At 40.3% G+C, this 144,179-nt stretch overlaps 1 protein-coding gene across 4 annotated transcripts; it reads right to left on the bottom strand.

Annotated features, from left to right (window-relative positions):
• Positions 1–63,711: 63,711 nt before the first annotated feature.
• On the bottom strand, positions 63,712–134,642 carry DET1 (light-mediated development protein 1 / deetiolated1 (DET1)). Of its 4 annotated transcripts, none has more exons than XM_010248010.3 (12): positions 134,338–134,642; positions 134,025–134,209; positions 117,737–118,164; positions 117,373–117,601; positions 91,687–91,860; positions 88,708–88,776; positions 88,475–88,531; positions 88,251–88,331; positions 87,993–88,157; positions 87,572–87,667; positions 64,846–64,945; positions 63,712–64,157 (listed from the first exon to the last, which is right to left on the bottom strand). In XM_010248010.3, the coding sequence occupies exons 2-12, from the start codon at positions 134,094–134,096 to the stop codon at positions 64,021–64,023; spliced, it is 1,608 nt and encodes a 535-aa protein (XP_010246312.1). In that variant the 5' UTR covers positions 134,097–134,209; positions 134,338–134,642; the 3' UTR covers positions 63,712–64,020. The 4 variants fall into 4 exon arrangements, with proteins under 4 accessions (XP_010246312.1, XP_010246314.1, XP_010246313.1 ...); XM_010248012.2 differs by having other exon boundaries at positions 117,373–117,480; positions 117,571–117,601; positions 134,025–134,634; XM_010248011.2 differs by lacking the exon at positions 88,708–88,776 and having other exon boundaries at positions 134,025–134,640.
• Between the last annotated feature and the right edge of the window lie 9,537 nt (positions 134,643–144,179).

Genomic DNA, 144,179 nt, shown 5'->3' with positions numbered 1-144,179 from the left:
GACCTAGAAGATCCACCTGGGTATCCAGGCCACCAGTCCATTATGGTTATGGCCAGGATAGTTACCTGGTGGAAGCCTTGACTAGTGAGGAGGATCCCGCGACTTATGCGGAAGCTATGTTAGACATAGATTCCCAAAAGTGGGTGGAGGCCATGAGAGCTGAGATGGACTCAATGGAGGCCAATGGAGTCTGGACTCTAGTAGATCCGCCCTTCGGGGTATCAATTGGTTACAATTGGATCTATAAGAGGAAGAAGGGCCCCAGTGGCAAGATTGAGACCTACAAAGCTCGTTTGGTGGTGAAAGGGTACACTCAGAAAGAAGACATCGACTATAAGGAAACCTTTTCGCCCGTGGCCATGCTTAAATCCATTAGGATTCTGCTCGCTATAGCAGCATACCATGACTACGAGATTTGGAAAATGGATGTTAAAACCGCGTTCCTGAATGGAGATCTTAGTGAAGATATCCACATGTAGTAGCCGCAAGGCTTCATTGCTGCTGGTCAGGAACACTTGGTATGTAAACTTAATAGATCCATATATGGACTTAAGCAAGCTTCTAGGAGTTGGAACATTCGTTTTGACTCTGCCGTCAAATCGTTTGACTTTGAGCAGAATCCGGATGAGCCCTGTGTTTACAGGAAGTCCAGTGGGGATAAGGTCACCTTCTTGGTGTTGTATGTGGACGATATCCTACTCATTGGGAATGATGTAGGAATATTGACTTCGGTCAAAGTGTGGCTTTCGTAGCAATTCTCCATGAAAGATCTTGGAGAAGCTTCATATATACTGGGTCTTCGACTCTATAGAGATAGATCGAAGCGAATAATTGGATTATCCCAGGCTACTTACATTGACAAAATTGTCAAAATGTACAGCATGGAGAACTCCAAGAAAGGAAACATTCCTTTCAGGCACGGAGTCACTCTCTCCAAAAAGATGTCTCCCAAGACGTATGAGGAGATTGAGGGCATGAAAGACGTTCCCTTTGCCTCAGCCATATGGAGCATCATGTATGCCATGCTGTGCACTCACCCTGACATTGCTCAGGCGGTGAGTGTCGTAAGCAGGTTCCAGGCCAACCCAGGGCAAGAGCATTGGACTGCTGTGAAGAACATACTCAAATACCTTTAAAGGACAAAAGAGTTTTGTCTGGTATTCGATGGTAGTTCACTACAAATTCTAGGGTATACTGATGCTGATTTCCAGTCGGATCCAGATGATAGAAAGTCTACATCTAGGTATATTTTCATGATAGGATCGTGTGCTGTTTGCTGGAAAAGCAGTAAACAGGGGTCCACGACAGACTCCACAACCGAAGACGAGTAAATTGCCGCAAGTGAAGCTGCCAAGGAAGCCGAGTGGATGAAGAAGTTCGTTCACAAATTAGGAGTGGTTCCGTCCAGTACATCACCCATCCCATTGTTGTGTGACAACAATGGAGCGATTGCCCAGGCAAAAGAGCCTCGGGCCCACTTGAAGTCAAAGCACATCGAGAGGAAGTACCATGTACTGCGGGAGATCGTTGGTAGAGGGTATGCTTCTGTGTTGTATGCCCTTAGCTCCAATCTGTTTTGATGTACTTTTGATATTTAGTGTAAATAAATAAAGTTCATGTTTGATTCATGTTGTGGGGTATGCTTCTGTGTAAGACCCTAAAATTGAACATTTAATGAGACTCATGTTAGTTTAAATGTTCACAGTCGTTGGATAAGTCTGGGAAGATTTATCCTACCAAGGCTAACACTGGTGTGCTGCCAAGTGTTGGGGTGGCCTATCTCAGCTGCCAGGGTGAGACCCAAAGCACATGCAGTGTAAGATTACTTGAATCTTTGAACTGGACCAGATTTCCAGCATTGCCCTGGACCTTGGTGATTGATGGGCAAAACTACAAAGTTACACTTGACCCCTAGACTCGATTATGATACTGCACTAGGTGTCGGATTGGGTTGTCTTTGATATGCCAATTAATGAGATCCTTAGTGGGGGTCGAAACCTGGGTATGTTGGGACAATCTGAGAATTCATCTGAGTGGGTGATCATAGTGACGGGATCAGCCCCTTTGTCGGACAAAGGTAATGATCGGGGATGCACTCTCTCTGATGGAAACCAAACTACCGACAGTTGATTTCAATCATTGGAATTTGTTTTGCAAATTTATATATATGATATATACTTACATATGCTTTCAAAATGTTAGCAAATGGTTTTAATTCCCGGGATCCATGTGTGTAGAGAGTGCGACACTGTTCCTTGCAGCCGAGGGAGTGGTCTTCTCTTGTTGGGCAGTGCTTGATCGTTATGGGCTGAGAGGTTAAGTGTAAGGTCACTTAGGGTAGTACCTGATGGGCTAATCTTGCATCTGCCCACAGTCCCTGGCTTTTTATAAGATGGCTTGGCCCATGGACCACTTAGTGTACGTGTTGGGCCCATAGGGTCCATGTGATGGGCTCAAGGGTTCACTGAGTTTTCTAGTGAATTCAGCTAGGCCTTGTAACAGAGGCTGGGCCAAACCCATGTGGCTGATGTGTAGATCAATGATTGGGTCCCACGCCATACAAAGAAGCCCAATTGGGCAGCAGTTTGGAAGACTATTGAGCACTTAATACATATTGGGCCTAAAGCCCATTTCAATATGGGCTGATTTGATCAGTCACTTAAAGGGGCGGATCTGAGATTAGGTTAAGCCTAAAAGTTGATCTAATCTGCAGATAGGATTAAGAGGAGTCCTAATCCAAATATAGATTTGGATTAGGGAAACTCCTAATATGATTAGGAGGTTTCTTAATCACCAAGAAAGAGAAGGAAACCCTAATTCAAATTACTTTAATTCGAACCCTAAGGGTTTTTAGCAGAGGACTCTGCACTCTTGAGATAGGATCTCAGATAACCCTAGAGAAGAAAATAGCAGTTCGCCACCTTCTTCTCTAGTATTCTTCTCCAGCAGCTGCCACCACCTTTTCTGCCAGTTCGAGTTCTTAGTTAGAGAAGATCGAGAAAGGTTCTTATTGTTCGTGTGGTGCTCTCAGTTATTCAGAAGAACCTGGTTCGTGGGACGAACACTGCTGGTTCGGCTCCCTTATCACTGTGTCATCTTCAGTGGAAGCTGATCTTGGGATCTTCTTTGGGCGTGAACACCAACGTTGGGAAATACTGCTTCTCTGGATCAGGTATAATCCCTCCCTTTTCTTTTGGTTCAGATCTAGTCTAGTTTGATTTAAGTAGGATCCTCGAATTTTGATTCTAAAATTAGGGAATACGATTCCCAGTTGGAAGAAAGATAGGAAATTTTTGAAATTCGCCCACCCATTCTGTAACCTTTTTGGCGTCCATACGATGGATCCTACCATTCTTTCAATATATTGGGCACTCAACTCCTTCGTCATCTTCCTGTGCCAACCGACTTCCTACTGCCTCCGAGTTTGACACGATATATACTTTGAATTCATGGCCGTTTCTGGGTGGTGACATGGTTAGGGCCATAGCTAAGGTGCTTTTCAACTGTTTGAAAGTTCTTTGATGTTCTTCTGTCCATTTGAATTCCACAAACTTTTTTTCCAATTTCATCAATGGCATGGCTGTGTGTGCAAGGCCAGTTATGAACCTTGTAATGTAGGAGCTAGAAAGGTCTTTTGCTAAGACTCATTAGTTGGCAGTGGGTGATCTAGGACTGCTTTTACTTTAGTCTTGTCTGGGTGAATCCCAACCTAGTCTACTCTGTACCCCAAAAAGTTCCCAAACTGTACTCTGAATGCACACTTCAAGGGGTTGAGTGTTAGGTGGAAAGCTCTACACCAACTAAACACCTTTCTTAACACATTAGGATGATCCTCCTGCTTCTTTTCCTTAACCACTATGTCGTCCACACAACACTCAATCTTCTTGTGCATCATATCGTGGAAGATACTCGTCATTTCCCTTTGGTATGTGGCCCCAGCATTCTTCAGGCCGAAGGGCATCATCTTGTAATAGAAGTTCCCAATAGACATTCTAAAGGCTGTGTGAGGTGCATCTGCAGGGTCCATGAATATCTAATTGTACCATTTGTAGGCATCTAGGAAGGAGAAGAGCTGGTTCCCCGCCGTCAAATCTATTAGAACCTCCATATTCGGCAGGGGAAATTCATCCTTCGGGTAGGCTTTATTTAGGTCCCTAAAATCAACACAACACTTGTGATAAGGTTGGGAAAGGTTAGTTTTCAGTGGTGCGCTAAGGTCAAGTAACTAAGCTTGAGGTAGTAACCTGAGTTCCCGTTCTTCTTCTTTATTGGCTAGCCATTGAGGGTGCACTATGGGTTTGATGGACCCAACTTTCAGAAGTGATAACTCTGTAATTTGATACCTTAAGGGCATAATTTTAGGGGTATTTTAAGCCTTAGAATAGTCAAAATGTCCCCTTTTCTCAGTTAAATTCAATAATGTGACCTCTGAGGATCTCTATTCAAATCTTGGGGAAAACTAGGGAAGTTTCAAGGCTGAAATGTAGTTTTCGGGAAGATGGTGTGAATTCCAACTAAGAGAGGGGGCATTTTTGTGAAAAATTAAGCATAGGAGGGCGCTTCCTATCAACTAAACCCAGAATGACGCCCCTCCTACTGTATTAGCATACTCCCTTCTCCCAAGTAAACCCTAGGGTACCTCTCCACTCATTATTTTCATCTCTAACAAGCCCTAGCCGCCCCTAACTACTAAATCCTCACCTTCCATCCCTTCCTAACATCTAATCTCCACCCTCCATTATAGGGCACCCTCTTTGGAGTGCATCTAACCCTATGGCACCACCAAACTTCTAATCCTCACCATTCAGCCTTTACCCACTAGATCTCAGCCCTCTATTTCACTCTCTATCTCAGCCATTCACCCTAGGGTGCCACTCACTCCTTTTAATCTCCACCTTTCAGCCCTAGGTGCCTAAATCTACACCATCCAATTCTGGGCACCCAAATCTCAACCCTACATAATACTGGGCACCCTCCCCTTCTCTTCTCAGCCTTAGGATCACCTTAAAACAATCCTAACCCTCCATTCTAAAACCCAGGGCACCCATATTTTTTCTAAAACCCAGCTACCACGCCCCTCTTTCTCTCTACCACCCAAGGGGTCCTGAGAAGGGGTTGGATTCTGCCCCCAGGTAAGATAGAAGGCTGTTCTTGAGAAGTTCAAGGGTAGAGGAAGAGGAGAATGCCCAAGCAAGAGGAGGGGTTCTTGCTTGCAATTCGCCTAGCCACTACTGCCACCTCTGGATTCAGATCCCAACCAATTTTCCATTAGTTTCAGATTTACTTTCCTTTCTTTAATTTCTAGTCCTTATTTTTATTTCTGCAATTTACTTTTATTTAGTTTAATTTTTTTCTTCCTTTCTGCAGATCTGAAATTCGGCTAGGTAAGAAGGAAGACCTAGCTCAAGGAGTTCAAGGGTCAAAGGATAGATCCGGAGACTGCTACCTCTGACCGAGTTGCAGACTTTCTATTTGGTTTTTCTTTTTTTATTTATTTATTTGCCATTTATTTTTCCTTTTACAAGTTTCACTTCTAGCATTGTTAGATTTTTATTTTAATGGATTCTAGTTTAATTAATTAAATTTTGTGTTTCTGCAATCTCCAATCAAGTTATTTTGTTCGGATTGAAGTACGTAATGATTTTTCCCTCGCTTCCCTGTGGATACGACCCCTTTCTGACCACTAACTGCATTTTGTAGTTGTTTTGAGAATTAGTAAATTTATAAATATTGAAACTAGTGTTCCGAAGTGGTTAACGACACGCTTCCAGAGACACCAAGAAACCGTTCGACTTCTTCTTTGATCTTCAGAGCTACTTCAGGCTTAAAAACTCTTTGTGGCTGCTTTACGGGCTTGACCTTGGGGTCTATACATAGGGATTGTCTAACAAAAGGCCAAGTCCAAACCTGGCATCTGGTCGTATGACCAAGTGAAAGCATCTTGGAACTCTGTGAAAGTGCACGCAGATTAGTTTCTTTTAGACAGGTTTTAGTGTTTTGCGATGAAGAAGGGTTTTTACCTTTCAATAGTGCGATCAACTTTTCTTTGTCCTCGGCTCCTAGTTTGGTCGATATGTTCAATGGTCTTTTCTCCACTCCCTCTACAGCCATGTTGACTTCTTCTAAGGGTTCCTCCACTGCATCGATATAGTCTCTCATATGTTTAGGGGGTGTTTGAATCTCACCACAATATTCTACAATCTCCTCTTTTTGTTCTTGTTATTGCAAGTGAATTTTAGTATCAATTAATTTTGTTAATAACTACATGTTGACACCTCCATTTAGTGTCGTACCTTTGACAACGCCTGTTCAGTCTGTAAAATGGCCCGATGAAATAGTTTCGATTGAAACATTGTTTGCAAGCATGTTTTTATTAAAAGGAAATGCCACAATTGTCCCATTTAGTGTGCATGATTTTAGAGAAGTATGAGCATAGTACACACAACTTGAGCATGATTTTAGATGCATAATTACACATGGTGGGTGTTTTGACGTCAAAGCCTTTTAGTGATAACAAACATTAATTATATTTATTTAGAAGAACACATCACACTTATCAGAAGCCATATTATATCTTGTGATTAAATATAAAGTCATACCTCTGGGATGGCCTTTTTGGCTACTGGCGACTCACCGTCTTCATAATATGAGATAATGGTGTAGTAGCTTTTTCCATCATTGCTGGTCACTTGTACACATCTCATCCTTTTCTTCTTCTCTAGCATAGTCGGGGAATCGCTCATAGGGCTCAGTAACTGTACTCCCTCCACCCTAGCTATTCTCGTCTCTCCTTCGTTGGCCAACTCGGTATAGTAAATCGTGTCTTGTAGGTGAACCTCTAAATTGTTGAAGGGGACCCTAGTTGTCGGAATCCTTATCACGCATCACTTGTGCTTGGCTTTAATACACTGGTTGTATGTCAACAGGACGAGGGCCAAACCATGTATCAGTGGCCACCCCAGTAGAGTATGATACGTGGTTCTTCCGGAGATCACTTGGAACTCTTGAATGATCGAGAATGGTCTGATCACAACCTATAGCTCGACGGATCCTTCTATTATGGACATGCTCCCGTTGAAGTCAATCACCTCCATAGGCAGGCCCTTAACTGCTTCTTGTTGTATGTTCATTAACTTCAACATGTGACTGGAAATCAGGTTGATAGAGCTCCCAAGGTCGACCATGGATCTTCTCATTTCGAAGCCTCCCAATCTCGCTATAACATATAGGGGTTGATTGTGATGGGGGTCCATGGCTAGCATGTCTTCCAACGTGAATTCTACACCGGTGTGATCGGGCTAGTGCTCTGATGGGCAACTTCCTTATTGAGGTGCTTGCTCCTTGCTTACTAAAAAAAGTGCTAGAGCTCTGAGGTTTGCTCTAGTTTCTCCACTAGCATATCCAGTTGGTACTAGCCCGGTGCCCTTACTACGTTAATGCTTCCTCCTTGGGCGTGAGCCTAGAGGATGTCGGTCTCTACTTGCGCGAGGTCACGTTTCACAAACTCATCCAACTTTACTTTCTGCACAAATAACCACCATAAAGAGAAGCACTCCATCAGGTCATGGTGCGGGGACTGGTGGAAATTGCACCACCTTTCCCTACACCTATCACTCTCTAGATCTACTCCTGTCGGTGGTAGTGGCAAGCTGATTACTCTTGAAGGGATGAGAGATCCATCCTATGGACGCCCAAAGATTGCGGAATAAGGGGCGAATTTCAAAAATTTTATCTCTCCCTTCAACTGGGAATTGTATTCCCTATTTAGAAAATCATATTTTCAAGGATCAATCTTGAACCATAAACTGAACCAGATCTGAACCAAAAGGAGTGGGAGAGGATTATACCTGATACGGAGAAATACTATCTCCCAATGGAGGTGTTCACGCCCAAGGAAGGATCCAAAATCTGCTCCCACTGAAGATGGCGCAGTGAAGGATGGAGCAGAATCAGCAATGTTCTTCAAAAGAACTTGACCCTTCGCAAGAATCAACTGGACGGCTTGTGAGTACAGCTCCAACCAATCTTTTCCCAAAAGATTGAGAGCAAGATCAACTCTTGATTGCTCCCAAGAACTGGAGATCGAACTGAAGGAATGGCAATGGCAGGAAGGTGGCGGCAGGAGAGAATTCACAGTATGCAGGAAATCTCTCAATCTCTCTTTCTTTTAGAGAAGAATGCTGTTAATGATATAAAAGGCTGCCGCCCCCTTCCCCTTTTATAATCTCAAAAGGATCAGCTCCTAATCAGATTAGGAGTTGCTAATCCAAATCATATTTGGGTTAGAAGTCCCTTAGTGATAAGGGATAATCCTTATCTTATCTGCAAATCAGATCAGCTGTCTCCTAATCTAATTAGGAGGTTTCCAGATCTAAATCTTATTTAGATCGTGGACTCTCTGAGTGGATAGGGTCTAAGCCCAATCCTTTTAGCTGACCAACTTCAGAATTCGCCCCCTTTAAATGACTGATCAAATCAGCCCAGTTCGAAATGGGCTTAAGGCCCATTAAGGTTATGTACTCAAAAACCTTCCAAATTGCTGCCCAGTTGGGCTTCCTTGTATGGCGTGGGACCTAAGCATTGATCTACACATCAGCCACATGGGTTCAGCCCAGCCTTTGTTACAAGGCCTAGCCGAATGCACTGCTGAAGACAGTGTACCCCCTGAAACCCATCAAATGGGCTCTACGGGCCCAACACTTACCCTAAGAGGTCCCTGGGCCAAGCCACCTTGTAACACCCAGGGACTGTGGGCAGATGCAAGATTAGCCCATCAGGTATTAACCTCAATGGTCTTACACTTAACCTCTCAGCCTATAATGATCATACACTGCCCGACAAGAGAGGACCTCTCCCTCGGCTGCAAGGAACAGTGTTGCACTCTCCACTTATATGGATCCCGGGAATTAAAACCTTCTTGCAAACAATTTAGAAACCATACATATATACTTTTATATCTTATATAAAATATATTTTGCAAAACAAATCTCAACGGTTGAAATCGGTTGCCGGCAGTCTTGGTTTCCATCAGTGAGAGTGCATCCCCGATCATTACCTTTGTCCGACAAAGGGGCTGATCCTGTCACTATGATCACCCACTCAGATGAATTCTCGGACTGTCCCAACATACCCAGGTTTTGACCCCCGCTAAGGATCTCACTGATTGGTACATCAAAGACAGTCCAATCCGACACCTAGTGTTGTATCATAATCGAGTCTAGGGGTCAGGTGTAACTTTCCAGTTTTGCCCATCAATCTCCAAGGTCCAGGGCAATACTGGAAATCTGGTCCAGTTCAAAGATTCAATTAATCCTACACTGTATGTGCCTAGGGTCTCACCCTGGCAGCTGAGACAGGCCACCCCAACCGACTTGGCGGCACCACAGTGTCAGCCTTGTCAGGATAGGTCTCCCCAGACCGACCCACTGGCTGTGAACATTCTAAACTAACACGAGACTCATTAAGTGTCCAGTTTAAGGGTATTACACAGAAACATACCAAGGGAACATGAATCAAATATGTATCTTTATTCATTTACAATAAACTCATAAAGTTCATCATTCTGATTGAAGCTAAGGGCATACAAAACTGTCTAACAGCTCCCACTTGCACTTAGGTCCAATCAGGTACTAGCCGGAGTCCCATGCTTTCCACGTGTTTCTCAAACACTTTCTGTGATAGTGGCTTAGTCAATGGGTCTACCACATTCTCCGCTGATGCTACCTCTTTACACTATCCTCCCGTTGGTCCAGCGTTGTCATACAACAGTGGAATGGGTGATGTGCTGAATTAAAAATTCAGGAATGAACACCTTCATTCATAAGGCAGCCTCACTTATGGCAATGCTTTCGGCTTGGGTTGTGGACTATTAATTTGCTACTTAGGACCCCTGTTTGCTGACATTCAGGAAACAACACACGATCCTATCATGAAACCAAATCCAAATGTAGACTTTCTATCATTTGGGTCTGACTGGAAATCGACATCTGTATACCCTTGGATTTGTAGTGAGCTACCATCAAATACTAGACAAAACTCTTTTGTCCTTCGAAGGTACTTAAGTATGTTTTTCACAGCAGTCCAATGCTCCTGCACTGGGTTGGCCTGAAATCTGCTTACTACACTCACTGCCTGAGCTATGTCAGGACGAGTGCACAGCATGGCATACATGATGCTCCCTATGGCTGAGGCATAAGGAATGTCTTTCATGCCATCAATCTCCTCAGAAGTCTTGGGAGACATCTTCTTGGAGAGAGTGACTCCGTGCCTGAAAGGAACATTTCCTTTCTTGGAGTTTTCCATGCTGTATCTTTTGACTATTTTGTCAACGGAAGCAGATTGGGATAATCCTATTATCCGCTTCGATCTATCTCTATAGAGTCGAAGACCCAGTATACATTATCTAGGTATATGGGCCGAACGGTTCAACCCATATAGCTTTAAGGGTTAAGTGGGCTTTTAGCAGTTTTAACTATTTAAAACTGGGCCTTTACAGGTTGGGCCGAATTAACCATTTAATTAAACGTCAATCCTCAGGCCCATTAGTGGGAAAATTAGGGCTGACTTTCAGCCTTGATTAAACCCTAGATTTGGTCCAAACAGTTTGAACCAATCTTGGTTCAAATGGGTCTAGGGTTTGATTTCTAATTAAATCTTTAATTCAAGAAAATAATCTGAAATTAATTACTGATAAAAGAAAAACAACAATCAGTCAATCAGGGCTGTTCGTACAATCCATCCTGCAAAACAGAGGTTAGATCATAGAATGCAGTTTCACAAACTGCAAATCGCAGATGGCGATTCTCCCATCTGCGAAATCTTCTTCTCTGCGAAATCTCCCTTTCTGCGCCACCATCTTTGATCCATAATTAAAATAAATAGAAATCCTATTTCTATTAATAATTACAACAGATCGAATACCTATACATTGAGTCTAGAAAATAAAAAAAATTATTTACAGACCAAATGTAATAAATAAATCAAGAAACTGCAAATCTTGCAGGTTCCCTGCACAAACCAAGATTTCGATCTCCTCTTGTACGAACAGCCCATAAATCAAGAAAATCATAAAGAACAATTCTAAATAATAATCAGATTTATATAAAATTAATTTCAGATTATTCGCCCATTAATTTTGGGAACAAAATTTCCCAAAACATATATCTGCGCAAATCGGGTAGAACACCTTCTGCCCATTTGTGCAGGTTCAGATCTGAAACAAACTGATTCAAGATTTGAACCATGGCTCTGATACCACTGAAGGGATGAGAGATCCATCCTATGGACGCCCAAAGATTGCGGAATAAGGGGCGAATTTCAAAAATTTTATCTCTCCCTTCAACTGGGAATTGTATTCCCTATTTAGAAAATCATATTTTCAATGATCAATCTTGAACCATAAACTGAACCAGATCTGAACCAAAAGGAGTGGGAGAGGATTATACCTGATACAGAGAAATACTATTTCCCAATGGAGGTGTTCACACCCAAGGAAGGATCCAAAATCTGCTCCCACTGAAGATGGCGCAGTGAAGGATGGAGCAGAATCAGCAATGTTCTTCAAAAGAACTTGACCCTTCGCAAGAATCAACTGGACGGCTTGTGAGTACAGCTCCAACCAATCTTTTCCCAAAAGATTGAGATCAAGATCAACTCTTGATTGCTCCCAAGAACTGGAGATCGAACTGAAGGAATGGCAATGGCAGGAAGGTGGCGGCAGGAGAGAATTCACAGTATGCAGGAAATCTCTCAATCTCTCTTTCTTTTAGAGAAGAATGCTGTTGATGATATAAAAGGCTGCCGCCCCCTACCCCTTTTATAATCTCAAAGGGATCAGCTCCTAATCAGATTAGGAGTTGCTAATCCAAATCATATTTGGGTTAGAAGTCCCTTAGTGATAAGGGATAATCCTTATCTTATCTGCAAATCAGATCAGCTGTCTCATAATCTAATTAGGAGGTTTCCAGATCTAAATCTTATTTAGATCTTGGACTCTCTGAGTGGATAGGGTCTAAGCCCAATCTTTTTAGCTGACCCACTTCAGAATTCGCCCCCTTTAAATGACTGATCAAATCAGCCCAGTTCGAAATGGGCTTAAGGCCCATTAAGGTTATGTACTCAAAAACCTTCCAAATTGCTGCCCAGTTGGGCTTCCTTGTATGGCGTGGGACCTAAGCATTGATCTACACATCAGCCACATGGGTTCAGCCCAGCCTTTGTTACAAGGCCTAGCCGAATGCACTGCTGAAGACAATGTACCGCCTGAAACCCATCAAATGGGCTCTACGGGCCCAACACTTACCCTAAGAGGTCCCTGGGCCAAGCCACCTTGTAACACCCAGGGACTGTGGGCAGATGCAAGATTAGCCCATCAGGTATTAACCTCAATGGTCTTACACTTAACCTCTCAGCCTATAATGATCATACACTGCCCGACAAGAGAGGACCTCTCCCTCGGCTGCAAGGAACAGTGTTGCACTCTCCATACATATATACTTTATATATCTTATATAAAATATATTTTGCAAAACAAATCTCAACGGTTGAAATCGGTTGCCGGCAGTCTTGGTTTCCATCAGTGAGAGTGCATCCCCGATCATTACCTTTGTCCGACAAAGGGGCTGATCCTGTCACTATGATCACCCACTCAGATGAATTCTCGGACTGTCCCAACATACCCAGGTTTTGACCCCCGCTAAGGATCTCACTGATTGGTACATCAAAGACAGTCCAATCCGACACCTAGTGTTGTATCATAATCGAGTCTAGGGGTCGGGTGTAACTTTCCAGTTTTGCCCATCAATCTCCAAGGTCCAGGGCAATACTGGAAATCTGGTCCAGTTCAAAGATTCAATTAATCCTACACTGTATGTGCCTAGGGTCTCACCCTGGCAGCTGAGACAGGCCACCCCAACCGACTTGGCGGCACCACAGTGTCAGCCTTGTCAGGATAGGTCTCCCCAGACCGACCCACTGGCTGTGAACATTCTAAACTAACACGAGTCTCATTAAGTGTCCAGTTTAAGGGTATTACACAGAAACATACCAAGGGAACATGAATCAAATATGTATCTTTATTCATTTACAATAAACTCATAAAGTTCATCATTCTGATTGAAGCTAAGGGCATACAAAACTGTCTAACAACTCTATCTTTGACTTGCTTGTTCAATATTATTATTACCTCCCCATTAGTGTATGGGAAAGGAGGAGGGATTTGAAAATTGTTCCTCTTACCTTGATTGTTGTTCCAGTAGTAAGGCCCTGGTCTGGGCCCTGAGTTGTTGTGGGGCCTGCGATCAATTGCATAGGCCTCGTTCTTGCCAAACTGTCCCAATATCAGTGCGGATTGGGTCGTGGTGCTCTTGACTGTGCGCATTGTTCTCTCTACACACCACCACAGCTGACTGAATATCTCTACTTCTATGTTTCGATGCCTATTTTATAGGAAGCTTGCATCCCTTGTATACACTACTTGACGAAGCCCTTTTTATTAGATAGTTATTCCCTTAGCTCCAATCAGATTGATGTACCTTTTGACATTTATTGTAAATGAATAAAGTACATAATTGATTCACGTCATTGTGGTGTGTTTCTGTGTAATATCGTTAAACTGGACACTTATGAGACTCATGTTAGTTTAGAATCTTCACAGCTGTTGGATAGATCTGGGAGATTTATCTTGCCAAGGCGGACACTGATGTACCCCCAAGTTGGTTGGGGTGGCTTGTCTCAACTGCCAGGGTGAGACCTAAGGTACATGTAGTGTGAGTTTTCTTGAATCCCTGAACTGGACCGAAATTCCAGTATTAACCTGGACCTTGGAGATAGATGGGCAAAACTGGAATGCTACACCTAACCCCTATACTCGATTATGGTACTGCACCAGGTGTCGGATTGGGCTGTCTTTGATATGCCAATCAGTGAGATCCTTAAAGGGGGTCAAAACCTGGGTATGTTGGGATAGTCCGAGAATTCATCTCAGTGGATGATCATTGTGATAGGATCAGCCCCTTTGTCGGACAAAGTGAATGATCGGGGATGCACTCTCTCTGATGGAAACCTAAAGCTGTTGGTAGTTGATTTCAAACATTGAAATTTGTTTTTGCAAAATATATTTTTATAAAGATATACATATATATTATGATTTCGAAATGTTTGCAAAAGGATTTAATTCTCGGGATCCATGTGAGTAGAGAGTGCAGCACTGTTCTTTATAGTCAAGGGAGAGGTCCTCTCTTGTTGGTTAGTGTTTGATCATTATGGGCTGAGAGGTTAAATGTAAGACCATCGAGGATAATACCTGATGGGCTACTCTTGCATCTGTCCACAGTCCTGGGGTTTTCATAAGGTGGCTGGACCCAAGGACCATTTAGCGTAAATGTTGGGCCCATTAAGAGCCCATGGAGATGGATTCAGGGGTTCACTGTCTCTTACAGTGAATTCGGCCAGGCCTTGTAACAAAGGTTGGGCTGAACCCATGTGGCTAATGTGTAGATCAGTGTTTGGGTCCCACGCCATACAAGGAGAGCCAACTAGGCAGCAGGTTAAGAGGTTAAGTGAGCACATAAACTTAATGGGCCTAAAGCCCATTTTCGAACTAGGTTAATTAGATTAATTAAATAGGGGAAAATCTGGGTTTGGATCAGCAGATAAGGATAAGAGGATAAGTCTTATCCACTTAAAGAGTTCATATCCAAATAAGGATTTTGATTAGGAAACTCCTAATTTAATTAGGATTAAGTTGATCTTAAAGTACAAATAAGATAAGGGATTATCCTTATCACTTAAAGAGTCTAGATCCAAATAAAGATTTGGATCAAGAAACTCCTAATCAGATTAGGAGGTTGTCTCTTTAAGGCTATAAATAAGAGAGCAGGGCAGACATGCAAAGAGACCAAACAAGACACAACAATCTGTAGAGTTCTTCCCTGTTCTTGCAGCCCCTACCCAGTTCGATCTCCACTTGTGGGAGTGAACAAGAATTGTTCTTGATATTTCTTCTTGGTAGAAGAATCAATCTAAAGTCATGCTCACCATCCCTCTACCCCATTCTTGCTGAAGAATTCGGTTCTTGCTGAATAGTCGTCCTACTGATCCTGCTGCACCTCACACTGTGTCATCTTCAGTGGAAGCAGTTTTTGGTTTTCTCCTTGGGCGTGAACACCTTCATTGGGAGTTACTGCTACTCCATATCAGGTATATCCCTCTCCCTTTTGGTTCCAGATTTGGTCCGGTTTGGTTCAAGATTGATCCTTGAAAATGTAGTTTTCTAAAATAGGGAATGCGATTCCTAGATGGGAGAGAGAAATTTTTGAAATTTCTCCCAACCTTCCTGTAGGGTTTGGCCATCCATATGATGGATCTCTCATCCCTTCACTTTTTCCATGGTGTGCTCGTTAAAGACCGAATGGGTCAACTTTTGGAACCTCATGGCGTAAGCCAAGAGGTCCTCACCAGATTGTTGCTTTGTGTTCCCTAGGTCGGCCATCATTAGCTTCCTCTCCATGGTGAACCATTTGGACAAAAATCTTTTGGCCAGTTTGGCCCATGAATCTATGATCCCAGTAGTAAGATAGATGAACCACCTGTACATTGGCCCTATTAAAGACTTTGAGAATCGTGGACTTTTAGGTTGTCGTCGAGGCCAAAGGACCCCAGAGCGTCCTCAAACTTTCTGATGTGCTCCTACGAGCTTCCTCTCTGTCCATCATATTGTGGCCACTATTGCGGAGGAGTTAGCCGGCAGGGTAGGGTTTGTATAGAATCCTGTTAGAGTAGGGTTTTTGTAGGATAACCGAGTCTTGGGCCCAGTTGCGGCTTTCCACTACCAACCCCTGAACATGTTCCTTCAGCTCATCCCAACTGAGTAGAGCCTCCATTATTGGGTCTGCTTAGTGGAAAGTTCTAGGCTGATTGGTGAGGTGTTGCCCTGTTTGCACAAGCACGGTGTTGACCTTGTTGGGTCGTTTTGGCATGGTGGTGACCGAGTTGGAGGCGTGGTGGCTGATAGAGATGTCGGCGGGAGCAGCAACCGAAGTGAAGGGAGATTGTTGAGTCTAAGTTGACCATTGGATGTGGATTTGCAGGGCAGTCCTTGTTTCTTCTTGCACCCGCTCAACTTTTTCAAACCGAGCCTTAAAACGGGCTTCAAACTTGTACACCTTGTTTGAATGGATTTTTATATCAGCCTGGTTGGCCGTCTCTATCTCGTACTGGTCCCAAGGTTAGCGTCTTCTAGAACGTTGTTGTGTTCTTTGGGAATTAGTGTATGGTTGATTCTACGAGTGGCCATTCTCTATGATCAAGGATGTAACAAGAGATTCTAATGTAAGTAAGAGGTTGTTAGGCTAGGCGGGGATGGTCACCTTGAAGAAAAGAGGAAGACCGAGAGTGGGGAATCAACCAGAAGGCTAGGGTAAAGGGAGTGGTGAGACGGCTGGGCAGAGGATCCAATGATAAGGCTAATCAATAGTTGAATGAATTTCGTTATGAGGGGAATCCCTTTTTATAGGAAATGGTCCAAAGATCCCAAAAGGAAGGAACCAAAAGCCTTTGTTTTCTATTATGGAAGAGAATATTAGATTCATTGTTGGCCATTAAGGAGTGTTTCTTAGGTTTCGCCATGTGCTTTTATGGGATCTCTTGAAGGTTGAATTTCCTTTCACCCGAGGATCCTCATAACCCACATGTACTACCACCTTTCGCATCTCATTTAACCGATGAGGCATTAGCGACGTCATTACTTAGTAGGCAGCCTTTTATTAAACTTACGTGGCATCCAATCATGCATGTAACTTAAAATTACACGTAGAGTTGGTATTCAGACCCGGTTTTGGCAAACCATGGTTCCACAACAATTCAAGGTTTATCATAAGACTGTGTTCCTCCAGGGTTCATCGCAGAACCGCATGTATCTGAGGTTTATCGCGGGGTCACGCGCGACCAAGGTTCCTCGCATAACTGCGCGCGTATAACATTCATCATAGGTTTAACTAAAACATGTTTTAGGCTTGTACCAAGCACAAGCCCATTGCAAATGTACGATGGACCATGTGTTTATCATGAGCGTGCAATTCATTATAAGTTCATCGCAGGCGATCGATGAGTTGCAGACCAATCACAAGTATTCATATGGTATCCAATTAGTGTTTTTTGTGCTCTAAAGGACTAAGCAAGCACAATGTACCTACAAAATGAGTTTTGTCTTTCTTGTAGGGTTTTCCCAATCAACCAAACCCATTTAACTATGAAGCAAGTAAAGGAACTCCATTGTTCCAGTCCAGCTGCCTCAACTCGACTAGATACAACTCCAACTCAAGGTATGTTATGTTTTTTTTTCTTCTTCTTCTTCTTCTTCTTCTTCTTCTTCTTAAGAAAAAAAATAGGGGCTCCACCTCCCCCACTTTTCACTCAAAACTGAGAAAGAAAAGAGGGGCAGGACCCCTATTTTTGTAATGCAAAACAAGTGAAAAATAGGGGCTCCACCCCCATTGCTTGTTTTTCATTTTATAGGTGAGAATACTCTGTTTTCTATTAGTTTTGTGTAAAAGAAATAGGGGCTCCACCCATTGCTATTTTTTTTTTTAATTTTGGTGTGAGAAAATAGGGTGTCCACCACCTTTTCTGTTCATTTTTTGTGTGATAAATCAGGGGATCCACTCCTACTTATTCTTTGCCTGATTAAAAAGAACTAAAAATTAGAGGCTATTCCATTAGAAAATAACAAGTAGCAAGTAGCAAAAATTCAATAAAAGGGCATTAACATGCACACTGAACTAATCATACATCATACATATATTTTTTTTTATTTTTTCATGATACATATAATTTCCCTTTTATGTTCATTATGTTTTTATTTTTTTACTTGCATGTATTATGTTTGTCCATAAATTTTGCACTTAGTTAATATTTTTAATATAATTAGCGAATGTGAATTAGATTTTGTTCATGTATGATGTATCATTTATCATTAGTGAATGTAAATCCGATTTAGCAAGTCTAAGAAAATGTTTTATTATTATTTCTATTTATTTGTGTTTGTTAGTTAAGTTAATTTGTTGTTTTCATTGTCCTATTGCTCATTGGTATTTGGTTTTATTTTCATTAGATAATGGCGAATGAGAAGGGAAATCAAAACACTCCTAGCACTAGGAATAAGGCTCAATCAAAAGATCCAACACGGAAATATGCATATTGGCATGATTTAGAGGATGAAAATGCTATGGCATATTCCTTGCATGGCAAGATTTTCAAAGAAAGAATTAAGATAATAAAGCAACATTTAAATGAAGGATTTGGGGATGTTACAAAGTTTCCAAAAAACTCTAACGAGTATGGCAAAGGAGTTGTAAGAATACATGTGCAAAAATAAGATGAAGAAACCATTATATGATTTCATAGTGGAGGACAATTGTAGGTCATGGGAACAAATGATTTCTAAGAGAGAATCTTGTCAGGAAAGTAAGCAACCTATGGAAATAGGTAGCTCCATTTCAACTAATAGGAGTGTCCAACCATTAAACTCCATATTGCCACGAAAAAAAGAAGGAAAATGTTAGAGAATGCTTTTATGATGCCAAGTCAAGAAGAAGTGGTAGAGCCAAGGCACAAAGAACACTTAGTGCAAACAAGCATAGAAATTTGGTTGAAAAAGGTAGAAAGAAAAAAGGTGAATGAATATGTTACGGAGTGGTTTTATTAAGCCAGAATACCCTTCAACACATTAAAATTGAAAAGTTTTTGAGATTATGGTGGAAGCAATTGCACAATTTGGGTTTGGGTACAAAGCCCCAAGTTACCATGAGCAAAGAGAGCCACTCTTTAAATGAGAGGTTGAGAAAACAAAGTTTCTTTACAAGGAGTATGAGGTCTCTTGGAAAACTCATGGTTGCACTATTCTATCTAATGGATGGACAATAAGAGGCAAAGAAATTTGATAAAAATTTTTGTGAATTCTCTTGAAGGTAGCTTCTTCTTGAAATCGGTTGATGCCCCCAATGAAATTCTCAATGCAGCTTGTATGAATTAATCAATAATGTTGTTGAGAAAATAAGAGAAAAACATGTGGTGAAGTGGTTACTGATAGCCACTCTTCTTATATTGTTGCAAGTGATCTTTTGAAGATAAACAGAAAAAACTCATTTTGGACTCGGTGCACTTCTCATTGTTTAGATTTCATGTTGGAGAATATTAGAGGATTGAAGTCTATTAAGAGTTGCATTGCCAAGGCAAGACAGGTGACAACTTTTATCCACAAACATCCTCTTCTGCTTGCTTATATGAGGGAGAAAACACATTGGAGGATCATGTTGGATGTGTCATTACAAGGTCCGCCACATCATTTCTTACTTCTCAGAGCTCTTTCACTTTGAAGGAGTCATTGTTTTCTTTATTTGTTAGTGAAATATGGAATAAAAGTAAATGGGCAAACAAACTAGAGAGTTTAAGAGTCTTTATGTACTATTCTTTTTGTTATATTTTGGAAAAATGTAAGGATTGTCCTTTTAGCTTCCCAACCAATTGTGGAGGTCTTATGATTGGTTGAAGGTGATGAAAAATCTACAATGGGGTACTTCTACTATGTAATGGAACGAGCAAGAGAAAAGATAAAAGCAAATTTTGGTTGAAAAGAAAGATAATATAAGCCCATTTTGGAAAATTTTGACAAGCATTGGAATAATATGATGCAGCATTCTTTGCGCCTTTCTAGTTTCTTCCTTAATCCAACCCACTTTTATAAAACTAGAGCTGAAGATGAAGTATCAATTAGGAAGTTTGAGATGGGATTTATACACTGTATTAGAAGATGGTGAGTGACATTGAAATTCAATATAAGATCTCTCATCAATTGGAAGAATATTGTGAATGTTGTGGTAAGGTAAAGTGTGATGGTCTCCTTAAAGGACGAAGAAAGACGGGGTCTCGGGTAACAAAAGTAGGCAAAGATCTTTTATTAACAAAACTGTGCGTTTATTATGGTCCATACTAAGGGTTCTCCATGTTTCACGTGAGATCTCCCTAGGGAAAAGTTTCCATTTGTCTGAGGATCTCACGATGCACGTGCTCTATTTCCTTTCATGGGTTCCCTGTGTTGACATGGCATGGATGACATAAAGGCAAATCTAACGTGTTAGGCTGATTGTTCCGTCATCAGCTAGCTATTTCATCGTGAGTGGTTTGGTTTGTTGTAGACGCACGGCGTGCAACATAAGTCCGTGATGTCTTTGAACTCATTACGGGTCTGTGATGAGTTATAGGCTCATTGCAGATATGCGACAACCTCTGTGCCGCCATGGGTGTTTCTGTAGTTCTGATTAGATACCTTCATCACATCAGGTGGTGGTGTTATCATGTCCTAGCTATTGCAATGAGGGTTTGGCATCATCAAAGGAAGTTGTTGCTCCTTCCAATGTTGAGGTGGTGGGGGTCTCTCTGCTTGTCGCGTGAAAAAATGGCCACCCGCCTTCATAAGAAGAGGGTTAGGGAGCTTCATGAGTGAAAGGATGAGAGATCCATCGTATGGATGGCTGAATCCTGTAAGAAGGTTGGGAAAATTTTCAAAAATTTCTTTCTCTTCCATATGGGAATCGCATTCCCTATTTTAGAAAATTGCATTTTCAATGATCATTCTTGAAACAAAATTGGACCAGATCTAAAACCAAAGAAAGGGAAAGGGAAATACCTGATATGGAATTAAAAGGAATTCCCAACATAGGTGTTCACACCCAAATAGGATACCAAATCCGCCTCCATTGAAGATGACACAGCGAATGTTGAGGCAGGATCAATAGGAATAGTTCTTCAGCAAGAACCTGGGATTCTTCACCAAGAATCGAGTAGGGTGATGTGAGCACGACTTCCAATTGTTTCTACACCAAGAATGAATATCAAGAACACTTCTTGATCACTCCAGCAGGTGGAGATCGAACTGTGATGGTGCCAAGAACTAAGGGAGAGAAGAGACTATAGAGAGGAGTGTGTTCTTTTCATGGAATTCGCCCCCTATTTATAACTCATTTAGGATTAGCTTCCTAATCTGATTAGGAATGAGATTTCCTAATCTAAATCTTGTATTTATATCTGGACTCTCAAGTTGATAAGACCTATCTTATCCAACTATTAATCCCAGTCAGATTATAAATCCAAAATTGACCCAATTTAATTAAACCATTTAAGCCCAGTTCGAAATGGGCTTTATGCCCATTAAGTCTTGTTGCTTACTTAACCCATTAAGTGTTGGCTAGTTTGGTTCTCTTTGTATGGCATGGGACCCTAGCATTGATCTACACATCAGCCACATGGATTCAGCCCATCCTTTGTTACAAGGCCTAGCCGAATTCATTGTAAGTCACAACGAACCCCTGGGTTCATCAACATGGGCTCTTAATGGGCCCAACATTTACACTAAATGGTCCTTGGATCGAGCCATATTGTGAAAACCCAAGGACTATGGGCAGATGCAAGATTTTCCCATCAGGTATTACCCTCAATGGCCTTACACTTAACCTCTAAGCCCATAATGACCAAACACTGCCCGTCAAGAGATGACCTCTCCCTCAGCTGCGAGGTACAGTGCTACACTCTCTACTCACATGAATCCTGGGAAATAAAACCTTTTGCAAACCAATTTGAAACTATAATATATAAGTATATCTTTATATAAATATATTTTGCAAAACCAAATTTCAAACACATTTGAAATCCATTGCCGGTAGTTTAGGTTTCCATTAGAGAGAGTGCATTTCCCCGATCATCCACTTTGTCCAACAAAGGGGCTGATCCTGTTATTATGATCACCCACTCAGGTCAATTCTCGAACTGCCCCAACATACACAGGTTTTGACCTGATAAAGGATCTCACTGATTGGCATATCAAAGACAACCCAATTCGACACCTAGTGCAGTACCATAATCAAGTCTAGGGGTCAGGTGTAACATTCCAGTTTTACCCATCTATCTCCAATGTCCAGGGCAATACTAGAATTTGGTCCAGTTCAGGGTTTTAGGAAAACCCACACTGCATGCACCTCATGTCTCACTCTTGTCAATGTAAGTAGATTGGGATAATCCTATTATACTCTTCAATCCCAAGATGTAGGAGGCTTCTTCAAGATCTTTCATGGAGAATTGCTATGAAAGCCACACTTTAACCATAGTTAACATTCCTACATCATTCCCAATGAGTAGAATGTCATCTACATATAGAACCAGAAACATAACCTTTTCTCTCACTGTCTTCTTATAAACACAAGGCTCATCCGGATTCTGCTCAAAGTCAATCTGTTTGATAGTAGAGTCAAACCAGATGTTCTAACTCCTAGAAGCTTGTTTAAAACCATATATGGATCAATTAAGTTTACATACCATTTGTTCCTGACCTGCAACAATGAATCCTTGCGGTTGCTACATATAGATATCTTTAGTAAGATATCCGTTCAGAAACGCAATTTTGACATCCATTTGCCAAATCTTGTACTCATGGTATGCTGCAACAGTTAGCAAGATCCTAATGGATTTAAGCATGGCCACAGGCAAAAAGGTTTCCTCATAGTCGATTCCCACTTTCTGAGTGTACCCTTTTGCCACAAGACAAGCCTTGTAGGTCTCAACCTTACCATCGAGACCCTTCTTCCTCTTATAGATCCATTTGCAACTAATTGCTTTTACCCCAGGGGGTGGATCTACTAAAGTCTAGACTCCATTGGTCACCATTGAGTCCATCTCAGCTCCCATGGCATCTACCTACTTCAAAGAATCTATGTCAAACATAACTTCCGCATATGTCACGGGATCCTCCTCACTAGTCGTGTCTTCCACCAGGTAACTTTCTTGGTCATAGCCATAACGAACTGGAGGTCTGGAAACCCGGGTAGATCTTCTAGGTTGGTTATTTTCTAGAGCATGTGGGACATCTCCCACTACCCCTAAGCTATCCTCATCAAGAACAATTTCTTGATGAAGATTATCCAGAATGTAATCTTCCTCTAAGAAGTGGGCATTTCGAATGCAAAGCACCTTTAGTTCTTTTGGATCATAGAACAAGTAACCTACAGAGCCTTTCGAGTAACCTACAATTAGGCAACGGTTAGTCTTGGATTCCAATTTGTCATCACTAGTTCTTTTAACATGTGCCAGACAACCCCAAATCTTCAAGTGTCTTACATTTGGTTTCTTACCAGTCCATAGCTCATATGGAGTCTTAGGAACGGATTTGGTTGGAACCCGGTTCAGCACATAAATCGCAGTCTCTAATGCGAAACCCCAAAAGGATGTGGGTAACTCTGAGTGGATGAGAAGTGAACAGACCATATCTAATAGAGTCTGATTTCTCTTCTTTGACACACCATTCAATTGCGGTGTAGCGGGAAGAGCCAGTTGTGATACAATCTCATTTTCCTTTAAGTAGTCCTTGAATTCGTCAGATAAATACTTGCCACCTCGATCTAATCGAAGGGTCTTAATTTCTCTCCCTAACTGTTTCTCAACTTTTTGTCTAAACTCTTTGAACTTTTCAAAAGATTCAGACTTATGTCTCATTAGGTACACGTAACCATACCGAGAATAATCATCGGTAAAGGTTATGAAATAAACATATTGGTTACATGTCCTAACATTCAGGGGACTACATACATTAGTATGTATTAGGTCAAGTGTGCTAGTAGTTCTTTCAGGCTTATCGTTAAATGGCAGTTTCGTCATCTTTCCTTGAAGGCAAGGTTCACAGGTTGGAAGATCTTCTACATTTAGAAAATCCAAAGGACCATCCTTTACCAACCTTGTGATATGATCTATGTTAATGTAGCCAAGTCAGTAATGCCACAAGCACATGGGATTAATTGTATCATGAGTCCTCTTCTTGGGAATTATTTTCGATGTAGTTTCGGTAATGTTGGTTTCCAGAGAAGGATGGAGAACATAGAAACCATTCTCAAGTTCTTCATATGCAAGGATTTTCTTATTCCGTTTACTAGTAATCACAATACTAAATAAGATAGAATAACCATTCAAACACAATTTTGAGACAAAAATCAAATTTCCTCTTAAATTAGGTATGAAAAGACAATCTTTAAGTACAATTTTTCCTTCTCTGAAAATTACTTCTATAGTTCCTATGGCTGTAGCTGCAACTATCTCAGAAGTCCCCAAGTAGAGTGTTACTTCTCCTTCAATCAGTCTTATGCTTATCTTGAACCCCTGCAGTGAGTTACACGCATGAGTAGAAGCCCTAAAGTCAATACACCAGCAAGCAGAAGCGACCAACAAATTGGTCTATATGATAAAAGATTCAAAAATACCTTGCTTCTTAATCTCCAGATATTGAGGACAATTCCTCTTCTAGTGGTCGGTCTATTTGGAAAAGTGACATGCATCTGATGCCTTGTCCTTCTTCTGCTTTTTTGGATTGCTAGTCTTCTTCTAAGAATTTTCTTTGACATCCTCTTCTTCTTACCCGAATTACCACCTTCAACAAGCATGGCTATCGGTTTATCCTTCTTAATCAGTTCTTCAACCCTCTGCAACATATTGCTGAGTTCCAGAAGGCTAACATTTAGCTTCTTCATGTTGTAGTTCATGTTAAACTAATTAAAGGAGGCTGAGAAGGAATTTAGGATGGCATCAACCTTAGTGACATGATCTAGCCCTGACGCGAGTGCCTCTAGTTCATTGATGTAACCCATCATCTTAAGACAATGGTCATGAACCATCTGGCTCTTGGTCATTTTAGCGACCATGAACAACTTCAAGACCTTCTAACGAGTAGAACGATTCTGCTCTTCATACATGATCCTCAGATTATCCAGGATATCCTTTGACACTTCGATCTGATCAAATTGTCTCTGTATCGGATTGTCGAGGGAGGCTATGATGTAGCATCGGGCAAGAGAATTCTTATCTTCCCATTCTTGATACTCTTTCCTACGTGCCTTAGAAGCCCTATCACCCAGACAATCTAGAGTAGGGTTCTTAGCAACCTTGTCCAATTTCTCGGACCTTAACACCAGCATAAGGTTACGAAACTAGTCAGAATAATTTGTGCCCTTAAGTTTGTTATCATCCAACAACTTGGCGAATTGTCCGTTTACCATTTCTGATAAAAGGAAAGGCAGATTTTAGTCCACAACCTAAATTGATTCATGTTTACTACATAGATATGGCTTTTAATCTATGTTCCATTTCCATTTGTTCATCTATGAGATTTCCCTCCTATCTCAGTGGTGGAGATTGCGAAATATGTCTCTAGAAATGTGGGAAACCACATACAGTTCATGGAGACAACTGTTTCAGCTACATAACCCCACCACCTTCTGTGAAGGATCATATCCACTCGTCCAATGAGTTTTCCCTTTTGGCCTCTGTTAGACAAGGTTCATTGTCATTTTAGGTTAGACCTCTTTGTCTAGTAAGTGCTCACCCTTCATATTCGTGAACGCCAAGGTATCGTGAGAGAGTCTTCCATTTTTGGATAGGCCCCTCCCACATCGGTATATGACACCCCTATCATATTATGAAACAATCCAACAGATCCAACAACAAATGGATAACCCAATCTTGTGGTTCATCTCCTCATTACTAAAGAACCCATCTTCATGCTAATGATGGAAGGCCTTTAAGAGAGTTCATTACATGAATCTCCCTATCACATGCACTTATATTTTCAAGTGGGAATGAATAATTACACCCTAGTTTTATTTAGGTCAAACCAAACTGGCTCCCATTGACTTTTTCAAAGTCAAGTCTAGATGGGCCCTAAACGAATAGGGTTTCGCACGGTTCCTCTTGGGGAGGAAGCTAATGTGGGGCCAATCATGCAAGGAGATCATCTAATGATCTTATGGACACAATGGCAATGATGTGCATTCAGCCATGGTGTGCGAAAGAGCCACTATCAAAATAACATGGGCCAAGTGCTTATGGCCCATGTACGTAGCACATCACACATCAATACATCATATGCATGAAATAAATTGATCCAATCAATTAAAATATCTGTAACATGCACAATTAAAGCCCATTTAAAACCCATAATATTACCAATTAATATTATCAAGGTATATGGGCTGAACTACAAAGAGCAGTTCGGCCCATATAGCTTTTATGCTGTATTGGGCTTATGCAGTTTTAACAAATTAAAATTGGGTTTTACAGATGTGAGCCAAATTGCATCTTGCAATTAGCCATCAAACCCTCGGCCAATATATGGAATTTTAGGACTGTTAACAGCCCTAATCAAACCACAAATTCGATCCAACCAGTTTGGTCCAATCTGTGTCGAATAGGTCTAGGGTTTGATGTTTCATTCAAGATCGAATTCTTAAAATATGATCTGAAATTAAAAACTGATACATGACAATCAAGAATCATTAAAAAATATCAAGAGGGTTGTTTGTAAGGCTGCAACCCTACAAAACATAAGTTAGTTTGTAGTTTGCAGTTTCCAAAACTGCAAATTGCAGATTACCGAACCCAAATTTGCAAAATTTCTCCTTCGCGCTTCCAGCAATTTCTTCCAATGAAAAAAAAATAAGAACTCTAATATCTCTATTAATTACATTAGAATCAAATTCCTATACATTCCGTCTAGAAGATAAAAAAAAATAACTATTCACAAACCCAGAATGAATAAAACAAAATAGCAGATGCGCAGATTTACAATGCCTAACAAAATTCAATCTCCATCGTACGAACAACCCAGATTTCAAGAAATATAAATAGAACAGTTCTAAATATATTGCAGAAAATAAAGAATTTAATTCCAGATCAATCGCCCATAGCTGAAAACCGAATTCTCAGAAAAAACCTAATCTGCGCAAATCGGGTAGAACCGATTATGCCTATTTATGCAGGTTCATATCAGATCTGATTTTGGTTCTAAATGTGAATCTGGCTTTGATACCATTGAAGGGATGAGAGATCCATCATATGGATGGCCGAACTCTATAGGAAGGTTGGGCAAATTTTCAAAAGTTTCTCTCTCCCATTAGGAATCACATTCCCTATTTTAGAAAAACTATATTTTCAAGGATCATTCTTGAAATAAAACCAGACCAGATCTGAAAACCAAAGGAAGGGAGAGGGAAATACCTTATACGGAATTAATAGGAATTCCCAATGTAGGTGTTCACACCCAAACAGGATACCAAATCCGCCTCCACTGAAGATAACACAGCGAATATTGAGGCAGGATCAGCAGGAACGGTTCTTCAGCAAGAAACTGGGATTCTTCACCAAGAATCGAATAGGGTGATGTGAGCACGACTTCTAATTATTTCTTCACCAAGAAAGAAATAAGTACGTCAATCTCATAAGTGTCCAGTTTAAGGCTATTACAAACAAACATACCATAATAACATGAATCAATTATGCACTTTATTCATTTACAATAAATGACAATAAGTACGTCAATCTGATTGGAGCTAAGGGCATACACGGTCTAACAATGAGGTAATCTTGCACTTATGGATCGTTTTTGAGTTGACTAATTTGTTTCTTACACTTATGGATTGTTTCATGTACTTATGGAGTGTTTCATTAGGTGTCACATGGGAAAGAAGAAACTAGTGAGGGATTTGTGGGTCCTTGGTTCAAAGATGGCCGTATCATGCTCGATGAGGTATGTTGGTGGACCTAGGGTATGATGCTCGGGTTTTGCTTGTTAATGTTGCTTATGAATTTTGGTATTATGATTAGGCGTCCGGGTTCACCGATGCTCGTGCTAAAGTGGAGGGTTCTTTGCTTGGACGGGTGACCTTTCGGGTGGTGGTCATGTAGAGGATGTAGATTGTGGAGTGTGCTTTTTGGCATCGTGAAGAGAGCCTTCGATAGTTATTCACTGAGAAGAGGGCTCACCTTTATCACCCAAAGAGGGGTTGTCACTAGAAGTGGAGGTGGCCATTGTCGAGCATGAGTTGATAGAACTCTACAAAAAGGGAGAGATGCTTCCACTTGGTTTTGTTGTGGTCAACCTTGTTACTGTTCAAGGTGAAGGAAGGGTTAAGATCCATCATATGGATGGTTGGGTGAAATTTCAAAAATTTCTTAATCCTTTCAGGAACCGAATTCCCTATATTTTGAAAAACTACATTTTTCAAGATCGGTCTTGCATTGAACCGGACCAGATTTGAAACAAAACAAAGAAGGAGATGTATACCTGATATAGATGCAACAAATGCAGATCCCAAGGTGGAAGTTCATGCCCAAATCAGTCCTAAAACTAGCCACCACTGAAGATGGTGCAATGTATTCCTGAAGCCGGTTCAACAACACAATTATCAACAAAACTGCAATCCAACTGCTTGGATCAAACTGGGGAAGGTGAGCACGAAATTACTTTGGATTTTTCTTGCAAAAATTAGAAGAGACCTGATCTCTATCAGTCCCAAAATATATGTGGTCAAACTAGGGTTTCTTGGGAGACAAAAAGAAGAACAGAGAACAAAATAGAGTGCAAGACAAGTCTAGTTCGCCCTCTTCTTTTATCTCTTTATAGAGCACTTCTCCTAATCAAATTAGGAGATTATCCAAATTTAATTTGGATCTGTACTCTATTAAGAGATAAGTCTTATCCTATTAAGAGGATGGGTGCTCCATACCCATTTTCAAACCTAGATTCACTCCATGTCACATGACAACTTAAGTTGTCATGTGAGAGCTTAATTAATCATATTAATTGTGGGCCTTAGGCCCATCAGCTATAAGGCTCATGACCCAAGGTGTTGCATGGCCAACTTAGGCCTGATTTGTATGGCATAGGACTCCACAATGAGTCAAACCTAGCCTCTGTGAAAAAGCTTGACCAAATTCACTACTAAACACAATAAACCCCTAAGCACATCATTATGGGCCCAACATTTACACTTAAATGATCTTTGAAATCAGCCATCCTATGAAGACCCAAGGAAAATAGACTTAAGTAAGATAAAGTCCATCAAGCAATCAGCCCTGTAATGGTCTCTTACACTTAACTTCTCGACCTATAATGATCAAACACCACCCAATCCATGGCTACAAGGTGTTGTGTCACACTCTCTACTTGGATGGATCCCGGGAATTAAAACCTTTTGCAAACATTTTTTATAAAACATAATGTATATCATATAAATATATTTTCAAAAACCAAATCTCAGACATAGTTGAAATCCACTGTCGGCAATTTTGGTTTCCATCAGAGAAAGAGTAAACCCTATCATTAACTTTGTCTGACAAAGGGGCTGATCCTATCACTATTATCACCCACTTAAGTGAATTCTCAGACTGCCCCAACATACCCAAGTTTTGACCCTCAATGGATCTCACTAATTGGCACCCAATCCAACACCTAATGTAGTACCATAATCAAGTTTAGGGTTATGTGTAACTTTCTAGTTTTGCCCATTAATCTCCAAGGTCCAGGGTATAACTAGAAAATGGTCTGGTTCAGTGTTTCAACCAAACACACATTGTGTGTTCTTTGGGTCTAACCCTAACAGTTGAGACAAGCTGGCCCAACTTCCTTGATAGCACATTAGTGTCAGCCTTGGCAGGATAAACTCCCCAAGTCTATCCAATGACTGAGAACATTCTAAATTAATACGAGTCTCATAAGTATCCAGTTTAAGGGGTAAATTCACAAAAGCATTCTAATATCAACTTGAAACAATAATGTACTTTTATTCATTTACAATAAATGTATCTACACATCAATCTGATTGGATCAAGGGCATACACTGTCTAACACAAGGGGTTCGAAGGTAGGAGTTTTTCATTGTATCCCATAATGTTGTGAAGTTGATGTCGGTTACCATCCAAGAGGGTTGGCTGCGAGTGGAGAGCTCCCCATGGTGGTAACTAGTGTGGCGCTCAATACTGATGCTGGTTTGATGAATGACGCGACAACGCAAACTGTGGATACTCTTTCATTGTCTGAGTTTGCAAAATTGCTGAAGACTTGCAATAGTTTCGCTCCGATGGGAATGCGACACATCAGGCAAAGGATTTTGTAGCTTGGATACATTTTCTAGAAATTTGGCCACAAGAAACAGCCCCACATAATAGAGGCAAAATATAGGGATGTCCTCAACCGTCTGAAGTTTGTAGATAAGTTGATGGAGAAAGCTAAAGAAAATTTTCCATTTTGTATGAGGAATTGGGTCGTAAGAAGAAATGGGTGTAGCAATTGTGCGAGGATGAAAGCGATGAGAGATCCATGCTGAACACTATAGGAAGGTTGGGTGAAATTTCAAAAATTTTTCTCTCCCATGTGGGAATCACATTCCCTATTTTAGAAAACTGCATTTTCAATGATCAATTTTGAACCTAAACTAGACCAGATCAAAAACCAAAGGGGAGTGGAGGGATATACCTGAAACGAAGTAGTAATAACCTCCAATGAATGTGTTCACATCCAAGGAAAGATCAAAAGACTACTTCCACCGAAGATAACACGGTGCAGGATGAAGCAGAATCGGCAGGATGGCTCTTCAGCAAGAACCTGAATCTTCAGCAAGAATCTGATGGAGGGCTAGTGAGCACGACTTCTGATTACCTTTTCTGCCAAAAGGTAATATCAAGAACATTTCTTGATCACTCCCACAAGTGAAGATCAAACTGGTATGTCGGCAAGAGCAGGAGAGAGCAAGAGAAGAAGACAGAAGCAGTCAAATTGTATGTTGTCTTCTCTCTTAAAGCAATAGACTGTTGGATGAACTGGAGGTTCGCCTTGCTCTTTAATTTATAGCCTTAAAGAGAGGTTCTCCTAATCCCATTAGGAGTTTCCTAATCCAAATCTTGTATTTGGATCTGCACTTTCTTTAAGAGATAAGGATAATCCCTTATCTTATCTGCAGATAAAGATCAACCCTCCTAATCAAATTATGAGTTTTCTGATCCAAATATTTATTTGGATCTGGACTCTCTGAGTGGATAGGGATAATCCCTTATCCTATCTGCTGATCTAAATCCTAGAACTGCCCTCTTTTAATTAATCTCATTAAGCCAGTTCGAATTAGGCTTTAGGCACATTAAGTCCAACTGCTCACTTAGCCTCCTAACTGCAGCCTAGTTGGTTATCCTTGTATGGCATGGGACCCAAACATTGATCTACACATCAACCACATGGGTTCAACCCAGCCTCTGCCACAAGGCATGGCTGAATTCACTGTAGGAGACAGTGAACCCCTGAGTCCATCACCATGGGCTCTTAATGGGCCCAACATTTACACTAAATGGTCCTTGGGTCAAGCCACCTTATGAAAAACCCAATGACTGTGGGCAGATGCAAGATTAGGCAATCAGGCATTACCCTCAATGATCTTACACTTAACCTCTCAGCCCATAATGATCAAACACTACCCAACAAGAGAGGACCTCTTCCTCGGCTGCAAGGTACAGTGTTGCACTCTCTACTCACATGGATCCTGGGAATTAAAACCTTTTGCAAACATTTTGAAACCATAATATATATATATATGTATATGTATATCTCTATATAGATATATTTTGCAAAATAAATTTCAACGGTTGAAATCGACTGTTGGCAGTTTTGGTTTCCACCAGAAAGAGTACATCCCCGATCATTCACTTTGTCTGACAAAGGGACTGATCCTATCACTATGATCACCCACTCAAATGAATTCTCAGACTGTCTCAACATACCCAGGTTTTGACCCCCTCTAAGGATCCCACTAATTGGCATATCAAAGACAGCCCAATCCAACACCTAGTGTAGTATCATAATCGAATCTAGGGTCAGGTGTAACATTCCAGTTTTGCCCATCTATCTCCAAGGTCCAGGGCAATACTGGAGTTCTGGTCCGGTTCAGCGTTTCAAGAAAACCCACGCTGCATGTACCTCAGGTCTCACCCTGGCAGCTAAGACGAGCCACCCAAACCAACTTGGCAGCACATCAGTGTCAGCCTTGGCAGGATAAATCTCCCCAGATCTATCCAACAGCTGTGAAGATACTAAACTAACACGAGTCTCATATGTGTCCATTTTAAGGGTATTACACAGAAACACACCATAATAGCATGAATCAAATATGTACTTTATTCATTTACATTAAATGTCATAATGTACATCATTCTGATTGGATATGGGCTGAATCGCTGTTAGCAGTTCAGCCCATATAGCTTTTAGGTAAAACTGGGCTTTTGTAGTTTTAACCCATTAAAACTGGGCTTTACAGGTTGGGCCTAATTGGTTCTTCCAATTAAAAATTGATTTCAGACTTGAAAGTGGGAAATAATAGGACTGAATACAGCCCCTTTTGAACCCTAGATTCGGTCCAAACAGCTTTGGTCCAATCTAGTCCAAAATGGTACAAAAACCAATATTTAATTCAAGAAACAATTCAATGAAAGATCTGAAATTAAAATTCTAAATTTTGACAATCAAAACAGATTTGGACTGTTCGTACAACCTGCAAAACAGAGGTTAGTTATTAGGGTTGTAGCACCGCCGCCTTCTCAATCAAGAAAATAAAAAAGCAGAAATCCTATTTCTATTAAATAATTACATTCTTGATTGAATCCTATACATTTAGTCTAGAAAAATAAAAAAAAAAAATTATTTTATAGACCAGAATGAATAGAAACTGCAAATCACAGGTGCGCAGACATTCTATGCCAAAATTGATCTTCACACTCAATGTACGAACATTCCATTAAATCATAACTAAAAATAAGAACAATTCTAAATTAAAATTTCATATTTAACGAAAATTAATTTCAGATCAATCGCCCATACAAGAATCAATTTCTTGAAACAAAAAACTGCAATCTGCGCAATACCCGGATAGAACTGCTTCTACCGAATTGTGTAGGTTCAGATCTGATCTCTTGGTTCAAGACTCAAACCTGGCTCTGATACCACTAAAAGAATGGTAGGATCCATCGTATGGACGCCAAAAAAGTTGCGGAATGGGTGGGTGAATTTCAAAAATTTCCTACCTTTTTTCCAATTGGGAATCACATTCCTTGATTTTATAATCAAAATTCAAGGATCCTACTTTAACCAAACCAGACCAGATTTGAACCAAAGATCAGGGGAAGGGTTATACCTGATACGGAGAATCAAAATCTCCCAACGTCGGTGTTCATGCCCAAAGAAAGATCCAAGATCTACTCCCACTGAAGATGACACAGTGATGGTGGGGTAGAACCAACAGTGTACGTCTCACGTACCGAACTCTTCACAAGAACTCGTTGGAGGCTTAGAGCACCGAACCAAATCAGCCTTTCAGCAAAGACTGATATCAATAACAGATTTCTTGATTTTCCCTTCAATGGAGTTCAAACTATGCAGCAAAGTGGCGGTGGCTGGAGAAGATCCCTAAGGCTGAAAGTGACGTGAATGCAGTTTTCAGCTTAGGGGAGGTGAGATCCTATCTCAGATTGCAGAGAGTGTAATTGCAAAACCCTAGGTCAAATTCTTGTAATTCTCTGTTAGGGTTTCCTCCTTTCTTAGTGATTAAGAAACCCCCTAATCCCATTAGGAGTTATCCCAATCCAAATATGTATTTGGATAGGAGATAATCTTAATCCTATCTGCAGATTAGATCAGCCCATTCCTGATCTCATCAGGAGGTTAATCCTATTTGCGGATTCGCCCCCTTAAGTGGGTGATCATATCAGCCCAGTTCAAAATGGGCTTTTAGGTCCAATAAGTAATTAGTGCTCAATAAGTTTCCAAACCGCTGCCCAATTGGGCTTCTTTGTATGGTGTGGGACCCAATCATTGATCTACACATCAGCCACATGGGTTCGGCCCAACCACTGTTACAAGGCCTGGCCGAATTCACTAGAAAATCCAGTGAACCCCTTGAGCCTATCACATGGACCCTATGGGCCCAACACTTACACTAAGTGGTCCCTAGGCCAAGCCATCTTATAAAAACCAGGGACTGTGGGCAGATGCAAGATTAGCCCATCAGGTACTACCCTAAATGGCCTTACACTTAACCTCTCAGCCCATAATGATCAAGCACTACCCAACAAGAGAGGACCTCTCCCTCGGCTGCAAGGAACAGTGCTGCACTCTCTACTCACATGGATCCCGGGAATTAAAACCATTTGCAAACATTTTGAAACCGTATATAAGTATATGTCATATATATAAATTTTGCAAAACAAAATTCCAACGATTGAAATCAACTGCCGGTGATTTGGTTTCCATCAGAGAGAGTGCATCCCCAATCATTACCTTTGTCCGACAAAGGGGCTGATCCCATCACTATGATCACCCACTTAGATGAATTCTTAGACTGTCCCAACAAACCCAGATTTTGACTCATGCTAAGGATCACACTGATTGGCATATCAAAGATAACCCAATCCGACATCTAGCGCAGCACCATAATCGGGTCTAGGGGTCATGTGTAACTTTCCAGTTTTGCCCATCAATCTCCAAGGTCCAGGGCAATACTGGAAATCTGGTCCGGTTCAAGGGTTCAAGTAATCCTACACTGCGTGTGCCTTGGGTCTCACCCTGGTGGCTGAGACAAGCCACCCCAACAGTTGGTAGCACACCAGTGTCAGCCTTGGCAGGATAAATCTCCCCAGACCTATCCAATGACTGTGAACATTTAAAACTAACACAAGTCTCACTAAGTTCTAGTTTTAGGGTCTTACATAGAAGCATACCACACAACATGAATCAAACATGTACTTTATTTATTTACATTAAATATCAAAAGTACATCAAAACTGATTGGAGCTAAGGGCATACAAAACTATCTAATATTCAAAACTGATTTGGTTGGAACCCGATTCAACATGTATATCGTAGTCTCTAATGCATAACCCCAAAAGAATGTGGGTAACTCTGAGTGTACGAGAAGTGATCGGACCATATCCAATAAAGTCTGGTTCCTCCCCTCTGACACGCCGTTTAGTTGTGGTGTAGCAGGAGGAGCTAGTTGTGATACTATCCCATTGTCCTTTAAGTAGTTCCTGAATTTGTCAGAGAGATACTCGCCACCTCGATCCGATTGAAGGGTCTTAATTTCTCTCCCTAACTACTTCTCGACCTCTTGTCTGAACTCTCTGAACTTTTCAAAGGATTCAGACTTGTGTCTCATTAAGTACACGTAACTATACCGTGAGTAATCATTGGTAAATGTTATAAAAAAATCATGCTGGTTACGTGTCCTAACACTCATGGGACCACATACATCAGTATGTATTAGGCCAAGCGTTCCTTTACATCTTTCAGGCTTACCGTTAAATGGTTGTTTCGTCATCTTACCCTGAAGGCAAGGTCCACAGGTTGTAAGATCTTCTACAGTTAAAAAATCAAAAGGACCATCCTTTACCAAACTTGTGATATGATCTATATTGATGTGGCCAAGTCGGTAATGCCACAGGTACGTGGGATTAACTGTATCACGGGTTCTTTTCTTAGGGATATAATCCGACGTAGTTTCGGTTATGTTAGTTTCTAGAGAAGGATGGAGAACATAGAGACCATTCTCAAGTTCTTCATATGTGAGGAATTTGTTATTTCTTTTGATAGTAATCATATTACTAAAGAGAACAAAATATCTATCCACACACAGTTTTGAAACAGAAATCAAATTTCTTCTCAAAGTGGGTACATAATGACAATCTTTCAGTACAATAATTCATTCTCTGAAAACTAACTCTATAGTTCCTATAGTTGTAGCTGCAACACTTGCAGAAGTCCCCAGGTAAAGAGTCACCTCTCCGTCACTCAGTCTTCTGCTTGTCCTGAACCCCTGCAGTGAGTTACACGCATGAGTTGAAGCCCCGGAGTCAATACACCAGGAAGTAGAAGTTACCAACCAATTGGTTTCTATGACAAAGTATTCGAAATTACCTTGTTTCTTAGTTTCCAGGTACTGAGGACAGTTCCTCTTATAGTGGCCGGGCTACTTGCAAAAGTGACAAGCATCTGATGCTTTGTCCTTCCTCTGCCTTTTGGACTTGGTAGTTTTTTTTCTGAAGCTTTTTCTTTGTCTACCTCTTCTTCTTGCCCGATTTGCTGGCTTCAAAAAGCATGGCAATGGGTTCATCCTTCATTATCAGTTCTTCGGCCCTCTACAACATATTGTTGAGTTCCTGGATGCTAACATTTAGCTTATTCATGTTGTAGTTCATGATGAACTGATGGAAGGAAGGAGACAAAGAATTTAGGATGGCGTCAACCTTTATGACATGATCAAGCCCAGATCCAAGATCCTCAAGTTCATTGATGTATACAATCATCTTAAGACAATGGTCATGAATTTGCTGGTTCTTGAACATCTGCGCAGTCATGAATTGTTTCAAGACCTTCTGATGAGTAGGACGATTCTGCTCCTCATACAATGTCCTCAGACTATCCAAGATATCCTTGGACAATTCAATCTGATCAAATTGTCATTGTATCGGATTATCTAAGGAGGCTATGATGTAGCACTGAGCAAGATAATTTTTCTGTTCCCATTCCTGTATCGGATTAATAACTGTAAAACCCATAATTAAAGCCCATAATTCTCCATAATATTACTGATTAATATTATCTAGGTATATGGGCTGAATTGCAAAGAGCAGTTCGACCCATATAGCTTTTATGCTAAAATGGGCTAAAGCAGTTTTAACATATTAAAATTGGGTTTTACAAGTAAGGGCTGAATTGCATCTTGCAATTAACCATCAAATCCTGGACCCAGTAGGGAAAAATTAGGGCTGAGAACAGCCCCGATCAAACCACAGATTCAGTCCAATCTGGTTCGAATGGGTCTAGGGTTTGATTTTTAATTCAAGATTTAATTCAAGAACATGATCTGAAATTAAATTACTGAAACAAGACATTCAAGAATCAGTAAGAGGGTTGTTCATAGGACTGCTACCCTGCAAAACAAAAGTAGGTTTGCAGCATACATTTTCCAAAACTACAAATCGCAGATAGCCGAACCCTAATCTGCGAAATTCTCCTCCTTGCCCTTTATGCTTCAATTTCGAATGAAATAAAATAAAAAACCTAATTTCTATTAATATTACATCAAAATTGAATTCCTATACATTATGTCTAAAAAATAAAAAATCATTTACAAACCAAGAATGAAAAAGAACTACAGATGGACAGATTTCTTGCGCCATTAAAGATTTTGATCTCCATCGTACGAACAACCCAAAATTCAAGAAAAATATGCAGAACAATTCTAAATATAATTCAGATTCATAAATATTTAATTTCAGATCAATTGCCCAAAAATCTGGGAACAAATTTCCCAAAAAACGTTAATCTGCGCAAATCGGATAGAATGTCTTCTGTCCATTTGCGCAATTCTAGATCTGGTTAATTTTGGTTCAAGATTTGAACCTAGCTCTGATGCGGATGAACCCTATAGGAAGGTTGGGCGAAATTTCAAAAATTTCTCGCTCTCCCATGTGGGAATCACATTCCCTATTTTAGAAAACTGCATTTTCAATGATCAATCTTGAACCTAAACTAGACCAGATATGAAACCAAAGGGGAGTGGAGGGATATGCCTAATATGAAGTAGTAATAACCTCCAATGAAGGTGTTAACACCCAAGGAAAGATCCAAAGACTGCTTCCACCGAAGATGACACGGTGCAGGATGAAACAGAATCAGTAGGATGCCTCATCAACAAGAACCAGATTCTTCAGCAAGAACCAGATTCTTCAGCAAGAATCTGATGGAGATTTAGTGAGCGCGACTTATGATTACCTTTTCTGCCAAAAGGTAATATCAAGAACAGTTCTCGATCGCTCTCACAAGTGGAGATCAAACCGGTATGTCGGCAAGAGCAGGAGAGAGCAAGAGAAGAAGACAGAAGCAGTCAAATTGTATGTTGTCTTCTCTCTTAAAGCAATAGACTGTTGGATGAACTGGAGGTTCGCCTTGCTCTTTAATTTATAGCCTTAAAGAGAGGTTCTCCTAATCCCATTAGGAGTTTCCTAATCCAAATCTTGTATTTGGATCTGCACTTTCTTTAAGAGATAAGGATAATCCCTTATCTTATCTACAGATAAAGATCAACCCTCCTAATCAAATTATGTGTTTCCTGATCCAAATATTTATTTGGATCTGGACTCTCCGAGTGGATAGAGATAATCCCTTATCCTATCTTCTGATCTAAATCGCAGAACCACCCTCTTTTAATTAATCTCATTAAGCCAGTTCGAATTGGGCTTTAGGCCCATTAAGTCCAACTACTCACTTAGCCTCCAATTTGTTGCCCAGTTGGTTATCTTAGTATGGCGTGGGACCCAAACATTGATCTAAACATCAGCCACATGGATTCAGCCCAGCCTCTGTTATAGGAGACAATGAACCCCTGGGTCCATCACTATGGGCTCTTAATGGGCCCAACATTTACACTAAATGGTCCCTAGGTCAAGCCACCTTATAAAAAACCCAAGGACTATGGGCAGATGCAAGATTAGCCCATCAGGTATTACCCTCAATGGTCTTACACTTAACCACTTAGCCCTTAATAATCAAACACTACCCGACAAGAGAGGACATCTCCCTTGGCTGCAAGGTATGTGCTGCACTCTCTGCTCACATGGATCCCGAGAATTAAAACATTTTTCAAACATTTTGAAACCATAATACATACATATATATATATATATATATATATATATATATATGTATATCTCTATATAAATATATTTTGCAAAACAAATTTCAACGGTTGAAATCGACTGTCGGCAGTTTTGGTTACTATCAGAGAGAGTGCATCCCCAATCATTCATTTATCCGACAAAGGGGCTGGTCCTATCACTATGATCACCCACTCAGATGAATTCTCGTATTGTCCAAACATTCCCAGGTTTTGACCCCCTCTAAGGATCTCACTGATTGACATATCAAAGACAGTCCAATCTCACACCTAGTGTAGTATCATAATCAAGTCTAGGGGTCAGGTGTAACATTCCAGTTTTGCCCATCTATCTCCAAGGTCCAGGGCAATACTGAAATTCTAGTCCGGTTCAGGGTTTCAAGAAAACCCACACTGCATGTACCTCAGGTCTCACCCTGGCAACTGAGACAAGCCACCCCAACCAACTTGGCGGCACATCAGTGTCAGCCTTGGTAGGATAAATCTCCCCAGATCTATCCAAGGCTGTGAAGATTCTAAACTAACACGAGTCTCATATGTGTCTAGTTTAAGGGTATTACACAGAAACACACCATAATAGCATGAATCAAATAAGTACTTTTTTCATTTACATTAATTGTCATAATGTACATCATTCTGATTGGAGCTAAGGGCATACATTGTCTAACAGAGGAAAGGTTGGATCTTATTTGGGCATGTGATTAGAGGGCCAAGCTTGGCATTGTGAAAGTGCTCCGTGCCCAGTGGTTCAACTTGAACGATTGTTATTGTCAGGGTTGGAAGTAATGTTTTGTACTTCATGTAACAAATTTTTTATGAAAGTATTAACTTTGAGGGTTGTATAATCATTTGTTTTTGTGTTCCTCCCTTCTTTTGTCTATAGATGTGTTTTGTGTGGATAGGCGATTGGTAAATTAAGGCCTGAAGCTCCTTATAGGTGTGCAACCAGACTATCTTTGAGTCCTATCTGTTTGTATGGCTAGGTATAATCATTGTTGTTAGTCGTCTAAAATGATCATTAAGGCTTGAGGGGCATCTAGGGGTGGCAATGAGTTGAGCTTTTCACGAGCTGCTCGAGCTCGGCTCGGCTCGGTTTCAACCGAGCTCGTCGGCTCAGTTTCAGCCGAGCTCGTCGTCTCGGTTTCAGCCGAGCTCGATCTCATGCTCGAGCCCAATTCAGTGGCTCGATTATTAAATGAGTCGAAATCGAGCCTACTAGAGCTCGTCTCGTGAGGCTCGCGAAACGGCTCAAAAATATATATATATATAATATAATATAATATAATTATAGAAAGTAATATATATAATAAAAATATTCTAATTCCTAATTATTATAATTCTTAATTTTTTAATATAAAATAAAAATAAATTATATATAATTTTTATATTTATAAAATATATAATAAAATATTATCCGAGTCAAGCTGAACCGAGCTCAAGCCTAGTACTATTCAGCTCGACTCGACTCAAATCCACCCCTAGGAGCGCTACATGGGCCGCCGAGTGTCAACACGGTTCTCGGGAATGTTGTGACATCCTTTTCTTGTATGTTGTGAGAAATGTTTTAGTGGGAGCATGCTAAGATCTCAATTGGTGGATGCTGTAAATAGAGGTCGTTTGCCATCAAGAATGGACTGGTTATAGTTAGTGTGTGGTTGTGCATGTTGTTTGTCTAAAATGGTTAGACAATATTTATTGTCCTATGTTGATAGTGTATTAGAGAAGTCGGAAGTACTGACGTATGCGATGAACAATAATCATTGCATGAACCTTGCACGGAATGTTTGGCAGTAGCGTAAGTCCGTGGCGCGCTTGGTGTGTGAGTGTTGCGTCGGAGTGTTTTTAGGTGTGATCAACTCATTGTCTTGAGCTATGAATTAAGCCCCCTACTGGTCAAGTCATGACCTTATGATGTTATCATTTACGTTTTGATATTTTTTGCGATGAGTGGTTCATGTAGGATAGGACTCTACTGCTCATTTTGTTGAGACGTATATGTAGAAAACCTCAGTTCAATAGATGCGTGCCTAAAATTGTTAGAACACCAAAATGATTTCATAGCATTGTCAATGAGCATATGACATAGAAGTAATAGGAAGCCTCTCATGTAGGGTGTGGAATTTTGGAAGGAACATAATATTACTCTCGTGATGCAGTTTGGGTATTTGTTGCAATTGCAGCATGCAATAATATTGTAGATCATGATGCGTGTATGTAATTTTATACGGGACATACAGTGACATGGTTTGGTCTATGTATTGAAAGATTAATAATCAATCAGGAAGAGTGCTTTCTCTGCTGGTTTTGGCGTGAGATGGACGGTGTTGAAGTTTGCTAGTGTCGTGTCTATGCAACTACTTGATAATAGTAAGCTTTTCGATCTACTATTTTCGTGTCTTCTTGCTATGTAGACAAAGATAAGGTAGATTTCTAGTGTCTAGGACTATTACTCAAAGCTTCATAAGTAAGGTCACTCCTGGGGTTGCCAGGGACATCCTAGGATTGTCAAGGTATGTAAGTTCGCTCTTGGGGTTGCTAGGGCCTTCCTAGGGTTGCCAGGGTATGAAGAATTGCTCCTGGGGTTGCCAAGGCCTTCCTAGGGTTACCAAGGTATGTAGAATTGCTCTTGGGTTTGCTAGTTCCTTCTTGGGGTTGCTTGGGTATGTAATCATGCTTAGGGTTTCCAAAGCCATCCTAGGGTTGCCAAGGAATATGAAATCGTGCCTGGGGTTATCAGGGTATATAGAATCACTCCCAGGGTTTACAAGGTATGTAATCGCGCTTGCGGGTTGCCATGGTCTTCTTGGGGTTGTCAAAGAATATGAAATCACGTCTGGGATTGCCAAGGCCTTCCTAGGGTTTCTAGGGTAAGTAGAATCATTTCTGGGGTTGTCGAGGTATGTAATCACATTTGGGGTCCAAGGCCTTCCGAGGGTTGCTAGGGCCTTCTTGGTGTTGGTAGGGTATGTAGAATCGCTCCTGAGGTTGCCAAGACCTTCCTGGGGTTGCTAGGGTATGTAATAGCACTTGTAGTTGCCAAGGCCTTCCTGGGGTTACCAGGGAATATTAAATCACGCCTAGGGTTCCCAAGGCCATCCTAGGGTTTCCAGGGAACATGGAATCATGCCTAGGGTTTCCAGGGTATGCGAGATGGTTGCAAGTCTAAAACATGTCAAATAGTTAGTATTAAAGAATAATGACCTAATGGATCAAGTATCATAGATGAATAGTGAAGTAAATTCTATTGGATTGATGCACCCACATTTGAGGAAATAAGAAGTTTTGTTAATAATTGTGTGATGGTTTTGTTAGACAGTTTTTGTATGCCCTTAGCTTCAATCAGAATGATGTACATTATGAGTTTATTGTAAATGAATAAAGTACATATTTGATTCATGTTCCTTTGGTATGTTTCTGTGTAATCCCCTTAAACTGGACACTTAATGAGACTCGTGTTAGTTTAGAATGTTCACAGCCAGTGGGTCGGTCTAGGGAGACCTATCCTGATAAGGCTAACACTGATGTGCCACCAAGTTGGTGGGGGTGGCCTGTCTCAGCCGCCAGGGTGAGACCCAAGGCACATGCAGTGTAGGATTAATTGATTCTTTGAACCGGACCAGATTTCCAGTTTTGCCCTGGACCTTGAGATTAATGGGCAAAACTAGAAAGTTACGCCTGACCCCTAGACTCGATTATGATACTACACTACATGTTGGATTGGGCTGTCTTTGATGTACCAATCAGTGAGATCGTTAGAGGGGGTCAAAACCTGGGTATGTTGGGGCAGTCTGAGAATTCATCTGAGTGGGTGATCATAGTGACAGTATCAGCCCCTTTGTCGGACAAAGGTAATGATCGGGGATGCACTCTCACTGATGGAAACCAAGACTGTCGGCAGCCGATTTCAATCATTGAGATTTGTTTTGCAAAATATATTTTATATGAGATATGAAAGTATATATATTACGGATTCCAAAATGTTTGCAAGAAGGTTTTAATTCCCGGGATCCATATAATTAGAGAGTGCAACACTGTTCCTTGCAGCCAAGGGAGAGGTCCTCTCTTGTCGGGCAGTGTTTGATCATTATGGGCTGAGTTGAGTGTAAGACCATAGAGGGTAATACCTGATGGGCTAATCTTGCATCTGCCCACAGTCCCAGGGTGTTACACGGTGGCTTGGCCCAGGGACCACTTAGGGTAAGTGTTGGGCCCATAGAGCCCATGTGATGGGTTTTAGGGGGTGCACTGTCCATAACAGTGTATTCGGCCAGGCCTTGTAACAAAGGCTGGGCTGAACCCATGTGGCTGATGTGTAGATCAATGTTTGGGTCCCACGCCATACAAGGAAGCCCAACTAGGTAGCAGTTAGGAAGGCTAAGTGAGCACATAACCTTAATGGGCATAAAGCACATTTCGAACCGGGCTAATTTAAGTGGTTAAATATGGGGCGAAATTTGGAATGGATTAGCAGATTAGGAGAAGGCTGATCTAATCTGCAGATAAGATAATGGTTTATCCTTATCACCTAAGGGATGCCTGATCCAAATAAGATTTGGATCAGCAACTCCTAATGGGATTAGGAGCTGATCCTTTAAGTTTACAAAAGAAGGAAGGGGCAGCAGCCTTTAGATTATCACAAGATCATCAGATCACTGCAAGTCTTTAGAGATGAAATCACAGAAGAGAGAATTCAGCGTACCTGCAAAAATTCTTTCTTTCCGCCTCCTTCTTGCCGCCGCCTCACCTGCCAGTTCGACCTCCTTTTCAGTGGGTGAAATCAAGATTCGATCTTGATATCAGTTCCTTGTGAAGGGACTGGTAGGAAGCTGTGCTCACGTGCCATCCTGCTATTTCTCGCGAAGGACTAGGTTCTTCGAGAACACTGCTGATTATGCTCCATCCTACACTACGCCATCTTCAGTGGGAGCAGTCTTTGGATCCTTCCTTGGGCGTGAACACCTTCGTTGGGAGATATTATGTCTCCGTATCAGGTATAATCTTCTCCTACTGCTTTTGTCCAGATCTGGTTCAGTTTATGGTTCAAGATTGATCCTTGAAAATATGATTTTCTAAATAGGGAATGCGATTCTCAATTAAAGGGAGAGAAAAATTTTTGAAATTCGCCCACCTAATTCCGCAACTTTTGGGCGTCCATACGATGGATCTCTCATCCCATCAGGTTTAGTATACAAAAGAAGACATTATTCATTATACAATTTGAGACAGTGGTCATTCATTGTTTCATCCTGACCATTGGTGCGTAAATCCCATAACACTTAATACCCCATTGGGTGAGCCTCTTTGATAGTGTATGGTCCAACCCAATTGGGTGTGTGAACTTTCTGGTTGACTTTCCCTATGAACACATGTAAGGCTGTTTTTAACACTTTATCCCTTTCTTTAAACTTATGGGGTTTCACTAGCTTGTTGAAATTGAACACCATGAGTTGTTTTTACTTGATTTGTCTTTGGAGGGATTTTTCTCTATCTTCCTCTGTGAATTCCAGCTTATCGTAAGGTTGTTGATTCATTTCTTTTGTATGAATTTGTTTCCCCATTGCATAAGCTACCTTGGCTGAAACCACCTGTATTTCTGTTGGTAAGTCCGCCTCTTATACGTAAGCTAAGGAATAGGGTATTGCATGTGTGCTCTTCCTGAGTGATGTGAGGTAGGCACATAGTGTTTCAGATAACTTCTCAGGCCAGTTGATAACAATCTTACTAAGTATCTTTAGAAGGGTTTTGTTGGTCGCCTCTTCCTGTCCATTTCCTTGTGGGTAATAAGTTGTCGAGGTTCCCAAACATGCCCTTTATTGCCCTAATAGGTCATAGACATCTTTGTTCTTGATTGACAACCCATTGTTAGTGAAAATTTTCATCATGACTCCAAACCTGTGAATGACGTGTTGCCTCAGAAAAATGGCCACATTTCCGGCACATATCGGCCTTAAGGGTGTGGCTTCTGCGCACTTGGTGAAGTAGTCTATGGCGACTATTATGAAGTAGTACCCCCTCGAGGGTGGGCAAATTTTGCATATCAAGTCAATGCCCTAGGTGTGAAAGGGCCATGGTGCAAAGATGGGGTAGAGCATGTTAGCAGTCCGATGTATCCTCTGGCCGTGTATTTGGCATGTGTGACATCGCCTTACATGTTTCTAGGTGTCCTCTAACATTGTGGGCCAATAGAAGCCCAATTGTAGTAGGTAATTGTGTAGGGCCATTTGCTCCTAATGGGCAGCTGATTCAAAGTTCTGGGCTGCCTCTAAGGTTTAAGGGTGTGGCTTCTGCCCACTTGGTGAAGTAGTCTATGGCAACTATTATAAAGTAGTACCCTGATGAACATACAATTTATCTATAATTTATGAGGTCCTTTTGCATGGATTCTTATGCCAGTTTTATTTAATTTTGCCCAAATTTAGATTAATGCTAAGAAAAGATTTCAGGGGTAATCAATCCAAGAAAAAGAAGGAAAAAGGTAAGAAAAGAAAGACCAAAAAGGACCAAATTCAGCCCAGCCAGTTATGGAAGCAAGAGAGAACTTCGGCCCAAGAAGTACAAGTTAATTCCTTGGGAAAACCCAAGAAAATAAGCCTAGCAAGGAGTAAATTTCGGTCCAGTAAGAGGAGGCTCATTCTCAGCCCAAAAAAGCAGCCTAGAGTGTAGTTAACATGTGCTAAGAAGGAGCTTAATTGCAGCCCAAATAACAGCCCAAAAGAGCTAGGGGTGGCAACCCTTAGAAGGCTCTTAAGAGAGCACTCTAGAAAGTTCACGAATGGGGTGTAATACACCCCATTCTAGAGGCTTCAAGAAGGGGCAAGAACCCCCTTGAAAATTTATATAAGGAGGCCTCTAGAGGGGGGAGATGTGTTCAATTGCTTGAGATCAAGGCTCTCCCACTCCTTGGGGTTCGAACATCTTGAAGAGAAGAGGAGAAGGAGAAGGGCTAGGCGCATGAAGGAGAAGGAGAAGAGCTGAAGGAGTTCAAGCTAGCAAGAAGAGAAGGTGAGTTCGAAACTGGGGATTTTGATTCAGAGATCTAATGTAATTAATTCCTTTTTAGTTTCAATTTTTCTTTGATTCGAATTCATCTTCCTTCGATGTAAATTTCTTTCTCCCCCTCTTCTATTCTTTCTTGATGTAATTTAGTTTGTAAAATTTCAGATCAGGAAATCAATTTCTTTTTGTTCATTCAAATGGATGTGATTTGTTCTTGAAGTTTCTTGAATAGAGGTTAATTGTAGATCAGATCAGCCAATTAATCTTTCAAAACTCATATATGAATTCTCATATCTGAGATTTGCAAGATCTGAATTGCTTGAAAGAGAATTCAAATCTCAAATTTTTAGATTGGCTGATTTGATCTAAAGCTTGGAATTCTTATAGTGCTTGAGAAAGACTCTAGGAATTCAGATCTACTATTCAAGAACTGAATTGGATGCAAGGTTAGAGATAACTTGCACACTTCAGTTGGTGATCTATTCAACTTTGATTTGATACCTTAGAAGTGTTTGAAGAAATGCATGCATGAATGATTAGATCCTTGATAGAGATATGGGGATCATCAATCATGCATAGGATGAACATGCACTTGAAAGAGGCTGTTCATGACCTTGGGGTTTCACCAAACCAAGGCTCAATCATGGTATATTCGAATGATTCAATTTGATTGATTTCTAAATCTTGAGATTGATATTAATTACTTACTCTTCTAACCTGAATTTAAAAGCAATTGAGCCAATGTTTTAGATAGATTTTAGTTCATGATTTTTTAGTTTTTGAATAAAGTATTAATTTGTTGTTGATCAGATAAGAAGTGACAAATTTAGTATTGGTAATTGTTTCCTAAATCCTTGTGGGAATGATACTTCATTAACTACTTTACTACTTGAACGGCTAGTGCACTTGTTAATGCCACAATGATCCGGTCAAGTTTTTGGCGCCGCTGCCAGGGATTTATGGAAGCAATATTAGGAAACATTGGGCATTCTTAATCTGGTTTCATTCAGCATTGCATTCATTGATGGTTTTCAATGCTTCATTTTACATTTCAGCCTTGGATGCAACAGCTGTATTGATTTAGCTATGTTTCTTCTTTCTTTATTAGATTAATTCCTTCCTTTGTTTCAACTTTATTTTTATGTAAGTAGATCTGATTTCCTTTCAATTTTGGAGTTGTTATCTTCAAAAAGAAAAAAAAAATTATAAAACATGAATGTTGCAGATCAGCACTCAGATCTGCAGAACTCAGACCTGCAGCACTCTGCCAAAAAGATTTAGTTGTGTTTCAGCCTTTTATTTTTCCATTACAAAAAGAAAAAAAAAATATATAGAAAATGAAAAGAAAAAAAAAGGAGATCATATGAACAAAAGAGGGGCAATTGAGAATTCGGATCATAACTCAGATCTGAGTTCAGATCTGAGTTCCTCTGAACACAGATCTGAACTGATGCAAATTTGAGGTGAATTGGGTGTCATAACTACCCCAATTCACCCTAGGTCACTTCTGCTATTCCTCAAAAGCAATTTGGTAGCAATGACTGAAGCAATTCAGATCTGAAATGATACAGATCTGAACTGCAGTTGAGAACAGAGCTGATGCAGGGTATACTTTGTGATTTTTGATAAACTGGTTCTCTGCTCTATCCACTAGTAACCGAGCTAATTTAGCTGAAGGAATGTATGTTTGGATTGAGAATTTTGATGCTTCAGAGATCTAATGAAAATCAACACTTCCAAAAGTTTTTCTATTAAATTTCATACCTGTAGCAGGGCTGCTACCTTCTACCGCAGACCTGTATCAGGACAGGTTTGAGGACAGATTTTTATTAGAATTAGCAATACTAATTTGGCATTGTGGTTGTTCCTTGGATGTTCCTTGCAATTTTTCAAAATGGCTAGCTTTGATATTGTTAGACAGTTTTGTATGCCCTTAGCTCCAATCAGTTTGATGTACTTATGACATTTATTGTAAATGAATAAAGTACACATTTAATTCATGTTCCTATGGTGTGTTTCTGTGTAATACCCTTAAACTGGACACTTATGAGACTCGTGTTAGTTTAGAACATTCACATCCAGGGGGTCGGTCAGGGGAGAACTATCCTGACAAGGCTGACACCGATATGCCGCCAAGTCGGTTGGGGGTGGCCTGTCTCTGCCACCAGGGTGAGACCCGAGGTACATGCAGTGTAGGATTAACTGAATCTTTGAACCGAACCAGATTTCCAGTATTGCCCTAGACCTTGAAGATTGATGGGCAAAACTGGAAAGTTACACCTGACCCCTAGACTCAATTATGATACTGCACTAAATGTCGGATTGGGTTGTCTTTGATATGCCATTCAATGAGATCCTTAGCGGGGTCAAAACCTGGGTATGTTGGGACAGTTTGAGAATTCATCTGAGTCGGTGATCATAGTGACAGGATCAGCCCCTTTGTCGGACAAAGGTAATGATCGGGGATGCAGTCTCTCTGATAGAAACCAAGACTGTCGGTAGTCGATTTCAATTGTTGAGATTTGTTTTGCAAAATATATTTTATATGAGATATAAAAGTATATATATTATGGTTTCCAAACGTTTGCAAAAGGTCTTAATTCTCGGGATCCATGTAAGTAGAGAGTGTAGCACTGTTCCTTGCAGTCGAGGGAGAGGTCCACTCTCGTCGGGCAGTGTATGATCATTATGGGTTGAGAGGTTAAGTGTAAGACCATTTAGGGTAATACCTGATGGGCTAATCTTGCATCTGCCCACAGTCCCTGGGTGTTACAAGGTGGCTTGGCCCAAGGACCACTTAGGGTAAGTGTTGGGCCCATAGAGCCCATGTGATGGGTTTCAGGGGGTACACTGTCCATAACAGTGTATTCGGCCAGGCCTTGTAACAAAGGCTGGGCTGAACCCATGTGGCTGATGTGTAGATCAATGTTTGGGTTCCACGCCATACAAGAAAGCCCAATTGGGCAATAGTTTGGAAGGCTAAGTCAGCACATAACCTTAATGGGCCTAAAGCCCATTTCGAACTGGGCTGATTTGATCAGTTAAATAAGGGGCAAATTCTGAGATTGGATTAGCAGATAGAATTGGGTCTTAACCCTATCCACTTAGAGAGTCCAGATCTAAATGTGATTCAGATCTGGAAACCTCCTAATGAGATTAGGAGAAGACGGATCTAATCTACAGATAAGATAAGGGTTTACCCTTATCACTTAAAGGGAATTCTGATCCAAATACGATTTGGATCAGCAACTCCTAATGGAATTAGGGGCGGCAGCCTTTAGTAGATATACATTCACATCCTCTTCAGAGTTGAAATCACAGAATGAAGAATTCAGCAACCCTGTGAAATTCTTTCTCGCCGCCTCCTTCCTGTCGCCGCCTCACCTGCCAGTTCGATCTCCAGTTCGGTAGGAGAAATCAAGATTGGATCATGATATCAATTCCTTGTGAAGGGACTGATAGGAAGTTGTGCTCACGTGCCATCCTGCTAATTCTTGCAAGGATTAGGTTCTTGAGAAGAACATTGTTGATTCTGCTCCATCCTGCACTGCGCCATCTTCAGTGGGAGCAGTCTTTGGATTCTTCCTTGGGAGTGAACACCTTCGTTGGGAGATATTATTTCTCCGTATCAGGTACATCCCTCTCTTACTGCTTTTGTTCAGATCTGGTTCGGTTCTTGGTTCAAGATTGATCTTTGAAAAATATGATTTTTCTAAAATAGGGAATTCGATTCCCAATAGGATGTAGAGAAATTTTTGAGATTCACCCATTCTATTCCGCAAGACTGGGGCGTTCATACGAGGGAATCTCATCCCTTCAGATATCGGTTGGAATGAACAAAAGGTCTAAAAATTTAGATTCAATTCTGCTTTGCAACCTACAGCAGTAGCAATACAACAGACCTAAATTCAAAAGTTTGATGGAATGAATGGTTTATTTTTCATATACTTGAAAGCTATGGGTTGATTTGGATGATGTTGGCTTATGGGCATTTGTATGGATTTATAAGAAGTCTGAACCAAGAAGGCTCATTCTCAGCCCAAAAAAGCAGCCTAGAGTGTAGTTAACATGTGCTAAGAAGGAGCTTAATTGCAGCCCAAATAGCAGCCCAAAAGAGCTAGGGGTGGCAACCCTTAGAAGGCTCTTAAGAGAGCACTCTAGAAAGTTCACGAATGGGGTGTAATACACCCCATTCTAGAGGCTTCAAGAAGGGGCAAGAACCCCCTTGAAAATTTATATAAGGAGGCCTCTAGAGGGGGGAGATGTGTTCAATTGCTTGAGATCAAGGCTCTCCCACTCCTTGGGGTTCGAACATCTTGAAGAGAAGAGGAGAAGGAGAAGGGCTAGGCGCATGAAGGAGAAGGAGAAGAGCTGAAGGAGTTCAAGCTAGCAAGAAGAGAAGGTGAGTTCAAAATTGGGGATTTTGATTCAGAGATCTAATGTAATTAATTCCTTTTTAGTTTCAATTTTTCTTTGATTCGAATTCATCTTCCTTCAATGTAAATTTCTTTCTCCCCCTCTTCTATTCTTTCTTGTTGTAATTTAGTTTGTAAAATTTCAGATCAGGAAATCAATTTCTTTTTGTTCATTCAAATGGATGTGATTTGTTCTTGAAGTTTCTTGAATAGAGGTTAATTGTAGATCAGATCAGCCAATTAATCTTTCAAAACTCATATATGAATTCTCATATCTGAGATTTGCAAGATCTGAATTGCTTGAAAGAGAATTCAAATCTCAAATTTTTAGATTGGCTGATTTGATCTAAAGCTTGGAATTCTTATAGTGCTTGAGAAAGACTCTAGGAATTCAGATCTACTATTCAAGAACTAAATTGGATGCAAGGTTAGAGATAACTTGCACACTTCAGTTGGTGATCAATTCAACTTTGATTTGATACCTTAGAAGTGTTTGAAGAAATGCATGCATGAATGATTAGATCCTTGATAGAGATATGGGGATCATCAATCATGCATAGGATGAACATGCACTTGAAAGAGGCTGTTCATGACCTTGGGGTTTCACCAAACCAAGGCTCAATCATGGTATATTCGAATGATTCAATTTGATTGATTTCTAAATCTTGAGATTGATATTAATTACTTACTCTTCTAACCTGAATTTAAAGGCAATTGAGCCAATGATTTAGATAGATTTTAGTTCATGATTTTTTAGTTTTTGAATAAAGTATTAATTTGTTGTTGATCAGATAAGAAGTGACCAATTTAGTATTGGTAATTGTTTCCTAAATCCTTGTGGGAACGATACTTCATTAACTACTTTACTACTTGAACGGCTAGTGCACTTGCTAATGCCACAATGATCCGGTCATACCCCCTAGAGGGTGGGTGAATTATGCATATCAGGTCAACGCCCTAGGTGTGAAAGGGCCATGGTGCAATGATGGGGTGGAGCATGTTGGCAGGCCAATGTGTCCTCTGGCCTTGTATTTGGCATGTGTGGCATCGCCTTACATGTTTCTAGGTGTCCTCTAACATTGTGGGCCAATAGAAGCCCAAATGTAGTAGGTAATTGTGTAGGGCCATTTTCTCCTGATGAGTAGTTGGTTCAGAGTTGTGGGATACCTCTAAGGCTTCCTCTATTTCATCACCTGCCTGGCATCGTAGAGGCTTTCCTATGTAATACCTTTTATAAAGCAGGTTGTCCTATAACTGGAACCTCTCGTTTGACTTCCTCTTTGATCTTCTGGGCAACTTCTGGTTTGAACACCCTTTGTGGTTGTCTAACTGGTTTGGGTTTGGGGTCGATGTAGAGTGAATGCTTGACCAGTTTCGGATCTAGCCCTGGCATCTGTTCATATGACCAAGCGAATACATATTGAAATTCTGTCAATCGTGGAGGAGGAGATAAATTAGTAAGTCTTCTAATAGAAGTGCTAAATCTACGATTGGTGAACAAGTGTAGTCCCTTTCACGAGGTTGATCAGATTTGTCCTTTCCTTTTGTCCTAGTTTGGCAGATATGTATAATGGCCTCTTATCTCCTTCTCCAGTGGTCATGTTGATTTCTTATAATGGTTCTTCTACTGCACCATTTGAATCTTGCATGTGCTTAGGAGGCACATGGATTTCATTATAATATTCTACCATTTCTTTATCTTGCTTCTGTTGTATGTGAGGTTTTAGTTATTTATTCATGATTGTTGGTTTTTGGTGAGAATAGGTATTATATTATGTACCTCTTGTTTTGTTGTGCTCTCTGGTGATGAGTTGTGTTTTATCTACAATGTGAGCATTGTGATTTGTTTGGCATGATGTTCACAAAGTAGTTTTGAATGCAGGATTGTGGTGAATTCATTTATAAGGAAAAGAGATATTACAATGATTATTGTATGCAAATTGCCTTGTAAATCATACCTTTTGGATAGCTTTCTCTGCAATGGAAGGTCTGGCTTCTTCGTATTCCTCGACTATCATTTAATAGCTTTTCCCATATTCACCAGTCTTCTTGAAGCACCTGGATCACTTCTTCCACTCTGCTGTTGTGGGAGGTCTGTTCTAATGCTTCGATAACTGTAGTGTTTCAACTTTAGCCACTTTCACTTCTCTGTCCTTAGCGAGCTTGGTGTAATAAATCGCGTCTTATAGGTGTGCTTCTGACCTTCCAAACGAGACACAGGTAGCAGGGATCCTAACAGTTCTTCCTTTGTATTTTGCTTTGATACATTGGTGGTAAGTGGAAGGGACTAGTGCTAGGCCATGTATCAATAGTCAGCCGAGTAGAGCATGATACGAAGTCTTTCTTGATACGACCTGGAATTCCTGCTCTATACAGAAAGGGCTGATGGCTACTAGCAGCATCAATGAGCCCTCTGTGACAGATGTGTTGCTATTGAAATTAGTGACTTCCATGGGTAAACCCTTCACTTTTTCATGGGGTATGCTCATCTGTCGCAATGTATGGACAGGGAGATTATGTTCACAAAACTTCCTCGATCAATCAGTGACTGTCACATCTCATAACCCTCTATCTTGGTTGTTATGTATAGGAGGAGATTGTGGTGTGGGTCTATTGTGAGCGTGTCTTCTAGTGTGAGCTCCACTTTGAGTTTGTCCATGCAATGTGGCTCGAAAGGTCTTCTGAATGCTTCTACAAGCACCTTGACAACGAGTCTTCGGATTGTGCTATTTGCCCCTTGCTTGCTAATGAACTATTGGAGTTTTGTGCTTTGTTCAAAGCGTTGGTGTAAGTGGTGTGGTAAGGCTACATATGGAGGTCTCCTTGAAGGACAAAGGAAAGCTAAAGGCTTTGATTGACAGAATAATAGAATGATGTTCCCGTTATGAGTTAGACCTCTATTTATAGGGAGAGATCCCGAGGTCCTAAAAGGAAGGAGCTAAAAAGGGTTTGATTTCCACTAGGAAAGGGAATCTTTGATTTTGTATCATTTGTTAGGGAGCACCGTTAGGGTTTCGCCACATGTCTTACAAGATATCTCAAAGATGAGATTTCCTTTCATTTGAGGATTCCCATAATACATGTATGCTACTTCCTTTTGCAAATCTCCTATACTGATGTGGCACAGATGACGTCAATACTTATTTTACGTGTCTTTTCTAATTTTACCAGTGAAGCACATGTTTCTTTGCTCGTCTTTGACTTGCGATGGACTCGAGCTCATCGCAGGTTTGCAATGGCTTTGGGCTCATCGCAGACTCGCGATGGCTCTGAGCTCATCACAAGTTCGTGACGGCCTCATGCTCATCGCGGATTGCAAAGGATCTAAGCTCATCTCAGCCTCGCATTGATTTTATGTTCAACGCAGTTTTGCGATGGCTCTACGATTGTCTTTAGTATTGCGACTTTGGGTCTGTTGCAAGTCTGCGGCAGCCTTGAGCTCATTGCAAGCTCATTTTAGGCTCTGAGTTCATTGCAAGTCTATGCAGGCTCAGAGTTCATCGCAAGTTTGTGTTGAGTCCTGGACTTGTCACGTGTACCTTTGTGGTACTGGTTTAGCACTTTCTATGCTATTACGGTTGTGGTTATCAACATGACCTACAATTAGCCCTCTGCTTATTGGTAAGTGGGAGCTTACCAAGTGGGAGCGGCTGTTTTGAATTCATCTTCCGCTTCCTTTGAAATTTGGCATTGATTATTTGGTCATTTGGATAGGTTATTTTGGTATACTCAGCTCCCTTGTCTTTTGACAGGGTGCTTTCTATCAAGAGGCAGTTCGACCTTGGACTATTTGGCAAAGTTCTCAGCCCCCTGCATCTCGATAGAAAGTAGCTTGTTAAAAGACATTTACTAGTAATTTTCTTTCTAGCCCCCCTCTCCCTCTTATTGTCGGGGGAATCTTCACCGAGGTAGTATGTATTGGTAATTTGATTTTTAGCCCCTTGTTTCCAACCCCTTGTCTTTGCCAAAGACAACTGAGATTGTGGTTTTGATTTCCAGCTCCTTGTCTTTAGCAAAGTATTCTTTTATTGTGAAATATATTAATGGGTTTGCTTATCTGTGCACGGCTTTCAGCCCCCTTTTGTGTTGGTTGGCATGGTTGTTTTTTTTTTACTCTTAGATTCCTGTGGGAATTTGTTGGGGGTATAATGACTCTTTGCATTCTTGCGTTATGTAATGGAAGTGAGGCTGACCGTTATATGTGTCGCATGATCTATGCCTCACTTATAACTATCGAATCGCATTTATTTGCTATTAGTCGTATCTGGCTCGGGGTTGGGTGCTATTTGGTTGAAGTGGAGATGTTTTAAATTGAACTATCGAGTGTTCCGCTTTTTTAAGGGTATTATTATAATTATCACATTCCAACTTTTTCGGCCGATTGACAATGAGTGACTAGTAATCATTCTATTTGGTCTTCTACGGTGCCATTTGGACTGCTAGGCCCATGCGAAGTTTCTATAAGAGGGCATTGCTCAGAAGGTTTTTGTGCTTTCTTTTGCATTTCTGCTCTAAATCCATTGTTGCTTTATGTGTTTGTTTGATCTCCCTTTCCAATTTCTCTTCTCCTTCATCTTCTTTAAACCTACTCTTCTTAGTAATGGCTCCTCATGCACAGAAGAAGTTTGAATGCCCGTTTGTCGATTTTGTTAGGGTCGTTAACACTGCGGATATGCTTTCAGAGCGTGAGGCTACAAAAATCGCTGATGGTGGGAAGGGTTTTTGACTCCTTTTTGGAAAAGGGATCTTTGATCCAATATCAGTTGCTAGGAGGAGATTACTGAGGGTTTGTCACGTGTCACACGAGATCTCCTTAGGACTAAGTTTCCTTTCATCCGAGGATTCTCACGATGCACGTGCGCTATTTCCTTTCTTGGGTCCCCTGTGTTTACATGGCATGGGTGACGTCAATGCTAATCTGATGTGTTGGCTTGATTGCTCTGTCATTGGCTGGTTATTTTATCGCGAATGGTTTGGTTTGTTATAGACGCACGACGTGCATCACAGTTTTGCAATGTCTTTGAGCTCATCGCGGGTCTATGACGAGTTATGGGTTCATCGCAGATCCAGGACGGCCTCCATATCGCCGTGTGTGTTTCTGTGGTTCCAGTTTGATACATTCATTACAATCGCAGATGTGGTGAACAAAATATACTTACAAATATAAGCATGCTCATGGTGCATTTTCTAAAGAAAGGGCAATTAGACAATGGGAAACAAAACAAACAAGTAATATCTATCTCTAAAATCTTATGGTTAATTCATTTTTTTATTGTTATTTTTCAAATTGTATTCTCTAATTTAATTTTTCTCTATTTTGTAGTTTGTACTTTGTAGTTGATTGGTGGCATGCTTATGTACATTGCACATTGGACCTTAAGCGTATTGCATTACACATATTAGGTCTTACGTGTACATCTTTTACTTGTGAGCATAACTAGAGCACCTTTGAGCATCTAATTTAATTTTTTCTCTATTTTGTAATTTGTACTTTGTAGTTGATTGGTAGCATACTTATGAACATTGCACACCGGACCTTAGGCATATTGCATTACACATATTAGGTCTTATGTATACATCTTCTACTTGTGAGCATAGTTGTAGCACCTTTAAGCAGGTAAGTAATTTTATTATTAATTGATTAATGATTATAAAAGTTAAAATATTTTACTTTTATAATCTTCTTATTTTTGTTTGTTATGAATGTAGATTCATACCAAAAAGAAAAACATACTTGACCAAAAGAGGCTTAACGATCTTGTCTTCACTCAATATAATCAACGTTTTCGTGAGAGGTTTTTGACAAGACGTGCAAACCCATGACAATTTGATACAATTTGCTTTGATGATACTGATGAGAGTAGTGGATGGTTGACTGGAAAAGTGTTAGACAGTGTATGCCCTTATCTCCAATCAGAATGATGTACCTTATGACATTTAATGTAAATGAATAAAGTACATATTTGATTTATGTTATTGTGGTGTATTTCTGTGTAATACCCTTAAACTGGACACATATGAGACTCGTGTTAGTTTAGAATGTTCACAGCCGTTGGATAAGTCTGGGGAGATTTATCCAGCTAAGGCTGACACTGATGTGCCGCCAAATTGGTTGGGGTAGCCAATCTCAGCTACCAGGGTGAGACACGATGTTGTTAGACAACTTTGTATGCCCTTAACTCCAATCTGTTTTGATGTACTTTTGATATTTAGTGTAAATAAATAAAGTACATGTTTGATTCATGTTATGTGGTATGCTTCTGTGTAAGACCCTAAAACTGGACACTTAATGAGACTCGTGTTAGTTTAAATGTTCACAGCCGTTGGATAAGTCTGGGGAGAATTATCCTTCCAAGGCTGACACTAGTGTGCTGCCAAATGTTAGGGTGGCTTGTCTCAGACGCCAGAGTGAGACCCAAGGCAAACGCAGTGTAGGATTACTTGAACCCTTGAACTGGACCAGATTTCCAGTATTGCCCAAGACCTTGGAGATTGATGGGCAAAACTGGAAAGTTACACCTGACCCCTAGACCCAATTATGGTACTGCACTAGGTGTCGGATTGGACTGTCTTTGATATACCAATCAGTGAGATCCTTAGCGGGGGTCAAAACCTGGGCATGTTGGGACAGTTTGAGAATTCAACTAAGTGGGTGATCATAGTGACGAGATCAGCCCCTTTGTCGGACAAAGGTAATGATCGGGGATGCACTCTCTATGATAGAAACCAAACTGCCGGCAGTTGATTTCAATCGTTGGAATTTGTTTTGCAAATTTATATATATGATATATACTTATATATGCTTTCAAAATGTTTGCAAATGGTTTTAATTCCCGGGATCCATGTGAGTAGAGAGTGCAACACTGTTCCTTGCAGCCGAGGGAGAGGTCCTCTCTTGTCGGGCAGTGCTTGATCATTATGGGCTGAGAGGTTAAGTGTAAGGCCATTTAGGGTAGTACCTGATGAGCTAATCTTGCATCTGCCCACAGTCCCTGGGTTTTTATAAGATGGCTTGGCCCAGGGACCACTTAGAGTAAGTGTTGGGCCCATAGGGTCCATGTGATGGGCTCAAGGGGTTCACTGGGTTTTCTAGTGAATTCGGCTAGGCCTTGTAACAAAGGCTGGGCCGAACCCATGTGGCTGATGTGTAGATCAATGATTGGGTCCAACACCATACAAAGAAGCCCAATTGGACAGCAGTTTGGAAGACTATTGAGTACTTAATACATATTGGGCCTAAAGCCCATTTCGATCTGGGCTGATTTGATCAGTCACTTAAAGGGGCGGATCTGAGATTAGGTTAAGCCCAAAAGCTTATCTAATCTGCAGATAGGATTAAGAGGAGTCCTAATCCAAATACAGATTTGGATTAGGGCAACTCCTAATATGATTAGGAGGTTTCTTAATCACCAAGAAAGAGTAGAAAACCCTATTCGAATTACTTGAATTCGAACCCTAAGGGTTTTTAGCAGATGACTCTGCACTCTTGAGATAGGATCTCAGATAACCCTAGAGAAGAAAATAGCAGTTCGCCACCTTCTTCTCTAGCATTCTCCTCCAGCAGCTGCCACCACCTTTTCTGCCAGTTCGAGTTCTCAGTTAGAGAAGATCAAGAAAGGTTCTTGATTGTTCATGTGGTGCTCTCAATTTTCCATCGAGTTCTTCAGAAGAACCTGGTTCGTGGGATGAACATTGCTGGTTCGGCTCCATCATCAATGTGTCATCTTCAGTGGGAGCTGATCTTGGGATCTTCTTTGGGCGTAAACGGAGATACTGCTTCTCTAGATCAGGTATAATCCCTCCCTTCTCTTTTGGTTCAGATCTGGTCTGGTTTGGTTCAACTAGGATCCTTGAATTTTGATTCTAAAATTAGGGAATACGATTCCCAATTGGAAGAAATGTAAGAAATTTTTGAAATTCGCCCACCCATTCCACAACCTTTTTGGTGTCCATTCAATGGATCCTACCATTCTTTTCAGTGGTATCAAAGCCACTGGTTCGAACTTGAACCAAGAGATCATATCTGAACCTACGCAATTCGGTAGAAGTTGTTCTATCAGGGTATTGCGCAGATTGCAGTTTTGTTTCAAGAAATTGTTTCTTGTATGGGCGATTGATCTGAAATTATTTTTCGTTAAATCTGAAATTTAATTTAGAACTATTCTTCTCTTATTTCTAATTTAATGGATTGTTCGTACATGGAGATCGAAGTGCAGAATTGGCGCAGATTGTCTGTGCAATCTTTATTTGAAGTTTCTATTCTATTTGGTCTGTAAAATAATTTTTTTTTGTTTTCTAGGCTGAATGTATAGGATTCAATCAAGAATGTAATTATTTAATAGAAATAGGATTTATGTTTTTATTTTCTTGATTGGAGAAGGCGGCGGCGCTGGAGACATGCAGATCGTGATATCGCCTTCTGCGTTTTGTAGATGCTGACTTCGCACTCTGTGTTTTGCAGTTTGTGAAACTGCAACCCTAGTTACTCGCCTCTACTTTGCAGGTGGTGCGAACAGTCCATAACTGATTTTTGATTGTCTAAAATCAGAATATTAATTTCAGATCTTTCTTGAATTGTTTCTTGAATTAAAGATTGGTTTTTGGACCGTTTCGGACCAGATTGGACCAAAGCTGTTTGGACTGAATTTAGGGTTCGAAAGAGGCAGCATTCAGTCCTGTTTTCCCCACTTTCAAGTCTGAAATCAATTTTTAATTGGAAGAACCAATTTGGCCCAACCTGTAAAACCCAATTTTAAGGGGTTAAAACTGCAAAAGCCCAGATTTACCTAAAAGCTATATGGGGCGAACTGCTAACTGCGATTCAACCCATATACCTAGATGATATTAATGGTTAATATTGCGGACCTTAAACAAGCTGATTAATGGGTTTTACAGTAGTTAATTGATTGGATCAATTCTTCCATGTCATGTGATGTGTGGATGTTTGATGTGCTGCGACCGTGGGCCATAAGCACTTGGCCCATGATGATTTGTTAGTGGTTCTTGCGCACATCATTGCCATAGTGTCCATTACGGTCTTTGTATGACCCCTTCTTGTCATGGTGGGCCCCACAACCCTGAAAAGGGACGCGTGTGGAAACCCTAACCGAATTGGGCCACCATAAATCTGACTTTATGAAAGTCAGTGGGAGCCACTCTAGTTTGACCTAAATTAATTAGCGCATAATTTTTGTTCCCTCCAGCAAATATGAGTGCATGTGATAGGGAGATCCATATGATGGACTATCTAAAGGCCTTCCGTCATTAGCACGATGATGGGTCATTCAGTAATGAGGAAACGCACCATAAAATCGGGTTATCCATTTGTTGTTGGATCTGTCAGAGTGTTTCATAAGATGATAGGGGCATCATAGACCGATGTGGAAGGGGCTTCACCAGAAAATGGGAACTCTCTCACGGTACCTTGGTGTAACCTGAATATGATGGGTGAGCACTCACTAGACAGAAAGGTTTACCTGAAAACGGCTCTGAACCTTGTCTGATAAAGGCCAAAGGGAAACTCATATAATGAGTGGATATGATCCGTCACAGAAAGGTAGTGGGGTTATGCAGCTGAAACAGTTGGCTCCACACGCCCTATGTGATTTCCCACATTTCCAGAGACATTTCACCGTCTCCGTCACTGAGATAGGAGGGAAATCTCAGAGATAAACAAATGGAAATGGAACATAGATTGAAAGCCATATCTATGTAGGTAACATGAATCAAACTAAGGTTGTGGACTAACGTTTTGCTGTTTACCAGAAAATGGCAAACGGACAATTTGCTAAGTTGCTTGACGACAACAAGCTCAAGGGCCTAAACTATATCGACTGGTACAAAAACATTATGTTGGTCCTGACTTCAAAAAAATTAGGAGGGAATAACAAGCAAAGAATCCTGCACCGGATCATCCAGGAGACAGGGCTTCAAAAGCCTGTAGGAGGGAATAGCAAGAATGAGAGGCGAAAAATTCCTTAGCCCGCTGCTATATCATAGCCTCTTTAGATAATCCGATACAGAGGCAGTTCGATCAGATCGAACTCGCCAATGACATATTGGATAGTCTAAAAACTATGTACTAAGAACAGACCCGTTCTACTCGACAAAAGGTCCTGAAGCAGTTCATGACCGCGCAGATGACCAAGGGGGAGCAAGTTAATGACCATTGTCTCTGGATGATGGGTTACATAAACGACCTGGAGGCCCTTAGGTCCGGGCTAGATCTGGTCACACAGATAGACGCCATTCTTAACTCCTTGCCTCTGTCATTCAATCCGTTCATAATGAATTATAATATGAAAAAGCTGAATGTCAACGTTCAAGAGCTCAACAATATGTTACAACGAGCCGAGGAACTAATTAGGAATGATGAGCCGATAGCCATGCTTCTTGAAGCTGGCAAATCTAGCAAGAAGATGAGGGCAAAGAGGAAACCCTAGAAAAAGGCCACTAAGTCTAAGGAACAAAAGAAAGACAAGGCATTCGATGCCTATCACTTCTGCAAGCAGGCCGGCCACTGGAAGAGGAACTGTCCTGCCTACCTGAAATCTAAGAAATGTACTTTCGAAACTTGTGTCATTGAGACTAATTTATTAATCACTTCTGTGTCCTAGTGTATTGAATCTGGGGCTTCAACTCATGCGTGTAATTCACTGCAGGAGTTCAAAGTAAGCAGAAGGCTGAGTGAATGGGAAGTAACACTTTTCTTGGAAATGACTGCAAGTGTTGTAGGTGCGGCAATTGGAACTGTAGAACTAGTTTTTAGAGAATGAATTCTTGTACTTAAAGATTGTCTTTACATACAAAACTTATGAGGGTTGATCTAATCTACAGATAAGATAAGGGCTTATCTTTATCTCTTAAAGAGAAGTCCTGATCCAAATATAGATTTGGATTACGAAACTCCTAATGAAATTAGGTGTTCTATTTAAGGCTATAAAAGGAGGAGGAGGGCGAACCTCCATTTATCTCAATACATCATATCTTATATCACAGAAAGAGAGAAGACAGCTATAGTAAGACAACGTCATCTTCTGCTCTTGCGCCCTCCTCTTGCTGCCGCCATTGCCAGTTCGATCTCCACTGTAAGAGCGATCAAGAAGTGTTCTTGATATCAGTTTTTGGTGAAAAACTGATCTAAAATCGTGCTCACATTCCCTTCATCGAAATTTTGCTGAAAGATTCAGTTCTTGTGAAGAACCTATTGATTTTACTCCACTCTACGCTGTGTCATCTTCAGTGGGAACAGTCTTTGGAGTTTTCCTTGGGTGTGAACATGTTCGTTGGGAGTTACTGTTACTCCGTATCAGGTATATCCCTCTCCTACGTTTTGGTTTCAAATTGATCATTGAAAATGCAGATTTTCTAAAACAGGAAATGTGATTCCCATATGGGAGAAAGAAATTTTTGAAATTTCGTCCTACCTTCCTGTAGGGTTCGACTATCCATACGATGAATCTCTCATCCCCTCAAAAAGAATCAACAAATGAGCTATTTCATGAAAGCCATTAAAGAATCAAATAGGCCGAAGAGAAGTGCATGTATAGTTTATACAAGTGCAAGTAAAAACAAAGGTAGAGATAATCGTGGGAGAAGTGATGGTAGGGGACAAGACAAAGGAAAAAGTGTTGTGCAAAATGAAGAAGAGAAAGACTCAATGTAGGATAGAAACATTGAGGATGAAGATGAAGATGAAGTCATAAAACTTGATAGGGATGATGATGATGTTGATGTTGATGATGTTGGTGGATTTAGTGGAAGGGTCACAGGTTCTTATTTCCTAGATATTGAAATTAGTTAGATATTTTTCTTTATTTATCATGATAGTATGATACATCTATAAACTTCATGTTTTGTTATCCTTTTGTGGAGAATTGGAGATGATTTCTACTTTTCTGTTTTTATTATATGTTCTTTAATAAGTTCCTAAGTGCCATGTTTTTTTTTTCTATTATAGTTTTATTCATTGTTTGATTTAATTCTTATCTACTTCCTTTTAAATGGCTATAATAGATATCAAACTTTCAATCAAGGTATGTGCCTGTGTTTGATTTGGTTCCTACATAATTATTTTTATTCTTTGTTCATTTGTTGTAAATTTTCAATGCATTTTGTTTAATTCATTATTGATTTTTTTTTTTTGCTTGTTAAAGGCAAAGTGAGAAAAGAGAGATCACTCAAGGACAATATTCAACATTCACCTCAAACTCAAAGGTATGCATTTGTGAACTTAAAAAATATTTATTAGTTTATTTTTAGTGTAGTTGGTTTGGACTCCTTTTTGTTGAAAATAATATATTTAAATGTTGAACATGAAGTCATGAATACATGCTAAATTCATAATATTTAATATTTTTATCTTTTTATATGAAATTTATACTCATTTGAATGATTTCTAATATAAATAGTTAGTGTACATGCTTGCTAGTTAGCACACAAAACCAATAAAAGAGTTTAGAAATGTATAGGAAAAGCAAAAAAACTTAATAAAACTAACAATTTAAAATTTCAACACATAGGCGCCCTGTGGAAAGAATAGGAATTAATACCTTAATGAAAGAGAATTAAATATAGTTGGAAGCAACAGTACTTTAAATTATATTTTATGTCCACACAATTACAGAGACTAAATTCATAACTAAGGGTATTTTAATCAAGAAAAATGCATTACTATATTATGAGAGGGGATTAGAGTTAATACCAAGGTTTAGAATTTCATAACGTATCAAGTAATATCGATTGATACGTATCATTTTGCTAAGGGCCCGATACATGAAACATGTAGAAATGGCAAATTTCAAACCTTTACATTTGCATCGGACAGATATGGGCTCATATTGGCCTATATCAGGTATGTATCAACCAATATAGGCCTAATACAACCTGATACATACAACGTATGTATTGGCTCCACAATTCGAATTTTAATGATTTTCAAATTCAAATTTTATTTCCCTCCCTCTTAACTAAACCACACTTAATTAAGATTCTTGAATGCCATTAAAGGAAACATTCAATTTTGAATTTGAATTAAATGCAACATTTAAGGCTATATTTAAGACCATTAAAATTCAGATTTGAATTTAACATGCTACTAAAATAGCCCATTAAAAATCACAAGATACTAGTCATTAATTTAAAATGACAAGTTGACTATTACCTTCAAGCAACTTTTCTCTTCTTAATGCATGTTTGTCAATAAATGTTAAAATTTACTATTAAAATTTATAAATTAATAAATATAAACAAAGTGTATTTATTATCTAAAAATTAAGATATATAATTATATATACACATTTTAGTTTTCCCATCATTTTTCAATGGTTACCAACTAAGCTTGAATAATTCACACTTTATATAACTCTTAATATATTTTTCTATGTTTAAATAATTTATTTATATTCAGATAAAACTCATTATTATTAATATATTTTTTAGAACTTATTTGAATTTTCTAACATATCCATGTCTCTTAATTTTTTGGATATCCAAAGCGCATCTTAGTACAACTCTTAAAATTATATCTTCATACATCATGTGTTTCCGATACTTTTAAACATTGATTAATACCTTAGATATAAGGCTTCGTGAGAGGGAATGGAATGAATTTAATAAAGTTTTTCAAATTATGTTTTTAGCCCTCATAATAAAGAGGAACCAAATTTAAAAAAAAAAAAAGATATTTTAGTTAAAAAAAAAAAGTTCCAGAATCTACTATCTAGACCTCACACTTTTAATACTAATATATATATAAAACCTAAGGTAACAAACCACTTAACAATTACAATTAGAAGTCAGAAAACTAAGATCCTTCATTTGCTCATTGCAAGTGCAACACTCTACGGAAACAGAAAATATCAGGGCCGACAAGTGTGTGACATACGGAAATACTACTGTTCACTATAAATAAATAAATATATATATGTATATATATATATATATCTTCAGCTATTAGTACGTTGCTTCTTGGTTCATCCCCTTCCCTGAAAAAGAATTCTGCAAATATGAGACAACAGGCAGTAGGAAATTTACTATCTCCGGAAGTGAATATTCACAACAGATGGTTGCAAGAATGTCTGTTGGATGGAAAGAGCAAGGGGCAAGAATGGGTGGAACAGAAATGAAGAGATTTTCTTTGTCCGGCCATCTAGTCCACCAGCCTCTGGACCTGATTGAAAAGTAAATGCATTTAGTTCAAATTTATTTAAACTGGTGCTCCAATGGGCCATGTATCCGATCAAGGGAAATGAAATCACCAAGAATTAAACAAGTTTCGAAGTATTGCTATCACAAAAAATATTTTAAAGGCAACCTTGAGAAACATACGAGGATACACCTAGTACATGCATGAATACAGTGAAATGATTAGGATATGTTTGGACATGCTAGGGAAATTCGTATAAATCTTATAAATGCATAAATAACTAACTCATCTAAGGATCAGATTACAATATACAAGGTATAAACACAAGAAATACATTTTAATGGTTTGAAAACATTGAGAAATGGTGGAATAACTAAGATATGCACGGATACACTTAGAAAGCCAATATAGATCTCATTAATACTTAAAATATACTAATTTTGGAGGTTAGTTAATTCTTCTTTCTATTTCTTCTTTGTTTCTTCATGATACATGGCTGATACTTTCGATACAACCTGATATGGATGGAATGGTACTGAAAATGGGCAATTCCACCTATGCCACGTAGCACTAAACCCATTGGCCAATATGTACCGATACTTAAAACCTTGCTACCTAGTAGGCTAGTACCCACATTCTGACAATTGGTAAGGTGATTTTAGATCAAGATATTTGTAGTTACCTTAGAGAACTGCTATTTAAAGATACATACCTGGTTTTATCTTGAATTTAAGGGAGTTTGGATGCTTTCTTGATATGAACTTGATGGGATGATCTGTGGATTGCCTATGGCGGTCAGCTGCAGAAATCAGCTGGAAAAGTAGCAAAAATTCTAGGTCAGCAATAAGTGGACTAATGGCAATAGGACTACACAAAACTAAATAATTAGCAACAACCTAATTACAGATAATAAAACATTGAACCACGAAAGATAAATTAATGTCCAAAAATGGATAAATAAACATGCAATTAAATGTGTGGAGAGGACAATTTAGACAAATTGAATATGATACAGAAGCAGATATTGTGGGAGACCAAGGTGAAATCAAGCATAAAAATAAACCAGACCAACCCATCACCAACATTCAATAGTTAGTTCTGCAAAGCCAAACATACTTCTGCAATTTCTGTGCTGATCATGTTTTCCAATGCCTCAAATCTGTAAAATGCCAGTTACAGAAGAAGGCTTCTACAGAACCGGAGAAACACCATTAGTCTGACAATCGCCAAAAAGTCAGACCACATGAGAGTGTTGGAAAACAGAATGCAATTTATATTATCAGACCCCTCCTATTGAGACTGTCCAGTCTAGGATTCCATATTTCTTTGGTGTGAATATCAATGCACTCCGCAATGAGGGCATCCTTATCTTAAGCTACAATAAAGAGGGAGGAATATATTTCCATGAGGGGACAATCAACAAACCATGGATCTCTCCCAACTCTTTTACCAATTTTATATCATATACCCTTCATGAAAGAGGAACAAGGCATTCCAGTTCCTTTCCAAATCACACAACCATAGGATTGCCTGTATTCTCTTGGATCCCATTCCAAATTTTCTTGTGCTGGACTTCAATGCAAGTTAAGTAGAAGATGAGAGGTTTTATAAGTTCACTCTGCATTGGAGCATAAAATATTCAGTTTTAATCTTGTATACTATTGTTTCTGTACAGAAAGTCAGCAACCCATAATGGCATCCTTGTAACTTCATTTAATATTACTTAGGTTAATAATATAGGATATACAGTTGACTAATCAGCTATCTTTCACTGTTCATAGAGCAGTACTATGTTTGTCTGCTCTTCCTTTTTTGTCCAATGCAGTTTATTTGGCAGAAGTACCGTGGTACCAGAGATGGTTTCCTAACTCATTCTGTCTGATTACAAAGTGTGTCAGACCAGAAAAGAAGGAATGAAAGAGTGTTGAAGGGTTTCAAGACTGGAAGAGAATCAAGCAGAATGTGATCTCTGCAATTGGCCTCTTCAATCTTTCTATATATATTTTCTTTTTTCATGTCAGAAAATACTGTTCAAATTTTTCTTTTTAAAAACTGTTCTGATCAGTCTATTATTTGGAAGTTTTCTGAACTCCATTACATCATATCTGAAGTTTGGGCCCAAAGAACAATTGATAGAGATCACACTGAGACTGATGCGCCCTGCACATTTTGCACTTACATTACGCGCAGACAACATTAGTTTAGGGCTTATTTTGCTTAATGTAGAATTTTGGGTCATTTGTAAAGTTTCTTCTTTTATTAGGTTAATTTAGATGTAAATCAGTCCTCTAATATCAATGTTTAAATTCAGTGATTAGCAGAATAAAACAGGTCTGAATAACTGTATAAGAGAAGAAGATGGCGAAGAGAAGAGGTAGGAGAAGGAGTCGAATTAAATCTCCATTCTCCTCTAACCCTATTTTATTAAGATCTAAAAAAATTAATGATGAAAAGTATGCCCTTAAGTGGGCGGCCAGCTTGGCAGTTACATAAAGGAAATAAACAAGAATGAATAACAGGCCCATTAAGTGTGGCCCATCAACATAAAATAAAAGATATTACAAGAGAGGCTGTTAGAGCCCATTCGGCCCAGTTTCTTTACACTCCCCCTCAAGCTGAGCATAGATGTCAATCATGCCCAGCTTGCTTATATAGTGTGTCAGTTTTCCCCTTGGAACTCCCTTGGTCAAGATATCAGCCAGTTGCTCTTCTGATGTGATGAATGGTAAACAAACTTCTCCTGAAGAGACTCTTTCTCTTATGAAATGCCTATCAACCTCAATGTGCTTAGTTCTGTCATGTTGAACAAGATTATGTGCAATGTTGATAGCAGTTTGGTTGTCACAATAGAGCATCATTGGTTTCTCATAGTCCACCCCCAATTCCTCTAGAAGGGACCGTAGCCATAGTAATTCTGACACACCATGAGCCATTGCCTCGTATTATGCTTCAACTGAGGATCTAGCAACTACTGTTGTTTCTTACTCCTCCAAGACACAATATTCCCAGCAACCAAAGCATAATAACCAGAGGTGGACCTTCTGTCATCAATACATCCTGCCCAATCTGCATCAGTAAAGGCTTCCAACTTCATGTGACCATGCCTAACAAACAGAATACCTTTCCCTGGAGTACCTTTCAAGTAGCACAGAACCCTTTCTACAGCAGCTAGATGAGTATCTCTGGGAGAATGCATAAACTGACTAATAACACTTACTGCATAGGAAATATCTAGCCGAGTCATGCAAAGGTATAACAACTTCCCAAGCAGTCTCTGAAACACTCCCTTATCAGGCAAAGGTTCACCATCTGTGGCAGAAAGCTTATGATTAGGATCAATGGGAGTGGAGATGGGTTTAGCGCCAAGTCTACCAGTTTCAGCAAGAAGATCAAGGACATATTTGCGCTGAGATATGAAGATACCATCCTTAGATCGAGCAACTTCAATGCCCAAGAAATACCGAAGATCTCCCAAAACTTTACAGGAACATGGGATGCAAACAAGAGGGATCTGGCAACCTCAACCACATGCTTGTTCTTTCCTTCCGCCACCCCATTTTGTTGTGGAGTGTAGGAACAAGAACTTTGATGAATAACCCCAAAAGTTTCAAGATAGGTGGAGAGGGTTCTCTCAAAATACTCCTTAGCGTTGTCAGAGCGGAATATTTTGATACGAGTATTAAATTGGGTGAAGATGAGTTCATGAAAATTTTTCACAATAGCTGGTACTTCATCCCTGGATTTCATGAGATAAATCCAAGTGTAACGTGAATAATCATCAATAAAAAGGATAAAGTACCTATAACCCCCCATGGTTGGCATGTGATATGGCCCCCACACATCAGAGTGAACAATATGGAAAGAAGAAAGTGATCTTTTATTGCTAATTGAATAGGAATGTCTACAATGCTTTGCCAGCTCACATGATTCACAATGAAGACTCGATAAAGACACTCCTTTAAACATATCTGGGAACAGATGACTCAAAGCAGAAAAAGACAAGTGACCAAACCGAAAATGACATAATAAAATTTTGTTAACAGACTCTGACACGACTGACTCTAAGGCAACTCCATGAGGTGGTCCCAAAGCTTGATCTGGGGTGTCCAACAAGTATATTCCGTTCGCCTCATGGCCACTCCCAATCATCCCCTAAGACTACAAGTCCTAAAAAACACAATGAGTGGGAAAGAAAGTTATGTTGCAATTCATGGATTTTGTTAAGCTACTAACAGATAAGAGGTTTGTGTTAAGATTAGGGACATGAAGAACAAAAGATAAGAACAGGGTGTCAGAGGGATATTTTCTCTTTCCCAGAGAGAAGGTGATATGAGCAAAAAAGGTTAGATAGACTATATGGTCTGATGCACCGGAATCGATAATCCAAGGGATTTTATGATTACCTGAAGCTGTGCAGAAGCACGAGTACCTGAGTGAGCAAAAGCCGATGAGGATGGTGTACTGTTGGAAGGGTGAGCTGAAGAAACTATAGCTTCCAGGTGATTTAGGAGTCTCCCATACTTCTCAAAATCCAGCTTCATTGTAGCCAAGTGTTCAATGGTTGATTTCTCTTCACTCTCCTTACTTTTCCCTTCAGGTAATGTAGCAGCATTGGCAGTCTTGGGTTTTCCCACCTGACTGCCCTTCTTAGGGTTATTAGTGCTTTTAAACCTATCAGGGAGAAGTCCAAGATGAAGCTTCCAACAGGTGTCCTTTGTATGTCGTGGTTTCTTGCAATATTAACACACCTATTCTCTCTTCTCAGTAGGGCCATTTGGTTTCATTCCCGCAAGTGCAAAATGTTCTATAGGTGGACTCTGCAACTGAACTTGCCACCTACTCTCCTCACTACTTATCATAGCATATGCCTGTGAAAGAGTAACCTCATCCCTGGCCAAAATATTCTGTCTGATAATATCAAACTCAGGGTTGAGTCCTGTGAGAAACTCGAACACCCTATTTCTCTCCACCAACTTTCTATACATTTCAGCATCCTTTTTACTCTCCCATACCACTGTCTCCATAACATCAATTTCCTGCCATAGGGATTTTAGTATAGAGTAGTAGATTGCCACACTCTTCTCCCCTTGTCTCAGGTTTTTCACATCACTTTTCAATTTGTACGCTCTGGCTACATTCAGTTTCTGTGAGTAGGTCTCAATTACATTGGCCCATATCTCCTTGGCCGAAGACATCCAGAGATAGTGTTGGCTTATATGGGGTTGCATATAGTTAACCAACCATCATATAACAGTGTAGTTCTCTTGCATCCATTTTTCAAATTCAGGGTCTATCTCTTCGGGTTTCACCTTACTGCCTGTGAGATACCCGAGTTTTCCTCTACTACAAAAATAGATTTTTATAGACTGTGCCCAAGCAAGATAGTTCGTCCCATCTAGCTTCATTGTGGTCACACCAGTCAAAACAGAATCTATTGAGGCCGGTCCAGAAACTGGCACCTGCTTGAACTCACTTCCGTATGTCTCCATTAATCAAACGGAAATAAAAGAACAAAAAAAATTGACTATGTAAACTTACTTGAAGCCAAACCAGAACTTGGGTGCTTGAAAAACTAGGGTTTTGCTCCGTCCAACAAATGGGAGGAAGAGAGAAGATTCTGCCGCACCTACCAGACTAACCCAAACTCTTCCAAATCTGAACCGCCCTCCTTTAACAGTCACAAGATACCTTCCAAGCACAGAGCGCCACACCCGAGCTTCACCTTTCCTGGTAACCTCGAAAATCTCTAGTCGGCTAGGGTTTCGGGCAGCAGCAGAACAACAACACTTCTTGGCAAAATCAGTCCTCTAATATCAATGTTTAAATTCAGTGATTAGCAGAATAAAATAGGTCTGAAAAACTGTATAAGAGAAGAAGATGGCGAAGAGAAGAGGTAAGAGAAGGAGTCATTAAATCTCCATTCTCCTCTAACCCTATTTTATTAAGATCTAAAAATTAATGATGACAAGTATGCCCTTAAGTGGGCGGCCAGCTTGGCAGTTACATAAAGGAAATAAACAAGAATGAATAACTGGCCCATTAAGTGTGGCCCATCAACATAACATAAAAGATATTACAAGAGAGGCTGTTAGAGCCCATTCGGCCCAGTCTCTTTACAAATTTGTAATATTTCCTTTTAGTATGTGGTTACTTGTCATTTTTATATTTAGTGGGGGTTTACTAGTAATTTTCAATCTTAAGTTTCTTATAAAGGCTAACATATGTATTAGGGATATATTATGTTTTCAGAAATAGAAAAGTTTCAAGTTCTCTTCTACGACTTGTCTTCTCTCTTGCTTCTCTTCTTCCTCTTGTTTCTTCCTCCTTTCTTCTAACAGGTGGTGCTGCATCAGTTTGGTATCAGAGCCAAGGCTCAGTCCCATGCCTCTGCCCAACTCAATCACTGAACCAAAGCAGCTGCAGCTCTTCTTCTTCTCCTTCCTTTCTTTCTTCCTCTCCTTCCCCTATTCTGTTTTCAGCAAAAGAACCTTAACAGTGCCATCTCACCCAATCACTTTTCCTCTCCTGTTGTTCCCCTCTCTTCTCCCACTGCCTCTTTCTCTCCCACTCTTCCTTCTTCGTTTCTTCTATTTCTTCTCTTCTTTTTTCTTTCCTCTTCTGTTTTTTCTTCTTCCTTTCTCTATTTTCTTTTCCCTTTCCTGTTGCTACAGCTGAAAAATTACAATCAGCACCGCCCCTGTCCCCTTCATTGTTTTATCTTTCTTTCCCTTCTCTTCTCTTTCTCCTCAAATCCTTTATTCTCTTAATCTCTTCCCTGTTTTTCTGTTCCATGCCAGTCACCCAACCTTATAACCTGAACCATCCGCTAATTCACATTAAAAGAACGTAGTGTAGTAGCAGAAGAAACAACTTCTTGGGTAGAAAAATAACTTTGGGAAGTTGTATTCATTTCCCGCAACTGAAGCACCAAGCCTCCAGGCCCTTGTCTTGGACCAACACTTCCACTTACCAATGACACACAAACCATCAGGAGGCCTGAGAAATCATTTGTCGTAGCTGAATCCTAAAACGTTAGAGGTCACCGGCCCAAAGGATCGAGTATTCAGTTCTGGCCAGAATCCAGAAAACACATCACAGTTGAATAGGAAGGTAATTTCAGGGACTTCAGAAAGGTATATCTCCTCCATTTGGGTTTTGGATTAGTTCCTTTATCTGTTGAGTAAACTGGTCATTGCTATAAGGTCCTTAACAATCCTGTGAAAGCCGAAAATATATAGGTAGCCATCTTACCATCAATAACCTGCATATTATTGCGTACCTTCATCTTTCTTTCATTCAAAAAAAAGGCACGCCTCTTTATTTCTATACTTGTTTCCTATATATATCAAACACCTATATTCTGCATGAGCCTAGCATAGTTTCCTTTAGAATTTTAGATTTTCTAAGAGTGCCTTGCATTAGTTTAGAGTTTTAATTACTTATTTGTGATATTTTATCTGTATTGACATTGCATCCTTTTACTTTCATTCTATTATCCTTTCCTTAATACTCTATCATTATGGTTACCAATGCTGAACTTTCTACTAGGATAGAAGCCCTGTCCAAGAGACAAGAAGCCTTGACCAAAGTCCAAGAAGAAACAAAAGAATTTTTTGAAGAAAAAATACAAACTCTTAGTTCAGATATAAATGCCCTTAAAGATTCTAAGACTGAATTAATGAAACAAATATATGTGTCAATTCGCAATTGTCCTATTGAAGACTCAAGGAATGATCCCCAAGAGTACCATAGGGCATAATTATGAAAATAGGCAACCCCTAGTTCTAGTTCTCAACAACCAGGCATTCTTCCAACTCAACCTACAAGGATCCATCAACCGTTAATGAAAATGGGCAAGGAGAGTCAAGTTGCAAACTCAGGATATGCTTATATGCAATCCCATTAGGTGTTAGGCAGTGGGTGCCATACCAACAACCTACAAGAATATTAGCTGATGAGAATGAATTTCGAGAGTGATTTTGAGGATCATCCTAGATATAGCCAGTCCTCTCCAAGTCGTCAAGGTAGGATTCAAGATGACCGAAAAGATCTCCCAGAGGGTGGTGAAATCACAAAGTAAGGTCAAACTGGATGTTTCTATCTATGATGGTAGATTAGACCCTAGTGCTTTCCTAGATTGGTTAGCAGATATGGAAGACTACTTTGGCCAGTATAACATGTCTGGTACCCAATGTGTTTGTTGCACCAACATAAAGCTAATAGGGTCTGCCAAGCATTATTCGCGAGGAGTCCAACGGAACATTGAGCATCTAGGTGAGGCGCCCATCACTTTGTGGGCTGAAATGAAAGCTAAATTGAAAGAAAAACATCCTCCCACATAAAGGTTACCTAACCAATTCAAGGACTTGTCTATGAAATGTGATACAAGGGAAGAACAATGGATAACTCTCACCAAGTTCATTTTGAGAGAAGTATAAAATATACGGAGAAATACGGATTTGCCCAATGCAGATTTCTGATTTCCACTGCAGAGCTATAAACATTCAAATGGTCAACAACCCACACTCTATGCACCAACACCCGCCCGTGAATTGGCATCAATTCTGAGCTGGCACCTACCCCGACAGTACTTTGAGCCTATAAATTCTGACCCTGGGCTGATCAGTCATTCTCCCTAAAATATATTAACTGAGAAAAAATATATATACAAGTATTGTGCTTTGTACAAAAGTATTTTATACAAGAAACTCCTTTAAGCACCCCCCAAAAAAATTTATATATCAAGAAAGTGGACAAGAGGTCATCGGGACTGAAACATGTAAGAGTTGACAGCCAAGCTCTCAACATGCCAACCACCAAATTGATCACCACCTTCTCCGGAATCGATTTCTGCTCAAAAGTTCTACTATTCCTTTCAAACCATAATGCCCACAGCACAGCTAGAGGAACCACCTCCCAACAAGCTTTCCCTCTCTTGGACATTCCTTGAATCATCCACCCAACTAACAAGACCTTCACAGAGATTAGGAAACACCCAATAGCTGAATAGAATTTCTCAAATGATTCCAGAAGGATGAACAAAACAGTGAGGTTCGGTGGTTGAGCTCCACCCAGAACCTTGCTATTTATAATCACAAGTTGTAGAGTTCAAATACAAGTATATCACTGAATTAGACAGAGTTACATGCAGATAAAACAGGAAATAAAACAGTGGTGCAGCACATCACGTTAACTGATTGCTATGTGGCTTGGTCATCTTATCCTTATCCTCAATACACCCCCTCAAGTGAATGGGTATAGAATGCACATGCAACTTGCTAACAAAAGAAGTAAACTGCAGTGAAGCCAAGGGCTTGGTGAAAACATCAGCCAATTGATCAACAAAGTGTAGTGCACCAGCAGCGCCCATTTGAGGATTAAATCTCTAAGGAAGATGCAATATCCACTGGTAGAGCGGCAATCATCCAAGTAGCTGGCCCAATCAGTGTCTAATAAGGCAATTAATTTCATGGTCGATGTGGAGGAGAAAAACAAGTCATGATCCATATGTATGTTTCAAGTATTGTAGAATCTGTTTTACAACCAACCAGTGTTCATCTGAGGGAGCATTTAAAAATTGGCATACCTTATTCACGACAAAGCTAATGTCGGGTCTAGTAAAGGTAAGGTATTGCAAGGCACCGACGATGCTACGGTACTAAGAGGGGTCAACCAATGGGGAACCTTGCAACTTAGACAATTTAGTAGAGGCCGCCGTCGGTGTAGAGAGAGGCTTGGCACCCTCAAGCCCAACTCGATGAAGAATATCAAGTATGTAGCAGCACTGACTAAGGTAAAGCCCAATAGCATCTTGGTAGGCCTCTGAGCCCAAAAAATAGTGTAGGGAACCGAGATCTTTCAATTTGAGGGTATGTGAGAGACTAGACACGAGAGACTGAACCAAGGTGGTAGAAGAACCAATAAGTAACACATCATTGACATAAACCAGAAAATATACACAAACTGCACCGTTCGAATAAATGAAGAGGGAAGGATCGCATTGTGAGGCACGAAAACCAAGGGTAAGCAACTTGGAGCTGAGGTGAGAGTACCATGCTTGATGAGCCTGATGAAGACCATATAGTGCCTTAACAAGTTTGCAAACATGAGTGGGGCAACCCGAGTCCTCAAAACCTCTTTGTTGACGCATGAATATATTCTCAGTGACAAGCCCATTTAAGAAAGCATTATCAAAATCAAGTTGATGAACATCCCATCCACGTGTGACAGCCATGGACAAGATAGTCTGAACAATGGTGGGTTTCACCACAAGGTTGAAGGTGTCAAAGAAGTCTAAACCCAGAAATTGAGTAAAGCCTTGGGTCACTAAACTGGCCTTGTAGCGATTCACAATCCTATCTGATTTCCTCTTTATTTTATAGATCCATTTGGAGCCCACCAGATTCATAGAGGTATCATTATGGAACAAGCTCCCATGTTCCATTAGTCAACAGTGCACCAAACTTAGATGACATTGTGTCACACCAATATTTGTGCTTAGAGGCTTGGTTGTAAGAGTGGGCTCAACGTCCATGGCGGCTATCTAAAATGTAAAACAATACGGCAATGGATGACGAGTAACCAAAGAGGCACTGGAGTGACTTGAGCACATAGATCTCGTCAGCATAGAATGATATGGGCTGGGGCAAGCACAACTGATGTAGTATCAAGCAATTCCAGGACTAGTCTGGTGCTTATTGATCTAGAGGAAGGGGGTGAATCGGCTACAGAGCTGTGGGCCGGTGCAACAAAGGAAGCTTCAATTGGACCAGGTGAACGGGGCCGCTGAGCTGACTGCTGATCCATAGAAGAGTCAAGAAAGACACCCTCTGATGGTTGAGATGTGCTTGATGGGGAAGAGGGAAGTCCAGAACAGAACTGTTCATCAAACATGTGTCTATAAACATATTCACGGCACGTTTTGATATCATAGTAGTGATAGCCTTTGTGACTAGAGTTGTAAACCAAAAATATACAAAGTGTGGAGCAGAACTCCATCTTATGTTTGTTGTAGTGGCACAAAAAAGGATAACACGCACACCCAAAGGTCTTGAGGAGAGAATAATCTGAGGGATGACCAAACAGCTTCTCATAAGGAGATATCCCTTTTAATGTAAGCGTAGGAAGCCTATTAATCAAGAATACTGCAATCTACGCTACATCAGCCTAGAAGTTACGAGGGAGAGATGAGGAAGATAGTAAGAAGAGGGTGGACTCTATCATATGCCGATGTTTTAATTCTATCGTGTTGTTCTGCCCATGCGTATGGGGACAAGTGAGACCATAGCCAATGCCTTGAGAGACTAAATAGGCTGTGAGTCGTTTGGAATATGATGTTTGAATTTAATAAAGATGTCAAAAACTTCAGATTTGTGAACCATGGGAAAAATCCAAGAGAATTTGGAATATGCATCCATATAATCCTTTATCGGAAGCAACTGGGGTTGGTCCCCATGCATCTATATAAATCAACTCAAGAGGATGATTGTATGAAGTAGAAGACAAAGAAAGATGTAAACGATGACCCTTGCCTAATTGACACAAACCACAATATGGAAGATCAAAACGAGTGAGAATACCCTAAACAACTTTGAGTGATGCACGAGCAAGCCGAGAATGCCAAGTCTAAACCATAGCCTTTTCACCAACAAGAGCAATGACACTAGAAGATGATGGTGATGATGATGATGTGATGCCTGCCTTACTGGGAAACTAGTAGAGTCCACCTTTACTAGGTCCTCTGAAAAGCACTATCCCTATAGGATCCTTCAACAAAAAAAGGATGAAACTCAAATATAACATTGATATCTTTGGTAAAGCGACTAATCGAGAGAAGATTTTTTATAATTGATGGCACATGATAAATACTATTTATTTGAAATTGATGATTATCATAAGACAATAAAGAAGATCCAACATTTTTAATTTCCAAACCTGCACCATTACCGACTTTAACTTGATCAAACCCATCATAATCTGATTGAAATTGTAGATTTTCAAGGTCGTAGGTGATGTGATGTGTAGCTCCCGAACCCGACACCAAGCTTAGATCAAATTAAGAGAAAGGTTCAATATGGAAAGCCATTGGGTCAGAATTGGTGTTTGAGAAGGACAGACATTCACCATCCAAAAAGTTGAGATCAAAACAGCGTTAACACTTCGAGACACCATGACCAGGAATATTGCGAAGTTGGCATACTATAGTTAGCACCACATCCACCACGATCGCGGCCCTATCTATCACCATAATTGCCACGTCCCCCTCTACCTCTACCATGCTAAGATATTACATCGTGGGTGGAAAGTATTCTTGTTGCCAGAGGAGGCAACATTAGCAGATACTTGATCACCAAAACTAGGTTGTATGCCTTGATCTCGTAACCATGACTCATGACTGAGGAGTTGCCCAATAATATCAAATATACGAAGTTTATCAATATCAAATCTATTAGTGATTGTAGTGATATTTGATTCGTATTGGGTCCAAGGCATGCCAATATATATAGCACTAGATCTTGCTTGGACACGGGTTCAGCAACAGCTAAGAGGTTATCAGCAATACTCTTAGCCTTCCATACATAGTCTGAAATAGAGAGAATACCTTTCTTTAGGCCTTGAAGTTGTCTGCGCAATTGGAGAACTCTTGATCTTGACCATAAAGCAAATGAATCTTCTAATGCACTTCATACTTCTCCCCAAAAAGAGATGGTAACAACTTGTCCAAGCACACCTTCAATTAGTGAAGAAACGATTCATCTCAACACTAGTTGATCCAATTGGTACCATGTATCATAATCTGGGTTAGGAAATTTTTTGGATGAATCATTTGGATCATCAATCTCCTCTAGAGGTGGTGACAGTTTTCATTCGACCATACCCATCTCCTCTGAGAATGGAGAAAAGTAGTTCTGCCTATTTAATTTGATGGATAAATAGGGAATAGCATTCGGCATGGAGGTTGGAGAACTTGTGCTAAAAGAAGGTAGTAACACATGGCTTGTATTACTGTTAACCGCTCCTATGGATGAGCCATTGGCATTGTTGGTGGATGACATGCTTAAGAGAGGCTCTGATACCAAGTGTAAGTACAAGAAGGATGAACAAAACAATGAGGTTTGGTAGTTGAGCTCCACCCAGAACCTTGGTATTTATAAACACAAGTTGTGTAGTTCGAATACAAGTACATCACTGAATTAGATAGAGTTGTTACATTCAAATAAAATAGGAAATAAAACAATGGAGCAACTCATCACGTTAACTGATCATTACGGGGCTTGGTCATCTTATCCTCAATACAATGAACTCTCACCAAATTCATTAATGGATTAAGGCCTGAACTAAAAAGAGAATTACTTAACCTCTCAACCCACAATGATCAAATACTACTCGACAGGGAAGGACCTCTCCCCTGACTACAAGGTGCAGTGTCACATTCTCTGCTCAAATGGATCCCGGGAATTAAAACCTTTTGCAAACATTTTTCTTGAAACATATCATATAAATATATTTTGCAAAACCAAATCTCAAACACAGTTGAAATCCAGTGCCGGCAATTTAGGTTTCCATTAGAGAGAATGTAGTCCTAATCATTCACTTTGTCCGACAAAGGGGTCGATCCTCTCACTATGATCACCCGCTTAAGTGAATTCTCAGACTGCCCTAACATACCTAGGTTTTGACCCACAAAGGATCTCACAGATTGGCATATCAAAGACAACTCAATCCAACACCCAGTGCAGTATCATAATCAAGTCTAGGGGTAATGTGTAACTTACTAGTTTTGCCCATCAGTCTCCAAGGTCTATAGCATAAATGGAAAATGGTCTGGGTTCAGTGTTTCAATCAAACACACACTACATGTGCTTTGGGTCTAACCCTAACAGTTGAGACAAGCTACTCCAACTTCTTTAGCAACACATCAATGCCAGCTTTGGCAGGATAAACTCCCCAAGTCTATCCAACAGCTAAAAACATTCTAAATTAACACGAGTGTCGTAAATGTCCAGTTTAAGGGGTAATTTCACAGAAACATACCAATGTTAACATGAAACAATAATGTACTTTTATTCAATTACAATAAATGTATTTGTACATCTATCTAATTGGAGCTAAGGGCATACACTGTCTAGCATGAATCTGCATTCTCCTGACACCACAGAAGAGGCTTACCATAAGGCATTAGAGCTTGAAAAGTTCCAAAAGTTATCTACCTTTCAACATGTCTTCCCAAACTAAAGAGACCCAAGCACCCAAATCCGTGTCCAAGTCAATGTCTTTTCAAAGGACTAATAGGCATGCATAGTCAGAACCAACAACGTCTAGTGGTAGTAACAATCATATTCAAAGAACTAACACTAACACTACTATTAGTTCACTACAGAAAGGATTTGACATTCAACGTTTTAGTTGTTGTGGTCAAGGACATGTTGCTTTACATTGTCCAAGTCAAACTTTAACCATGAGCATGAATGTAGAAGAGTCTTTTGAGGGTAAAGATGTTGATCAAGTTGTTGAGTCTTTAGAGGAATCTTGTAAGACTAAATTTGGAGAGGACCAAGGTCATGTTGATGATCACCACCTTAGTGTTATGATATGCATTTTGTCCACTCCTACTAAGACAGGTGATTGAAGGCACACTAGCATTTTTCAAACCTATTTTAAATGTGAGGATATTGTGTGCAAAGTCGTCATTATGGAGGTAGTTCCATGAATGACTAAATGTCGTATCCAAATTTACTATATCAAGAATAAAACTCAAACTTGAACCACACCCACAACCATATAGTGTAGCTTAGATAGATAAGACTTCTTTACCCATAACCAAGGTTTGAAATATTGATATGATACGTCCAATATGGGGTGTATCGTATCAGTATCGACCATATTTGGTATGAGATATGCTATAATTGTTGGTGTATCCTACTGATCATGCGTATCAGGACGTATTGGGCTGATATGGATGTGTGTTGACTAGAATCACATTGTATTGACCGATACACACCAATACAAACTAGTTGTTGCATCCTACTAAAAAAATGACAATAGAGGGATTCAATGTTGGACAGTTTTTGTAATGCCCTTAGCTTCAATCGACTTTGATGTACTTTTGATATTTAATGTAAATAAATAAAGTACATGTTTGATTCATGTTGTGTGGTATACTTCTGTGTAAGACCCTAAAACTGGACACTTAATGAGACTTGTATTGGTTTTAAATGTTCACAGCCGTTGGATAAGTCTGGGGAGATTTATCCAGCCAAGGTTGACACTAGTGTGCTACCAACTGTTGGGGTGGCTTGTCTCAGCCGCCAGGGTGAGACCCAAGGCACACGCAGTGTAGGATTACTTGAGCCCTTGAACCGGACCAGATTTCCAGTATTGCCCTAGACCTTGGAGATTGATAGGCAAAACTGGAATGTTACACCTGACCCCTAGACTCGATTATGGTACTGCACTAGGTATCGGATCGGGCTGTCTTTGATTACCAATCAATGAGATCCTTAGCGGGGGTCAAAATCTGGGTATGTTGGGACAGTCTGAGAATTCATCTGAGTGGGTGATCATAGTGACGGGATCAGCCCCTTTGTCGGACAAAGGTAATGATCGGGGATGCACTCTCTCAGATGGAAACCAAACTACCGGCAGTTGATTTCAATCGTTGGAATTTTGTTTTGCAATATTTATATATATGATATATAGATATGTATGGTTTCAAATTTGTTTGCAAATGGTTTTAATTCCCGGGATCCATATGAGTAGAGAGTGCAGCACTGTTCCTTGCAGTCGAGGGAGAGGTCCTCTTGTCGGGCAGTGCTTGATCATTATGGGCTGAGAGGTTAAGTGCAAGGCCATTTAGGATAATACCTGATGGGCTAATCTTGCATCTGCCCACAGTCCCTGGGTTTTTATAAGATGGCTTGGCCCAGGGACCATTTAGTGTAAGTGTTGGGCCCATAGGGTCCATGTGATGGGCTCAGGGGGTTCACTGGGCTTCCCAGTGAATTCAGATAGGCCTTGTAACAGAGGCTGGGTCGAACCCATGTGGCTGGTCTGTAGATCAATGCTTGGGTCCCACGCCATACAAAGAAGCCCAACTGAACAACAGTTTGGAAGACTATGGAGCACTTATTACTTAATGGGCCTAAAGCCCATTTCGAACTGGGCTGATTTGATCAGTCACAAAAGGGGGTAGATCTGAGATTATGATGAGCCCAAAAGCTTATCTATTCTGTAGATAAGATTAAGAAGAGTCCTAATCCAAATACAGATTTGGATAAGGGCAACTCCTGATATGATTAAGAGGTTTTCTTAATCAAGTGGAGGAAACCCTAATTCACATTACATGAATTCGAACCCAAGGGATTTCGCAGAGAACACACCTGCATTCTGAAGATTGGATCTCAGAAACCCTAGAGAAGAAAAAAGCAGTTCGCCACTTTCTTCTCTAGTTCTCTTCTCCATCAGCCGCCGCCAACCACCACCAGTTCGATTTCTCTGAGAGGGAAAGATCAAGAAAGAGTTCTTGATATCAGTCTTTGCTGAAAGGCTGATTCAGTTCGGTGCTCATTGTTTCCGGAGGATTCTTGTGAAGGATTCAGTGCGTAGGACACACTCTACTGGTTCTGTTCCACAGTTGCTGTGTCATCTTCAGCAGGAGCAGATCTTGGTGTTTTCTTTAGGCGTGAACGCCAACTTTGGGAGATATTATTTCTCTGGATCAGGTATAATCACTCCCTTCTCTTTTGGTTCAAATCTGGTTTGGTTTGGTACAAGTAGGATCCTTGAATTTGATTCTAAAATCAGGGAATACGATTCCCAGTTGGAAGGTAGGAAATTTTTGAAATTCGCCCACCCATTCCGCAACAGTTTTGGCGTCCATACGATGGATCCTACCATCCCTTTCATTCAAACCCAGTTCACACAATGCACATTGCACCTTAACCTTAAATCGACCCTTAAACCACTAGGACATCTTGAGTCTTATGTTAATAAACTAAATAAAATAACTTTATTAAATTTAGTATCTACACCTAATCCAAATAAATAATACATATTTATGTTTAACAAATCCAATTAAAAATTAAAAAGAATAATATTCAAAATTAATATTTTATAAACTGATGAGATAAATAATCTATCAAATCCAAATTAAAATCAAAAGACGATTTTAATCTTAAGAAATTTATACAAGTAAAACATTAAAAATAGAATAATTATTTTAGTACTTAAAATTAATATATATAAATTAATAAATATTTTAATTTACATTGCATTAAATAATAACATATAATCTATTTACAAAAATAAAAAAATGTTACAAAATATTTGAGAATATAATATTAATTAGAATCTATCAAATCTACAATTTTATAAATTATTAATTGATATTTTAATTTACACTTGAGAATTTAATACTTGGTTGACTTTTCTGTTAATGTAACAAAGTAAAAATATTAATAAATAGAGAATAATTGAAATAATAATTAAAATATAATATGTGCATATGTTACGTGTCTTGGGCTCTTGATTAATGCATTATCAATAAAATTCTATGATATTTATGCATCCCGCTATATTAATGTAACATTTTTTTCATATACACCATTAAACCATACATTTCCTATGTATTTTTTTGATTTTAAATTTAGTGGCACTAATGTATTTATTGAATTTATGTGTGTTTTCCTAGCATATCCAAGCCTTCCAATATTTTTCATTCATATCCATGCGCTTCCAAAGCATATCTGTATCTATATCCACAAGTTTGTCCAATACAATACCCAACATCGTTGAATCTCAACACTCCCCATCAAGTCACGAGTAAAAGTCACACATTCCCAACTAGTGTAGATCATGTTTAAGCTTCTTTTTTGCAACCCCCTTGGTGAGTACATCAACAAGTTATAAGTCAAATGAAACATATGGCAAGCAAACTTCCTCAAATGTCACCCTTTCTCTTATGAAATGTTTGTCAACTTCTAAATGCTTTGTCCTATCACACTAAACTAGGTTATGGGCAATGTTAATCGCTTCTTCATTATATAGCATCATAGGTTCCTCTACATTAATTCTAAACTCTCCTAGTAAGGACCAAAACTAGAGAAACTTTGAAACACCATGTGCCATAACTCTATATTCTGCTTCTGCACTTAATGTAGAGTGCAAACTCCTAATGTAAATCTCCTATAATCTAGGCACCATGCCCAATCCGCATCTATGTAAGCTTCCAGCTTCAAGTGTCCATACAAACAATATCCCTCTGCTTAGGTGCCTTTTCAAATAGACAAGTATCCTATCAATGGCTTCCCAATGTTGATCTCATGGGGCATGCATGTATTGGCTCACCACAATAACTAATAACCACATAGGAGATATCTGGTCATGCCATGCACAAGTACAACAATCGGCCCACCAATCTTTGATACCCCCCAACATCCTTGACTAGCTCACCATCTAAACCATTAATTTTGTGATTCTAATCAATAGGTGTATTAAACGATTTAACTCCCAAGTTTTCCTACCTCCTGTAGTAGGTCCAACACATACTTCCTCTAGGAAATGAAGATCTAGAAGTGTAAAACAGGTTGTGCCGCCCTCCCCTGGGATAACTTGGGGGTTCGGCCCAGCACGGCCCACGGCCCAAGCCTATGCAAGCCCATGTCGTGACGCAAGCCAAGCCAAAGTTATTTATCTAAAAAAAATTGAAAAAAACTTAAAATTTTAATTTTATATGAATTTTGATGTATACAATTGCTTATATATACAATAATTTAATAAATTAGCATAACAAAATTAAAAATAATTGTTTATTTTATTAATATATTATATACTATATATTGTTATTATATATTATATTATATATAAATAAAATAAATATATATAAATAATTAATATGGGTTGTGTTGAGCCGTAACGGGCCGAGCCACGGGCGGCATAGCCGGCTCGGTCGTGTCAACCTGGCCTGCAGACCTAAAACCCTAGGCCCAACATGGCCCACACGTCGTGTCAGGCCAAGCACGACCCATGGACTGTCGTGTCAGGGCGGTCCAAATTCATGCTGGGTCGCGGGTGGCACAACCCAATTTACACCTCTATGAAGATCCCATGTTTGGACCTTGCCACTTCAATACCTAGAAAATACCTTAGCTCCCCAATGTCCTTAATCTCAAACTCTTGGTGTAAGTTCCACTTTAAGACATCAATCTCACTTAAGTCATTCCCTATGACTACAATGTCATCCACATATACTAGCACTGACACCAAATATCCCCTTCACAAACAAGATATGATCTGACTATGTTTGAGTGTATCCAAAACCAATAAATGCTCCCCTAAACCAATCAAACCAAGCTTTGGGTGACTATTCCAAACCATACAAGTATTTCTTTAATTTGCATACCTTTCCTTTACCTACATCAAAATAAAAAAAATAGCTAAAAGGCCCATGTACACCTCTTCTACAAATCTCCATTGGGAAAAGCATTCTTCACATTAAGTTCGAAGAGAGGCCAACAAGGATAGTTGCTAGAGACAAGAGAATACAAATTAAACTCATTTTGGCCACTGGTGCAAATGTCTCCAAGTAGTTTATCCCATAGGTCTAAGTATACCCTTTTGCAACCAACCTTGCCTTATACATTTCTATGCTTCCATCGGCCTTGTACTTCACAATATAGACCCATCTACAACCAACTGTCTCCTTATCATCAGGTAGATCCACAACTTCTCATGTTTGATTTTTAATCAAGGCTTCCATTTTCTCTTGCATAACTGCCTTCTACTCATGTTTGGATATAGCCTCACTTCCTGGGTATAGGGAGATAACCCACTATAGGAAAGATGATGTGAGATACAATGGGTTGTGCACTTTCTCTTCCCCTTTTGAAGTGCAATAGGAAGGTCTAGGACATCTGCAATAATATTAGGTAAAGGTGTAGTATCAACAAGAACTAAAACATCAATGGAAGAAAAAGGCATACCTGAGTCTGTGTCAATCGAACCTAGAATCTCATATGAGTCAATGGAAAGTGGTGTGGGTTCCTTTGCTGTGAAACCAACCCCTTTGTGCTGTTATAGGTGTTGACTCGTAAAAATCTGAGAAGTAAGATGTAATAGAGTGGGCAAAGTACAATTGGGTCAAACAATGGAGTAGGTAAAGGAGTTGGAATAAGAAGTGGTGTGGGTTGCTCATTTTCACCCCCAAAATACTCTCCCTAAGGACTACTTAAAAAGAAAAGTGTGGACTCAAAGAAAGTGACATCCATAGTGACATACCGATTTCCTGACACTGAATCATAACAATAGCCCTTCTGATTTCCTACATACACAATGAATATACACTTCTTTGCTTCAGGATCTAGTTTTGAGCATTGAAGACTAAGGATATGGACAAAGCATACACACCTAAACACCCTCAAAGAAACATGAAACATCTCCCCCTCAAGAAAAAGAAGGCTAAAAGGAACAATGTATCCAAGAACACAAGAGGCTAAAAGGAACAATGTATCCAAGAACACAAGAGGCTAAAAGGAACAATTTATCCTAATTAATTGCCAATGAGTTAATTGACTCTAGGGGAAGAGAGGGCATTCTCGGGGTTGTTTGTAAACTTGATATTGAGAAAGCATATGTCTGCATCAACTGGAACTGTTTGGATCAGGTGCTGGAATGCATGAACTTTGGACAAAATTGGAGAAACTGGGTCAGTGTTTGTACCAAGACCCCTAAATTTTCAATCCTAATTAATGGGCAATCTACGGGGTTCTTTGGCAGCTCTAGGGGACTGAGGCAGGGTGATCCTCTGTCCCCTTTGTTGTTCATTTGTGTTATGGAAATCCTTACATTTTTTAGTAAGAAGGCTGCAGACTCGGGCTTATGGATTTTCTATCTCCCCAGGAAAGGAGAAAGTTAACATCCTTCAGTTTGCAGATGACACTCTTTGTTTTGTGGATGCCTCTCTGCATCAGTTGGACACAGTGCTTGGAATTCTGAGCTGGTTTGAAGTGGTGTCGGGCCTCAAAGTCAACCTGAGTAAAAGTAAGATCATCCTAGTGGGCCATGTATCAAATTTGGATGGCTGTGCACAAGTGATGGCTTGTCATATTGAGTTCCTCCCGATAAAGTATTTGGAGCTGCCTCTTGGGGCCAAATTTTGTTCCTCCTCAATTTGGTGCCCAATCATTGAGAGAATGGAGAAGAAGCTGGCCTCTTGGAAGGCAAAATATTTATCTTTTGGTGCTAGGGTTATATTGATTAAGAGTACCCTTTCCAACCTCCCAACCTATTTTCTTTCTCTCTTTCCAATCCCAAACAAAATAGCATAGAGGTTGGAACAGCTCCAAAGGAACTTCTTATGGAGGGGTTGGGAAGATGAGAAGAAAATTCACATTGTCAATTGGGAGCAAGTCTGCCTTCCTAAGGATGTGGGTGGTTTGGGAATCAGGAAATTGAAAGAATTTAATTCTGCTCTTCGCAGTAGATGGCTATGGAGATTTGCTTCTGAGAGGAATGCATGGTAGAGTCTTATTGCGGCAAAAGTGTGGAGTGGTATGGGGTGATTGGGGAACTCTAGATCCTCTTCCATTTGGGGGTAATTCTCTTTGGGCAGGCATCTCTAAGTACAGCACTCTTTCTATGAATGGGATCAGTTTTAAGGTCGGTAAAGGGGATAGAATCAAGTTTTGGAAGGACCCCTGATGTGTGGAGGGTCCCTTGGCTGAAGCCTTTCCTCGTCTATTCCAAATTGCAGTGAATCAAGATTCTTCAGTTGCTGATAACATTTGCATCTCTGGGGATTCTATCACTTGGACTCCTCTCTATAGACGGAACTTGTTGAATTGGGAAGTGGATGAGTATGTGGATCTGTTGGGGCTTATTCAAAATTAGAGAATTGATTTGAGTGTGGAAGATGAATGATCTTGGAAGTGGAATGCAGATGGTAGCTTCTCAGTTAAATCCCTTTTTCTTAAGATGTGCAGTTCAGGTCGGGAGAACTTCCCTACTAGGCAGATTTGGAATCCAACTTGGCCCCCCAAGGTTAACTTCCTGGTTTGGACAATGGCTCTGCATAAATGTTTAACTAGGACTAACCTGGAGAGAAGGGATGTTCAGTTTCTTGACCCCTCTTGTGTTTTATGTGGAAATTGTGCAGAATCTACAAAGCATTTGTGTATCCACTGTCCGGTCTCCTCTTCAATCTGGGGACATTTTTTCAAGTTGGAGGTTTGTTGGTCTATGCCTAAGTCTGTGAAGGAGCTGCTAATGGGTTGGAGAATGGAGGGTCTTGGCAAAAAAGGAAATCTTGTTTGGAATACCATTCTGTATGTTGTTCTTTGGTCCACTTAGACTGAAAGAAATAACAGAATCTTCTGTGATCAATCTAAAAGCCCAGAAGAGGTAGTGCAGAAAGCGGTGGGTAAGATTTGTTCCTGGGTGTCAGTGAATGAGGAGTTTAAAAATCAGAATGTATCTCACTTATTTTGCCCTAAATCATGGATGTACTTGTAATCTGTTTTGTGCCCAGGTAGATCTTGTAGTCTGGGCCTTGTTGTAATCTTCTTTTATTCTGAATAAATTACTTTACCTTTTTCCAAAAAAAAAGGAAAAATGTATCCAAGAACACAAGAGACGAAAGAGAAGACGAGATGGGAGAAGCCAATAACTGATCTGGCTGCCCCACTCAATAGCTTATATACTTATTAAATAAAAGAGAATACAATGACCAATATGCCCTTAATAGGGAGGCTGCTGCTAATAACATAAAAATAAACATAAACTGTTGGGCTTTGGCCCCAATAACACTAAATAAAAAGAAACAAAAAAAAAAATTGTCGAATGACAACATCTCTGATATCATGAAAGTAACCTGTGATAAGCCAGAAATAGCAGCAACAATATAAACAAAGTAAGAGAAAGGATGCAAGAGAAACAAGAGAAGAGAAGAGAAAGAAGAAAGAAACAAATTAGAGAAGAGAAAACGAACCCTCCCCCAATCTGCCAAGTTGATTAAATAGCTTAAGATAAGGAATGGACTAAACTATCCTCCTTTAGTAAAATAAAGAAGACATAAATACCCCTGCTACCTATATTATAATAGATATACTAACACTCCTAACAGATTTCAAGGAATGCCTTAGTATGTACTTGCCAACAGAATCCTCCCTGAAAATGATTGATAAAAACACAACCAGGAAAAAAATTCAAGACAATGGTCAGATGCATGGGCTGCATGAAAGGGATTTGTATAGCCAATCCCAAATAGTTGGGATTAAGGCTGAGTTAAGTTGAGTTATACAAGCTTATAGTAGTGCTTAGAAGAAATTGAATATGAAACTCCAGTATAACAAGTAACAAAACTATTGCTTCGCAAAGAATAACGAATCAATACCCAATTCACTCTATTAAAACAGTAAAGGAAAACCAAGAATATAACACTGAACCTTTTCATCAAATCTGAAGAGACATTGATCAAAATAGGGAGACGGACTCTGTGACTGACAACTGAAGGGCAATGAGGTGAGCATCTTCTTCACAAACTGCAACAGACATTGGAAGAGTAATTACAAATATTCCAACACACACACACACACACACACAGATATATATATATATATATTATCTTCACGAAAATGTTTTTGTCATAGGTGTTTCTGTATTACAAGCAAAACCTCCATTTGATGTTTGTCATAAATCTTTAACTGGAATATTCAATTAGCAATAACAAAAAACACTTCTTGTAATATTGCCTGCTTGCATTATTGCATCTGGATGAGGAAATAAATAAATATATAACTCTATAATGGTTAAAACTACCTTCTTTTAATAAGAGGCCATGAATGCTATTGCTTTCCAATAACTTACCTGTGAAAAGCTACTAGACTTATTCTTGATGCCCCTAAGTTGCTCAAGAGCATGGATGTTATTGGAATGCGATGATATGAAGTTCATGTACAATAAATTTCTTGATGTTGCATGAAAGTGGTCACAAAACTGCTCAAACAAGAAATAAAGCTCATCTGCCGAATTCTGCAGAAAATATTACATAAATTTGAGAGAGGTTATAAGTCCCATTTGAAAAAAAAAAAATACCATCAAGATCAGTTGAAGACCAAAAGATACCTGATAAAATGCAATAACCTCAGTTGTCTCCATGTTATATACAGCAAAGAATGCAGGATGGTGATCAGTGTTTCGTGATACCTAATTTTGGCAGTATAAAATTATCATATTGCATTCTACCAATATTTTCTCATAAATGGTACAAAGCCCTTTCCAAATCATAAATTATAAAAATAAAAGAAACTCAAGCAGGAAGAACAAAGACGTAAACCAGTAAGCCTTACTCCTCCGTCTACACTACCGAACTTGATTAGCAGGTGATGCCGGTCTAAGAATTGTACCTGTCCAAGTTAGTTGTATAGTCAATTTATGTTGAACATAATCTTTGATGAGGATAAAGAGAATACATATATATGGGCATCATGAAATCTAAAACAAGGTAATCCTGCATGAAAAGAAGAGTTCAATGCAGTGAGCAGAAGAGCAATATGTGTGGTAACTCAAATCTGAATCCTACCTTCGACATGCTCAGGTCAACATAATCTTGAAAATGGAAATAGAACTTCTTCTTTAGACATTGAACCCTCTGGTGAAACAAGAATGCAGGGTAGCCATTCAATTTCATGAATCTTGAATCAGAGCATAGAGGTCAAATATATAATTAGAAGATAACAGAATAATAGTTAATAACAAAATATAGAACATGTTATGTCAAATTGATCATATGGTACCACCTCATATCAAACAAATAATAGAAGCAGTCAGCATAGCTCCCCCTCCCCAAAAAAAAAGAACAGAAAAAAAGGGAAATACTGAAGATATATATGGAAAATATGAAATTCAGCAACTGGACCATAATACCATATAGAACATCTTAAACACAGCAGTTCATATTAAAAGAAGTTGTGTCATTGCATTGAGATGCAAATCAGCTTCTTGTGGTTTGGAGATGGAGAACAAAAAACAGAAAAATCACACACACACACATAACAAGTACATAAACTTCTGTTCTTCTCAATAGCTAGTTAGCTACTTTTCTTCTTTTGAAATCAATGTTGGAGAAACACATGATTCCTTCTCTCTTTGTTACTTTCAAGTAGTTCTCTTCTACTAGAAGAAAACCAGCAACTATTCTCTGGATTTCCCCCTAGATCCAGAGCATTCTTTGTTGGATGTTGAAGCAAGACTATACCCATTGACCTCCCATAGACCACCTCTACATTACATTATCTCAAAATCAGCCAAGGGATGCCCAATAAAATATTTTAAATGCCATCTTTACCCACCCTCCATAAGCACCAGCAGACTTCAAATGGAGCTATTCCAAAGAATAATGCTATGTTGCCTGAACCCCCCTAACTGGCCAAGCACCTAACAAGCCAGCCAGATAACCTAAGACAACTCACTCTCTTCCAAATAGCTTGAGAAATTTGCTCCAAACAATGTTTTAAAACGTGGAGGCGTGACGCGAGGCATTCCACTTCCTAGAGGTGTGAGGTGTAGTTCAGAACGTAAGAGGCGTAAGCCTACTTAAGAGGAGGGGGGATGAGGAGGAAGGAGGATCTCATTTTTCTTTATTTTTAATAAAAATCTTTTATATTAAGAAGAACGAAGATGCATATCACTAGGGCGCATGAGGCGTACACCTCTAGCACGCCTCGTGAAAAAAGCATATGAGGCGTATGCCTCTTGCACCTGAGGCGTATGCCTCAGAGGTGTCAGCACCTCTGGCATACGCCTCAGGGCATTTTGGGGGCGCCTCGCCTGGAGGCACACCTCCAGGCATACGCCTCCCACGCCTTTTAAAACACTGATTCCAAATCAGCAAGCAATCTTTGAGGGGTTTATACCCCCACCAAAGATCTCCCTAGAACTTGACTCTGTTACCACAAGATGCATCAAATGTAATATATTTAAGGAAAACAGGAGGCAAAACTGAAATCCAAAGAGAGACAAGAGTAGCTCAACTATCCACCCCAACATCCCAACCCTTACTAAGCCACCTTTCTCCCTTATCCTGCAAACTAAATGTCTAAACCCCAATTGCAAGATGGCTCTTCCTAGCTCCCATGAGAAATTTCTCATCAATTTTTCTAACCTTCTAGAAATCAAGGCAGGAAACTTAAAAATTGACATATATTGCACTGGTTGGCTAAGGTAGAATTAATAAGCATAATTCTCCCACCTATAGAAAGATAACTCCTTTTCCAAGCAACCAATTTCTTAGACAATCTATCATTGAATGCTGAAAGGCACTAGCCCTTAAATTACCACCCAAGGGAAGACCAAGGTATCTAATTGGCCATTCAGATATGAGCATCTCAATACCAAAGCAATTCTTCACAACTCATTCCCATCCATACTAATCCCAGCTATGCAACTGTTTCCCAACTTCACTCTTTGATTTGACATCCTTTCAAACCAATGAATTAGTAATTTTAGGTTCCTAACGTCTCTTCTCTTTTCTTTATCATAGTCCACTGTGCATTTTAGTCTTTCCAAATCATTTACCTTCTTTTTGCTCTTTGTACCTACATCTCCACTTTTACTTTTGTAAACTTTTAGGTGAAGTGAAGGAGTGCCAAGTAGTCCTAAGGTTTTTGCAAATTTAGTTATTGGATCAACCCCTCTCTGCCAAGACAAATTGGCAACCTCTATCTCTCCCTCTCCCTCCCCCCCCCCCCCCAGCTTCCCCTTCTCTCTCTAAGGAAATTAGCAAAAATACAAACATTCTAGAAAGTGACCTTTTGATTTCCAAGTCGTTCAATCACTGGTAGATACTGGTGAATCTTTAGCCTAATCAGAAGCCCCAAATAAGTGCAAGGGAAATTACCTACTTGGTTAGTCTTCCCCTCCCCCTCCCCCTCTCTCTCTCTCTAAGCAAATTAGTAAAAATACAATCATTCTAGAGAGTGAACTTTTGATTTCCAAGTCATTCAATCACTGGTAGATACTGGCAAATTTTTAACCTAAAGTCTTCAAACAAGGTTGCCCCATCAATGTATTCAGAAAATTAATAGTATCATCAGCATATTGGTGATAAGAAATAATAGGACCATAATTCATCAAAAAAGAGAAATAATAGGACCATATTATGCTCCCGATTCATCAGATCAATGTCATAGTTCTTTAATGATGTTAGCATGTGTGGACTCACCGATCCCAAGAGACAAGATATACAAATTTATCATAGCAAAATGTATCAAGGGAAGCCAAAGCTCCAAAAACAAGGATGACATGAATCTCAAATCAAATTTCATAGCATACCTAATCCAGCATCTGTTATTTACGATCAATAAAGCCCCAGATTATTTGAAGCTGCATAGATGATACTCAACCATGCATGTGAAAGAAAGCAACTCTTTTCTTTTACATGTGCCAGTATATCAAATATAATCAAATGGCATGCTTGAGATCATCTGGGTTGTTATTATTTCATGATATCTATTTAAAGGCTCAGATTCAAATAAACTGGATATAGATATCAATAACTAACCATGGTATGATCCGTTTCTTCATTCCATATTCCACGGAAGATAAATGAGAGTAACCGCTGCTTGATACCACTCAAGAACGGTGTTCCTGGCATATTCTGGTGAGATTGTAGACCATTTTCAACTTGATTTGCAGATAAATCATGCTGTTTACTTTTATCCACAAACACCATGCACTGCAAGATAACAGTTAAAAACTGTCACCAGAGAAGATTAAAGGCTAGTATACCATAAATGCTCTTACCAACCAAACTGAAAATTGGAATAATAAACTCGCACCACGAAGATTATTTATTCATTTTTTTTTTCATTTTAGGCTGAAAATGAGAAAATGAACTGGTGAGAAATAAAACATTGTCACACAGAAGGAATAATGATACATGTATGCCTTGTCCAATATGATGCTGTTCCGATCATCCACCTAATTACTATCAATATATCTTCTTCAACCTTTGTTCTCATAGGCCAAGCATGTATGGCATTACCATGTCTACAACCAGTCGTTGCAATTATAAATAAAGAGAAAATGTGAGCATGGCCCCAACTATCTCACCAGTCACCCCACTATGAAATTTTACATTTTACATTTCAGCCCAAAATAATTGCTGTCTATTATTAGCCCCTTGTTTAGACAAACTATTAGCCCAAATTATTACGCATCAGATTCCAAGCTGCATGTCCCTTGAGAGCCATTTGAACCATCCAAGGGTCCATTTGGTTCGCAGACAGGACTAGAATCAGAATTATAACCAGAATCCCCAAGAATTGAAATCGGAATCACCTAATCCTGACGCCTATTTGGTTCAGTCGGGAATTGGAATCGAATCCAAGTGTTGTTGTTTGGTTCATTTGAAGTTGGAATTGGATCAACTGAAAATTATTAATTTTGTCTTAGTCTATTTATTATTTTATTATTACTTTATTAATACTTTATGAATATATGGTTGTTATTTTATTAGTACTTAATAATTAATATCTTAGTATTAATCATTAATTTATGAATACTTTATTAATATATTATTATTTTATTATATTTTGTTATTATTATTTTAGAATTAGTGTATTATTATTTCATAGTTAATATGTTAGTATTTTATTATTACTTCAATTATATGATATTAATATTTTATTTGTATTTAATTATTATTTAATAAATAATATATTTGCTTTTTATTAAATAATATACAGTGATTCAAAAGGCATGCCTAGGCGCACAGGTGAGGCACATTTTAGGGTATGCACCTCACCTAGGTCATAGGCGCAACACTTTCAAAAGGCGCACACCTGGTGCACCTGATGCGCCTAGTGAAGCCCAGGCGTGCTCCTTTTTAAATGTCTACGCTTTTTTGTTTTTTTTTTTTTTGAACCTAGCTGCTAGGCCGAGGGCTCCGCCCCTAGACCCCCAACCAAGCCCTCAAGGCATGCCCAAACAAGTCCATGTTAGGGTCTTACATTCTTAATTATCACACAAAAATAAGGATTTTATAATTTTAATTGCCTTTTAAGAAGACATTTTATTAGGATGAATGAATGAACAACATTAACAAATAGTCGCTTGCTCACTGAAGCTCCGCGAACCCCCCCTATTTGCTAATGTTGTTCATCCATTCATCCTAATAAAATATCTTCTTAAAAGGTAATTAAAATTATAAAATCCTTATTTTTATGTGAGAATTAAGAATTTAAGATCCTAGCATGGACTTGTTTGGGCTTGCCTCGAGAGGCTTGGTACAAAGGTTGCTCATAGAATCAGGAATGCAATATGTTTTACATCACATTAGCTACTTGAAGTAATAAAATTGAGAAAAAAAAAAAAAAAGACATTGTGGGCTTTACATGCTTGAAAATGTTTTATATGTTTGATTTTATTTTTAAAATTTCATTTGAATATGCTTTACATGTTATGTTTATGTATTTTAGTTTTAGATTATGCATTTTTTAGAACATTTATTTTAAAACTTATGTTTATATTTTTTATTAATATTATGTTTAATATTTTTTTATTTTTTTGGCATTTTTTGAATTTTTGCAACTTGCTTCAAAAAGGCGTCACCTCGCCTTGCGCCTCGAGTGTAAATTGCCCCTTGCATTTTCTTTGGTTTTTGTGTGCCTTGCGCTTTTAAAGCACTAATAATATACAAAAATATGTTTAAAATTGAAACTTGAAAAAAAAACTAAAATAGTAAAAGGAGTATTGTTTAAAGTAACGATACAAAAAGGTGTATCGACACTTTGAACCATCCTTACGGCACCTTGTAGTGTTCCTCCAACTCTTGAAACAACTTTCTCATAAAGGAGTCACCTCCCAACACAAACAAACCCAAGTTTGAATTTTTGCGCCTTGCTTCAAAAAGGCGCCACCTTGCCTTGCGCTTCGAGTGTAAATTGCCCCTTGCATTTTTTTTTTTTTTGTGCGCCTTGCGCTTTTAAAACACATAATATATATAAAAATATGTTTAAAACTGAAATTTGAAAAAAAAAAAACTAAAATAGTAAAAGGAGTATTGTTTAAAGTACCGATACAAAAAGGTGTATCGATACTTTGAACCATCCTTAAGGCATCTTGTAGTGTTCCTCCAACTCTTGAAACAACTTTCTCATAAAGGAGTCACCTCCCAACACAAACAAATCCAAGGCTTTACCTACATCCGCTGCTGTATCAACCACTTTGTTCAAGTCAATGGTCCTATCAATTCAATGGGTTTCATCAACTTAAGCTTCCTCCCAATTGACTCACTTAAACTCTTAGCTTCATCAGAAGATCCATCATCATCCTGGATTTTTCCTTCTTCTATTAAATGTCTTGTTCGATAAGCTTTCCTCCTTATATAAACCTTGGAACAGCTGTCAGCCGGCACTTTCCCTTTATTTCCTCTCCTTTATTTATCTCCACCTTCTACAGATTCAGGAACAATCGTAATAAGGTGGAGCTCTCTTCTGACCTTTCCTTTGTCCTTTACAAGCTTGAAAAGTTTTCCAGGATTGTCCTAGAAATCTGAGAATTGTTCGGCTGCTCTTCAATTTCTAGGTTCCTACTTTATCCAACTACAAATTTCTCCCCCTTTTTCTACATTCACTACTCTAGGTTCACTAGTTTATCCAGCCATTGTGAGAAGCAACTCGAATTGTACTCAATGGCCATGGAAAAGAGATTTGCAATAGTTGGGTCAAAATCCTTTGAAATCGAACGAAGAAGTCTCAACCGAGAAGACGAACTTGCAATAATAGAAAGAGGCGAGGGAGTTTGGACACGAATAGCTCTATCTCAAGAGGACATTGTTTGGACCAAAACTTTCATCCAGGAGGCGTTGGAAAATAGGTGAAGGCACTTAGCAAATCGTGAGAGTTAACAAAGGAAGAATCCTTTGCCTACAGTTTAATAAATGGGGGGGGGGGGGGGGGGTGGATTCATTCATCTTAGCATAGTTTTCAAGGCACCAAGGGGAGGCTAGGCAACAGAGGGCGCCTTGCCACCTAGTCCTAGGTGATGAATTTTTAAGCAAAAAATACATATCCTAGGGTAGTTACCTAGGTTCCATAACCATCTTTCCTTAATAATTATCCATAATTTTCATAAGAAAATTATAAACTTCATATTTAAGTCTAGAAAATCAACATAGCTTTGAGAAGAAAAAGAAGAAGAAAAGAAAATTTAAAAAAAAATATGGGGACTGAACCCCTATTTCTGTTATAGGAAAAGAAGAAGAAGATGAGGATGATGAGGATGACGATGTTGAGGAAGAAATGTGTTGATTAGACAAAACTTTACATTTTTCCCTTACTTATTGGTTTAGATTCTGAAGTCTTTGAGGGTTCAATACAGCAGTTAGCAACGTTTGTGTTGATTAAACCCTGACAAATAAGAAAATAATAAAAAGAAATTAGTTTATAAACATAAAAAATGAATATTTTGTTTAATAATGTCTATTTATAATTATAATCTCAAAAAAGTAACAATATAAAAGTATTTTATAAGGCAGTATACAAAATTGCTTGGCGACTGGGCGAGGCGAACCTCCAAGGGCGTCTTGTCGCCTAGGCACCTGCCTAGGCGTCGCCTTGACAACTATGCATCTTAGTAGATGGGAAAAATCAGACAAGGCAAGGAATATCTATATCCCAGAAGAGCCAGCCACCAGGGGTTGGAAATCTTTCATCCAGTTATTGGACTGCTTTTGTCCATCCAAAGTGAACCCCCATCCTGAAAATCTCTTGTCGAACCTCTTCCCCTCGCTCGAAACCAAAAGCAGGATAATCAAGACAGGGGGTTCTGCATTTCTGTCTATTGTCCATCAAGGCAAACCTTCCAGAAACTGGAAACTGGCTTTTGTGTGTTCAAAGCCTCCCCGTCCTGAAAATCTTTCATCCAGTTATTGGACTGCTTTTGTCCATCCAAAGCGAACCCCCGTCCTGAAAATCTCTTGTCGAACCTCTTCCCTTCGCTCGAAGCCAAAAGCAGGATAATCAAGGCAGGGGGTTCTGCATTTCTATCTATTGTCCATCAAGACAAACCTTCCAGAAACTGGAAACTGGCTTTTGTGTGTTCAAAGCCTCCCTCGTTGAACTGGGAAGAAGTCGAGTTAGGGTTGTCTACAAACCTACACTCAAAAACCTGCTAAAACTGCTCCCCTTTGAAAGAAACAGAGCAATGGGTTTTGCCCCCACAGAAGACTTGGTGTTAAACCAGACCAAGCTAAAATCAATCTTTGTCTTTGGTAAATGGGTTCGAATAGAAGGCTGGAAGCCAAAGATAAACACAGTCCCAAAACAGTTGAGTTTTAAAGGCTAGTTAAAGCTACAAGACTTACCCTTCCACCTCTGGACAAAGGAAACCTTTTCCCTAATCGGAGATCTTTGCGGAGGTCAAAAAACCATGGCATTCATGCTATCCCTCAATTGATTCCCATTCTTGACAGAGAGGTTTGGTTCTACCTCTCAGTGGAGGTGGAGAAGACGAACGAGTCACCTCCCTCTCCCACCGAGCTGACTTGCTCTAACAGCGCATATCCACGTGGCAAATCTCCCTTACCAGCTCTGAAATCTGATCGAACAAGAGGTTTGTGTAGTGTTGAAGAAAAGCCTATGGCAGGATTCTGAGCAGCAGCACAGAAGCTTTATTTCTCCATTAAGACTAAAGCACTCAAAGATTCTAAAAGAAGGAAGCTAGACAGTCTCGATCCCCCTTTAAAGAAACTTTTCAAAATTCAAAATACCCCCCCCAACCCAGTTTTCTAAGTCTGAACCAGAACCAAACCAGTTCTAAATTTTGAGTCGCTCTTTTGAAGCCAAGGCCCACAAAGGGAACTCGACCCAAACTCCTTAAGCCCACTAGAGACCCCCTCCTTTTCTGGCCAGTCTATTCCCAAAACACCCACTAACTTGGACCGACACAAGGGAAACGCATTCAGGGCTCCAGCTCCTTCAGTGAGCTCCGGTTTCTCTTCCGCCAGTGAAGAAGATAATACAGAAGAAGACCTTAGCTCATATGCAACAGAAGCAGAACTAGATCCTCGAGAGACATCTTTTGAAAGGGTAAAGGACTTGTTTGCAGGGAAAGATTTTTGGGGAAGTGTAGAGATACTCAAGCAGACACAAGTAATCAATCCAGACTACAGATCAACTTTAGACACAAACACCCTTAGTCGTAGACAAGGAAGAATTTTTTTTTTGATCAATAAACAAGGAAGAAATTCACCAACCCCCTATCCTAGTTTGGGCCAAAATTCTCAGCAGCCCTCAGGGAGATCATCCGTTCCTCTTTTTTCTGATTTTCCTAATCTTCAAACTCCTTTTCTCCCTACTGTCTCTCATCGTCTTTCATCTCCATTTCGTTTTTCAGGTTCAAATGGACTGTCATCCCACCCAAAACAGAATGATCCACTTCAGACAGTTGTGCCATCAAGCATTGGAAGGAAGGTGGCGGTGAACACAGGAGATATTAGCATTGCTAAAGCATTGGGAATTGAAAGAAAAGAGGAAGGAAATGAGAAACAGAGAACAACTGAGAAAGAATAGATCAAAACTGGAAAGCATCAAGAGAAAAGTAAAAAAGGGCCCCAAAAGAGAATTAAAAAGGCTTTAGTAGGTTTAATGGATCGCACCTCAGATGGAAGTAGGAAAAATAAGGGGATTTCTGTAAGAGTGACTCAATGAAGGTCTTAAGCTGGAATGTCAGAGGTCTGGGAGGTCAGCTTAAAAGAAGTCTAGTGAAAGAAACTCTGAAAAGAGAAAACCCAGACATAATTATACTTCAGGAATCAAAAAAGGAAATAATCGACAGAAAACTTGTGAAAGCGATTTGGGGAATAAGGGGAAGAAAATGGATTGTTGTTCCAGCGGTAGAGTCTGCAGATGGAACCATCCTAGCTTGGAAGGAAGATGAAATATCAGGTTTGGAGATCGATAAAGGAGAATTCTCAATCTCAGTCTTGTTCACTAACATCAAAGATGGTTTCAATTGAATTCTAATTGGAGTGTATGGCCCCAACTCTCCATCTGATAGGGAAAGATTTTGGGACGAACTAGACTCTCTACATGAGGAGGAAGATATCCCATGGTGTTTAGCAAGAGACTTCAACGTCACCAGATTTAGTCAAGAACACTCCAAATTTGTCTAACTTCATATCCAGACACAACCTGTGTGATTTCCCCCTCAATGATGGACTCTTCACTTCGTCAAATATGCAAAAAAAATGTCATAAGCTGCAAACTTGACATTGTTAGGTTGAAGGTTTTCATGTATTGATGGTTCGGCTGATAAGAGTTCTTATTAGCCTGTATTTGAGTTTAAGTTGTTATGTACTGGGCCTGTGTTAATGAGCCTAAGTTTGTTTAGTGTTTTAAATTGTCTGGGTGTCCCATCACTAAACAAGGGCATTCCAGTCATTTCTTGTATTGTACTGTACTCTAATATAAATAATAGTACTGTCAACTGGGTCATTCAGTTCGACATTCTCAGCATCTCTTGGTCTTCTCCTCTCTTCTACTGCTTCGGCTACAGCATTTCAGCTTTCATGGTATCAGAGCATTAAGCACCTTCCTGGTTACAGCCGACGCCATCTCTCTCTTGCTGTCTTTCTTTTCTTTTTTTATCTGGGTTGCTGCCGTGAAACCCTGGGGTTGTAGGAGAACAACACAAGGTTCGAACCTAGGGTTTCCCTTGGTTGTAGGGTGCAAGGGAAGTAAGACCCAGAAGCTGATGTCCTACTAGACTGTTTCTAGTAGTTAGTAGCTATTCGGCTACTAAGAGAGGTCTGTATAGGACAGACCTAGTTGAGGACTGATTCCAGCAGTCCTAATATTGGCCGTAAGGGGGAGAACTCTCTTTACAGTTGCAGTACTCAAAGCTCAAGTGAAATCTGCATAGCACAGTGGTGGAGAGCCCTCAGTTTCAGGTCGGTTACCAGCCCAGAACACCTCATTTGCTGCTGTAACTGAACTGCTTCAGAACTGTGACAGTCTCGGCAAGTCTGAAACAGTGTTGCGAGATGTCAGAACCTTCTTCAATTCTGCAACTAGTCTCTTTTTCAGCACTGTGATCTCTTCGGCTAGTCTTAAACAGTGTCATCTACACTGAGGCTGCAGTCAAGATGTCTTCAATATCGGGAGAGGTTTCTTCTAGAGATAACGGACCTGCTGCAAGGTCTTCAAATCTAGAAAACCATAATCTGCATAGCTTGCAGATTACAAGTGTGTTGCTAGATGAATACAGCTTCAGGGAGTGGTCCGTTTCTGCAATGCTTTTTATTACTTCCCGTGATCTCACACGCTACTAAGATGGGAACAAGAAGGAACCTGAGGTTGGCAGTGCAGAGTATGCTGTGTGGCGCAAGGAGAATGCCACAGTTATGTCCTGGTTGCTTGCCTCTATGACTCCTCGGGTTGCCAGGTCTGTTCATCACTTTCCTACAGCAACCAATATTTGGGAAAAGGTGTCTAAGACCTATGGACAGAAGAAAAACAATGTTAGAATCTACAGATTGAATCAAGACATTGCTGCCTTAAGGCAAGGGGATATGACAGTTGCAACATACTTTGCAACTTTGGAAGGTCTTTGGGAAGAACTTGACCATCACTTGATATTGGATGGGGAAAATGCCAGGGACAAGGAGAGACATGATAAGCAGATTGAAGAGAGCAGAGCCTTTAAGTTCTTGGCTGGCCTGGACCCAGTGTATGAGGGTATAAGGTCACAAATTCTAGGGAGAGATGAATTGCCCGAGTTACACCATGTTTATTATCTAGTGAGGAATGAAGAAGTCAGGAGAAAGGAGATGCAAGTTGACTCTCAGACTCAACCAACTGAACAATTTGGAGAACATTCAGCCCTGGTCTCTACTGTAGAGAACACTGATGTGGGCCCCACTGTGTTCGTAGGACAGCATGTGTAGTTATTTGTTTCAGTTATAGTAGTGTCAGTTTGAGTCAATTTGTTAATTAAGTTGTTATTTATTTCAGCTTTTATTTACTTTATTTATTATGTAAGTACTAAGGGCAGATGTGTCCTTTCCATTGTGTACTAAACATAACCTATAAATAATAAGAAAGTGGCAACGGCAAATCTGTTAGAATCTGTTCCTCCTTTCAACCACTTGTGTTCTCCTATTTCTCTTCTATTCTCTCTTCTTTCTCTCACTTTTCTTCTATTTTGTAAACCTAAAACCTATTAGGATTCAAGACTGATTACAGTCTTGATCTTCTACTTGGTATCAGAGCCTATCTAGGGCTTCTCATGTGTGTCTAGTCCAGCCGACCACATGAGGACTAGCTAGGGCTGGAAGCTTTGAAGAAGTATTCGCTGGCTGAATCTTGGAGATTACCAGGAGAGGTTCGCAGCAGTTGAAGACTTACCGCGGCTTGCAGAGAGTTGGTAATCAGGAAGAAGCAGCGAAGGTTAGGGTTCAGGTAACCCTAGAAGACAGTAAACCGAAGTACATAAGTAAGTTTTTTTTTATTGAGTTTCAGAGACTACAATCAGTCGAGATAGGTTGGACCTGTCTAGAAAGAGGGGCCGAACTGTGTTCAAGTTTGTTTCTAGGGTTTGACTTGCCAAACTGTGTTTAAGTTTGTTTCTAGGGTTTGACTGTTGGGCCGAACTCACCCCCCCTCTCAGAGGTGATTAGTTTTAGGGTTTCATATTGCCCTACGACAAGTCCCACTTGTGCGGACTGCTTGGAGAGTGCAGCTGCGCACTTATTTCAGACCTACAGTTGAAACCCTAATTTTGCTCTCGCAGCAATGGGCCCCACAGTAGTAATTTCAAAAAAATAGCATCTCAGATTGACAGGCTGCCTGGTACTGTGCATGCCGATTGATTTCAGATCAGATTTGAGTTGATTTCTTGCATATACTATGATAGGCGATTGATTTCAAATCAGATTTGGGTTGTTTTCATATCAGATTTCGGATCAGATCAGATCAGTTTTGTGTTGGTTTCAGATCAGATTTCAGACCTGCTTGTTTTACTCTGTTTTCTGGTATAGTGGCTCTAACAGTTTGTAGCCATTGATTCTTGATCAAAGATGGAGTTTAAGGGTCAGGGAGAAAGTAGTTTTGGAAATAACAGTTTTGGTGGTATCTGAAACCGGGTTTCAGATTACAACTATGAGATTTGATGGGTCAAATTACTTGGAGTGGGCTCAATCAGCCATGATGGCTATTGGAGGAAGGGGAAAACTGGGTTACCTCATGGGAGATGTGAAAGAACCTTCCAAGGAGGACCCAATATACACCAAGTGGGTTCAAGAGAACTATTTGGTTATGGCATGGCTGTGTAATTCTATGCAGCCACATATCAGCCAAAATTTCTTGTGGGCAAAGACAGCCAAAGAGATATGGGATGTTGTGAAAGAAATCTATTCCCAACCCCTTAATGTTGCCAGAGCCTATGAACTGAAGTGTGAGGTGAACAGCCTTAAACAAGGAGAGAAGCCAGTTTCTGTCTACTTCTCTACCTTGAAATCCTTGTGGCATGAGATTGACCATCTAGAGACCCTTGAGTGGGAGAGTCCCAAAGATGCACAGACTCACAGAAAGCAAGTTGAAACGAATAGGGTATTTGAGTTTCTGGCTGGTTTGAATTCAGATTATGACATTGTGCGACAACAGATATTGACAAGAGATAATGTGACCCTTTCTCAAGCATACTCTCTGGTGCATAGTGAAGAGACCAGGAGGAAAGTCATGATGCAGCCTCAGCCCTCTTTCCCAGCCTTGACAGCTATTAAACCTAAGCCAGGGGGTGACTCAGAAAGGGACCGGAAGAAGGAAGATAAACGGGATCTGGTATGTGAACATTGCAAGAAACCCAAGCACACAAAAGATACTTGTTGGAAGCTACATCCTCACTTGGTCCCAACAAAACTAAGAAATAAGAAGGGTAATGCTCATGTGGCCGTGAACACTGATTCAGCATCCTCATCAAGCACATCCCTAGAGACTTTAGCGGCTGTTCAGGCTGCCCTCATACAGTTGGAAAAGGAAGTTGGGAGTTCAGCTCCTGCCACATCTGCATTTGCACATTCAGGTACTCGAGCCTCAGCTTACCATGCTTCAGCTCCAGGTAATACTAACCACTGCTGGGTAATAGATTCAGGTGCATCTGACCATATGACTAGCTTGCCATCTTTGTTCACTTCTTATCACTTGTCCTCTGGCCGAGATAGAGTATCCATTGCTGATGGCTCTCTTGTTCCCATTTCGGGCAAGGGGGACATCAAGCTATACTATCTCTTTATCTTCTGTCTTGCATGTTCCTAAGCTTGATACTAACTTGCTTTCAGTTAGTAGTATTACCAAACACATGAACTGTTCAGTAACCTTTTTCCCTGACCGATGTGTTTTTCAGGATTTGGAGACGAGGAAGGTGATTGGGACTGGCCGTGAGACGAACGAGATCTATCTGCTTGAAGAGAGTTCTCATCGGGAGGAGTCAGTGGATAAGAAATCTTTTGTTTCCCAGTCTGTGAGTTCGGTTATGCCAAAGCATAACCGATTAGGTCATTTGTCTTTTAAGTCTTTGAAAAGTCTATTTCTTGCTTTATTTGAGTCTGTTGAGTTATCAAAGTTGAGGTGTGAGAGTTGTGTATTTGCCAAACATTGTAGAACCTCTTATTCTTTAAGTAATAAAAGGAGTAATTCCTCTTTTGATATTGTGCATACTGATGTTTGGGGGCCATATCATATCTCTTCAATGGGTGGGTACAGATATTTTCTACTGTTTGTTGATGACCATACCCGTTTTTCTTGGGTCTATCTTATGCGTTCTCGGGATGAGGTTCCTGCTCTGACCCAAAACTTCCATCAGATGGTTCTCACTCAGTTTGGGACCAAAATCAAAGTCCTTAGATCCGATAATGCAAAGGAATACTTTGCTCAGCCATTGACCTCCTACCTTCTTAGCCATGGAGTTATTCACCATAGCACTTGCCCTTATACACCACAGCAGAACGGCGTTGCTGAAAGGAATAATAGGCATATCTTGGAGGTAGCTAGAAGCATTATGTTTACCTCCAATGTACCTATTCGCTTCTGGGGTGATGCTATCCTCACGGCAGTTTATCTCATTAATCGAATTCCTTCCCGGGTTCTTGATATGAGAACCCCCTTTTCCCTCTTATACCCAGACGAGGAGTTGTTCATTGTTCCCCCTTAAAACCTTTGGTTGTACCTGTTTCGTTCAGCTTCTCGGGCCTCATCATTCCAAGTTTGAACCTAAGGCCTCCAAATGCATTTTCCTTGGTAATGCACAAACTCAAAAGGGTTATTGCTGCTATGATCCGGTTTCAGGGAAACGGTTTGTCTCCATGGATGTCACCTTCTTTGAGGAGACACCCTATTATCCTAGGGTTTCTCCTCAGGGGGAGAGCAGTGAGAGTGGAAGTGGGGCGTAGAAGTGGGGCTGTTTTGAGTGGGGCTGTTCCTTTACCTATTCCACTGGATGATGAAGGTTGTAGTGGTGAGGGTGGTCAAAGGGAGCCGGAGTTGAGAGTCTATCACAGGCGATGCAGGCAGGTTGATCCTAGTCATCGGCAGTCCCGGCCAGCTCTAGTTCCTTCTGCGGCTCCAGATCCAGAGCCTACTGAGATACCTCTCACTGTTGCCACTTCCTCTCTTGTGGATGACCTTGATCTCCCTATTGCCATTCGCAAAGGGAAACAACATTGCACCACTTCTACAGCTCACAGCATCTCACAGTTCTTATCCTATGATCGTCTGTCTCCATCTTACCGGTCCTATCTCACATCCATTGCCGATGTCCCTATTCCAAGAACAGTGCAAGAAGCCTTATCAGTTCCAGAATGGAAAGATGCAATGCAAGTCGAAATGGATGCCCTGTTGAAGAATAATACTTGGGCACTGGTTGACCCACCAAAAGGAAAGAAACCAGTGGGATGCAGATGGGTGTTCACTGTGAAGCATAATGCTGATGGCTCTATTGAAAGGTACAAAGCCCAGCTGGTTGCAAAGGGGTTCACTCAGACTTATGGTATAGACTACTTGGAGACCTTTGCCCCAGTAGCCAAGATGACCACCATCCGAGTTCTGTTATCCCTTGCAGCAAATCATTCTTAGCCCCTGTTTCAGATGGATGTTAAAAATGCCTTTCTGAATGGAGACTTACAGGAAGAGGTTTACATGCAGTTGCCTCCTGGATTCTCTTTGCCGACTAAACAAGGCATTGTATGGTTTGAAGCAGTCACCTAGAGCCTGGTTCGATAGGTTCAGATTAGCCCTTGGAAAGTTTGGTTATGTACGGGCCCAGTCAGATCATACACTATTCATCAAGAGGGTGGAGTCCTCTCTGACACTACTTGCAATATATGTTGATGATATTGTAGTGACAGTAAATGACAATCATGAGATTGAGTCCCTCAAACAGCTCCTTCATCAAGAGTTTGAGGTGAAAGATCTTGGTGCACTACAGTACTTTTTGGGTATTGAGGTTGCTAGATCCAAGCAGGGGATTTTTATCTCTCAGAGAAAATATGTTCTAGATCTGTTGGCGGAAACTGGAAAGTTGGGGGTTAAGCCAGCTGATACACCCATCGAACAAAATCACAAGATTAGTGCAGAGGGCGGGGAGCCTCTTGAAGACAAAGTTATGTTCCAATGGTTGGTTGGAAAGCTCCTATATCTCTACCTCACTCGGCCGGATATCAGCTATGCAGTTAGTGTTGTTAGCCAGTACATGCACTCCCCTAGAACTTCTCATCTTCTTGCGGCAAAGAGAATATTAGCATACTTGAAGAGATGCTCGGGTAGAGGTATACTGCTCAAGAACAATAATCACATGAGGGTGGAAGTCTATACAGATGCCGATTGGGCTGGGAGTGTTGATGACAGAAGGTCTACCTCTGGATATTGTGCCCTTGTGGGAGGTAACCATGTCTCTTGGAGGAGTAAGAAGCAAAGTGTTGTTTCTCGCTCCAGTGCTAAAGCGGAATACAGGTCAATGGCTAATGGAGTGGCTGAAATCTTTTGGCTCAGGTCACTACTTAAAGAGTTGGGTATTGACTATGAAAAGCCCTTAATGCTGTATTGTGATAATCAGACAGCTATTAATATAGCCCACAACCCAGTGCAGCATGACAAAACTAAACATATCGAAGTTGATCGACATTTTGTGCGAGAAAGGGTCACATCACAAGAAGTGTGTCTTCCGTACATCACATCTAATATGCAGCTCGTGGATATCCACACCAAGGCTGTACCAAGGAAGAAGTTAGAGACAGACCTATCCAAGTTGGGAATGATAGATATCTACTCCCAACTTGAGGGGGAGTGTAGAGAACACTGATGTGGGCCCCACTACAGTGGGCCCCACTGTGTTTGTAGGACGGCATGTGTAGTTATTTGTTTCAGTTATAGTAGTGTCAGTTTGAGTCAGTTTGTTAATTCAGTTGTTATTTATTTCAGCTTTTATTTACTTTATTTATTATGTAAGTACTAAGGGCAGATGTGTCCTTTCCATTGTGTACTAAACATAACCTATAAATAATAAGAAAGTGGCGGCGGCAGATCTGTTAGAATCTGTTCCTCCTTTCAACCACTTGTGTTCTCCTGTTTCTCTTCTATTCTCTCTTCTTTCTCTCACTTTTCTTCTATTTTGTAAACCTAAAACCTATTAGGATTCAAGACTGATTACAGTCTTGATCTTCTACTTCTACTAAGGGAAATAGACATCCAGACAAGAAGCACCTTAAGTGCACTCATTGTGGTGGTGAGAGACATGTAAACGAAAAGTGTTGGGTCCTGTATCCTCACCTGAAGCCGGCTGCATTGAGAAAGGACAAGAAGCAACAGAAGTGTCATGCGGCAAGTGGGAATCTTGTCACCAGCAACAATGGTGACAATTCACAAAATATACCAACAATGTCTTCTTCTCCTATGGGGCAGGTTGTTGATTCCTCTAGAGCTGGTGCTTTGGGCTTCACTGATAGTGAGGTAGAGGTCCTTAGCCGGGCATTAGCCCGTCTAAGGAATAATTCTTTTGCTTCCACCTCTCTTGCCAGATCAGGTACAGCCTCTGCCTTTAGTGCAACTAGCTCTATTGACTCTACTTCTTGGGTTATTGATTTCGGTGCAACTGACCACATGACACATATGACCTCCGTATTCTCTTCATATCATTTGTTGTCTAGTCAAGATAAGATGAGAGTTGCTGACAGGTCTTTCTCCACCATCTCTGGAAAGGGGGCGGTTAACCTAAGCAGGGACCTCTCTCTTAAATCAATTCTACATGTTCCCAGTCTTACCTCAAATCTTTTGTCTGTTTCAAAACTTACCAAAAATTTGAACTGTAGTATAACCTTTTTTCCTACTCATTGTGTCTTCCAGGACAGATTGACGAGGAAAACGATTGGGAGCGGTCATGAGTATGGAGGCCTCTACTATTTTGATGCAGACATCGGTTCAGCCTTACAAGCATCTGCTGCTAGTAGTCCGGAGAGTGTGGAGTCAATAGCTAGGTTGCATCTGTGGCATGCTAGGCTAGGTCATTTGTCTTTTTCTTCATTAGAAGTGTTGTTTCACGAATTGTTTAAGGGCATTTCAAGTCAGAGTTTAATCTGTGAAGTATGTCAAATGTCAAAACAATGTAGAACCGTTTATCCAATTTCCAGTAATGAAATTCGAGCTCCTTTTGATTTGGTTCATTCTGATGTTTGGGGCCCATCACCCATTGTTTCCATTGATGGCTTCCATTACTTTATCAGTTTAATTGACCACTATTCTCGATGCACATGGATCTACCTGTTAAAAGGACGAGATGAAGTACCACGAATAACTATGGCATTTTGCAAGATGATTGAAACACAGTTTGATAAGAAGATTAAGCAATTCCGATCAGATAATGCTGTTGAATATTTTGAAAAATCCTTGAACTTATTCATGGAAGATGTTGGCATGTTACACCAATCATCCTGTGCTATTACCCCTCAGCAGAATGGGGTTGTTGAGCGCAAGAATAGACATCTATTGGAGACAGCTCGAGCCTTACTATTCCAGCACAAAGTTCCCAAGCAATACTGGTCTCAAGCTGTACTTACTGCATCATATCTGATAAATCGGATGCCATCTAAGGTGTTGGGTATAAAAACCCCTTTCTCTGTTTTGTGTCCCACTCTTCCAAACTTTCCTCTTCCTCCACGGGTCTTTGGTTGTATATACATGTGAAAGATCCAAAGAAGACCAAGCTGGATCCTAAGGCTACGAAGGGAATATTTTTGGGGTATTCTCCTTCACAAAAGGGGTACAAGTGTTATGATCCTGTCTCTAAGAGAAAGTATGTCACCAGAGATGTCTTTTTTGAGTCCCAACCCTATTTTCAGTCTTCTCAGAATCCTCTTCAGGGGGAGACTAGTGGGATGGAAGAGGATTCTCATTCTCCCTCCTTTTTTGTTCCCCTATCTGCCTCGGGCCTTCCATCATCTTCTTCTACTCCTAGTTGTGGCATCCCGGGTAAACCTAGTGAGGCTCTCACTGTGTCGGTTACCTCTCCTGATGCCGCAGATGTCCCTGAAGGCTCCAATAGGCAACAGAAAGAGATACATACAACAGAAGGAAAAAGGGCCCTCAACCTCATGACAGCAACCAGTTGGACTCGGATCAATCTGTCTCTGCAATCCAAAGTAATTCCAACTCACATACTTCTGATTTGGATCTTCCTATTGCTCTCCGTAAGCCTATCCGTTCTTGTACCACCTTGCACCCCATTGCTGATTTTGTTTCTTACTCACATTTATCTCCTCCTATCACTCCTTTGTGTCTGCTCTTTCCTCTGTACGTGTTCCTTCTAGGTACTCAGAGGTCGTGTCTGATCCAAGGTGGAAAGAAGCTATGAATGAAGAGATGAAAGCCCTAATGAAAGCAAGAACTTGGGAATTAGTGGATCTGCCAGAGGGGAAGAGCATTGTTGGGTGCAAGTGGGTGTTTACTGTAAAGCACAAGGAGGACTGGTCCATTGAAAGGTACAAGGCCAGACTTGTGGCAAAGGGGTTTACTCAAAAAGAAGGAATTGACTATAAAGAAACCTTTGCCCCAGTAGCAAAGCTCAACACAATTCGGGTTCTATTGTCACTAGCAACAAATTTTTCATGGGAACTTCATCAGCTGGATGTGAAGAATGCCTTCCTAAATGGTGACATTCATGAAGAGGTATTTATGGAACCTCCACCAGGCTATGACTTTGGTAGAAAGGTGTGTAAACTGAGGAAAGCATTATATGGTTTGAAGCAGTCTCCTCGTGCATGGCTTGAGAGGCTTTGTGGGGCCATGAAGAAAGTGGGGTACACTCAGAGCGGTGCAGACAATACCTTGTTCATAAGGAGACAAGATAGCAAACTTACAGCACTCATTGTTTATGTGGATGATATGGTGATTACCGGGAATGACTTGGAAGAGATAAAAAGACTGAAGGAGTTTTTAGCTTCGGAATTTGAGATCAAAGACTTGGGCCATTTGAAATGTTTTCTTGGGATTGAAGTTGCTAGGTCAAGAGAAGGAATCTACATATGTCAGCGGAAGTATGTTCTTGACCTCCTAGAGGAAACAGGCATGATAAGGTGTAGGCCAACAGATACTCCAATAGAACAGAATCATGGCCTACAGGAATCAGTAGGGGAGGACTACTATGATAGAGAGAGACCAAAAATTGGTAGGGAAGCTAATATATTTATCTCTCACTTGGCCAGATATTGCTTATGCTATGCATGTTGTCAGTCAATTCATGCACTCTCCAAAGATCCCTCATATGAAAGCAGTTGAAAGGATTCTCAGGTACTTGAAGACTTGCCCAAGAAAGGGAATTCTATTCAGGAAAAACAATAGAATTGAAATTGAAGCTTATACTGATGCAGATTGGGTTGGTTCTGTTGGAGACAGAAAATCAACTTCAGGATATTGTACATTTGTGGGAGGGAACCTGGTCACGTGGTGCAGTAAGAAGCAGAATGTAGTTGCTAGATCAAGTGCGGAAGCAGAATATCGAGCTATGGCTCACGGGGTTGCTGAACTCCTATGGCTCAGGACCCTTCTTAATGAGCTTGGCATTAAAGCTGAGGATCCTCTCAGACTGTATTGTGACAACAAGGCTGCCATCAACATTGCAAATAACCCTGTGCAACATGACAGAACAAAACATATTGAGATTGATCGACATTTTGTTAGAGAGAGAATAGTCTCAGGAGAACTCTACATTCCTTATACTCCATCTGAGATGCAAATTGCAAATGTATTGACTAAAGGGTTGGCTGCAACAAAGTTTATGGACCTTCTTGGCAAGCTAAACATGATTGGCATCCATGCTTAGCTTGAGGGGGAGTGTTAGGTTGAAGGTTTTCATGTATTGATGGTTCGGCTGATAAGAGTTCTTATTAGTCTGTATTTGAGTTTAAGTTGTTATGTACTGGGCCTGTGTTAATGGGCCAAAGTTTGTTTAGTGTTTTAAATTGTCTGGGTGTCCCATCACTAATCAGGGGCATTCCAGTCATTTCTTGTAACATTGTATTGTACTCTAATATAAATAATAGTACTGTCGACTGGGTCATTCAGTTTGACATTCTCAGCATCTCTTGGTCTTCTCCTCTCTTCTACTGCTTCGGCTACAGCATTTCAGCTTTCAGACATATTTCTGCTCTCTCAAGACTGGATGAAGAGATTCACCAATCCAAGAACTTTGCCCACAGTGCACATCAGATCACTGGCCTATCTTGTTGAACACTAATAGGATCATCAAAGGAAAGGCCCCATTCAGATTGGAAAAATTCTGGTTATCTCACAAAGACTTCAAAAAAAAGTTGTTGCTTGGAGGGAAGAATGCAAAGTAGAGGGTTGGGCTGGATTCAGGTAGTTACAGAAATTAAAAGTCCTAAAGAGAAATCTCAAAGCTTGGGGAAGAGAGGAATTTAAAGCATCTGAAGAAGAGAAGAAAAGAATTTTCACGGAGTTGGAGGAGTTGGATAGTAGAGAACATAATGGTACCCTAGATGACTTAAGCTGAGGTAGAACAGCTGATTTGAGGAAGGTTTGGGAGCAGCTGGTCAGAAGAGAAGAAATCTATTGGAGACAGAGATCGATAATGAGATGGCTGAAAGAAGGAGACAACTCTAGATTCTTCCACACTTATGCTTCGGGAAACGTAGAAAAAACTTCATCTCTAAGCTGAAAATGAACCAAAGGGAAGTGGAGAACCCCGAGGAAATTACGAAAGCCTTTCTCTCCTACTTCAAAAGCCTGTACTCCAAGGAAAGTAATAGCCGATTTACCTTTAACAGATGGGAAGGCATGAATTTATCAGCTGACAAAAGAGTATTGCTGGAAAGAAGCTTTGAAGAGGAAGAAGTTAAAGAGGCAGTCTTTAGTATGGATGGAGACAGGGCTTCTAGGCCGGATGGCTTCCCCATCTTTTCTTCCAAAAGTGTTGGGAAAGAGTAAAGTGGGATCTGATGGAATTTTTCAGGGACTTCCACTCTTTTGCCATTGTTAACAAAGGCCTAAACTCAACCTTTCTTTGCCTCATCCCAAAGAAAGGGGGAGTCTTTGAAGTTAAAGACTTTAGACCAATAAGTTTGATAGGGAGTACTTATAAAATTTTGGCTAAGGTTTTGGAAAGAAGACTAAAAGAAGTCCTAGAAGACCTAATTTCCCCAAATCAGTTTGCCTTTGTATAAGGGAGACAAATTGTAGACAGCATTCTAATCATAAATGAGTGTGTGGAAGAAAGGAAAACTTTTAGGAAACCGGGGGTCCTTGTCAAACTAGATCCAGAAAAGGCTTACGATAATTGTCAAGGGCTCATTCGGGAAATGCCTGAGCCAAGGGTTCAAGTGTAGGCAGTTATATTTTTGTACAAATTTCTGTGGTAGCTGTCTTTGTACCTCCCCTGCTATCTCTTTTGGACAGCTAGGATTCTTTACTTATTAATAAAATTCTGTTATTCATCAAAAATAAAATAAAGGAAAGAAAGAAAGAAAAAAGAAGACGATTCATAGACATACTTTAAGCATTCAGTTTTAGTATCTTATCAAAGATGAAAACATGCTTCTTGGGATCACAGAAGTCCAAGATACGGTCCCACTATACTACCCTTAAAGTGGATCGGGTTTGTATTTTAGAACACCTGAAGATGAGAAGCTTTGGTAGGAAATGGATCAGGTGGATCAAAGGCTGTATTGGTTCTTCATGGTTTTCAATATTGATAAATAGTGAACCGAAGGGCTACTTCAAGGCTAGTAGGGGTCTCAAACAAGGTTGCCCGATTTCCCCTTTTCTCTTCACTTTGGTGATGGACATATTTAATCATCTTTTTAATAAGGCTATTCTTCTTAATCTGGTGAAAGGATTTGAAGTGGGAAGGGACAAGATTCACATTTCCCATTTACAGTTTGTTGAGGACATAATCTTGTTCTTGGATGCCTCTCTAGTCAACATCACAAACACAAAAAGGATAATTGAATGCCTTGAGCTCACCACTGGCTTAAGGGTTAATTTCTACAAAAGTAGTATAGTAGCTCTAAACTCAGTGGATGAGGAGCTTCTAGAAAGCTTTAAATATTTGTTAGGATGCAAAGTGGAGAATCTTCCTATTTATAGTTTGTTGATGACAGAAACTTGTTCTTGGATGCCTCTCTAGTCAACATCACAATCACATAAAGGATAAGTAAATGCTTTGAGTTCATCACTGGCTTAAGGGTTAACTTCTACAAAAGTAGTATAGTAGCTCTAAACTCAATGGACGAGGAGCTTCTAGAAAGCTTTAAATCTTTGTTGGAATGCAAAGTAGAGAATCTTCCTATTCCCTATCTAGGGATACCTCTTGGAGGGAATCCAAAATCTTTCAACTTCTAGGGGCCGGTGGTGGAGAAATGTAGAAGTAATTAGCATCTTGGAAGAAGTGCTATCTCTCAAAAGGGGGAAGGCTTACCCTTTTAAAGGCCTCCTTAGCAAATTTGCCAAACTACTTCCCTTCAGTCTCTCAGATCCCAACCAAAGTTAGAAATCAGATCGAGAAGCTTCAAAGGAACATTCTTTGGGAAGGAGGTGGGGAGAAAAGAAGCCACATAGTTAGTTGGGAACAAGTTTGCAAGCCTAAAGAGGAAGGAAGCTTGAGAATTGGGCACTTAAAAGAGAAAAATTCCTCTCTCTTGGGTAAATGGCTTTGGAGGTTCCCTAAATAATCCAATGCTCTTTGGGCAGCTGTCATTTCAAGCAAATACGGGTCAAACACAAATGGGTGGAATAGCAATCTCCATTTGAACAGGATAAAGTCAACAAATCCTTGGAAAGGTATAATCTCCACTCACACTTTTTTCTTCCCTTTTATAAGATATAAAGTGGGAAATGGATCTAAAATAAAATTTTGGAAAGACCTCTGGTGGGAAGGAACTACCCTTGCAGTCTCATTCCCCAAACTTTTCTCTTCCTGTGTTCCCGACCAAACTGCTGAGAACACCCTAAACCTTCGCCTCAGAAGGCCTCTAAGGGACCCGGAGATTTCTGAATTATTTGTCTTACTTTAGATCCTTAAAGAAACCAACATCTCCCCCTCCTCCCCTAATACCCGAATCTGGACCCCCCCCCCCCCACCCTACTGGCGAATTTTCTTCTAAGTCTATGTTCAAGGTTCTGATTGCTGGTGAACAAAACTCCTCCTTCCCCTTAAGATCTGGTGCAGCCATATCCCTTCAAGAGTCTGCTTCTTTGTCTAGGATGCTTGTCTTCAGAGATTAAATGCTTGTGATCTCTTACAGAATAAGTATTTGGGAAGACTGTCTATCTTTCCTCATGTGTGCATTTTATGTTTCAGTGAAGGTGAATCAGCAAATCACATCCTTCTTCACTATAAGTTCACCCAAAACATTTGGCTTCATTTTTTGAGAATGGCAGGATACAGCCGGGTTATATCAGAGCACATTCTGGACTTCTTGCATGGCAAGGCATAGGCTTAAGTAAAAGGGTTAAAGTTTATTGGCAATCTGTGCTACATGCAGTAATGTGGGGAGTTTGGGATGAAAGAAATAAACCCCTCTTTGACAATAACTTCAGGCCCCTTGAAGAGTTAATTTCAGACATTACTTACCTTTGCAACCTCTGGACTGTCAATCCAGGTCTGTTCAAAGGACTCTCAGTCAATGACCTCAATAGAGATGCTCACCCCTTTCTGTTTCTCCCTCACCCTCACCAAACAACCTTGGGACAACCAGATTTTCTCAGTGATGGAGTGGTGACCCTAAACTTCAATGGAAGTGCTTTTTGTAACCCTGGCTTAGCTGGAATTGGAGGCATGGTAAGGGATGAAAGGGGTAACATATGCTGGACTTTCAGTGGTCCAATTGGAACGGATGATTCCACAAAGGCTGAAGTGATGGCTGCTCTAACGGGAGTCAGGATAATAAAAAACTTGGGAATCCAGAACTCAATCATTGCAGATGACTCAGCAAATACTATAAAATGGTTAAGGGACAAGGAGGGGGGACCTTGGAGACTGAGCCACAACTTGGCAGAGGCTAGGGACTCCTTGGACTGTTTAAATGCAAAATTAGCTTGGATTCCTAGGGAACTAAATCATATAGCAGATGGCTTAGCCAAATGTGGTGTGTTTTTGGATCATTTGTAAAGTGACAAGCTTTCTCCTCTTTAATCTTTTGGGGTTCTTCCCCTATTTTGTACATCTTCTCATGTACCTCTTCTTTTCTTTAACGAAATCTGGTTAAATTCCTCTCAAAAAATACCTTTATTTCCTCTCCACCTCCTTCAGCACTTACAGAGTCAACCGAAATAGACTAGACCTTAGCCTCTGAGAACTCCTCATAGATCATTGAGTCTTCCGCATCTAATGAGGGTTGGAAGGTTACTCAGTATCCCCTCTTTCCAAAATCACTCTAGCAACCAATTCACTCTCTTTTTCACCCTCCTAAAGAGCATATGTTTCTTTATCTACCTTATTTCCACTCTCTACTTCAAAAAAAAAAAAAAAAAAATCAAAAACTTGAAAAGACTTACCTTTTGCGACACGATTTTTTCCACCAAGGCATGTTGATTCGTGAGAATATTCTCAACCAGTTCCTCTTCCGCTTCGAAGCCACACTTAGAACCAGCCTCTGTCACTCCAGAGCTCCTCTCTTCCTTTTCTCGCTCTTGGACCAGATAAGGATTGTCTTCATCTGAGTAGGAGTACTTTGTCACAAAACACTTGTAATCCCCTCTACTGTAGGTTGTCGTCTTCTTCCCCTATAAAACCCTCTTCTGCTCTATGTTCTTTTACAACCCCAACTCTTTAACAGAGCAAAAACAATTATTTGTCGTAGAAATCAAAGGGTTAGTATTAGAGACGACCCAAGGTTGGGCTGGGCCAAAATTAGAAATAGGCCCAAACTCACTCGGTCCAACCACTCTCACTTTTTTCTTTGTTGATCCGCGGTCCTTACAATGTCTAAAATTGCAACACAGTCCGTCATCGTCCCCAACCCTTCACCTCCCCTTTCAACCTTCCTCTACAACTTTTTGGTTTCTACAAACAACCAAAACTCCTTAGATCTAACACCCCTATCCTCTTTCAGAGACTCCCTAGCAGATTTTTTATCCTTAATCTGAAATAGAGTGTCCTCTCCAGCAACAACTAATCTCAGTTGAAAAATCTAATCCAAGTAAGGCAAATCCAACAGGATAGGAATCGAATTCAAATCTTTAGTCTCCACTAGAATCCTTGCAAACTGGAAGTTCTCCCACCTCCTGTTTCTAAAGTCAAATCTCTTAAAAATTCCACAAGCATTTCCTATTGCCCTAGACACTTCTGTTATCCAGGTGTGTAAAGGAATCCCATAAACATCTAACCAAACAAATCTTATAGAACCTAAACACTTCCCCAAAAATGGCATCCATCATTGGAAGAAAATTTCAGGTTCCCTTATCATCCCCAACTTTTCTCTTGCTAGGGCTTTCTCCATACCTTATTTCCATCTGAAAGACTGAAACTAAATAAGAACGTAGAATCCCCCAAACACATAGCACCAGGGAAACTTAGATGCTTCCATTCAACGCTCACCCACTTCTCTACATCCCTAATATTAGGGTCAATATGAACAAACCTACCTACCAAGCAACGACTCAAGAACTCCAACCGATCCTCAACCTTCCCAAGCTCTCTCACAGAAACTCCTTTTGTCACCTTTGCTCGTTATTCACTTCACCAGTTCCCAAGCTCTCTCATAGAAACTCCTGTTGACATTCCCATTATGTCAAAATTTATCAGCTACAAGTTGAGTCCTCCACTTAAGCAATCCAGGAAGAGCAAGCATAGGGGGTGTTTAGAAACCACCAAGGAGTGGTGGTAGCTTAGTTTTTAGGACCAATTGACTTTGGAGATTCGGTTCAGGCTGAAATATTGGCTCTTTTACAAAGAATGAGACTCGCAGTACAGCTTGGAGTTAGGGAATTGGAAATTGAAAGAGATTCACAATTAGGCATATCATGAACCAAGAAAATCAACTCAGCACCTTGGAAATGTGTATATTTTTAATAAAACACAAGTAACGAGACTTGAACTAGGTCATTTATGCTCAAAAGCAACACATTAACCATCTAGTCAATACTAACATTTATATTATAAATTAAAACAATCTATTTTATGTTTTTTCAACTCACAGTCAAACCGTTTGATCCATGACCCGGAAGGCTTTCTGGTTTTATGTCTGGTCTGAGTCTTAAAATACTAGAAACAAGTGTGAGAGGGGAGAAAGAAAAAAATCATAGCAACAACCAAAATTCACTAAACCAAACTTATATTTCATCAAATCAACTCTTCTTTTAATTGCGATTAAAAAGACTACTTACAGATCAATTTTTGTCAACTAGAAAAGAAAAACTCATAATTTTTTGTCAACAATATAAAAAAAAAGTCCTCAAATAATACTGATATCCTATCACCCAAATATTATGAAATTGGTTTAGGAATTAGAAAACTGATTTATTTCTCCATGTATTCTTTCCTTTCTTCAATATCTGCCCTCCTATAGGGATGTTTTTGGCATAATGCATACAAAACATTATTTCATGTCATCATCATCCAAGCCTTATCCCAACTATATGGGGCCTGTTTTGCCAGTTCGTTCTGTTTAATGACATATCCATTGTTAAATTATAGGCACTTAAATTTTATTGTTACCAAAATAAATCTCAGTCATCCAAGTGATGCGACAAAATTTATCTAAGCTATCCAAATAATGTACCAAAATCAACCCATAAATCTAGGCTATCACAATGGTCCCCTAAGATCAATAATTTACCATCCAAGTAACATACCAAGACTTAAAATAATCTGTCATTCAATTAATGCACAAAAACTCTAAAAAAGCTAGCCCATGTAACATACCAAGACTATAAAAATGGCATCCTAAAATCAATTAATTCATTTAACCCATCCAAATGATGCACCAAGATTTCATGTAATATAGTCCATTGAAATTATATACCAAATCAACCCAAACATCTAGGCTGTCAAAGTGGTGTCCATAAATCAATGTATCTTTTCCATCCACTGACCTTTGAAGACAAATTAATGTAATTCTGAATTCATTAGCCAGGGATCTCACTTCCCTTGTGATATGATGATATTTCCATGAGCATTGACTATGGATCTTTAATCAGTCTACTACCACCCAGAGTCCCCTTCCACCACTATATTCCAGTAACAAAGGAATCTGTCCCATCTTAGCTCCTGCAAGACACCTAGTAACTCAGCCCTTGTTGAGTCCCCAAATCATATGGGTCCTGAGATAATGGCTAGTATCTCCATAGTAATTTTAGAAGACCCCGTCCATACCAGAATCTCCACGGCTCTTGAAACAATTGATTGGAGGTAAACCTCAATTAACAGGTAAAGCTTTCTACTTCACCATATGCCAAGTGTTAGTAGCGACTTCTGATTATTTAAAAAAAAATGGTAATTCAGATTATTTAAAAAAGCATGTAATATATTTTCACAAGATCCAAGCAAATAAATAAATTTAGTGTCAAGAATTTTTCCCAGGAAATCACAGCTATAAAGTACATAGTTCATGAACAAATGAGGGGAAGAGGGAAAAGAAATGTAAAACAAATTAGAGTCTGGTTTTATATAAATGAGAAACATTTGAAATTAGATTTTCTTCTGGTCAAGAGAATGGAAATCTGTCAGCAAAATCCTTACTTGCCTGAGCATGAGAATTAAGAAAAAGCTCATCATCTTCTCGACAAAATGCCCCAATAGCTCGAACATCAACAAGATTTCCAGAATCCCGAATTTGAAGAATGTGTATTGTCTGATAGCGAATAGAAACAATAGCCAATAGATCATCATACAAGAAAACGCCCATATTATGAGCTAAATTAACAAAGTCATTGCAGAATACTTTCTCATCCAGTATAACTCCATCTTCCAATCTGATGATTACAAGGGAAATCAGGAAAAATAGCATCAGGAAGAACCATTCAAAACATACAGGAATCATTAAAATATAACTTAAAAGTTGTCCACAAAGTTATCTCAACTAATTGAGTGCATTTATTAAAACAAACCTAACGAGGTGAAACGTTATCTTTTCTATGGACGGCACTCCTTGAATGGCACCCCCAATAGCAGGTGCATCATGAATTTGTGCAGTCGAAGTAGCAAACAACCCAAATTGGTTACTCTCCACATACAAAAAGAAGTCTTTGCAAATAAGTTCATTGCTAGATGCAAGTGACACACAGTACAGCTGGGTGAAGAAGCTCTCAAACCTCTTCGCTTTTGAGGGCAGATCATGAAAATCACAATCTTCTTCCTTGCATGAAAATGAAAGCCAGGTCGGTCTATAAACTATTAGATCCTGATGGTTCCTGCTGAAACTTATGAGGTACCGACCATCATCAGTAAACTTGCGGAAAGAATGATCTGGACACTCAATATCATATATGGTGCAACTTGGGACTAAGTTCTCATAGAACTGCCTAGCACAATGAACCTGTCAGCATTGCAACTTTGACTCAGCATGTATGCATCATGTTTCTGTGTTTGAAATTGTATTTGTAAGTAATAATGGTATAAGAAGAATAAACACCACAGAACACCTCTTGGAATAATTACATTCAGATCATGTCCTTTTTATCTACAGCAGGGGACCTTTTTTTTAATAAAGAAATGGGACAATGCAAAGGGCGAAACCATTTTCTTAAATTTTGTTGACATATAGATTTTTTTTATCAGTAAAGAAGATAGTATTAATATATGAAAGAGGTTTAATATATCAGGTTGAGATATTCCAACAACCCGAGATACATAAGATTCACACTAAAGCCCAAAACAGCTGTTGTCTATTAACCCCTTGTTTTGCTAATGAATCCACCATGGAACCATCCCATTTGCAGTTCTTCTAACCCAAATGTAGGAGGTGCTTAACTTCCTTAGAGGCATTCTATTTCCCTGAAGACATGCCTGTAGATCCAAGGGACTTGGAGGATGCCTCATGCCTAAGTGATGATCAGCTTGGAATCCCCCTCTACTTCCAAGTAGCAGAAGCCAGATTGCTTTGCTAATATTAGGCCTTCTAGTAAGGCCATTAGTTCAGCTTTCAGAGAGTCTCCCACTCCAATATTTAGAGGCAAGGGAAGCCTATCTTCGAGTCCCATATTTCCTATCAAGGAAGGTCGGCATTTAGATGCCTTGCAGTACTGTAATAGATACCTTGGAGAATGTGACTATAAACACTACAAAACAACTTTCCTGTAACAGATACCTTAGCTGCCTGTTAACATTTCACTTTCTTATTTCCTGCTTTTCTTTCCTATTCTTTGTTAACATTTTTCTTTCAATTTTGTAACAAATCTAGTTCAGTGCATCTAGCAGAAAGGATGCAACAACATTTTCCCCAATACTACTGATAAAAAATAGTTGCCAAAAAACTGCTGCTGATAGATTATCTTGGTTGAAACAAAGCTACAGAATTTTAATAATAAGATGGTGAGGAAAATTTGGGGCTTCGATCCTTGTGACTGGCTTGCAATTCCAGCCAATAATACCGCAAGTGGAATTGCTTTGATTTGGAACAGTGTTGACTTCAGATTATTGGACAAAGATGTGGAGGCTTTCTCTATCCCAGTGAGGCTCCTATGGCTAGTTAACAACACAACTATGGTAATTTCAGGGGTCGACGATGGACCTTTGGCTCAAGCCTAAAAGAAGCATTTTGGGAAGATCTGGGGCAGAGTGAGAAGTAAGGTGGGATGGACCTTGGGTAATAGGGGATGATTTCAACGTGATCCCTAGACCAGACAATAAAAAGGGTTGCAAGAGATTTAACAGGGGAATGAACCTGTTTGCAACTTTTTGCAGAGTTGGGAGTTGCAGACCTGCCACTGGCTGGAGCCAAGTTCACCTAGACCAATAACCAGGCCTCCCCTTCCCTAGTAAGACTGGATAGGCTTAGTATTTCAGTAGAATGGGAGGAACTCTTTCCTAATACAAGCCAAGAGGCTTTGCTAAGAATGATGTTAGATCACATTCCAATCCTGTTGGACACAGGCAGTATAAGGTCTGGGAAACATTCTTTCCAGGAGGAGTAAAACACAATCCTTCATCATTTTGGACTGGAATCGAAGAAATTGAAACAACTAACTTACACCCTAAATACACTAATGCATCTAACATCCCATTAACCCACTAATCCATTATTCCACTAACCACTAGATACGTAACATTCCACCCCTCTTATAAAATATCTTGTCCTCAAGACCTAGGGTACACCAGGATCCTAACTTTTCCTTTTAAAGCCTCTTGTTTCTAGGGCATTTGTCAATAAGCTTAAGTTTGCATTTAATCCTTCAATAGTTTCATTAATTAAAATAATGTCATATGCAAGCAACATGCACCATGGAACTTCTTAAATATGTCTAGTCAATTTATCTATGATCAGTGCAAATAGATAAAGGCTAAGTATTGAACCTTGGTGAAAACCCATCATAACCGTAAAATCTAAAGTCTCTCCCACTGGTGTTCTAACATTGATCGTTGCCCCCTCATACATATCCTTAATTAGATCTATATACCTATTTTGAACCCCTTTCTTTTCCAAGACCCACCATATTATCTCTTTAGGAACTCTACCATAAGCCTTTTCTAGACCAATGAACACCATATAAAGATCTTTCTTCTTCTCGTTGAACTTTTCTATCAATTGTCTCAAAGGAAATATAGCTTTCATGGTTGATCTCCCTAGCATAAATTCAAATTGGTTCTTTGATACACTTGTTTCAAGTCATAATCTTTGTTCAATTATTCTCTCCCAAAGTTTCATAGTATGGCCCATGAGTTTAATCCCTCAATAGTTATTACAGCTTTGAATATCGCATCTGTTTACACCTGAAACATTTGGTGACTTTACTTCCATTTAATGGTTTCTTTTGTCCATTTCTACTTATGAATGTGTCACCATTTGCAAGAAAATAGTGAGGTACCATTGTGATTTTGAGGAATGTCTGAGTTGTAGCTCATTCTTCCATAATTGTCTTTTTGAATGCGAATGGGTTGGTGATATGGTGTTGAGTGTTGGGTGAAGGCCATCGAAAGGAAGACGATGGAGGACGAGAGAAGGTTCAGAGTAGTAGGAAGATGGAGGTCTGAGGTGTCGATCGAAGCCAAGACTTTCAAGTTCGAATAGGAAAGGATCAAAGGTGAGGATGCAATGAAAATCAGAGAGAATAACAGGGCGACTGTGTTGGTATCAAAGGAGGTCATTGTCTGGATGAAAGGTTTCATAGATGGGGCTATCAACTCTGGTAAGGTGAATGGCTGGAAAAACTCAATGTCAGTTCTAGGTAAGAAATATGTAACAGAATTGAAAAGAAACAGAAAGGGATGGTTTATCTCTGTGGTGGAGTTTTTTGGAACAAATGGAAAACAGATGCTATGTGTGCCGGAAGGGAGATTACGGAAAGGGTGGATGGATTTTGTGAAGGTGCTACAGTCTTTCCTTGTAGCCTTGGAAGTTAAGAGAGTGGATGGGGTGAAGAGAACTGGTCAAAAATCCAAAGACCAGGGTCAAAAAGTTCAGGAGGGGGCAGTTTCGATTAGTTCCTCTGGGAGTGTAGAAGTGCAAGGCCTTCCGACTGAAATGGTGATTGCTTGCGCTTCTATTCATCGAAGATTATTGGTAGGAGCAGGGAAGGATGACTGGAAGAAAAGAAGGGTGCTAGTGGCTGATAAAGGAGTGACAGATTGGAGGAGGGTTCTGAGTACAGTTGCAGGGCAGATAGGTATTGGGAGTGAAGCTATGCTGTTCCCTTTTGCAGAGACGAAAGCCGTGCTTGATGTAGGCGATCAGGAACTAAGTTTTAAAGCAGTTGTGGTGGATGGAGGTCTGATACAGGTTCAGAACTGGAGCCCAATCTGCAATGAAGTCGAAGTCCAAGATGGGTGTGTCCGGCTGAAGCTTGTAGGACTTCCATTTCACCTCTGGCGAGACTCTGTTCTTGAGCACATCGTGCAGAGTCTGGGAGGCATCTTGGTGAAAGCTGATAAACGAAATCTGGGTGCCGTGGAGTTACAGGTAGCTGGTGTAAGGCATGAGAACCTTCCGAGGTTCTTTGAAATCTGCTCGGATGAAGCCTGGTACAAGGTGTGGGTGGCTTCCGAAGTTGAACGATCATGGTGGGAAGGTGCTCCTAAGGTAGAAGATGATGAGCTGGCTGGGTGGTGGACACGTGGAGGGCAGAGGTTGGGAGATGAAAAGGTGGAGCAGATGAAAGTTATTTTTGGGGTTACTGAGCTGGTTCGGAAAAACCAAACGACAAGCAACCTAATTAAGGAAACTAATTCAAATGGGTTTGAATTAAACAAATTAATGGCGGGCTCTTCTTCTTATGCTGATGTGGCGAAGAGGCAGGATGGGTTGGGGAGCCGAAAGGTTTGGTCCGAGCCGGTGAGGTGGCGGGTGGGTCGGGCAGGGTGACGTTTGAGTCGGGACAGCATTGGAAGGGCCCACATGACAACTTAAAAGGTCACGCGGGCAGGTCGGGTGGGTGTAACACCGAAAGGAGGCTCCGCTTGAAGGACCCACGTGATAACTTAAAATGTCACGTGGGTCGGGGTATGGGGACTCTTCTTGGGCCGCTGATAGACGATGTTAATGGTCTATCATCATCCCAAGTCGCGAGAAAGGGGGGGAATGCGCGCAGCGGCGGAAAATGGAGAAGAAGTTGGATTTGCAGTGGGTTTCCCGACGAAGTCTGGAGGAGCTTAGCCCCTTGTGACGCTCCTTAGAGAGGCCGAATCCAAGATACGGTAGGGAAAGAACTGAAGAGAGGGAAGAGAAGGATGAAGGTTGGGTACAGTGCAGTGAAGGAGATGAAGAATCGGAGAACTTTTCTGTTGATGGTACTAGCGTGGGCAGTGTAAACGACGAAGGTAGTTGTGCTGGAGGTGACATGGATGGGTGGAATTTTGCAAGCTTATTTCAGGGTGAAGATTGTAATTGGTTTACTCATTCACAAGACTACAGAGTGTGAAAGGAATATCAGAAGGGGCAAACCGGGAGAACCGGGAGAACCGGAAGCAAAGCGGGAACACACCATCTAGGGGTGAACTAGGGGTAGAGTGGAAAGATCACCAGGATGACCAAAGGACAAAAGTACTTTCCAACCAACTCAGGGAGATAGATGTTTACCAACCTTTGGAACAAGAGAGGGAGGCCGGGAGCAGTCCTTTTCTAGCCTGTCCATCAGTCCCAAGTAACCAAGTGAATTTGGTTTCTGTTCCAGATTCCGTTTCTGTTCCATGTCCTGTAGCCCATGAATATGCAACCGAGCTAGTAGGCGGGCTCTCCGAGGAGGGGGAGAGGGGAAGGAAGGAAAGTGGGAAGGTGCGGGAAGGTGCGGGAAGGAAAGCATAGGAGTGAAAAAGTGTGGGAAATCATTGAAAGAGTGTTTAAGGAAGTGGAAGGAAAGTTGATCTGGAGGAGGGAAGGAGAGGAAGGAAGAGGGAAGGGGAGGAAGGAAGAGGGAAGGGGTTAGTGGAGAGGAGGGAAAGGAATGACGGTAGAGATGGAGAGGATTACGGGGAGAGAACAGGGAAGGAGGGAGGTAACAGGAGAGGGAGGATGGATGGAGAGGAAAGAACAGAGGTGGGACTAGAGGAGAGGAAGAAAGGGTAGGTGGACAGAGATGGAGGGGATTCTGTAGGAAGGGTAGGGGTGGAGAACTCGGTGAGAGAAGACATGATAGCAGAATTTGTAGGGAAGTTGGGTTATAGGTTGGAAGATTTGAATGTGTTGAAAGATAGCTTACAAAAGAGGAAGAAGGAGATCAGAACAAAGAAGAGGAGATTGAGTGAAGTAGAGAGACTGAAGAGAGATGTAGAAGGAGACAAGAAGCTCGAGGTAAAAGGAGATAGAAGGAAAGGGGGAAAGTAGTGGGTAGGTGGCAAGGGGTTTAAAAAAGAAGCGAAATGAAGATTCTTAGTTGGAATGTGAGGGGAATTGGGAGTGCAAGGAAGAGAGCGACAATAAAAGTGGTAATAAGGCGGTATGACCCAAACATTGTGTTGTTGCAAGTCTAAGAGAATGGAGTTTAATAACAAATGGGCAATGAGCGTATGGAAAGCCAGGGGGATTAGATGGGTGGTTGCTCCCTCGTGGGGTGCTTCCAGGGATTGTAACAATGTGGAAGAGGGATGTGGTTGAAGGTTTGGAGGAGTTGATCAGAAAGTACTCGGTTTCCATGAAGTTTAAGCAACAAGAGGATGATTATATGTGGGTGCTCACAAATGTATACAGATCGAATGACTACAGAGAGAGAAAGGAGTTGTGGGAGGAATTGGCTGATGTTAGAGGGTTGTGAGATGGGCCCTGGTGCATGTGTGGGGATTTCAATGTGATCAGATTCTCGGAGGAATCCAATAAGGTTAATCAGAGGGTGACAAAAAGCATGAGGAAGTTTAATAGTTTTGTGGATGCCTTTGAGCTTAAAGAGATTCCCCTAGCCCATAAGACATTTACATGGTCAAATCTCCAATCTAAACCCATTTGCTCTAAACTGGATAGATTCCTGTTCTCTTTGGATTGGGAAGAACATTGGGGAACCTTGGCTTCTAGAGCTCTCCCAAGGGTGACCTCAGATCATTGGTCCATAGTGTTATGTAAGGAGGAAAGAAGGTGGGGAGGTCCTACCCCCTTTAGATTTGAAAATGTGGTTACTTCATCCAGGGTTTACTAACAAAGTGAGGGAGTGGTGGTATGAGTGTAACCCATTGGTGGAATGGGAGGGGATGAGATTCCATAAGAAACTACAATTCTTGAAAGCAAAAATCAAGGAGTGGAACTTGGTGGAGTTTGGGAGGATAGAAGAAAGAATGAGAGATCTAATGGATAAAATTGAAAGCCTTGACTCTAAAGAAGAAATGGGAGAATTTGAAGAGGAAAACAATGAACTCAGGAGAGATTTGAGAAGACAATTAGAGGACAGCCTACACAAGGAGGAAATTAGTTGGAGGCAAAAATGAAGGGATGAGAGATCCATCATATGAATAGCCGAACCCTGCAGGAAGGTAGGGCGCAATTTCAAAAATTTCACTCTCCCATGTGGGAATCATATTCTCTGTTTTAGAAAAACTGCATTTTTCAATGATCAATCTTGAACCAAGAACCGAACTAGATCTAAAACCAAAAGGTAGGAGAGGGAGATACCAAATACGGAGAAATAATAACTCCCAATGAAGGTGTTCACGCCCAAGGAGATCTCTAAAGACTCCTCCCACTGAAGATGACACAGTGTAGGGTGGAGAAAAATTAGCAGGTGGTTCTTCACAAGAACCGAATCCTTCAGCAAGAATTCAATGGAGGGTATGTGAGCACGACTTCAAATCAGTTTTTCTCCAAAAACTGATATCAAGAACACTTCTTGATCGCTCCTACTGGTGGAGAACGAACTGGCAATGGCGGCAGCAGCAGGAGAAGACAAGAGCAGAAGATGGCGCAGTCTTACTGTTGCTTCCTTTCTCTCTTGTATCTGAGATCAGATAGAGTGAATGGATGTTCGCCCTCCTCCTCCCTTTATAGCCTTAAAGGGAACAACTAATCTCATTAGGAGTTTCCTAATTCAAATCCTTATTTGAATCTGGATTCTCTTTAAGAGATAAGGATAAACCCTTATCTTATCTACAGATCAGCATCAGCCCTCCTAATCTAATTAGGAGTTTCCTAATCCAAATCATTATTTGGATCTGGACTCTCTGAGTGGATAGGGATAACTCCATATCCTATCTGTTGATCTAAATCCCAGAACCGCCCCTCTTTAAATCAAATTAAACTAGTTCGATTTGGGCTTTAGGCCCATTAAGTCCATGTGCTCACTATAACCTTCCAAACTGCTGCCCAGTTGGGTATCCTTGTATGGCGTGGGACCCAAACATTGATCTACACATCAGCCACATGGGTTCAGCCCAACCTCTGTTACAAGGCCTGGCCGAATTCACTGTATGGGACAGTGAACCCCTGAGCCCATCACCATGGGCTCTTAATGGGCCCAACACTTACACTAAGTGGTCCTTGGGTCAAGCCACCTAATAAAAACCCAAGGACAGTGGACAGATGCAAGATTAGCCCATCAGGTATTACCCTCAATGGTCTTACACTTAACCTCTCAGCCCATAATGATCAAACACTGCCCGACAAGAGAGGACGTCTCCCTCGGCTACAAGGAACAATGTTGCACTCTCTACTCACATGGATTCCGATAATTAAAACATTTTGCAAACATTTTGAAACCATAATATATATGTATATCTTTATATAAATATATTTTGCAAAACAAATTTCAACGATTGAAATCGGTTGCCGGCAGCTTTGGTTTCCATCAGAGAGAGTGCATCCCTGATCATTCACTTTGTCCGACAAAAGGGTTGATCCTGTCACTATGATCACCCACTTAAATGAATTCTCGGACTATCCCAACATACCCAGGTTTTGACCCCCTCTAAGGATCTCACTGATTGGCATATCAAAGGCATCCCAATCTGACACACAGTGCAGTATCATAATCGAGTCTAGGGGTCAGGTGTAACATTCTAGTTTTGCCCATCAATTTCCAAGGTCCAGGGCAATACTGGAATGCTGGTCCGGTTCAAGGTTTCAAGAAAACCCACACTGCATGTACCTCAGGTCTCACCCTGGCAGCTAAGACAAGTCACCCCAACCAACTTGGCACCACATCAGTGTCAACCTTGATAGGATAAATCTCCCCAGATCTATCCAACGGCTGTGAAGATTCTAAACTAACACGAGTCTCATATGTGTCCAGCTTAAAGGTATTACACAGAAACACACCATAATAACATGAATCCAATATGTACTTTATTCATTTACAATAAATGTCATAATGTACATCATTCTGATTGGAGCTAAGGGCATACACTGTCTAACAAAAAATCTCGATGTAAATGGCTGCAAGAGGGAAACAAAAACACTAGGTATTTCCACTCTCTAGCAGATGGCAGGAGAAGGAAGAACTTTATCTCCAAATTGGTAGTAGATGGAGTTGAGTTAATACAACAAGAGGAGATAGTCGGGGTCTGTGTGGAGCACTTCAAATCTATTCTAAGAAGGCCTGTGAGTAGAAGGGTGTGGGTAGAAGGATTGGATTGGCCAGATGTAGGGGTGGAGAACATGAGAAGGTTGGAAAGAAGCTTTAATTTGGAAGAGATCAAGAAGGTTGTGTTTTTCTATGGATAGAACAAAAGCTCCAGGGCCGGGTGGGTTCACAATGGCTTTTTATCAAAATTGTTGGGATATTTTGAAAGATGATCTTTTGCGGGTGTTTGAAGAGTTTTTCAGGAGAGGAATTGTCAATCCGGGTGTAAACTCTACATTTATAGCCTTAATTCCAAAAAAGAAAGATGCATCCCACCCCAAGGATTTTAGGCCAATTAGCTTGGTTAATAGGTTGTATAAGATCATTGCAAAAGTGTTGTCTTTGAGGCTGAATGAGGTATTGCCATATATCACTGCACACTATCAATGAGCTTTTGTGAGTGGAAGACAAATTACTAATCAGATTTTAATTGCTAATGAGAGTGTGAAGAACTTTAAGAGGGATAAGAAGGGAGTGGAATTCCGGTACCAGTTTTCTCCATGGAAAACCATTCATGACTTGCTACCAGTTTTCTCCCCTAATATCAGGTATGATTTGAATTCCGGTAACTCCATAAAATTTTGGGAACAAACCTGGGTGGGGAGTGCCCCTCTAAAGGATCAGTTTCTTTCTTTGTATGCTCTTTCTGATTTGAAAAATGAGTCAATCTCGTCTTTCACCACCCCGTCCACTTCCACTTCTAGGATTGGGTGGAACTTAGGTCTAAGAAGGGATTTGAGGGACTCAGACTTCAACAGTATTAAGAGCCTTATTACACTTCTTGATAACGTTGTCTTAGACCCCACTAGGGTGGATTCTAGAATTTGGACACCTACCCCCAGTGGCATCTTTTCTTGTGCTTCTTTCTTCAAAGTCTTAAGTCAGTCCACCAGTCCTACTTTCCCCCCTTTCCCAGTTGATGAGGTTTGGTGCAGAGCAATACCTCCTAGGGTTGATAGTTTTAATTTTTGTTGGGAAGCCTATCTAGAAAGAATCAACACTGGTGATCTACTCCAAAAGAAGAGACCCAATACTTGCTTGTCACCTCATTGGTGTGTTCTATGTAAAGCGGATGGGGAGACTGGTTTTCACCTTCTAGTGTCTTGCCATTTTGCGAGGTCAATTTGGGATTGGGCTTTCTCCCTATTTAGATGCAGTTGGAATCCTCCATCAGACTTGCAGGGCCTTTTTTCCCCTTCTTTTTTCAGGTGGCGGATAAAAAGGGGAAGGACTATGTGGAGAGAACTACGGGCTGCAGTATGTTGGACACTTTGGGAAGAAAGAAACTCCAGGATATTCTCAGAAGCTGAGAGAGGAGCAGCAGATCTGAAGGCTATCATACATATTAGGGCTGTACAGTGGCTGAAATCTTTGGAGCTATTCACAGATTACATTTTGGATGACAAGTTGAGGAAGTGGGGTGAAATTGCAAATTGCACACAGACCAAATCAGTAATGAGTGTGGCTTGGACCCCTCCACCTGGTGGATTATTGAAATTAAACTTTGATGGGTGTAGTAGGGGAAATCTGGGACAATCAGGGATTGGGGGTGTTTTTAGGGATGAGAATGGGGTCATTTCTGCCATGTTCTCAAGCCCAATTGGAGTGGGTGACTCCCTTAGAGCTGAGATCTTTGCAGTTATGGAAGGAGTCTGGAAAGCCAAGGAGTTGAACATCAGGAAACTCATAATTGAAGGGGATTCAGAGGTGGTGATAGGGTGGCTGATTAAAGATAACGATGGCTTATGGAAGTACAACAATGAGAGGAGGAAATTCAAGTGGCTGGTGCGGGAGATGGAAGTTAAGATATGTTGGGTTAAAAGATCGACTAATTCCCTAGCTAACGGTTTAGCTAAACAAGGGGCAGAAAGGGATTCACTGTTTTGGGCTAACCTGTAACTCTAGTGTTTTTTCCTTTTTTTTCCTTTTCTTGAGGTTCTTTGTTGCTCTTGAAAGATAAGTGTGTTTGTCTTCCTCTTGTAAATCTTCTATTGATGATTTAATGAAAGTGTTATTGATCATATATATATATACATATATCATATGTTCTTAAATATTGGCACCATACTACTATTTCTCCAATCATCAGACATCCTCTTTTCTTTTACTATCTTATTAAATATCTTAGTTAGCCATAACAAACCTACCTCTCCCATACCTTTCCACACTTACATTGGAATCCCATCAGGCCCTAATGTCTCTCCCTTCTACATCTTATTCAGTATATCTTGTACTTCAGTAGGTCTAACTTTACAAAAGTACGAATTATTTTTAAAACTATTAGTACTTCTATCTCCCATACCTTTCCACACTTACATTGGAATCCCATCAGGCCCTAATGTCTCTCCCTTCTACATCTTATTCAGTATATCTTGTACTTCAGTAGGTCTAACTCTACAAAAGTACAAATTATTTTTAAAACTATTAGTACTTCTAGCTTCTCCTCCATTAGCACCCTATTCCTATTGTTCATTAAATAATTTGTCAAAATAGTTTTTCTATCTTTGTTTGATTTCCTCATCTTTTACCAAGAATCTTTGATCTTCATCTTTAATGCACGTAACATGGTTCAAATCTTTGTCTTTCCTTTCTCTCAACTTTACTAGGCTTTTTTTTAAATAAAAATAAATTCATTAAAAACAAAAAAGAGAGTACAATAGGAAGGTGATGAGAAATCACCCAAGAAAAGAAAGAAACTAACTAACAAAAGCCAACTCACACAACCAAAAAAAATAACCAATCAAAAAACACTCCTATAGACAAAAGCAAAAAAACAAAAGCCTCCCTAACTCAAAAACACATCAGTCTTCCCTTCAAATGCTTCATCCAACCCATCTCCTTCCTCGTTCCATGCCTCTCCTCCTTCCCCAAAATAACACTTCTTCATCCCTTCTTCTTTGATGTTCCTCTCAAACACTTCAAATGCTTTCCTTGCGAACTCCTCTCCACCCCAAAAGAACAAATTTAGACACTTACCAACCCTAACATTCGTACTAGACAAACTCACAAAATCCACTTTTCCTCCCTCCTCCTTAGCATAATAGCACCTAAAGGAGATTCAACAAAACTCATTCCCGCAATGCACCCTCCTTCCTTTTCTATTTCCTCCAACCTCGTATGTAACTCAACAACCTTCTCTGAAACTTCAGATGCCTATGTCTCCATACCTTCAAAAACTTGAGATTCATGACCACTGCCAATCTAACCCTCAAAAACCTTTGCTTTACATTTTGCTCCTTTTCTCTTATAAATTCTTTTGTATTGATTTTAGGCCCAGCTCCAGCCAAACCATCTTTCAATGTCGAGAAAATTTTGGTGACATGAACGAGATGGAGCTTGCTTGTACCTCGATCCTTCTTCAAAACCTCCACACCATCGGCAGGCGGCAACTCCTTCCTTGATTACAGGTTTCCTTCTCCTTCCCAGGTTAAAAGCTATCTCTCCGACAATCACTTCAAACCAAACAAAATCCTCACTATCCTCTAAGTTGCACCTAGTACCTGTATTTGCTTCCTCCTAAAGATGGCAACACTCTTCCGGCTTTCTACCATCATCCCCTTCACTCCTTCTCAACATTTCCTTCCCCTTAAATAGCTTCCTCCTCCTAAACTACCCTCTTTTTCCTATTTCCTTTCCCCAACGTTTTCAGTTAAATGCTCAGCCTTTAGATCAATCTTCTCCACAACCACCTCAAAGAAACCATTGCTCTGCTTACGTGCACCTAGACCAACAAGGGACTCAAAGGAAACAAGACTTTGCCCTTGAGCATCACCTATGCAAGGAGTCACAATCTTCAAACACAACCTCTTCCTTTTGGACCTGTCGTGTTTTGCAACCAACCAAACCCATTCTTCTTCCTCACTTCTTTTGAGATGAAAAGAAACAAATCCTTCTCTTGACCTGACTTTAAAACCTCTGTTATATCTAACCTTCAACCTATTCAACCGGCCACCCCTAATCCCAGGCTCCACCACTAATTTTGAATGGATCCCTACATGCATCTTCACACTCGAGAAACCAAAAAAAACCCTTTAGTGACCCTTCCACTCTCAGCACCTAACCAACCCCTTCTTTCCTCAAAACTCCTTGCCTCCCCTCCATTGGTCTTTGGGGAAAAATCATCTCCAGCATTCCTCAAGACTTCCAACTGTAAAATTACCTCCCTATCCTTGCCACTTAGCCTTCTTTCTTCTTCCTCTTAACAACCACTCACCTTCCTAACTCTGTCAAACCTTTGTTTAATAGCAAAATTTTCAAATTTTGAACACCCCTCAAATAGAGAAAAAGTTGGATCCACTCCAGTGTTTTAACCTCCAGGCAAGGCGCTCCCAAAACGCCCTGAGGTGTTATGCCAGAGGCACTGACACCTCTGAGGCGTACGCTTTTCATGAGGCATGCTAGAGGCGTACACCTCATGCACATCTTATATAAAAAGACATGAAAAAAAAATAGAAAAAAAGGAAAGGAAAAGAAAGGGAAGGAAAGAAAAGAAAAGGAAAGGGAAGGGAAGATTTTTACTCTTCTTAATGTTATGCATCTAATCAACTCGTGTTATGCATCTTTATTCTTATTAAAATAAAAGATTTTTATTTGCATTACAGATGGGTGAAGAGGACTGCTAATTCATTTGCTGATGGGTTAGCCAAGCAAGGGGTGAATAGGGAATCTATTTTTTGGGCTAACTTTTGACTTTCTTCCATTGTATTCTGTTGGTGGGGAGTTAAGACATTTTATCTCCCCCTTTTGTACCTTAAGTTTCACATAGTTTCATATCATTAATAAAGTTTATTGTTACTGATAAAAAAAGGATTTTTATTCTTTTATTAATAATATAAAAGATTTTTATTAAAAATAAAGAAAAATTGAGATCCCCCCCTATTCTTCATCCTCCTCCTAACCCCGCTCCTCTTAAGGAGGCCTACGCCTCCTTGTGTTCGGGAGGCTTACGCCTCTTGTGTTCTGAACTACGCCTCACGCCTCTAGGTAGTGGAATGCTTCGCGTCACGTCTCCACATTTTAAAACATTGATCCACTCCTTCAACTACAATTCTTAATTCATACTTTTCTCCAATGAATAAAAGTTCGATAAACTTCAAAATCGATTGAATATATTCTACTTTGATCAGGATTCTTGCAAATTGCAACTAAAACCATCTATTCCTAAAGTCATATCATTTGAACCTTCTATAAGCATCCCCAACAACACGAAAAGTTTGAACGCACCAAGCATGTAACGGAATGCAGAAAACATCAATCCAAAAAACTTTTTCTTCAGCTCTCCTCTAATTAAACCAACCGTTGGGATGTCTTCCTTCATCTTGAACATAAACAGGAATAACCATGCATTAAGCTTTCTCACGTCAATGAAACTGAAGCTTCATCATTCAGTCTTTTCCCACCTAAACACATCATCTTCATCTGGAAAAGAGTTGATAAATCTACCAACCAAACATGTTTCCAAAATCTTTTTTCCAAACTAGCAAGAAGAATGCTAAAATTTTCTGAAGAAAGACCTACACGTTCTTTTTTCTCCCTCTTTAGTGCCTAATTTATGGTAAAGCTCATCATAAGCCTAATTTAGCTTCATTCACTTTCTTTTTAACTTCCTTTCTTATAATTTTATATCTTTCCCAATTTTCTTCATGTTTAGCTTGTTTCCATTCTTTGTAACATGCTCGATTTAATCTGATTATATTTTTTATAATCATAATCTGATTATATTTTTTATAATCATAATCTGATTATATTTTTTATAATCATGATCTGATTATATTTTGAACCTCTTTTGCTACTTTCTTTAAATTCTCCTAAGACCTCCTTTGCTACTTTCTTTATGTTATTTGCCATTTCAAAACAGATATTATTAATCTTTCCATCTAAATTGCAATTCCCTTCTATTATCAATTTGTTTCTAAATTGAACTAGCTTTTCTCCTTTTAGGTTTTCCCACCTATTTTCTTCCCTGTTTCTCTTCCATTTCCTAATGTGCCCATTTTTTTTTTATAAGAAGTTACAAAAAGAGGGTGATAAGACAGCAACCGAGAACAAAGAAAACCAAACAAAACAAAAGAGCCACCTGTCAAAATAGATAACAGGCTCTGCATTCCATATTTGATATCCCAGGACCTCTCCTAACCTACTCCCAAAGTCCTTTTTTAATTGACTGAATTCATGGAGAATCAGCACCCATTCTACCACTGATCTGCCCACAGCCGCAACCATCTTCTCCATGCTGCAAGCCTTGTCTTCGAAATCCCTCCTGTTTCTTTCCTTCTACCACCAGTGTTAAGATCTGTATATACTGGCCACATGCTAGAACAAGACACTAGAACCACACATTGGGAGCATCTCCCATGAATGGCAACATACAAGTATGAGAGTTGTTCCTAATGTGCGGCTGTAGTGTCTTGTGGCCAGCATATTGAGGTCAGCAGATCCAAACTCTGAAATGAACATCTACATTTTAAAAAAAAGTGACTCCATATCCTTCAAAGGTGTCACCATGATTGGGATTAATTCACATCTTTGAGAATCATATCAAACAATGAACCTTCCACAATGACGGGTTCAGCACTGAAAGAGTGGGAAGCAACAATGAGCCTTCCACAATGTTGAAGAATGGTTGCAAGAAGTCCAGGTTATTGCTTGAGAATTTGAAGCTGCACCTCGTGGCTTTCCACCAGAAAGTTGATCTTCTAGTTTACCTCATTCCAATAGCTCCTTTGTCACCTCCCACAACCAAATGGTCATCTACTCTGATACCATCTGATACGTGCTTTCTTATGCTAATAAAACATAATAAGAAACTAAGAGAAAGGGGTGTTTGGCCTCCTAAAATAGTATCTTTCATAATTCATAACTCCACTCCAAGAAACCGAAACAACTAGCATTTAAGCATCTGGTACGTGCTTTCTTAAGCTAAAAGCGAAAAAAAAATGAAAGTTCAGAAAAAAAGAGAGGGGAAGAGGGAGGAGGAAAGACCACTTCGAGGGGAAGAAAATCCACTATCAGACCATAATTCCACATAACAGAGCATTAACCTAGTAACCCACCAACCACAAACTACCAATTCGTTAATCCACTAGCCAGATTAACATGAAAACAAGCAGGAAACCGTCACCTCTTACTCACACGCCCCCACCACATCACCAATAAATAAAAGAGCATAAACAGAAGAAGAAAAGGAAAAATGAGAAAAATAACATACACTGGTACCGGGAGCAGGTGTTCGAATCTGACGCTCGAAAATCCTCGAAACGATGTTGCTGCTCCTGAACATCAGTACGGGCGCGAAACCCCAATAGCTCTTCCACTTCGTGTCCGGATGGATTTGGAAACGAAATAACCTTCTTGGCTAAAATGCGCATGCCTCTTCGACATAAACAGAAGTAGCTGTCGGATCGTGTACCACACCATCAAAATGAAACAACCAAAAAATAAAATAAAAGCTACAATTAGTTTTTCTAAGAGCAAAGCTAAAGAGGAACTCAGGAAAGAGGCACGCTAACTCCGAAGCACACCACTACACCGCAGCAGATACCGTTCTATCACTCTAATGCGATCTTTTCAATCTCCGTGACCCTCCTCCTTTCTGGTTTCTTTTATTTTAGGTTGGAACGTTACCCCTGTATCCACCTTTAATTCTCGCCGAAATTAACAGGCACCTCTCTTCCGAGTTAAATAGCAACAGGCGTGGAAAACGGATTTCACCCAACCCTGCGTACGACCATGAAGACGGGAGAATTAACTCGCTTCGTCTCCGTCACTCCTTGGTTTTTTACAAGAGAAATAAATAGCTTAACCCCACAAATCAGAGTTCGTCTGTAGATTGTTGTAGCGGGAAATCGGATTTAGTCACTTTCCAGCCATGCATTCAGAATATTTCAAAAATTCCACTTTAGTACCCTGAATTTTGGGACAGTGTCAAGTTACTACCTGAGCTTTCAAATGTATCCCTACAGTATTCAAACTTTTAAAAAGTGTCAATTTCGTATAAAACCGTCAATGGACGTTAAGTATCATATATAAGGGAAAAATATGCCCTTCACCTATCATATAATTTTCATATGATTAGTATCCGATCTCTAACCAATAACCACCTCGATATCAATACAAACGGCACTAAAATGTCTCTTATTGCGACGAGAAGAGGTGCCGACAAGAGTAGAAATGATGCTACCACCGTCAACATGAAGAAAATCGTCTGAATGCCTCTTTGAATTCTCTCCAGATTCCCTTTTCCTGCAATCATGCTCGGAATCATCATCCAACACCTCCGGATGAATTCTCTCCAGATTACCTTTTTCCTACGAGCCATGCTCCATGCATTCTGCCTTGGATGTAAATAGTGATTTGACTAAACAAATGGTGGGCTCAATAACACTTGATTCAAACGTGATGAAATCTTCGGTTCAAAGTGATTGCAAAAAAAATACTATAGCCAATGCAATTCGAAGGATTTGTTTTAGAAAGATCAAAAAACGTAGATGTAGAAGATGAGATTGCACATGCACACATCTTACATAAATCAGGTCTGATAGGATCAAAATCAGGTCTAAGTTTGAATTTCCTGTTGTGAGTATGGTGACGAGGCTAGGTAGACCCAGCCTTAGTTAAGCACTCATTATACATTGATCCCAAACACAAGCCAATCAAGCAACCCAACAAGACTTTAAGCCAGAGGTAGCAGTGAAAATTAAAGAAGAAACAAAGAAACTCCTGAAACTGGGCTTCATCAAACCCATCGCACATCCCAAATGGCTAGCAAATATTGTACTTGCCAAAAAGAAAAACGACCAACTAAGGTGTTGTGTTGACTTCTGAGATCTCAATAAAGTTTGATCGAAAGATGAGTTCCCTCTACTTAATATGGAGATTTTGATAAATGGTACAACAGGAAACGAGCTCTTCTCTTTCCTAGATGCATACAGCGGTTACAATCAAACCTATATGGACCCCATAGGCGTGCCTCAAACGACATTTCGAACTCCATTAGGGATTTTCTATTACGAGATAATGCTCTTTGGGATAAAGAATGTTCGAGCTACCTACTAGAGAGCCATGACATGTATCTTCCACGACATGATGCACAAAGAGATAGAATGTTATGCAGATGACATAGTTGTCAAATCCAAGAAGGAAAGTCACACAAAAGTCCTTAGGAAAGTATTTACGAGATGCAAGTGTAAGTACATGTGGTTCCCTACATCTGTAATTGCGATGAAGGCATCAAACCAGAACGATGGAAGCACCTATGATGACATGGAAGCCACCAAGGGCCTGTGATAAGCCCACATCCCATCCCTACTTTGTGATGAGCTTGAAGCCATCACGGACCTGTAGTGGACTAAAGGACCACTGCACAACTGCAACGAGCCAAAATCACTCATGAGACGACACCTAGCAAACTAAGCAAAATACGTCAAACTAGCTTTGACGTCATCCACACCACGTCGATATAGGAGACCTGTGAGGGGAAGTAGTGCACGTGTATCATGAGAATCCTTGGACGAAAGGAAATTTTGTCCTAGGAAGATCTCATGTGACACTTGGTGAACTCCTAGTAGTGTCCTCCTAACAACTAACATCGAATCGAAGATCCCTTTTCCTAATGGGAATCAAACATCTTTTGGCTCCTTCTCTTTAGGGCATTGAAGCCTCCCCTTGTAAAAAGAGGAATAAAATGTGATTATCACACAATTTTGTCTATTTTGAGACCCTTGTCTACCTTTTAGCCTTACCACCCCACTTATAGCAGGGAATTCAACCTAAGATTGAGCCCATTAAAGTGCATGTTTGGAGTCTGGTTAGGCAAATTCCTTGGTTATAGAGGCGATTAGTTTGGCATTCATCCTGATGACAACAAGGTCAAGGCCATTTTGGATCCCATTACCCAAGAATGAACCGCAACTCAAAACCTTTTTTAGGAAAAGTGTCATACCTTTGGAGATTCACCCTGGGATTGGCAACAATTGCATCTCCCCTCCTCAAACTAACTAAGAAATCTAGAGTTCAAATGGTCAAAGCAACACAAGTAGGCATTCGAGTAGTTAATGCAAGCATTAGCCAAGGCTCCCACTATGTCGCCCTCACAAAGCGGTTGAGAGTTTAAACTCTACATCGCATCTAACTCAGTAGTTGTAGGATGCCTACTAGCCCAAGAGAGCGAGGAAAAACAAAAACGTCTGATTTATTATGCTCAATGTTTAAAGTATTGGGAACGTAAGGTGTATCGAAAAGACAATTTTAAGAGATGTATTGGGATACACTTTGGATACGTATGGATATGGACGAAAAATCAAAATATGCATAAATATGATTAAAAACGCAAATAAATCCTAAAAAATATATTAATAACGATAGTTACAAGTTTTAGATGATTTTGTAAATAAGTTATTTAAAAATAAAAAAATTATAATTTAATGGTCTATATAAAATTCGAGATATTGAGACACAGTTAGTAACTATTGACAAATGATGGAATAACTAAAACGTGAAAAAAAAACAAAAAAAAACTAAAATGTATATTGATATACATTAGTTTTAAAATAATCAATATATTTTATCTTAATATTTATTAATACATAAATTTTAAAAATTAATTCTAACATTTATTAATAAGCATATACTAAGAAAGTAAGAAAATTTACTTAAACACAAAAATGCATAAACTTATAGCAAGCAAGTGGGCATGGCTTAGTGGTGAACCTCTAGTTCTTAAAGCCTAATGGCTAGGGTTCAAATCTTTCTATTGCTAATTTGTAGTTTTATACTAACAAAACGATTTTAATGAGAAAGAGGGTTATTAATTAACGAAATTAATGAGAAGAGAATTCCAATTAGGCGCTTCAGAACCATATCGACCAATATAGACCCGAAACAGTCTAATACAAACCGATACATACGAAAAGGAATGCTAGAGATAATTTCTATGCGTTCCGTGTATCGAACTTGTACCAGAACGATACGTATCGGCCGATATGTTGTGAAATTTTGAACCTTGATTACGCTAGTAGGACACTTAAGTGGGTAGAAAAGAATTATTTCCATATGGAAGAACAATGCCCAGCCCTAGTGTTTGTTGTCCAAAAATTTAGGCATTACATTCTTGGACAGAAAGTGGTACTTGTAGCGAGAAGTGATCCCATCCGATTGTAGCGAGAAGCTCAAACTAAGACATGACCACCACATCCCTGGGGGGTTGCCTAGGCAGTATTGTAGAAACCCTATCCTCGTGCTCTTCCCTGGGGGGTTGTTCTAACAAAACTTCAAAAGCCCCCTGTTTGCACTTTGTTCCAGGAGAATGCTCTGCAACCATAGCTGAAGGCCTCCACCCTTGACCATCCTCGGTCTTGCCCACCAGACTATCGAGTGGCTGCTCTGATACCACAATAGAGGGACTATGCTCCTGCCCACTTTCACTCATCGGACTCCTGGGGGGCTGCCCCAACACCAGAACAAAAGGCCTTTAGTCTTTCTCACCATCACCCACCAAACCACCAGATGGCTGTTGTGACACCATAACAGATGATTGTTGCTACTAATCGCCTTTAGTCTTGCCCACCAACTCACTAGGGGGCTGCTCCGCCACCACCTAAGATGATTCACACCCTTCCTCATGATCATTGGGCATAAAATCACCAATGACACCCTTCCCATCAACACACGTCCCGACACCTCCATCCTCCAGGTTAACAGAACATTGCTCCAGTGACTTATGCCCCTAGATAGGGGGCTATAGGGATTTCAATTCTTCTATTAAATTCCAAATCACAGGCATCTCAGATACATCATCCATGTTTACATCGCAAACCCCCTACGACAAAGCAAGTAAGGTTTGATTAGAACAAGTAAATGCAGCATACTAAAAGACCAAGTAAACAATTCAACCACACATACCACCTCATCCACAATACCCTCAGATGGGACTTGTAGGATCTCAACCTCGGGGTGAACTTCCCTTGCATCCACCTGCTTCAACACAAGTGACTACAATGGAACAATTAGTCCAAATGACAAAAGAAGCGCTAATCAATACACAAATTGAATCAAATACTATGCACACTTACCAAACTAGAAACCTCTGGACCCTTTCTCTGAGGGCGAGGATCCATCTTCTTGACTCGCCCACCAACAATCGGAACTGTGACCACAACAGCAAGAGGAACCGGAAATGCTGACTATACTAATTCCGTATATGCTTTCTCCCTAACCTCAGACGAAGGATTTGGGAGATCCTGAGCATCACCCCCAACAAATTGCTCCTATGCATGGGGCGCGGGAATGTCAGAAACGGGAACTAAAACATCTACTGGCCTTGATACTACTGGCCAGAAAGACCGAGGCACCCTTACCGCCATGTGCCTCTTCTGGGGAGTGGGACGACTACTCTCACCTTCTTCTACAATAGGGCACTTACTCTTACGGTTAGTGCCCAACACCCCCTGCTCCTCAACAGCAACTTGAACCACTTGAGGGGCATCGGATTGAGAAAGGGCTTCCTCCTCCTCCTACTTAGCTACATGACCCAGTGGCGGGGTCATCACGTGATGAGGGCAGGGATCAACAACCATGAATAGTTGCATCCCGCCAAAAAGAGAACACAAATAGCTTAAACACACAAACTTACAAACTTCAACCCTTTTGAAACTAGCTAGAGGAAAACGTGAAATGCCGAGAAATGCCAAGTCGCTCCGACGAGTCCAGAAGACGTCTTCACCTCCTGACTGCAGAAATTGTGAAACAATTTTGTCATAGCTAAACTGACAGAGAAGACGGTCAGGCCGGTAGGTTGCCACTTGTGCCTCTCCAACATGATCAAGATATGCAAGAACCCCTGGCCAGAGAACAAGAGGTGTGATGCGACCGAGAGCATGGTTGGCATTGGTCACAAAATGGTTGATCACCGTCTTTGGGGACATTAACCCCAACACAGAATGGCATGGAGTGACGAATGGGCCAAATATACAACCACATAAAAAAACTGTCAAGAGAAGAAAACTTCAACTCAATCTCAATAACTCCAAACTTCTTTAACCTCTTGGCACCAAGCCACCGTTTGCCACGACAAACTTCTAGAGTCCCACCTTCAGTTTGATCAAGATATGCAAGAACCCCTAGCCAAAGAACAAGAGGTGTGATGCGAGCAAGAGCATGGTTGGCATTGGTGACAAAATGGTTGATCACGTCTTTGGGGACATTAACCCCAACACAGAATGGCATGGAGTGAAGAATGGGCCAAATATACAACCACATAAAAAAACTGTCAAGAGAAGAAAACTTCAACTCAATCTCAACAACTCCAAACTTCTTTAACCTCTTGGCACCAAGCCACCATTTGCCACGACAAACTTCTAGAGTCACACCTTCAGTTTGATCCCCCTCCAGAGTCACCATGGTGACAATAAGTGGAGACAACCATCAAGGCGTGACACTAAGTTGGAACTTCTCACAGATAAACATAAACAGAAAAGGGCAAAAGATGTATGAGAAGCGCCACTTGCAACTCAGATCCATCATCTGATGAACGGTGTCGTCCATCTAGTCAAAGAGGTAACCCAAGAACATTGACACCAACGGCAACTAATGACCACCGACTGCAAGAACAGAAAGGGGAACCAACACTGTCTGAAGGCCGTAATCTGGATTACCAGGAAATAAAAACCGAAACGCAACATATAGAATGAAGGCTGCAAGATGACACTGGTTGTCCCCCTTTTGAACCATAATGTTGTTTGAGCCCTTGCTCTCGAACCAATATGCAATCCATGCTTCCAACGGCCACTTCCCTTGAGCCATAGAATCGTTGACTTGATTCTTAAAAATGTGAATCTCCTCTGTCAGCTCCATGTACAAATCCGAAAGGTTTCCAGGAATAGACTTTGCATACTGAAGGTGTTGGGAAGATACGACTCCTCAACAGATGAGCAAGCAATACAACAACATTTTCGACGATGGCGCTGAACTCACCAAAAGCACCTACAAAAGTGTGAGTGTGGAAACACTAATGAGCAAGGAGAGGCTTCATGTAACTAACCCCTTCCTTGCCCGAGAGGTCCATGAAATATTCAACGAAGCGAAGAAGTCTAGTGTTGTGAAGCAAATGACAAAACATAGGGTTATCCAGAATATAACATGACCAATCCGAATAGTTCACCTTCGATTGATCCATCCTTGGCTCGTGGCACTAGAAAGATACAAAGCGCTCCAAGCGACCATACAGGCACATGAGTACCTTCCCCTCCACAACATCAAACTCACATCCTTGCCCCTCGATACTGGCATAGGGGGCCAAAAACCCTTCCCATCGTCAGCCATTTTTTGCAGATTCACGCTTAGAAAGCATATTCGCAGTGTCAACAACTCTAACAAAATCGACAAACTAACATTCGGATTTCTTCTATGCTTGAGGAGCCATCCCTGAAAAGCGTAGGTGTTGAGGAAAATGAAGGAGAAAAGAAAATAGAGAGACCAAAACGGACATAGAGGGCACCAACGGATTCAACGAAGGAATGCGAAAGAAAGCACAAGAAAACATCCGAGCAAGGTCCTCTTATAGAAGCTTTGCACGGGCCTAGCAATCCAAATGGCGTCGTGGAAGACTGAATAGAATGATTACTAGTCACCCATCATCAATTAGCCGAAAAAGTTGGAATGTGATACTTGTGATATTACTCTTAAAAAAAGTGGGACACTCGATAGTACAATTTAAAAACATCGCCACATCATTAGGCCACCATTACAACCGAATAACACCCAATCCTGAGCCACACGTGGCTAATAGCACATAAGTGCAAATCGAGAGTTATATGCAAGGCATGATGAAGATCATGCCACACATATAACGGTTGGCCTCATTGCCATCATATAACACAAAAATGCGAAGAGACATTACATCCCCCAATGAATTCCTATATGAACCAGAGAGCAATGAATCATCGAGCATACCAACCAACACAAAGGGGGTTGAAAGCCCTGTGCAAATAACCAAATTCATCAATGTATTTGACGATAAAAAAATACTCTACCAAAGATAGGAGGCTGGAAATCAAAACCACAACCTTAATTGTCTTTGGCAAAGCATTTTCTCTTGAGAAACAGGGGGCTAAAAAATCAAATTGCCATTATATGTTCCCTTGACAAAGAATCCCCTGTCAATAATAGGGGGGTTGGAAAGCAAATTAGTAGCCAGTAAGTGTCTTTTAACAAGCTACTTTCTATCGAGATGCAGGGGGCTGTAAACTTCGCCAAATGGTCGAATATTGAAATGCCTCTTGATAGAAAGCACCCTGCAAAAAGACAGAGGGGGCTAAGTATACCAACACAACCAACCCAAACGACCAAATAATCAATGACAAATTTCGAATAAAGAGGAAGATGAACTCAAAGCAACCACCCCCACTTGTTGCCCAAATAACATCAAAATATATCAAAACAAAAATGCTTATTGATAAGCTACTACTTACCAATAAGTAGGGGGCTAATAACCTACCCAAACTACAAAATTTTTTACACACATTGTACTCTGCCATGCATCCTCAACCAAGCATCGGAAAAATCACTAGACCCAACATAGCAAGAGCACACCCCAAGCTACGGGACCTATCTACTGTAAGCCACGAGGAATCATAGAAATAAGGCACCACAACACCCACGTTTCTCCATACTCCTCACTCTGTCACAGACCTCTGAAACAAACCCCGATGACACAAATGCTTATTGGTAAGCTCCCACTTACCAATAAGAAGGGGGGCTAATTGTAGGTACATGTTGATCACCACAACTGTAATAGCATAGAAGCTGCTAAACCGATGCCACAACGGTATCCACGACGAGTTCAGGACTTGGCACAAACTTACGATGAACTCTAAGCCTGAACAGGCTTGCAATGCACTTAGAGCCTAAAATGAGCTTGTGATGAGTTTAGGGCCACCACAGACCTGCAATAGACCCAAAGCCACAATACCGAAGATAAGCTCAAAGCCATCATGAGCCTACAATGAACACAATGCCATCACAAGCCTACGATGAGCTCAGAGCCATTGCAAACTTGCGATGAGCTCACGTCCATTGCAGGTCAGAGACGAGCAAAGAAACATGTGATTCACCGATGCTGTGTATGACAGAACACCCAATAGGATTAGAAAAGTCATGTGAGACTAGTATTGACATCATTCGTGCCACGTTAGTCTAGGAGACTCGCAAAAGGAGTAGCGTATGTGTATTATGAGAATTCTCTAGTGAAAGGAAACCTAGTCCTTGAGATATCTCATAAGACACATGATGAAACCCCTTACAACTGACACCGAAATGAAGATTCCCTATCATAGTGAGAATAAAATTCTTTTAGCTCCTTCCTTTCTGGACCTCAGGATCTCTCCCTATAAAAGGATGACTGACTCGTAATGGGAGCAACATTCTGTCCATCATAGACTTTAGCCTACCCTTTTTCCTCAATCTTCTTTCGTCCTTCAAGGAGAACGTATGTAGCCTTACCACATCACTCAGACCGGTATTTCATAAATAGATCACCTCTCTCAGGGAGATTGGTAAAATGGATTATGTTGAAGGGGTGAGAGATCCATCGTATGAACGCCCAAATCTTGCGGAATAAGGTGGGCGAATTTCAAAAAAATTTCTCTCCCTTCAACTGGGAATCGCATTCCCTATTTAGAAAATCATATTTTCAAGGATCAATCTTGAACCATAAACTGAATCATATCTAAACAAAAGAAGTAGGAGAGGATTATACCTGATACGGAGAAATAATATCTCCCAACGAAGGTGTTCACGCCCAAGGAAGGATCCAAAGACTGCTCCCACTGAAGATGGCGCAGTGTAGGATGGAGCAGAATCAGCAGTGTTCTCTCCAAGAACCTAATCCTTCGCAAGAAGTAGCAGGATGGCATGTGTGCACAACTTCCTATCAGTCCCTTCACAAGGAACTGATATCAAGATCGAATCTTGATTTCTCCCACTGAAAAGGTGGTCGAACTGGCAGGTAGACCTGTTCATGGGCCAGGCTGGGCGGGGCTCGGGCCGGGCTTTCACTCTTTATTAACAGAAAAATGTTAGGCCCGAGCCCGAGCCCGACCCTGATAAAAAGCCCGAAGCCCGACCTAATAAAAAAATTCAAAATTTTCCCTATTCAAATGGACATTTTCTATTTTAATTTAGATGTTTTTTTCCCCTATTTAAATGAACAATGGGCCTACAAGTGAATCAACAACATTCTCAAATCAAAAGATTTATTCAAATGGACATCACATAGTGTTTTTACTTAGGTTTAACTATACGTCGGGTCGGGTTTACTTAGGTTTAACTATAGGTTGGGCCGGGCCGGGATATTTTGGCAAAGCCCGAG

This window comes from Nelumbo nucifera, chromosome 1 (genome assembly GCF_055504915.1).
Source record: "Nelumbo nucifera cultivar China Antique chromosome 1, China Antique-T2T, whole genome shotgun sequence".
In the NCBI taxonomy this organism is placed as follows: Eukaryota; Viridiplantae; Streptophyta; class Magnoliopsida; order Proteales; family Nelumbonaceae; genus Nelumbo; species Nelumbo nucifera.
Note: the sequence above shows the minus strand (reverse complement) of the source record. Positions and strands in the feature narration are given on the sequence as shown.

Bases quoted from the DNA above. Each gene is read 5' to 3' on its own strand.
- DET1 (XM_010248010.3), bottom strand. From the start codon at position 134,096: ATGTTCAGGAGCAGCAACATCGTTTCGAGGATTTTCGAGCGTCAGATT. The intron at 117,602-117,736 runs GTTTGTTTTAAT...TGTAATCATCAG, and splicing joins ATAACGTTTCACCTCGTTAG to ATTGGAAGATGGAGTTATAC. The intron at 88,777-91,686 runs GTTAGTTATTGA...TTGTTTCACCAG, and splicing joins AAGAAACGGATCATACCATG to AGGGTTCAATGTCTAAAGAA.